The sequence below is a fragment of the Ciconia boyciana genome, chromosome 1 (assembly GCF_034638445.1).
Source record: "Ciconia boyciana chromosome 1, ASM3463844v1, whole genome shotgun sequence".
Classification (NCBI taxonomy): Eukaryota; Metazoa; Chordata; class Aves; order Ciconiiformes; family Ciconiidae; genus Ciconia; species Ciconia boyciana.
This window is the reverse complement of record NC_132934.1, coordinates 193169612-193313790: the sequence shown is the minus strand read 5'-3', so window position 1 is coordinate 193313790 and position 144179 is coordinate 193169612. Positions and strand designations below refer to the sequence as shown.

Sequence of the window (144179 nt, the reverse complement as noted above, 5' to 3'; positions counted from 1 at the left end):
CAGCATCCTTAATGGGAATTTAGTCTATCCCAAGCAATCATAAATCTACCTCTCAGAGAGCCAGGCTTAAACCTGTAATGTATATAGCATACCTGCTCTTTGAGAGGTACAGCCCATTGGTTTCTCAGACTTTCATTTGAAAATGTTTCATCTGAAAATTTTCATTTGAAAATGCCATGGTATGATTTGTGCAATACTTGCAAGCACATGCTTTCTATCTTAGTGTTGTTAAAGACGAGACTGCCATTTATTGTATGATTCGGTATAGTGCAATGGAGAGACGGTACAGTGGTGGCCCTTTACATGTGACTGTAATACAAATGGCATATAGATAATCCTTAAAAGCTGAGGGGGAATGTAATGGGCCACTGGGTATAAGATATCCTTTTTCTTCTTAGTCCCAGTTTAGATTGTAATCAGGGAGTTCTTAATCTTGCAATTATTAGGTAATGTGTAGAGTATTAAGGCATTTACAAAATTAACAGTTCTACTATACTAACAGTTGGAAACTGGCATTAGTTGTTAATCAGCCCAGTAGCCTGTGGAAATTAGTAGTTTGTGATAACAGGAAAAAGGGGTATGTCTGCACATTTGTCTCTGCCTCTCCCTAGTAAGTGGCTGGGGAACCCCGTGAAGACAAAACGCCCAGGCTTTAGCAGAGGGAACATGGTTGTGCCTTGCCATGGGCAGTGGAAGGCAAACCGTTTACCCTTCTGGTGACACAGTTCTGAGTTAAAGGACTCAGTACAGAATCATGATACCAGGTCTGTCTCAAGTAATGGTGGACAGCACCTACTCAGCTTAATTTCTAACCTGGATACTCATAAAGCTTTAATCTTATTCATAAAGTTTCATCTTTAGCTAGTGATGGAAAGACTGCTTAGGTGAGGAATCTGTATCATGAAAAGGTTTGTTTTCTAAAAGTAAACAAAGAAGCAGTTTCTAAATCACTAGAAGACAAACAGAGAACAAATATTAGCAGGGTGAGCTGAAGAAGACATTCAAAAGGAGAACTGAGCGTGGGTGACGTAGACTGACTAATACAGGACAGATAATGCATTTCTTATTAAACAAACCAGGATTATGACTTAGCAGCATATTTACCGATATGCTAATTGAAGTGTATACTTAAGCCCCCTAGAAATCAATAAACGTAAGTACTCACTTAAATCTCTTTCTTTAGTTAAACTGTAAGAATCATGAAATTTTACTTTGTTTAGAAATAACACAGAATTCTGTGCATGACTAGTAGTTTTGAGAAAGTGCGAGGGGATGAAGAAAAAAAGTGTAATTACATAAGGAAAGATTACATGTGCTGCTCAAAACTGTCAGAACAGCTCTCATGAATGAACTCAGCTTCACTAAAGCATAGCCAAGTTTGCAGAGCTGAAAAGCTGTGTTTAGCTGTTCATCTTAGATGTACACATTTGTATTAAAGAAAATCTCATCCTGATTTAGTGCATTGCAAACAGTAGCAATTCTTAATCATTTCAAGGGCTGCAGGAGCAGTAGACCTTTGGCATATAAATGAAAGCTGAGGATGGTGTCGTGGTTTAACCCCAGCCAGCAACTGAGCACCACACAGTCGCTCGCTCACTCCCCCCACAGTGGGATGGGGGAGAGAATCGATAGAGTAAAAATGAGAAAACTCGTGGGTTGAGATAAAGACAGTTTAATAGGTAAAGCAAAAGCTGCGCACACAAGCAAAGCAAAGCAAGGAATTCATTCACAACTTCCTATCAGCAGGCAGGTGTTCAGCCATCTCCAGGAAAGCAGGGCTCCATCACGTGTGACGGTTACTTGGGAAGGCAAGTGCCATAACTCCAAACGTCCCCCCTCCTTCCTTCTTCTTCCCCCAGCTTTATATGCTAAGCATGATGTCATATGGTATGGAACATCCCTTTTCAGCTGTCCAGCTGAATATCCCTGGTCAGCTGTCCAGCTGTGTCCTGATATGGAATATCCCTGGTCAGCTGTCCCAGCTGTGTCCCCTCCCAGCTTCTTGTGCACCCCCAGCCTCCTCGCTGGTGGGGTGGGGTGAGAGGCAGAAAAGGCCTTGACTCTGTGTAAGCACTGCTCAGCAGTAACGAAAACATCCCTGTGTTATCAACACTGTTTTCAGCACAAATCTAAAACACAGCCCCATACTAGCTACTATGGAAAAAATTAACTCTATCCCAGCCAAAACCAGCACAGATGGATATAACAAAACGTAGTTTATGACTGGACACTGTTTCCCCAGATCAAAAAGGCATCCATTTTACTGTAGGTAAGTATAATGTACTCCATGGGCTGACTAATGGTCTTTGAAGTCACCAAACTGCATATATTTTTATTTAGAGGTCATGGTGGAGCAGGCCTATACACTGTTGTCTTGCTCACTTAAACTCTGAACACAGTTTGGAACCCAGTGCAAAAAACACCTAAGTATGTGATTAATCACTGAGACCCAATGAAGCTACTTATTTGCATTAGTAATGTATATTCAGAAGTGTATGCCAAAGTCAAGTATTTAGACTTGTCTAAACATTTTCGTGGAATGATACACATTAAGGTGTTTGGATACCTCAGCAAGGTACAAAAACCTTACACAAAATATGGGTGGGACCAAAGCATGCACATTTTGTGCAGAAGGGTGGGGTGGGGAGAAGTTCTGCTGTTTGTAGTTTGTTGCCACTAACACAATTGTGAGTTTGCCACCAGCTGCCTGAATAATTGGTAAAGCTTAGTTTCTTTGGCTGTACCTACATCGCTAAATGCATTCACTACAGGGAGATCCCTGGCCCCACGCTACATGGTGCAGAATGGCTGATGTCCACGCTTGGGGTTCCCCTGCTCAAACAAGCTGGCTGCATCCACACTAGCCCTGGGCTTCCTCCTCAAGGACCTACATGGTGTCCTGGTTGCTTAGAGATATAACTGTTTTTTAATAACTTGTATTTTCTAGTTGAAATTGTCTGAAAAAATATGAGGATCTTGTTTCAGCCTATCAAGAGCAATATTTTTATAGCATGAAACAGAAGGCATGTATTACCTGTCTGGGGGAGACACATAAGGTTGCTTGAGGCTGCAAAGCCTACTGAGAGTGGGTTGGAAGAATGTGATGCAGGAGTTAGAGCTCGTGCAGGCTCATATATACATCTCTAGAGAATGGGTTTTGGACTGAATTGTCCCCAGAACTGCACCTAGATTTTGTTTTGTGGGGAACTAAATGTTTTGGTCTAAAAGAGTGCTTACGGCTGATCTGATGTATACAGTACTGATGATGATCAGGGAGCCAAGACCCAGAAGACAACTGGGGGACTAAGATATTTGGTAGTTATGAAGTACCCCTTGAGAATAGATTATGAATACACAATTCCCCATTAGCCATTCAGAGAGTCTAATAGCTCTCTGAAAAAATATAAACAAGTCACCTGTGAAAAATTACAACATGAATTTTACTGCTTTTCCTCAGACATTCAACTGCTGCCATATAAAATTCTTCTTGTTTGACAGTCTCTCTCTGACAGTCTCTCTAGTACTAAAAATAAATGCATTTAAAAATTATTTTGCCATCTCCTGTTATCACAGGCCAAGGCTGACTTTGAACAAGAAATACAATTTCAAAGAAATCAAGCTCAATGGCTTGCTCTAAATTAATTCCAGTTGTTTGAAACTTTCCTTTAACATTGGTCATGTTGTTTGGAGTCAACCACTTAAACAGCACATGGGTTCTAGATTTCAGCTTCACCATTTGTGTAATTATAAGAGGCAATATTTTATCTCTTGTTTTGAGAAGTAAAAAAATTAATTTATTCATACAAGTAAGTGTAAGAAGCACAAAAAGGTGTGAGCTTGGTGTTGGGGGATCCTCCCTTGACTTCATTCAAAGCTGCAGGAACACATCCTCCAGAGACCTAAGAAGATTAGTTGTAAAGAAGGTGGAAGCTTAAGAAGTTGTTTGTGCCCTAAGCATCAGAACCTTTTCATAGGCACCTGTGCTTCCCAGAAAGTGCATGTGGGGAACGAGGAACATCAACACAGGCTGCAAAGTGAGGTGAAATTAATTTCTTCCTAAGTTTCTAGACCTCTGTAGGCTTGAGGTATGAGACACGCTGGGGTACTTCACCTTGTGAAGGCTGATGCTTCCAGACATACAACAACACAGGGTATTATGGATACGCAATGAAAGCATTGCACACCAAAGAGAAAGAATGTTAGTCAGCTTTAGGTGCCTCGGTGTTTAAAAGGCAGTTGAATAGAGGGTTGCTGGGATCAGAATTTCTTGCTCTCCTCCACATACTCCATGAGGAGAAAATTGACTAAAGAAAAACCATTATGACCTCTGAGAAAATAAGCAGCATAGTCAAGGATCTCATAGAGACAGGGTAGGTTACAGAAAAAAGTATCAAGATGCTTTTAGCTGCATACCACAGGTGCAGAAACACAACTGACTGTATTCTTTGATACTGTATTTCACAGTTATATTAAAAAAATTAAATAAAAAAAATTAAGCCAAAAAAATATCCTTCAGGCTCAGGAGCATTTAAATATTAACATTTCCTGGCAAAACAGAACTATCTTATTAAAAGTTGGTCCTAACTGTTCATATTCTACCAATTAGGTAAAAGTTTTGTGAATCAAGTCCTTACAGAGCAAATTTAATTCACATATTTCAAAGTTACTGAGAATTTATTTCCTAATAGAAGCCCTTATTATCAAATTGACTATTTTAGCAGAACAAGGCCCCACCAGAGAGTAAAAATGATTTGTTTTATAAGGGGAAGTTCTGCTATAGTTACTCCAGAAATCTTCAGAAACTATTAAAGCACTATACAAAATGATCTATTTAAGAAACTAAAATTGATGGTTTTAGTATGGTAGATACTGGAAAAAATTTCAAGAGGTAATTTATTTGTTCCAGTAGAGCTCTAAAATAAGTTCCGTTAGATCAAGCAATATTTATAGAAAACAACATTGAGAGAAATCAGTTTTAAGGCAAAAATGATTACACATTACATAGCACCTTGTGAACTTCTGTGCTATTATAAACTGTTTGAAAATTGTGGTTTCCATAGATTAAATCTCAGATAAATGAAGCTGTGCTTGAATAACTTAAGAAATAATTTAAAGAGTTGCCTGTTCATGCTAGACATTCACTATAGCCAAAAAAAGAAGAGTTAAAGATTTCTTTACTGGGTTATTCAAAATATTCAGGGGCTATTGCAATCCCTAAATCAAGAATGGTTCAGGAACAAAACAGGGTAATAAGGAGTTGAGTTGTATATGATAGTATCCAACCTCCAACCTTGTGACCAGGTGTAACACCAGCAAAATATCTACATTTCAGATTAATCCAGAATTGCAAAAAAGTGGAGTAAAGTAGGTGGCTCAAGATACAACTTTGTGTGTAACTGATATCAGGTTTGGATAACAGATAGGCTGTAATTTAGATTAGCAGAACCCCTACATTTCTTAAGCATTAACATGCATTCCTCCATTGTAGTTTTCCTTAACAGAAGCTTAGCTTTGTTTCACAATAACTCGGATCTATGGTAATGTGGTCCCCACAGAGGAAAGAACAATTTCACCTTTGAAAAGGAAGATCTGTAAAAAAATTTAATAGAGTAGCATTGTTAAATGATATCTTTTAAGTATTAGACAGTAAAAGCTTACTGAGCCATACACAACAGTCTGGCTGAGCTTCACCTGTCTGAATTTGGCCCATTGCTTTTGTCTAATACCCTAAATATGTTTGGCTCTGTAACATACACTTTTGAGTTGACAGTGTAACAGGGACACAAAAATAGTTTGATAACTAATTAATATTTGGAAAGCATTTGTGTATTCCAAATGCTTTGGCTGTATAAAACAATTTAAAATTAATATTTAGTGTAACAGGTTAATTGTCTGAATTGGCCATAAACCACAAAAATCTTAATTTTTTAGTAAATCTTTCAGTACAACAGTGATTATGTATATTGTTTTATTCACACAAGTCTTTAAAAAAGGATGAGAAGTATGCAAAAAGCTTTGCAAAACAGGAAGAAGACAGAAAGATAACACAGAATAAACTGGGTAACAAACTTTTCATTTGAATAAAATGGCTCACATAATACATAAGATAATAGAGAGGATGTCCTTTCTGCTGTCTCTCTGAGAACATCCTGCTACTGATGCTTTCTGATAGGGACTCCATGTAGGAGACATCAAAATAAATCTTGATATCTCTGACTGTGGTCTACAATATTGCAGCAAAAAAAAGAACCAAAAAAACCTATCAAAATGTCACAAGGAATAGATTTATTCAACGGTATTGGATCCACTTTCCCTGGAACTTGACAGATGCATAAGCATGCTGTATATAAGAGACTCCCACATTATTTTTCTGACTGGTGTTGCCATACTGCCTTATTTATATACTAAAAAAAAAAAAAAAAAAGAAAAGTGTGTCCATTCGACTGTGTTCATGAATTTAATTAAACTGATTTTAAAATGCAGGTAATGTTCAGATTAGCCTTCCATCCTGCATTCCAACCAGAATCTAGATTGTCTTCCGTGCTCTTCCAACTTACATGATAATTTCCACAGGATTCAGTAGTGACAATGCTGTATGTATCTGTAGACTATCTGAAAATGGAATTTTCAGATTCCATTTCAGTGACTTCTAGAAGAATCTATATCTACTTTTGCATAAAACTGCCAGTTCCTCACATCAGCACTGACAGTCCACAGGCAACCTAGTGAGTTAAACTAATCAGGAAATGTTTGGTTGGCTTTTTTTCCCAAAAATTCTTCATTTAGATACTAAGTCATTTTAGATAACTGATTGCTCTTAGGCATTACAAATATTCTCAGACAAAACAGACAAGGCTTTCACCACAGTAAGATGAAATCTGACCAAATATTTATCAGTCATTTAAAACCTTTGTGTGATTATTTGCTTCACTCTATACACTTTTATAAGTTAATTGTGTTAGCCTCTTTATTACATCCACTTCCCACTTTGATCATGCACAAGAACTACATGAAATTGTTTCAAATCAATATTGGACTTAGTGTGTCGAACTGATTACTGGTTTGTTCCTATGATTTTATATTCCAGCACTGTGAGCTCAATTGTTTTCCAGTACATTGTATGCATTATTTTACAGCAAAGCTTCAGAGACTTTTCTGCTGCTGGGAGCCTCTTGCAAATTCATTCTGTTTTGACTGGACGACAAGATATCAGCAGGGGATAACTAAAAACCAGCAATAACAAAAAAACCCTTTCCCTCTAGGAGACTCAAACTCAGCTGGAATGCAGACTTCTTGTTGGATGGGAAGGAATTTTTAATCATGTAGAAAGAATAGTTGAATAAAGGAGAAAATGTAAATAATTAATGACTGACTTCACCCTACAACAGCAAGAATTCCTCTTGATTATTTTTAAACAGAAAATAATTATTATAACATTTCAGAATATGAGAAATAAACTACTTTTTCAGGTACTTTTTTCTGTTTCCTACAATAAAACACCCCAATGTGACTGTGTCACTTAAACATTTGTAAAGGGAAGAAAATCCTCTGAGTCTCCTTATGCATATTCTGATTAGCTCATCGAAATGTCAGAGTCTTTGCACATGTAACTGGTGTGTGAAAGTCTTCAGCAGTGAAAGGAAGAGGGAAGAGAAAAGCCTAGACAGTCCGCCTTCGCTGCAATCACATGGCTTTTGTAATCAAATGGTACTATCCCGATTTAGAGAAGTTGAAGAGCTAAGTCCAGAATTAGAAGTCAATTGAAGAAACAGGACAACAGCTGTTAGGACTGAAGGAGGACTCTGTAATAGTAAATAGATTGCCAGTGTGCAATGAATCGGCCAAAGCAAAGGACACAAAACAGTGACGAAGGCAAGAAATTCTGAACTTCAGTATGAGCTGGCACATTGATGATGAATGTCATTTCTAGTATGATTAGTTCTTCAAGGTAAATCGGACTGGGTAGAGCACTGGGTTTCCTTCAAACTGCCCACACCCTAACAGCTAAAAAACCCTCCTTAAAGAGAGCTAGGTGAGCTTCGTACAAAAATATGGTAGGCATCTGAATTCCACGCTGACTTTCAGGATAGGGAAAGTGAGATGGATTCCATCCTACAGTATTCCTCTTTTCTCCAAGTCCAGTATGTCCATGTCCTTCTGGCACTGGGGACCCCAAAACTGGACACAGTACTCTAGATACGGTCTCACAAGTGCCAAATTGATGGGAAGAATCACTCCCTGGACATGCATGCTGATACAGCCCAGGAGGCTGCTGGCCTTCTTTCACACAGGGGTGCATTGCTGGCTTTTGGTCGGTTTGTCCACTGGAGCCCCCACGTCCTTCTCTGAAAAGCTGCTGTTGGTGCCCAGCATGTGTTGGTGCCCGGGGTTTTTCTGTTCCAGAGGTTGGAGTTTGCATTTGCTTTTTTTGAACTTCATGAGGTTCCTGAGGTTCTTTTCAATCCCTAAGTCAAATTACATTAAAACCTAAATGAACTGAATTTTCCATAGAAGAAAAGAAAAAAGAAAAGAGAAGAAAAGAGAGAAAAGAGAGAGAAAAGAGAGGGAAGGGAAGGGAAGGGAAGGGAAGGGAAGGGAAGGGAAGGGAAGGGAAGGGAAGGGAAGGGAAGGGAAGGGAAGGGAAGGGAAGGGAAGGGAAGGGAAGGGAAGGGAAGGGAAGGGAAGGGAAGGAAGGGAAGGGAAGGGAAGGGAAGGGAAGGGAAGGGAAGGGAAGGGAAGGGAAGGGAAGGGAAGGGAAGGGAAGGGAAGGGAAGGGAAGGGAAGGGAAGGGAAGGGAAGGGAAGGGAAGGGAAGGGAAGGGAAGGGAAGGGAGAGAGATTTTCATTCAGATGGTTCTTGGAGGCATTGCAAATCTGCAGGGCTGCATTCTGCTTACCACTGAGTAATATCTGAATGAAATTGGTGAGTCTAATAAATAGTCAAATAACCCTTGGTGCTCCCCATGTGATAAGTATTTTCAACTAATGGAAGGTCAGTAACTCAGATACATTTCTTTAGTTTAGCTTCAAACACACCATTTTGCTTTGACAAGGCAGCTGTGTAAAGTTATTTCATTTTAGGAGGAAATGTAGGGCTGAACAAATCTCAATTATTTTTTGAAACTTCAAGCTTCTTAGATCAGGCATTTTCATACTGAAAGCAGACATTCTTATTTGTGAGCCTGATGTCTGTTCTCCTTTGTGATCCTTAGCTTTATTTACTGCCTGTAGGCGTGAGTAGCTGCAACCATTTCAGGAAAATAAGATGTTACCAGTATTTTTATCCCAGTTATGCAGGTACCACCAGTAGAATATATTGCTTTCAAGTTCTCCATGGACCACAAATGATGGCAGCCTAAACAGCCTTTAATCTTAGTGGCATTAATTTTACTCCTCTGCAAACTGACGGTGCTCTGTCTGAAATTTAAAAAAAGGAAATGGTCTTATTATTGCTATTATTACTTGCAGCACAGTTTCTCCTGCTGATGGCAAGGGTAATCAAGGTGATGGAAACCCACACACTTAGTTCTCACTCAGTATATTAAAAGATGTCAAGAGACAAGTCCTGAGCTCCTTAACTTAGATAAACCTCAACTGAAAAAAAAGGCTACCTGAATAATAATTTACACTTAAGATTAATTTAGGCACATAGTTGCCATTACTTTAATGAAAATTCAATACATTTCTAAATCTGGCTCCTAGTTTATACTTAGGGTTGTAATGCCATATATAAACTGAGTAAAATACAAAACATAGTATTTTACCCTGCCCAGATAGCCAGACATTTAACATAACACATTTATATGATAATGTTTAAGAATTTAATTTAGCAAATTGCAAAATTTGCTTTACCCTGATAAACTCTCTCTATATACATACACATATTTCAAACTGTGTTCTGCAATGCTTCAAAACATTGGCTGGGAAAAGATATAAGACCCTTTAAAGGTTAGTGAGAAGAGGTATTCCCTGAGGAGAACAAAGGGAGAAGGAATGCCCTTGAGAGACAGACACTTGTGAGGCATTTTCAAATGACGAGAAGGGCTGGCAGCACCAGAAGAAGCAGAATTAAGTGATCTTACTAATGCTTACATTTTTGTGCCTAGTTCAAGCCTCGGGACAGAGACTGCGTGTTTTTGTTACCTTGTGTTTATTATTTCACTTTTACTGATTTCCTGTTGTTAGATAATGCAGAGCAAACCATACACTACACTAGAAAGTATGGCTGCAGTCCTTTCCATGCGTACCCTAGCACGGCACAAACTCTGGTAGAGACAGTCTAACCTGTGCAGAACATTATCCAACCTTCTCCTGAGAACCCTTGTGTTGTGTGAGTCCATTCCTGTGGCGTGCCTGCCTGTAGACAGCTGGGCTGTGATTGCTAGATGGAGGCCGAATCTGACAGCTTCAGGACTGAGGAGTCCCTCCGTCCCAGTCCCTGTCCCGTACAGCCAGTCCCTGACCTCGGGGCCAGCCAGCAGCCAGGCTGAGCAGTGTCCCTGCTGCAGACACAGCCCTCCACAAACAGCTCTCACATAGCCATGAACAATACTGAGAGTCTGAACCTGTTCTTACTTGCCAGCTAACTAGGCTCAGGCTCAAAGTTTGCCAGCAGAGCTCACACCCAGACTCACACAAAAACAAATCTGGACCTATGGTCCCTCCAGCAGCCAGCTCTCAGACCCCTGAGTGCCTGGGGACCAGTGCTTGGTCCCCAGACCTACGGTCTTTCCAGTAGCTGGCTCCCAGACCTCGCACCCTGTTCTGTCTTGTAGCTCCCTGGTGTCTCACACGCACACACACACACACACACACTAAAACAGAATAGAGAGCACCCTCAGCTGGGAAAATAGTTAGGAATAGTGTTTAATAAGAAGACAGGACAGACTGCAGTGATCAGCTGCAGGGCTTGGCTGGACAAGGATACGACCAACAACTTATTTATACATAGCTAGCCCCTATTATCCAACCCTCCTCTCCATTTGCACATACTTGTTCCTTCCACATCCATCATGGTCCCTCCTTGCCTCACTGTTGTCCCTTCCCTTAAACATCCCATAGTAAGTTTCACACTTTTCCACAATTCCCTTCAAGCATCCATAAAAAGTTTTACACAATCCTACAAGACCCCTCAGATATCCCCAAATAAGTTTGCTCTTTCCCATGAGACCCATGGTAAACCTGTTCCCCACCCCTTCTTATCAGTTACAAAGCCCTGGTTGAACCCCCTAAGGGCCTTGAGTGGCTCCTTCAGTGGCCTGTCCATCAGTGATCTGAGCACTCTGCTCTTCAGGATTGTCTCTGTTATCTCCTATTATTTAGGGTTTGTGTGTCTGGGTGTGGTTTATTACTTCTCATGTCTCTCACCCTCATTTTTTATGCTGAATAACCACTAACCAGATATCCCCACAAAACAGATGTCCTTCTACGCCAGGTAGCTACACAGTCTTTACTTTCCCATATCTTTTACCTTCCACATACTCTTTCATTCCACACATACTTAGACAGATTTAGGTCCATTAACTTTAGGCACTCAACTGAGTCTTCTCTATAGTCAAAGGTGAGAGGGAAATTTCAGTGAAAAACGCAGTTGCCTCAAAACTGAATCAGTTTCTAGGAGCAACTCTCTCTTTCTTGTCTTGAGAGGGAATCTTAAGACTATTCTCGCAACTTGAGGAGGGATCATGTCTCTTACAGGCTGATAAACTGGACAATTTCCTGATCATGGGAAAACTAAAAAAAAAACAAACCCAGATTTTCTAACTCTTTGTAAGATTTCTGGAGTTCACCAAAGTAATATATGAAACATGATTTCCTGTGACAGGATTTAGTCAAGAAAAGTCTATAGCATAACAAAATAGTTACCTTCCTTGTTCAGTGTTCATAGTACAGGTCACTATGGCCTAGCAGCTGGAAATCTGACAGCATATTAATGTAGTCGATCCAGAACCCCTTCACTCTTCTTGTACATGCACAAACAGGTTTGGGTTTTTTTCCTTTTTTTTCTTCACTCTTTCCAGATGCATGTGGCAAGCAGTCTTTCACATTGGCAAGAGCTGGGAACCACTAGATTCAGACCAGCAAGATATTTGCCTTTGAATGATGAACAGACCTTGCATCACTGAAGTAGCATTCCCTCCATATTCTGAACCATACATTGATCCCCTCCCAGCCCCAATGATGAGTATGGTGCATCTCTGCTTACAATCTCAAAAAAAAAAAAAAAGAAACAAATAGTGACCAGTCAGATTTTGGCATATCCCTGACAACCGTGTCATGCTGCAGTCACAGTGTGCCTTCACTCACGAAAACCTCTGTCTTAGTAAAGCTCAACTTACGAATATGGAGAAATGAGAAGATTCTGCTTTGTACTTTTCATGCTTTAAAAGCTGCCTTTGAAAGGCAGGGGTGAGGGCTGAAGTTAAGATAGTCATTGAGGAAAATGGGTTTCTAGCATCAGTGCAACCTGCACTCACCCACCACCAGAGGAAAGAGTAACTTGTAGTCTTTTAAAGTGCAACTGCTTTACTCCTCTTTCTGTATTCCCACGTTGCTCGGCTGCAGGCTGGCTGGCTGAGCTGATGGGAAAGTGAAGATAGGCACCTGTGTAAAGAAGAAAAGACTGCCTATAAACCAGCCCTGCCAAGGTCCCCAGCAAGATCCTCAGGACAACTGACAGCCCACACCAATGCTCAAAGCATCCTTAAATTTGATTATTCCTGCTTGTTTGTGAATGAGAAACAAAAGGTCACTTAAGTCAAAACTAGTTTGAGTCTCATGAAGTAGCGTTGCAAACTATCAACATTTCTTTGACTAGGGTATTGCTAGCGACTTGCTGCAGTCTCGCACTGCCTCTCTTGTTGGCACATAGCTCCTTTGGCAGCTGTGATGAGTGAAAAGTCTCCCTCGGTGGCTTTTGCATGGTCGTTTCTGCTAAATTTCCAAGTGCCGTATTCTAGTGTGTGTTCCAGCTTGTTAGAGGAGGTGATAGATAAGCCTGAGATAGAAGTCTGGCCCATTTCTGGAGAGCAAAGCGCTGCACACACATAAATACACAACTGTCAGAGCTGCTCATGGGAGTACCTCCAGGTAACTCATAGCAGGGTGACAAGGGACTTGGTCTCAGAGAGCATCTATGAGAGATTTACATATGCTTGGTGCTTTTATAACAACATGTATAGCCACACAAACAGTGCTCAGAAGACCCAGGCTATTATAAGACTAAGAAAAATTACTCCTGACAAGGGACAGTTTATACACTTGCCAAGACCCTCTTCTTGTACATGTTACATACACCTGGTGTATTGACACTCAACAGTGAAGATGAATGACTGAGATACAGGTCCTGAAGGACCCACATCTGTTAGGAATACCTCCATGCCATGACATGGGCTGGTGATGATGGATGTCCAGGCATTAGATGCATCTTACGAGTCCTTTCATCGCTTTGAAGTGTTTTTGCAGTGTAACTATGGGAAAAAAATCAGTTAAGCACAGGGAAGTATTTTTAGGCAGGGCGTACAATACTGTAAAGCATCCTAGAAGGAGTTCAGAGTGCCTCAGAAATCTTATCTTGGATATACCTTGTATAACCAGATAGTGCTTAATGTAACATCATTTTCCCCCTTTTAACTGCTGCAGGAGATCAAACAGCTGTTCATGGTAATAGCTTTATTTGTTCTCTAGTTAAAATAATTAGAAGAATGTATATTCCCCTTGAAGCAAGCTGTGTTGCATTAATTGCTCAATGCATTATAAAAACACTCACCATGTTGGCTTCTTCTGGAACGTGTCCAGAGAAGGGCAACGAAGCTGGTGAAGGGTCTGGAGCACAAGTCTTATGAGGAGCGGCTGAGGGAACTGGGGTTGTTCAGTCTGGAGAAAAGGAGGCTGAGGGGAGACCTTATCGCTCTCTACAGCTACCTGAAAGGAGGCTGTAGCAAGGTGGGGGTTGGTCTCTTCTCCCAAGTAACAAGCGATAGGACGAGAGGAAATGGCCTCAAGTTGCATCAGGAGAGGTTTAGATTGGATATTAGGAACAATTTATTTACCGAAAGGCTGGTCAAGCATTGGAACAGGCTGCCCAGAGAGGTGGTGGAGTCACCGTCCCTGGAGGAGTTCAAAAAACGTGTAGATGTGGCACTTTGGGACATGGTTTAGTAGGCATGGAGGTGTTGGGTTGAAAGTTGGACTAGATGATCTTAGAGGTCTTTTCCAACCTTAATGATTCTATGATTCTATGATTCTGTTGGGAGGAAAGCAGCACAAGCTCTTCCCAGGGAACACAGTCCCATTTCACTCCACGTGCCCTGGCTTTGTACCACATATGGAGGAGTTCATAGACAAAACTGTTATGTTGCTTGAAAACTAATGTTCATAGAAGTTGTACATTACAACATTTGGATTAACTAGTTATTGGTAATATTTTCTTTAATTCATACAGGCATAAGTCTTAAAACTGAGGAGGTGCATCAGAAAGTTAAGTTAGTCCACTGTTTAAAAAAAAGGAAATATTTACCGTCTAGAATTGCTCGTTGCTTCCCTTTTACTTTGCTTCCATGTGTTTTACTGCTTTTTCCCCTCCTCAGCATGATCCAAATTTCTCAAGTTAAATTAACTTAAATATATTGCTTCCCCTTCTATGTCTTTTACAAAGCAGACACTAATATTGAAACATTGATCTGTAGTGTTTATTTTTTACTGTTTAATTATTCTGCATATAAATATGGGGCTGTAAAACCAGCATTTAGAAACTTTGTAAAAGTAATAACAGCCATATCAATGATGAGTTTGAAAACCCTTTATCCTTCATTTTACGTGCTCCATAACGCAGTGACTACCCATAATCTAGCAGTCAGAGGCCTTTCACTGTGGGTTTTTTTTTTCTAGAAGTCTTACATACTGGAAGGTATTTAAGATGCATTGCCTCTTTTCCCTGCCAACACGTGGCAAAATTTCAAACCAGGCCTGCTGATTTACGTGGCAGGTTTGTGAGGAACTCTGCAGTGGCAGTCATGGTGTTTTGTTCGAGGGATACATTTCTTGCTAACTCATTAGTGGAAGTTTGAAAATGCCTTGAAAGAAGACAGGCCTCTCCTTTCGTCCTTCCAAAAGTTGGGGGAGAAAGAGTGTCTGCTATCATTACAGTCATGTATTTTTTCTTCCCATCTAGCTAAATGTTGGCCTTTTAAAAATCCTGCTTAAAGATGTGTTTTAACAACATGTGTCAAAGGCAGATTCTCAGGTGAGCTGGATGGTGTGGAAAAGTAGATGTCAAATAGTGACTTACTTACAGACATAAAAACATGGAGAGCGTGAAGCTGAGAAACCACACTTGTGTGTTAATCACAAATGGACTTCAAGAAAAGTTTCATCTCTTCTTTGTACTTTTGGGCTATTTTTGTTCTGGAGTGAGGGAAAAGTTGGTTTCACCTTTCAGTTCTTATGCAACAGAACAAATTTAGAACAATGTTTACATTTCTTCCTGAAGGTTTTTGCTCTGACTATGGCTATTATAAAAGTGCTATAACAACAAGAGCTCAGGAAAAAAGGTTTCATTTCCCTTATGCTGTGCAAATGACAGCATTGTGTGCATAACCAGTCCCCTCCGCCAGCACAGCTCAGTGAGTTTTAAGCTGAATAAGAGGCCCTTTACAACTCAGTTGGTTCTCCTTGCTTAATAACCACATTCTCCTAAAAGTACCAGTTTTCTGTCTGATGAAAAAAAGAAAAATTTTCAAAGAAAAAAGAAGAAGGGAAGAAAGGGAGGAAAGCATGGACTATAGGCGAGGTTAGTTCACTTGCCAGCTCTTTGAAGAAGGAAGCAGAAGGCAGCAAAAGCAGAGCTGTGTCGTATAATGTTTTTGTTGTTTCCTCTACTTTTCAAAGTGCCTTGGCTCTTTGATCTCTGGCAGATAGGTGCTGTAGCCATTTTTCAGCAAAAGGCTTATCTTTATACGCCACCTTTAGAACTGTATTTCATAGTGAATGGCAAGACAAACTTTCCCTACTGATCTTCAAAACAACTTGCAAGCAAAATGGCAAGCTATCACACTATCATTCTCTTAATTTGTCTTTCTGAGGCTCAGTTTTACTTTTTTTTTTTGATCATGCTCTCAATGAATGTTGGTGCTACTTGACCTTTAAATGTCAAAATCCATTTGAATGGTATTTACTGTGAACTCTGCAGCCATGTACCGTATGTGAATGGCTAATATACATAAGAATCAAGAGATGTATTTCATGATGCACAGCTATGCTTATGAATTCATTTTATTATTCCTATCACCTCCCCACCCCCATGAAAATAAATTTTCAACTAGCTACTGCTATTTTAAGAAGAGAGTAGGGAGAGGGTATACAGGCAAGCTGATTGACATAAGTCAGCTAACTCTTCCAGCTAAAGGTCTGAGTCTGCAAGCTGTTTCTTGTGGGTGGATCTCTGTGCTTAGATTGAGAAGCCTGCAGAATTTAAACTGAAATCAGCTATAGCTAAGCTATAAGGCATAAACTCTTACTTTAGAAGTTGTTCAAGAACCACTTACAAGGTGAAGTCACTTTACATATTATTATTACCAGTTCCCATTTTTTCCCAATCAGTTTTAACATACAAATATTCTCTGTATTGTAATTTTTTGTGTTTGTCTCACATTGGGCAATAAGAAGAGGTTTCCATCACTGCATCTACCTGGATGAAATCTGAAATCTGAACCGATATCCCATCTTTTTCCTTGGAAAGTTATGGAGAAAGGCAGAGCAGGGGAGCCAGTCATGAGGAGCAAACTGAAAATATTCCCAGTACAGTCAACAGTTTCATTCAGGCTCATCTCTCTAACCCAAAGCTGTTTGGCAATGATTCAGTTATAATAGATGTTCTGTATGCATTTCAGCTAGGACAAAATAGCAGATTTTGTCCAGTCCTCATGCCAGTAATAAAAAGAAGATAAAAGGTCCCCTTCCTCCATCAATTACTGAAGCAGAACATGACAGGTTTTGAAGTCAATTATTCAAAATTATGCCCGTGGCATGCTGCAGAAGAGAGTATGGATTTCCACTTGTGGCAATCCTTTTGCTTGCAAAGGTGCACAGGCCTATTTTACCCATTGGAAGCTCTTTCTGCCTACAGAGAAGCAGTTTAGCCTTCAGGAAGGGAGAATGAAAAATACTGATTAACTTGCCAATATTTCTCTCACTCACTTGGTCTAGACTGGTAGACATGGCTGTCACAAAGAAACAGGACCAGGGCTCTGCTGTGCTGCGGAAGCAGTCCACGGCCTGAACAGCCTGCAGGAAACTAGTCATTGTAGAAATCTGGGTATGACATCTTGCTGGGTGGCCAGCCAATAAATTCAAATAATCCATTTTTTTAGTTTGCAAAAAAATGGAAGCATGCACTATTTCCACCATTCATTCCATTTTCATGAGTTCTTTCTGAGTTAGAAGGCATGGACTCATTTGCAGGTTTTTACCGGTGATGCCTGTCACGTTGAGATGGAGACACCTCTAGAACATGACAGAATTACAGTGCTTACAACACCCACAGGAAACAGTTGTTATCCCACAGGCAAGTGAGAAATTGAGTCACCGTATCATCATCATCTCCTACAGCCCAGTCGAGTGTCCTAATTATAACATAATTCCCTACTCAGAATCATCTAAGTAAAATGAAGCCTTAAAGGTAAGTACCTCAGTAGTATTGCGGAGCCTTGCCGGCACAACAGGCAGTCTCACATTTGAATTACAGACATCTAGGCTAGATCATGACCTGCAGGATGACCTCAGGAGGTAGGCCAAAAGCAAGGGCGGTTCAATATTGCCCTGATGACCTGCCTTATCCTGAAGTAAATGGGGCATGGCCATCACTGGGAATTTTCCACCCAGCCATGCAGAGCTCCCTCCTCTGCGTTGACTAGTACACATACTGTCCCAGCGCTACATAGGTTTACTGAGCCTTCCTCCCAATCAAAGGAGCTAATTTGATTACTTAATGGCCTTTAGAAAGCAAATTTAAAAGTAATCATCTATTCTTAGCTGAACCACTTGTCCTTTCAAAAATGTTTTCCCAAGAACTCAGCTCAGATGAATGGGATGTTGTCCACAGAGCTGTACAGCTTGCCTGCAATTTCCACCCACCATCCTGAAAATCGTACCTGATGATAGTTAAAGGTACAATACAGCAAAAGAAAAGAAAATCCTCAAATTACAAAAGCAAGGAAATCCTCTTTCAGTTAGGTAGCTGTCACAGGTATTGCAGATTTTTGTGGTTTTGTCATATATTAGCCTCAAGTTTCCTCAGTCGGTGCAAATCTCCTCCAAGTGGGCAGGCATACTGAACGTGTGCTCCCCGCTGAGCACTACTGCACTGGGAACACTGGTAACGGTGATGGCGATAGGTAGTCCTGGAAAGCAATACCTGTATTCCTCCATGCTGAAAAGACTGCTTTTGGCAGCTGAAATGGTGCCTTCTATCTGAAAATTCAAAGACTCATAAATAGAATACAAGTCATTAAAAGTCATTAAAAGCCTTTGGTATGAAGTATTTCCCACAGATTTGTTTTCATGGGTTTTTTTGAAAGTAAACTATTTTAGAACAATAAGCATCAACATTTGGTACTGTGTTTCCATTTTTTTTCCATAGCAAATAGTGTCCTTATTCCAGGGAAGCTGCAATCCTAGGCATGGCACGTGCCCTCTAAGCTGACTCTGAATTCCTACCTTTTCTACCAGAAAACTCAAGCAGCTTTTCTCAAAAACCATCTGCATTTCTCAGGTTTGTGATGCTACTACCCATTTAACACCCAGGTGCCTCAAAATAACTTTAGCATTCCACTATGATACTGGCACCTTTAAAGCTTTCACCACAGTCTTAGTTTGAAAATCCAGGTCAAGATGTGTACAAAAAGAAAAGGCTTATTTGGTAAGTGTCATACTTGGAGAGAAAATCTACTGGTATTTCTACACCACTGAAGAAGCCTAAACTTAACCTTCCTGAGAGTCACCAGCTTGACTAGTCAGCTCATAAACAGAATACTTTTGATATCACTGTTTTGTTAAAATTGTCAAAATCACAACTTCAGGCTCTTTAGTATCAGTTGTGTTTAAGGTCAGTGAAAAAGCAGAAGAGGGAGACTGACCTGTTATATTTAAAGTAATGCTTCATGGGCAACAAGAGAAAGAACTGACCTGGTAAGAGCATCACTCCCAGAGATGTACATATTAGAATTGTTGATTCGCCTGGGAGAGGGTGAAAAGGTTACAGAAAACCTCTTCACCATTCCTTAGTAAGGAGACCTTTTCCTTTCACTTGATCATGATTACTCTCAGTCTTCCTGTATACACATGCATTTCATAATATAAAGTGGTATTTAAAAAAAACACCCTATTTTATTTAACTATTCTAGCAGAGCATTTTCTCTTTTGTCAAACACCAGAGAATTCTGGATCACTGTGGAAAACATGTATGTTGTCAATGTCCGTGCAATGAAATCAGTGATGCATTTATTTCTGTGCTGTAGAAAAGTCTATTAACAAGAAATCATCAAAAGGCTGATCTGTTCCAAAGGTCTTGGTAGTATTAGGTTTACGGTTGGACTCGATGATCTTAAAGGTCTTTTCCAACCTGTGCGATTCTGTGATTCTGTGATTCTGTGACATTTGAGTGATCTGAAATAGAGTATAGCAGAGAATCTTCTGGTTAAGCTACATTTCATCATGAAGCGGCCAATAACTGAAACGGAAGGTCTCCCCAGAAATAGCTTCCCTGCTTGGTTTGGATAAGATAAAGCAGAGTTGATGGGAGCTCTCCACCGTTCCTGGTCCTCATGCTGATGATCAGACTACTGGCTGGCTGGCTTAGGCTTCCCCCCATTCAGCATCTGAGTGCTGCAAATCTCATCCTTCGATTTCTAACTTTCCCCATTTAATGTACAGAGAGCATCAATGGCAGATTTAGCATCGCAGATTCCCCTTCTGGAACCTAACTTTCAAGCCCTATATAATTTAGGCCCTCTTTGAATCTACTCTGTAAAGTCCTTTGAAAATCTGGCTCTTAACGTAAACCTTAACAACACATTCAGTATTATTTTCTGTTTCACCCTCTTTTTAATATGCCCCTGAAATCATCTCCAGGAATCCACTGGATACTGTTAGACCGTCTTTGCACAGATATGTTGGGCAAGTACTTCAGCTGTGCTTACACTCCATAGCTCAAAAGGAACGCCAAAAGTGTGCAGGTTTACTTTAGAACATCTTCTCTCTCTTTTTTCTTTATATCAGAATTCAACCAGTCCATTAAACTTGTTAAGCTTTACCTCTGCAAGTAAATAAATTATGCCCTCAGCAAGCCTCTTTTCTTCTGTAGCAGAAGTATCTTCCTTGCCTCTGACCACATTTTTATATTTAAAATAGTCCCTCAAAGGTATTTCTTAAGTAAACCTTTCAAAGGCTTTTATAGAGTAACCTTCCTGCTCTCCCCCTGCTTTGTACCAATGCTTGTTTTAAATTGAAGTTTATATGAAGTTTGATACTACAATGTTTTTATAGAAATGCTGAACTTTCCCTCAAAATAACTTACGCGAAAGCTTATATGGGCCAGTTTTGTCTTTCATTGCATAAATCTATTATTTAGATTTTAGGGAGGATTGGTTTGGGTTTGGTTTTTTTATTGGTGGTGGGGTTTTTTTGCACATCATCAGAGCTTTGGCTGGGAAAGCAGCAGGGTGCTGTTTGTCCTCTGTAGTGTTAGCATGCTCTTTTTTTCATTTTCTGGATCTTTGAGCACAGACCGTTCCTTCTTTCCTCCTTGGTAAATGCCATGGACTCTGCTCCTAAATGTTAGTTCCCTGAGACCAGACAAGTAGTCCACAGAGCCCCGTACTAAGCAGTAAAATTCAAGTAGTTTCCAGTTAAAGTTTTGATGGTGAGAGGAGAGAGGACAGATAGTTCAAAAAGGGCATAGCAGGCACCACTGCGGCCAGCGCTGGCATTAGGAAACAGATGGTGCTGGGAAATTACCAGGCCAGAAAATAATAAATGAACTCTTCTATGGCTCAGGCTTGCAGGTGACCAATTTTAATAACATGAGATGAAGGAATAAGTTTGCAGTACTGTGAAACGCTACGGTGAGAAAGCAGATATGTGCTGCAGATACTGGAAAACAGAAGAACAAGCAATTAAGTAGGCAGCAGACACTACTAGGAGGAGGGAGACAGGTATTTTTGCCAAGGTTTTTGGAATATCTGCCATGAAAACCGCTATAAATCCCTCCACTGAACACCAGCACAGAGGGACAGTGTGCTGGTGTTCAGTGGAGGGATTTATAGCATTTTCATGGCAGATCACTGCAGAGGCTTTAGCACAGGTTCACATCTTGCTTTAGCACAGGCTGACATCTCTTCCACCTCTATTCTTCTTAGCCTTTCCAAGAAATGCTAATTGCAATGGTGTCCACATAGTGATAAAATAAGCCAACAATGGAGAATGCTCTGCTGTTCTGAGTCATGAGATACTGTCAAACACTGATATTTAACATTAAAAGCATGCATGCTGCTACAATTGTTGAATTTTCCCCTAATCATCCCACTTCTAAAGTCCGTGGCTTCAAGTTACATGTGAGATCTTAACACGAAGGTGAGGGAGCTGGGGAAAGGACAGAGTAAGAGCATGAACCCACCACTGTAAGGTAACTCATACACATGTGCCATGTGCTAAAACTGTAAACCCTGGACTGCCAGTAACAATCTGGGGCATGCTAATCCCTTAATGAGCAACAGCAGGTGCTAAAGTGCTTAAAGTAAATCACTCCTGCATTTTAGCGAGTTGTTATTTATGTCATCGCTATCAACAAGTGCAAATCTGACGGGACTGGTGGCAGCCAGTGACCTCTGCTACTGAGGGCTGGGAGCTGCAGGGGACCCCCGGGCAGGCAGGGCAGGCAGGGCCCGTCCCACCACGCCAGCCAGGAGCAGGGCAGCCGGGGGCACCGCAGGCGGCCCCCACCCCGGGCATCCGGCACCTCCCTGGGGATGGGGACAGCTGAGACTGGGACAGGACATCAGCCTGCAAGTGGGGTTGGATCAGGGCCGGTGAGGGGAACCGGGTTCAGACACGGCCCAGGATGGCCGAGGCACCAATCTAGCCAAGGAATTTGAGTGTGTTTTTGTAATACCAAGTTTTTGCTCTTCTAATTTTGATTGGGTTGGAAAGAGGTATTTTTTCTGTCTCCAGCAAGCTTTTCTTTGATTTGGATTGTTAGGAATTCCCATTACTCCTCCAGTTTAGCACGTCTGTGCATACACCCAGGAACACCAGCCTCTTAATGTTTTCTACAAATTAAGAAACATTAGCCTAGGCAGAATGAGCACAGCACAACACAGTAAGTTTTCAGACTTGGTGCATCACTGCAGATGTGCAGAGTGGCAAACACAGCACAGCCGTATGGCCTTCCACTCCTCTCCTCACCAGCCACGCGAAGGACGCATGGCTCTTGCACCCCTCTGAGCCAGGACGGCCGCAGCGGCACAGGAGCAGCGTCCGTCCTCGCTGTTCAGGTGCCGATCAGAGACCAAAGACTTGGCCTGAGACGCGATTTCTAATGGCAGTCTGAGGCAAGGCAGATGATTTCATCCAAAAATTTTAAGTGTATTTGGACAAATTATCCTTGCCCTAGAAATATATTACACTAATGAAGTTATGCTGTCAGCCACTGCAGGCCTGGCAGGACTTGCAAACTATTTTAATCCTCCAAGAACACATTTGCCCAGCCAGTAATTTGACTTGGCCTTAGTAAATTCCTAGCTCAGCTTTTTAAGAGACAGGAACACACACAAAAGTATCGATCTCTAGGTTATTGATTCCTATCACAATTGCATCAGGTTTCTTCTAAGGTCTGTAGCAAATTGATCTATGGGCTATATTTTCCCACCTGTATATTGGAGGTCCATAGGCTTTAGAGAGGGCTATTTAGAATAATGCAGCAGCTTCTTGTTTTGATTTCAAAAGAGCATGGAGCTTGCCAAATCTCTTCAAAGGGAAGGAAGAAAAAAAAAGGTAGTTTGTCCTTGTAAGTGCTGATGCAACATGAGAATAGATCCAAGGGCCTTGTAAATATGGTGCTTAAAGAATAGGTCCTCTGTTGTGTGCTGGGCTATTGCAAGAGGAAAAGATCACTCCAAAGGAGAGTCAAATTGCAGTTTAGTATTTCTTCTTGGCTCAGACTCTCTACTGATCTTGGGTGTCACTCCCCCTAACCAGACCAAGAAAAATAAAGATGTTTTTAAGAACAGGATTCAACCTACCTAGCTACATGTTAGGTTATTCTGAATTTGTCATCCTATATTCTCTTTCTAGTCAGTGGAGAGAAACCCCGTAGGTGTGTCACCCGATCCATTTTAAGCATCTTCGTTAGAATGAGAGGAACTGCTCTCTGAAGGTGTCCATTTTTTCCCATTGACTACACATGGAGTATACAGTGATTAGCTCAGACTTAGATGTATGACTTTTAAGCCCCAGGTTGGGACAGACGATTCCCATAGTTGTATTTCCTTCTTTTTCCCTTCTGCTCTTTTTTTAAGATGTCTCAGTATCCTATTCCTAATCAGCACAGGACGAGTCAAGGGGGCACACCCTTGTTGCTTCATCCTTCCCCCAAAATAACCCTTCAGCTGTGCGTGATTCCTCTGCCGCCCAGCCTGCATTGCTCCGTTACACCACATCGTTCCTTAGCAGATTCCCCACCAGACACTTGCTGGTCGTGAGGCGGGACGGGACAGCTGCAGGAGGAAATGCCTGTTGTACAGAGTGCTGGGGGAGCAAGGCGTGTCCTCGGCCACACCTCCCAAGGGGTCCTTCTCTTTTCATGGCTGACATTTTTCCCTTTGACAAGATTTGCACAGCAGCTGGTGACGCTGCTGGGCTGTGTTCATTGGGAAATACCCCAACGTGAATCTTTACTGGTAATTCTTTTCAGTAAGATGCAGAAGCCACAGCTGTTAAGTTTCTGCACCAACATAGCACCACAGTTACACATTTTCATTTTAAGACAAAAGAAAATGCATTTGATTTAGGCCAGGCTTACTTAGGCTCATTGTGTTTTTACCAGCTGGCTTCCTTCCAGCACTGGTGTATTTATCTTCGTATCACTTTTCAGCACCAGAAACATACTATTCTCCCCACTTTAGAGAAGGGTTCCTGAAGCAGAGTTCACCTTCTCTCAGGCAACAAAGGGAAGGGTGAGGAAGTTACATGGGAACTAGAGCACAGGAACTTGACCAGCCTGGAAAGGAAGCTCTGCTGCTTACATCAGGGAAGACAGCACCAAGGCAGTCTTTGATATGGAATCCTGATGGAGCAGTGGCGATCCTCACACATGGGCCAGGCTGTGGCAACAGAGCACTCCTAGCTGCAAAATTTGAAGAAACTGCATTGCCTACACCTGGAAGCCCAGATCTAACTTGGGAAATGCCTGGGTACCCCTGGGCATGAGCACAAGCAGCTGATTAGCCTCTCCTAGCTAGGTGCCCTGAAGCATCTGCAACAAGTCAGTACTGTGTTCTCAGCACTGTTTTGTCCCTGGTTATAATGGGCAAAGGAACTTCAGCTGGGGGTAGTCCCCCTCAAATAACCTGTCTTTCTAGAGGGAGAACTGGAGCTGCTCAAAGCAGTTCTGAGCAGACTACCATCCTTCTCAGTCCTCAGCTCTATACTGTGGATGGACAGAGTGCAACTCCTGGTGCTGTGTTACTACCATCAGGCATACATCTCTCTTCCCATTGCTATCAGGTGATGTGCCAACATCTCTGGTCATGGAAAGGATGTCTGAGAGCTTGGTAAAGAGAGTCGCAAGCGCCATGGGAAATGTCTGTAAAATAATGGCAAGGGCACAGCTAAGCCAGCTAGCTGTTACCTGTTCTGCCAGCCAGAGGACACAAAACACACCCTGATTCTCCTTCATGAGAAAACTTGTCTAGTCTTGACAGTCTTTTTAAGAGGATGCTGCCAGCTACACAGAGGAGTGAGCTACTGTCCTCCAGCTACATGGAGGACAGTACCGTGGTGGAAGCCACCTGTGTGTCAGGCAGCGTGCAGAATGGGTTCTGAGGTTAAACCCATTCCGATAGCTCAGCTGTTGTTGGTTCTTGCTGAAAGGACGGCACAGCCTGGGTAAGCCCTTTCTGTGGACTGGTGCGTTGGTTTGCACACAAAACCATAGGGGAAGCCTGGTCCCCTCTGGATGCTGCTCCTGTAGACGTGAGATACTCATTTGGGCTCTACGTGGTTCTTAGTCAGTAGCTTATGGGACAGATTAGTGAAGTTCAGGAGAACTGGATTCCAAGCTGCAACCTACAAGGAACTACATACAATATCTTTGGAAGAGAGGGTTAAACGGATCTGCTGAGTTAAATGACGTACTGCCACCTTTGAAAAGCTTCATTATCCGGTCTGGAAATGTCTGCCATTACTGTGACACTTGTATGTAAAGAGATGAAACTGTTGCAATTAGCTGTGATTTTCATCCACGCACTTTACTTCTGCTTCCAACCAGAGTTAGTTTAAATTACTGTTTATGTTTGACACCAGTCTGGCAGCAACAGCAGAAGCTTCATAACACAGAGGTTCATTTATTTATTTATTTATTTATTTGCTTGCGACTGTGTCTGAATCACATTTCTAAAAATGCCTGCGCAGCATCTTCCACTACTGGAAATGTATTAAGACTAAATTATGCATCTCATCTTTACCAGTGGAGATGGAATATCATAGGAATCAGGGAAGCTGTGAACTGTACCACCTAGTCAGTTATTTATACAGAGAACCCATTAAACAAAGTATTTAAGCAATGAAATATCTTGCTTATTGTTAATATTATCCTGAATATGAGGAAGCTCATCACCCAAGTTCTCTGGAGTCTGTGGTTATGCTGCATAATTACACAATAATCAACCACATAGTCAATGCCTATCCAGTAAACATTTTAATTTAATTCTATCATGGAGGAATACAGTGGTGCTATACTGATTTATTAAAAAGAAAAATCACGACTCAATACTCTCTTAAATCATGAGACTTAAAAAAAAAAAAGGTATTTCGGGAAATAAGAAATGTTTGCTTACCAGCATTTGAGTTTTTAAATTCATATTTTCCAGCAACAATAAGAGTAAATACTTAAAATGCCACAGTTAGCTCAAAATCATGACTCATCTGAAATCGGTGGAGTTACACAAGTAACCACATAAGGGAAGCATACTATCAAGTCCCAAGAGTTAGGATATCAAATTTCTTGGTCCATCAATTAAAGGCACTTACAGACTACAACCAGTACATCTGGAATCCCAATTACATTCTGTGCTGCAGGATGAAGTTTGGCCAGATTCAAACCTTCAGCTCTAATCTTATCTTCTTCTGACATTTATCTCCATTCACTCACTGACCAGAACTATCAGCAATTCCATTTCCCATTTTTGTCTTCAGATTTGTCCACTGTTTAGAATATGATGCTCAGAGACTTTAAAGGAGAAAGAATTTACCTTGTAACGGTTAGCAAAATTACAAAAGATCACCCTGTCATGGAATCAGGGAAAAACCAGACATCACTACACTCCCATCTCTACTTTAAATAAACCTAGCTCTGTGATTCAGTCTTCTATGCCTAAAATGAGAATGATAGGACATACTGTGCTTTGAAGGATTAATTACTCCTAAATGTGCTGAAATATTCATATAGAAGATATTGTATAAAGACATGTAACTGTTCATTGCTGCAAATGTAAACAAAACCCTTTTCACAGCACAGCATAATAGTAGTGAGAAAAGTCCGTGCAAGATAAATCCAGGAATTTCAGAACACTCATCCATCCAAAACCACCAAACCAAACCAAACCAAACTGAAAATTCCAACACAGTCTGGGAAAGCTAGCAGTGTAGAAGTTTTATTCAGGTCCAAAGAAATAACACAACATTTTTTAAACCAAAAACTATCTTTTTGCTGTTGCAAAGAAACTTGAGTCATCAAACTTAATCATCAGGGTGCCCTTATTTTCAGAAAGGCGGGAGGAAAATGAAATGCCCAATAATTTAAAGAGTAGGAGTACAGAACTATAACCATTTTGCACAGCAAACATTACAGCTGGACACACAATTAGAATGGTCAAACACATGTTTTAGGGCTTAATTATCATACTACTGAGTTTCAAACCCTGAGCTTGTTCCTGGCAAGCTGAAACAGGGACTAAGAAGTACATAGCCGGCTCCTCTCCTCAGGCCATTACTGTACCAAACTATACCAATAAATGTATCTTCTTAGGCTTCAAAAAAAAAGTCTCTTTTTAAGTCCTCAGTGAGGACTACCCATGAGGGAAGCGTCCAAGTTTCCTGCTGTGAATAAATGCTGTTCTGCGACATTTGTGCAAAGTTTCCAGTTATTTTGAGGTGCTACAAGGACTGGACTTGAGTGCATTGACTAACATTTGATCCAGAGACAGCAGTAGTAAATGTCTGCTGCACGAATCCAAGAACTGGATATTCTTCACTACTGCAGATGTCCCTTGTCTCTTATGCCAATAGGACCATTATGGTGATTTTTTTCCCTCTCCTTCTCCACAATGACAAATGCCAGCACAATCAAAATTTGGAAACTTTCCATGTGAAAAACAGGAACAGAAGAGTGCTAACCTAATCAGCTGTGCTATGCTTTCAGCTGTGACTGTGGGGAAAAAACTGGCCAGGCAGACCACCCTGCTTACGAAAGAATGAGACCAGGTACATCATGGTAACTTTAGAAATATCTGTAATAAATCTCATACTATGCAAGAGAAAAAAAAAAAGGGGTTTCCATACTGAATATGATGTACAATACTGCGGGTCTTCTTTCTCTGCATTTAAGAATGACATCATTGATCTTTTTGTATGAGTTTAATTACAGCCTCACTTTAATGCTGCCAGTAATAAGGAACTATTAGTACTGCTCTTAGAGAGGCAAAAAGCTTTATTAGATACTGCAAAGAGCTAGGGATGCTCTTAAAAATAATAAAGGGCAGTCAATCAATCACATTTGCTCTGCGAAGAGCTTTTAAGATGTAACCCAGAGGCCTGAAGCTTCATTACCAAAACATTTTTCCTGTTGCCACTTAAAAAAATTCTGCTGAAGTTTAATGACTAAAATGCAAGTAATGAAACTGCAACAATAATTGCATGCTTAAGAATGAAAATACAGAGTAGTTCTACTTTCATTGAAGAGATGACTTTAAAGACTGGCACTATTTTGGACCCTAAAAATACATGGATCAGTGCCACTGAAGAATACATAAAGATTTCTGTGGAACCCAGACTGTGGATACAAAGGTTCATCTGAGAGTTCAAATTTCAAATAGCAACATACCAATACCAGGAAAAAATAACGTGTATATAGTGTTTAAAAGAAACAACCCCTCCACAAGATAGGCTCTGAAGAATCCTTAATAAAAACTGCTCACTTTTCCTTTCATTTCTCCCCATTACTAGTGCATAAAGTAGCAGGAAATGGGGCTGTGCTTCTAAACCATGTGAACAGAAAGTGGTGGTCAACACAGGATCTGTGCCAAGCCAGCTTTTAAAAATGTTAAATTTGAAGATGTATTGTCTTCTCTGCTCGAGTAAGAAAGCTCATGGAATATAAAACAACTTCATACTGTAAAGGGCCTCTGTGGTATGTTATCATGTAAAAAATCAGACTGGCTAGTAAACTATGTTGTCGGTCTTTTTAAAAGCCAAATGAAAGGCATGTTCAGCTGTACCAACATCAGACTACTCGAGAATCTCTCTCTGGTGCCCATACTGAATGGGGATGCCCTCGGATGGAATTTTATCTGAGATTTACCATTTCAGGTGGTGAGGTAATACTTCAGGTTACATCAGTCTGTCTTTTCCTTCTTCTTGGTTGAGAGGTCAAAAATATTAGAGGCTTGTTTGTTTTCAATGGTTGCTGTGCTGTCAAAGAGTTCAAGGATCTACCTAGTGGGTAAATAAATTAGATGTTTTCCAAGGCTTCCAACTCCTTGACACCCAGAAACACTGATGAGAACCAAAACGGAAAGGGTGAGAGATCACCAGAACAAAGACGGCAACTAGAAAAACAATTCCATTAGGCAGAGGAACACTTACATTGAGGCTGCCAAGAAGACATACCAGTCTGGGTTTGGTATTATAATATGGCACAACTACATTCATTTTCAATTTAGAAACTTTCAGTTAAATGAAATTCTTTAAAAAGTGATTGGAAGTTCTTGGCATTAATATTAAATCAGTGCTTTAGTTTTGGAAGCTGCTTCACTCCTACAGTCTTTTTAATCGACCTTTTTTGGGGATTAACCATCTTCGGGTTTCCTGGAACACTGTATCTCCCTCTGAAATAAAATGGGTGAAGTTAGTCATCAAGTGTCACATGCCCTGTAAGCTTTAACTGCGAGAAAGTTGCATGCTTTTTATATTTGCATAACTGATTACTATTGTCAATTAATAAACCTGAGAGAGGAAAAAACAAGTATATTTCTGGGTTTGCAGGCTAGCAGAGCATCTAATTATTCTGCATACAAACTGAATCCTCATCTCACGATTCCTGACTACTTTCTGTTACCTAAATGATGGCATTTGGAGAACATGAACAGAATACTAAATATTTGCACAAAGAGAATGATAACTGGCTAAGGAGACATTTTAATCAGTTACATAATCCCCACTAGGAAATGGAAAACCACTTCATGTAGATGTAGTTACAGTTATTCCACTCTGGAGACCCACGCTCCTGAGCCCATGATCTTACATAGGAAATGCTGCCAGCAGACTTCTGAAGTGGTACTCATCATGGGTACCTACACAACCCACATGAACCCTACTAGAGGTAGGGTTTGATCTTCTAAGAGAAATCAGTGAGAATGTAAACAAATCTCCAGGGGGGAAATGGTGATTCCACAAACTGGAAGGGTCATTCTCATGATCAAGCAGCATGCATCTCTACTCTTATGCAACGTACATCTGTTTCTCTCCCTGTTCATTACTACCGTGGACAGACAGCACTTTACATACTCTAACGACAATATACAGGGTTTCAATGTCTTTCTCAAGTAATAGGCACTCTGAAGGAAAATATATCACAACATCACATAATTATATGCATGATGGTAGCCAGAGAAATATTTTGTTATGCGGTAGAAGCTGTGATGACATGATCTGTGCAAGTTTCAAATTTCTGGGCAAACAGCCAACAAAGTTGTCCCTAGGGCTTGCTAGTCTTCTTGAGATTGACACATCATTTGTTCCAGCTCTTAGAAGCAGTCATGGTCTTGAAGGGAGAGCTGCTCTCATAGAGATATGGAGCTGCTTTCACTCAGAGCTTGGAAGATCAGAACCCAGGGCCCCAGTTTGCTCAATAATCAACTGATTATTCAAATTCAAATCAATTGATTACTCAAAATCTTGATTTGATTACTCAATTTGATTACTTGATTTGATTACTCAATTTGATTACTCAAAATCAATTGATTAATCTGTAGATCACTGTAGAGTTAGACCAAGCAGACAGCGTAGGTCTGCGTGGAATTCTGCAGGCAGCAAAACCTCTTTCCACTCAAAACCAGCTGGACTTATGGACTTAGAAGCCAGGTAGTTGCAGCCAGTGCAGTGTTGAAACTGAGCTAATAAGCCCTGCTCTATGCCTCAGTATAACAGTAAGGGCTCAGAATAACACTAAATTGGCTGCTCAGATTGCATCAGAGACATGAGTCATCAAGACATTCATGTTTTTTCCCAATCGTGAGCTAGCCTATCTTGTTCTTGTCCTGTGAAATAACATAAAAAGGACCTCTGCTGAACTTGGCTTCTATGTTTGGATGGCCAGGAAACTGAATGCATCAACAATTAGTGTTCACAATTACTACTCAAAAATGTTTCAGTGTTGCTTTAAGATATAGGTTGGGTTTTCCATACCTGTACCTATAATTAAAACAAACATTAAACATAGTTTCTTAGTATGGTTTGAAATCCAGTGAAAGTAGGTGTTTTCTGAAGGGCCAACAGAAGTGAGATAAGAACTCTGGGCAGAAAATTTTCAAATTATTCTCAAGAACACATTTATTTTCAGTCATGCAGGTCTTCACTTATTTGAATGAAATTATTTCTCATTAATGTCAGCTTGAATAAACAACCTTCAGGCTGTAAATCAAAACATAATTAAAAAGGAATAACATAACAATGGCTGTGTTAACCTTGTGATGATCAAGGGGTGCTTACTTACATTCTAGTATTTCCTTAAAATACAAACTATGCCAAATCCCCATTCTTATCTCCATGTTGCCAACTAAGACCAAAGTTTGACCTGAAAGTTCTAAGTCACTGGTTATAAAAGCCAATGCTTAGCAAACTGGGTCCTTTGCTACTAAGGACAATTTAAAAGATTAACAATTCCCTTCATGTGTGTGAAGTACTTTGAAAAGTTACAAAAAAAATCCTCTGAGGGAAAATGGGTTGAAAGGGGATATTTTATTACAATATGCATCTTCTGAGACCAGCAATTACAGGACACTTTATTTTATTTTACAATTTATTTTCTTTTGTTTGATATAAAGAAAATTACACAAACACACTGTCATATGATTTCAGGGCAAGTAATGGTCTACTCAAATAAACTATAAAAAAAACCCCAACATAATCACAGATCAGTGCTAACCCTCATCAAATCTCAATATCTGGCTGATGATATTTAATCTCCCAGCAGAGACAGTGAATTCTGCTAGTTCTGTCTTCCCTGACCTTCTCCATGTGAGCTATGTTAAACATTACTGGGGCCAGAAGCAACACACAGGCTATATATGGGGTACCTCAGACCCATACGGTGCTTTTTCTGTAATGAGAAACTTCAGTTATAGGCTCTAATTCATACTGTACTACATTAATTCATATTCTACTAATATCCTCTCCTGGAGCATGAAGCTCCACTGTACCTATTTATGAAATCCTGTGATTCTGTGCTTACACAGAATGAAAGGATAAAGCTGGTAAGCAAATACGTCCACACAATTTCATGCTTATAATTTACACATTACATTTTCAAATGTTCCCAATATGTATTGTGTATGCTCATTTTAATAATATAGGTAAGTGGGTTCATGGAAGAGTATTTACTGTGAGATACTAAATATACAGAAACCATACTAGCTCAGGAAGTCTCCAAATACAAAGTATTTGGGAGAGTTCCAAAAGCAAATATTATATCTGCCTGCTTACACACTTTTGTAGGCATCTACTTATGGCCACTGGAGGCAGGATACTGGGTCCGGCACACTTTTGATGTGATTCCCTATATTCTTTGTATTTTATATTCTTAACATTTTCAGTTCAGTTAAAAATAAATCTCCTCCAATTTCAAGCTTTCTCACAAGCACTACAATCAGAAATTCATTTTATTTCTATATAGCTCAGAGCAGGTGGACTCTTTTCAAATTTAAATTTCTAACCCATATAACTAAACAGAAATCTGTTAAACAATGAAGCCTTTATATGTTGTCATCTAAAATCACTCACATTATCATCCAAAAAGCTTTACAATCTCTATTGGCTAAAAAGGACCGAGCAAGGCATTATTTAATTGAATTACTCTTAATGGACTAAAAGACATACTTGTTGCTCCCGACTCTGCAGTAATATAGAAAAAAATGATCCATTTTAAACACAAGTTGAAAGGGAAGAACATCAGAGGTATTGTAAGATTTCAAAAGGGCCACTTAAATATATATATTGTCAATATTGCAACATACTTAGTATTAAATAAAACTGATTGAAAAGCAGTATCAAAAATAATGTTAAGATTAATACTTTGTCAGTAGGATTATGCTCAGTGATATTTACCATGAACAGAGAATTGCAATATTCAAAACATAGTACTTGGCAAAAAAGAATAAACCAGAAAACAGAGAGAATATAAAGGAAATCTACCTCAGTATCTGGTTTTCTTCCTTGCCTGTCAGAGCATCTGTTTTTTGCCTTTCAACAATTTTAAGTGTAGCTGAGGTCTGCAATAGCCAAATTTTTACAAAACAAGTTAAATTCTAACCACAATCACAGTTAAAGAAGTACAATTTTTCCAAACTAATTTTGACCCAATATGATCTTACTGCCATAAAGTACTTTAAGCACATATTATACTGATGCCTTGTTGATTTGAGGAATTGAACACATGCCAAAATACCATTATTTATTAAGCTGGACAATCAGAGAATATGTAATTTCAATCAGAATATTTTTGGTCATACTGCTTGTAACTCCACATTTTCAATGAAGAACCATTATATTTCTAACATACTTCCCTGAATGGGAAACAAAACAAATTATAGTGACTTAGTTGTACTTTTGAATGATTAAACCATTAATTAAGAACAGGAACTACTTTAAAAATTAACACAGCATGGAAATCTTTGCATACTCTGGAAGTCTACATTACTGGACATACTGAAAAAAACCCAGTTGTTATCCTTGGTATTGCATTTAACAGAATCTGAGCAGGATTAAATCAGTTGGTTCTCCTGTTCCTTAGCACAGAGGGTTCCCTCCTCACCCAGCACTTGCTGGCTCATCCAGCTGCCTTTATTAAAACTACCTCTCAGAGGGACAGCTATACCATGGACAGAAAACCAGAAAATACAGAAGGGTTAGGGCTTGCCTGGCTGCTGTGCACACTTCGGTGTCTAGTCTAAGTGAATGGAATTTTCTCAGCCCCTTTAAACAGATCCATCAGGACCATGTCATAAATATACAATAATCATGATATACGATGTATCGGCTACACCAGGCCAGTGAAGACTTTCTGAAAGCCTAGAGCTAGATTTTGGGGCTACCTAAACAAGGGTCAAGGTTTGGATTATTACATTACATGACATATTACATTACAACATTTTATAGCATGTGTGAAAACATCTTGCGCTTGTGATAAAAAAATCCAGCACTGAAAAGAAGCACGTCTCACTGCTTATAAGATAATGGTTTCTACTGTGCTTCCATGTATACAGTGCACCAGGCAAGTATTCCTGATCCAGTCACAGCAAAGTCAGCTGTAATTAAAGCAGACTCTTCTCAGAGTGCAAGCATAAAAATGGAATAGGATCTGCACAGATTTACTTCCTTGAAGGCAAGAAAGTTTTTGCACTTAAGTAACTCTAGCACTAAAGATGATGGCTAGTATAATTTATCATCTTTCTGAGCAGATGTGATTCTGTGACACACGAGGAAGACCTATGCTACAATTGCCTTCACTGTTTTTTTAATTTATATTAATATAGAGTTCCAGTATATACGATTATTATCCATGGCAATGTTTCTGCTGGTACAGTTTACTCCAGGCCTATCCCAACTAAAAGGAGCTGTTGTTGCACCAGCAGCTTTCCAGCGGTACCTATCTATAATTGGGGGCTTCTTCTGCAAAGAAATCCCAATCACAAGCCAGACTCTACTATGCTAGTAAGAGTTTGTGGTAAAAATCTGGCCTGAAAGAATGGCCCTTTTAAAGATCTGTTATCGTTCTTCTTTGCCTGCTTCTCAAACCAATTTCTGAATACCACCAGAAAGTGCTTTGAGATTTGTGGAGTCCAAATTCCAAACCAACATTTTTTCAGATTGAAAACAAAACAAAAAAAGCAAACAAGAATACAACATAAACCATCGGTGCCTCTAGCATGAGTTCTGAAGTTTGTGAAATCTTTAATTTATTTTAAAACTATCATTTAAAATTGACTATATATTTATGGATCCAGACAAGACAAACAACAAAAGCACTCAGAAGATACATATATTCTGTAAAAAAGCAGAAAAGCACTCGATAATAAAAAAAGTAAATAAAAGAAATGGCTGCTCAGAAGCATCTCTCTCTTCTGCTTCTGCCACAGGCTTCAGAAAGGATCCAAAACAAAGTAGAAAAAAACCCAAAACATCTGGGATTTTTTAAGACCTACCAATGAAAACTTCCATTCTTTTTTTTTTTTTTACTGTAAGCCATAGAAAAGCACAAATATAATGAGGAAAAAAAGGCCTAAAAAAACATTATATCCATTCTGTGTAACTAAGAGTGTCACTGGAATATATTGTTGTCACAGGATAACAATATCCTGTAGTATATTTACTTTGGAATGTATGGAAAATGTTAGTCTATGGGTAAATCCTTCTAACTCAGCTGCTGCCAACATTACTGTGCAGACTCTAGAACAGTGAAATTTTAATACATCTGAAAGAGTCTGGACTGAATGTAAGTCTACTTCTTCCTCTATTGTTAAAATTAACTGCTAAAAGGGAGGGCATACATATGTAGATTTTAAAAGAATGTAAAAGCAACAATCAAATCAGTGTCATAGCAGAACAGGACCTGAAGGGACCAGAAAAAAACATTCTTTAGCAATCAACAGTCAACCATGATTAGGTTGACTGCCATGTTCCGATTAGCAATGTAAAAGGTAGATGTCTAATCTAAACTACTCACCTAGGCTCTGCCTATAGCTCAGGAAAAGAGACAGGTAAGTCCCCGGGAAATTAATTTCATCTTGATCTAAAACAGGTGTGATGGTTTGCACCTTTACCATGCTTCTCTCTCCACAGATTACAGAGGATCCCTCTACAACTACTTTAGATTGGCTGTTTAACATTCAGAGAACTAAAGATAAGGAGATTAATCTGAAGATTATTATTTTGCTCTCATATGATTCTGAAATCATGGGGGCAAATAACTGATTACTAAAAATATAATGCACTAATTACCTTGAGTGTTGGTGGCAAAAACCTAGTCCCTAATGCCCCACTTGAGCAACATGCCAGTGCATATACCTCACTTCAAATAATGTTTTACGCACGTTTAAGTGCTTTTCTAGGCAGCTGAACATGGGCACTCCTCTTGCTAGCATGTTCAGTAATAAAATAATCTTTTATTTCCTACCTTCTTCCTCCAGCAGTTCCCATTTTCACTGTTACTGCAAAGATATTAACAGTTATCATGGGCATTTCCTGGGCTCTTTCTTGGTTTCATGCTGAAAAGTTAGTTTAACCAATTCTTTCAGATTTCCCAAAGCAGCAATGAACCACGTAAGAGAATCAGTTGCCCACTGTGCAAACACATGGAAACACTGCTAATTACAGTCTTTCACCCCAGTTAGCTACGACAGGGTTTCAGTGACAGTCATTCCTGAGTATCACACTAAGCTATTACTTTTACGTTATTCAGGAATTAAGAGCTCTTCCAGAATAAGAAGTACTAGGAAACTTTACAGGTTCCTTTACAGGCTCCTCTAGTTTGTAGTATCAACTTTTATGTATTACATAATTTGCAGCAATAAAATTTAACCTCTCATTTAACAAAAACAAGGATCTTATCCCTTATCTTATAAATTTAATTGAAATATGTGCTGTATTGTCATTCTGAGCTGGCTGGCTAGTTTGTCTTTAAAAGAAAAAAGAGGAAATACAAAAAAGAGGAATTGCTACTTAAGGTGGGTGTCACTACTGCTAATAATTTGGTTCTGTTCTTTTCAACTGAAACATTAAACTAGCATAGCAGTCTTGTGACTAATGGATGGGCAACCAAGTATCAGAAAATTGCTTCAGCTTTCTCAGTTAGGAGCATTTTGACTATCCTTGGGAACAATGAAACTCCAATGGATACAAAAGCAAAAAGAAGTACTTAAAAATAAATAAACTGTAGCAATTGTTCAATTTCTAGCTCTTAAAATTTTTAAAAAGCAGCTTTTGTAATGGATCTGGTAGATGAATGAAGTGATAAAAGACTTTGACCTAATGGCATTAACAGATGCTGTTGCTATATTAAGAAAGCATAATGATTTTTAAAAGTTATTGAGTCGCACGGTTTTTTTCTTACCTGTAAGATCTCTGAGAGGTACATGCGCCGCTCATCATTAGCTTTGTGGTAAGCCTACATTTAAAATAAGGGATATAGGCTACCATTAAGCAAAATACTTTAAAAGTTGAATCATACAGGAAGAAACAAATATACAGCAGAGCTTTTTTCCAGTGACGTATTTTGTGGAACTATTCTATTGTGTGTTCCACACACATTGTCTGTTTGTCAGACAACATAATGGCTTTTATAGATTAGAGGCATAGATTACAAACCTTTGCTTCTTGTTCTAGTCTAAGTTCATAGTCTTTTAGCTGATTCTGGAGACTTTTCTTCTCTTCTTCTAGTTGTTTAAGAACCTCCTTTAAGGAACCCTGTGGTTATAGTAAATAAAATGATGTTTTACAAATATTTCCATTCTGTATAAAGATACCATCACCATAGTCCTTGTTCTTCAAGCATTATGATGTTTGTCATTCTATTTGCTTTTTGTGCACTTTTTGTTTACATTGTTCCAGCTGGCACACTGCAGAGACAAAAGCAATTAACCATATGCAACAATTATCAGTTATGCACTACACATTTCCACTGTGTTAAAATGATACAGATATGGTTTTCCACACTGCTGCTCCTTGACAGGTTAGCAAAGTCACCTCGTGGTGACCAGCCAGAATTGCTCCTTACTTCTAACCAAAGTTCACTCTGATGAGTCCTTTTTAGTAGGAGGAAGATTTCAGGTCTCACCTGCTCATCCATTTTCAAACCACTTGCTGGACTGGCTGAAGAGGCACATGGGATGTCAAAGGTAACGCATAACAACTTGGCAAGAAAGCAGTATTTTGTGGGGAGACTATCTGTCTTTTACCTATAATTTATCTTGTCTACAACTGGGATGAGCTAGAGTAACAGGGGTAGAGTCCATTTTTGGTTACTGGCACTGTCTGGTTTGCTCTTGGCTGTGTAGTGGAAGTAGAGCGCACACCCAAGCAGGTCCTCCTCCATTTCTAACACAGGAAACTGTTTCTCATAATCTCCTTCATAAATTGATCCACTCCATCCAGTAGAAACATTCTTATTGGGAGGCTCTAATAGTAGATGGCTTTTTTAATTCCTTGCCTCAGATTATTCAAGGTCAGTTTATACCTGTTTGTCCTTGTATTGAAATTATCTTTAAGACGACTGCTCTTCTTCCTCCCTGGTGTTTGCCCCCAGCACGCACAGACAGAAAACAGGAACATCTTTTTTCAACATTCATTTTACTAGGATAAATAAGCTGAGCTTTTAAAAATGGTCTCTCACACAGCAGGCTGTCCTTTCATCTAACCATCATAGTAACCACTTTGTACACCAGGCTGGAGCTCAACCTTTTTATGGTTGGAGAACAGAGCCGTACTGGAGTATGCAGTACTCCAGAAGCCATCTCACTTCCTTGAACAATGTCAGTAATACTTCTTTATCCGTACAGAGAAATTTTAGGATTGCATTTTCCTTTTTCACAGCTGCATGGTGATGGCTCACAGTCAACATGGGATCAGCTAGAATACCTAGATTCTCCTCTGCAGCTATGTCCAGGTAATCAGCTCTCAATTCATAACAGAATTTGTTTACTATTTCCTAAATCCTTTGGTCTACGCTATTAAATGTAATCCCATTTTTAATAATGTAGTCTTCAGTCTCATTCTGTTTCGAAACAACATCCAGATCCCTATTATATTACACAATTGGTATCAGGAGAAAGATACCATAATCTATTTCTACTTTGTGTATCGAGGTCATGCATTAAATGTTAAGATTAGTCCTAAACCTGGTCCTGGAAGAACTCTGCTTGTACTCTCCCAGCAGCCTCCTTCATTAGTCACTGCTATCATCTTCCATTTGCCAGCTCTTTACTCCTTCAACAAATCTACTGATTTTCATTTTCTCCAAATTAATCAGCCACTTCCCATGTGACATGGTATCTTTATCAGAGCTCACAGTGAACAAAATTCTACATTTATTGTGACAACAAATCTATTGTCTCATCACAGAATGTCAACAGGTTTGCCCACCATGAGCTGCTTTTAATAAATTCATATTTCAGTCTGGTTTCGCAACAATTATTCCTCTCTTTCTCTATCTTAAAACTAAAAAAAAAAAGATTTGCTTTTCTCCAATGCACGCAGTGCCATCATCCACAGCTTTATTAAAACCACTTGCTATCAGATCAATGATGTAGCAAGCCAGTTCTTTCAGAATCCTAAGGTACGGATTACCCATTTCCCTCAATTTAAGCATACCCAGCTCCTTGAGTGTTCCTTAGGATTTGGTTACTGTCATCTCCTCTTCCAAGCACTTGCTGACATTAACTATTTATTCCTTTGTCCTGCATTTTGTTGTTTCTGCCTTTACTGAAAACTTAGGCAATATATACATGTTTAATTCAAAATTAAAGAATTCATGATCACTTGATCTGACAGTTTTTATGACTGGCTTTTCTGCAATGTTCTTCTAGATTTTCAAAATGTAAAACAGCATTGCCTTGTTTTTATCCAGTATTTTCTGATAAAATGTGTTAACTATCACATCCACTGATATCTGTGCCTCATCATTATTACTAGCCCTTCATTTTCAGTCTTTATTTACAAGTATCACATATGATACAATTTCTGGAAGTAATCTAATAATATTATATCCAAATTCATCCATCCAAATTTCATATTTATATCTATTTTTGACTGTATGGATGGGATTCAGTCTGAGGTGAGGATATCTACATTTGAGTGTCCATATGTGAACTAAGCTCCTACTAAGTGTCACAGTCAATACAATCAATGATGCGCAGAGATTCATTCAGCTGAGGAGCTAACGAGCTCAACTCAATTGCTATCTGAGATGCCCTAGAGTGTCCAAGACATTCATGTGTGGCAGATATGACATGGGTTACAGGAGACACATGTCCTTCTGGAGCAGCAGTGGGCTACTCTGCACTGAAACATCTGCAGGTCTCTTTGTTTACACAACTATTGCACTGAAGATGCCTACTTAGATAAATGTAGATACAACTCTCTACACTCAGCTGACTGTATTAATTAGACCTGCACTGCCTGTAGTAGGAATTAAAGATCTAGCCAAGAGGTAGACATCTACATATAGAAAAGAAAATATTGGTGTCCTAATATTTGAGTCATACTGTTTCAATATATATTATTTCCCAATATTATTGTGATTAAAATTTGTTTTCCTACCCATCCTTAAGATGAATTAATCCAAACAGATGATGAAGAAAGAACAAACAACATTAATGTAAAAGCCTCTCACATCTGCTGCATACCACCTCTATCTCTGTTTTGATCTTTCCAGCCAAGTGCATACCTTTAACACTTGTTATCCCATCATGTTTTCATTATGAATGTTATTACATTTCAGGCTAGTCAGGTTCTTCCATTTGTCTGCTTAGGCCCCCTGTGTAAAATAAGTATCTATTTCAGAATTTTTGTTTGTTTTTATTTCTAACTCAAGCATCTCCCTAGTCAGAATAGCTGAATCCTTTCACTTTCTGTACTGACTACCTGGCCATTGCCTTAATAATCAGTTATTTCTTCTCATGACCTTAATGCTTTGCTATGCCTTTATTTACCAGATTTTCCTGGTAAACATGGAAAGGAAGATAATATGACTCTCTCCAAATATTCTCCCCTTCTTTTTTCCCTATTTATCATGCAAACCTCAGATCCAGAAGGCCAGTATCCATGTGTGGTCTGTTTCTCAGAGTTTATGAATGCTTGCTAATGGTAAAAAAATCCCAAACCTAATTTAAGCCTTAAGGGATCAATACTGGGTCCAGTCCTGTTTAACATCTTCATTAATGATCTGGATGATGGGGCAGAGTGTCCCCTCAGGAAGGTTACAGAGAACACCAAACTGGGAGGAGTGGCTGATACACCAGAAGGTCATGCTGCCATTCAGAGGGACCTCAACAGGGTGGAGAAATGGGCTGACAGGAACCTCATGAAGTTCAACAAGGAGAAGTCCAAGGTCCTGCACCTGGGGAGGAACAACCCCAAGAACTGATGTATGCTGGAGGCTGTCCAGCTGGAAAGCAGCATGGTAGAAAAGGACCTGGGGGTCCTGGTGGACAACAAGTTAAACATTAGCCAGCAATGTGCCCTTGCTGCAAAGAAGGCCAATATTATCCTGGGCTGCATTAGGCAAAGCATTGCCAGCAGGTCAAGGGATGTGATCTCCCTCCTACTCAGCACTGGTGAGGCCACACCTGCAGTACTGTGTCCAGCTATGGGCTCCCCAGCACAAGAGAGACATGGACATACCGGAGAGAGTTCCATGAAGGGCCACAAGGATGATTAAGGGACTGGATCACCTCTCCTGTGAGGAAAGGATGAGAGAGCTGGGACTGTTCAGCCTGGAGAAGAGAAGGCTGAGGGGGGATCTTATTAATGTATATAATTACCTAGAGGGAGGGTGCAAAGAGGACAGATCCAGGCTCTTTTCAGTGGTGCCCAGTGACAGGACATGAGGCAATGGGCACAAGCTGAAACACAGGAGGTTCCCTGTGAACATCAGGAAATACTTTTTTACTGTGAGAGTGACCAAGCACTGGAATAGGTTGCCCGGGGAGGTTGTAGAGTCTGCCCCCTTAGAGATATTAAAAAAACATTTAGACATGTTCCTGGGCAACTGGCTCTAGGTGGCCCAGCTTGAGCAGGGGGGTTGGTCAAGACAACCTCCAGAGGTCCCTTCCAACCTCAACAATTCTGTGAGTCTGTGACCTTTATTTTATTGTTACAACTGTGCCCTCCATCCCTCAGTCCGTACTTTGGTCAGACCAGTTCAGCTTCCACTTTTTTGGGCATCCATCCAGCCTAGCACAGTCTTCTTTGGTCTGTTCCAGAGTGAACTTGAAAATGGCATTTGTCATTACATGAAAGATTACGTCATTCTTATAAGCGCATTTTCATCTCAGGTCCATAACTTATATCCTTGACTTTGGACATCATCAAGACGTTCTATTTTCTGAATGTGTAAAGTGATAGTCCTACCAATGGTTTCTAATAGATAGCCACCAAACACATACATCTGCCTCTTACATCTGCCTGTTTGAAATCTCCAGTCTCCTCCTTTCTAGCATCTGCAGATCGTTGCATCTTTTATTCTTTTGCATAATTTTCTGTACAATACATTACTTATTTGTCTCCAAATTTCATTTTTCACAAAAACATTTCTGGCTGTTCCTGAGATTTCCCTAGGAATTATTTTCATTAAAGTCAAGATTTTGCAGGAGCATGACAAAAGACACAGTACTTTTAAAACATGTTGCCAAGAGAGAATAACCCCTCCCACTGTTCAAAAAAAAAAAAAAAAGATACAGAAGAGCTGTATCTTTCAAGAATGTTCCACACATGACTGAAGTGTTATTAACTTTAATCTGTTATAACAGACACACTGGAGACATTAAAAAAATTAGGGTTTTTTGTTTTTTTCCTAATTAAAGCAGAAGTATCTTGGATGCAGATGAAATCTTTGTGCTAATACAGAAGGCTCCTACGTCAATACAGTCAACGTTGGCCAATTCAAGGAGAAAAAGTAAGCTGCAGATTAAAGAGAAGATTTGGGTAAATTCCACTAGGGTCATGTGCTATTTCATTACAACATCAGTGTCTGTACAGAATTAAACAAGACAGATAGAGAAGGCCTCAGCACTGTCAAGCGAGGAAACTAATTTTTTTGCCTTCTTGACCTGACTGCACATTAAAGATTATAACCATGTGACAGCATATTTTGTACAACATATTTTGTACCACCTACAACGTATTTTGTACCACCACACTAAGCTTAAATACAGTAAATACAGAAGTTCATGCTGCTCTCCAGATTTGTTCTATGTAAATCCTCACTAGATCGTCCATCAGTGTTATGTAAGACAGCAAGACTTGGTGTCGCAGCTGTGAGTCACAACAGAGCAATTTGGTATCTCCTCATCTAATTTCTTTGAGTTCTTTCACCTACAAAGTAAACTACTTTTAGATCTTTTTTCATTTGATCTTTTCAGAAGTGCTGTCTTTTTTTTTGCTGCCAATGCAGCTGGTCCAGTGAAGATGCTTGGCCGTTCATTCAGCTCTGGAGCAAGGATGATATCCAACCGCAAGCAAACAAATGGTGCACTACACTGCTTCTGATGAGCAAGCAGACGGAAATAGGTTGATAATGTGACTAAAGTCTACAGTTACCATCCCTACAGTATCTAGGTGCCTCATAATTTGTAATGTACCTATGCTTACAATTCTCTTGCGAAATAAGAAAGTTATAAATTACTCCCAATTTACAGATTGGGAAGTGAAGCCCAAAATCAAAATTGCACTTCAGGCAGAATTTAACATCCTGATGCTAATAAAGCAATCTATGCAATGTCTTACATTCTTCACATTTGGTTTTGTCATATAACTTAGGTAGGCATTTGAGCTGTTTCTATTGTGGTTGCCCATAAGCACAAGCTTAATCAAGCTGCTTAGTTTGCTGCTGAAAGCCTTTATGGAGTCTCAAAACAAAGTTTCCTGGTGACCATCTCCCTAATGGGGCACAAACTGAGAAGCATGCTCCACCCACATTACATGAGGAAGGAATCCTCTTCCGTCTAACAGCCTAAAAATTAACCCACAAAGAAATTAGATGAGTTACATTTTAGTCCTCTGCCACCCTAAGAGCTTGAATTCTCAAGTCTCACATCCTGAGAGTGCCCTTTCCATCATACTTAACTAGTGCTGAGATAATTTTTGAAGCCAGGCTGTTAATCAGTCAGAAATGCAAAATTTACACAGATGGAGAAGGAACAAGTGAGAAAGGCTGCAAGGGCATGCCTACTTCTGGAAAGGAGGCAGGATTTCAGACACAATTCTTGGGCGTTTCTTCCCAACTTCCCATTGGTTTTCCATCTCTACTATGCACTCTCTTGTGAATCCCAATCTAGCTGCCTTTCTCCCAGTTAATACCTAGGAAACTCAGGCAGCTAACTCAGCTTTCTGACTTCTATTCCTGTGTTCATGCACCTAACTGATGATGCAGAGCTCAGTATGGCAACACTGAAGTTCTTTTGGCAATCTAGTGACACAGATGTTCCTACTCAACTAAAAGACCTCTCCGAGTCCCCAAACACTATAAAATAAAATTTCAAAAACAGACACAAGAAAATTTTAAATGGTAAAACTTCAGGGAGGTTCTAGACACCCACTTTAGCCAGGACTGGTTGGAAGTTACCTCCCACCCCTACTTTCAAGGCAGTAATTGAAGAACTAGCTGGGACCTTATATATCTGAAGTCTTTAGCTGCTGCACAACAATACAAATCAAGAAGTGAGAAACACCAGCGTATGAACTCAGCCAAATCATTAAGGGCTGGATTTACCTTTCCTGAATTCTGTGGGAAGTAAGCAGAAAGAAACCACACTGAAACAAATTCAATTCTTGACGCTTATGGTTGTATGATCAGCTTAGTGCTTAGTACAGTAAAACAACACAAAAGCAAAAGCTCACACAAAACAGAGTTCAAAGCATACAGTAACACAGACTTGTAGCAGAGTCCTTGGAGCACAGAAAAGCCTCAATACAAAGCAAGGATCAGTGAGAGCTCAAGAGAAACAGAAGGAGCCTCCCAGGTATGCAGCACTCTCCCAGAAGGAGAAATTGCCAACAAAATTCCAGAATGAACCAGTAAGATAAATTCCGAAAAAGCTTTTTAGAAGTGGTTTACCTGAATACTGAAATGTTTTTTTAATTTAGATCTATTACAGGTTCTTCTACTAAGCCTTGAATAGCTGGACAATGTATTCCTGAAAAGGAGACATAAGCTGACTAAGGGATTTAACCTGAATTTAAGATCCTTAGTTTTCAATAAGTCGTCCATGTCAAGCCACTCTGAGCAAGCTGGTAAGCTAAGAGACACACTGAGATTTTAAATGAATACTTTCTTTATATAACGGAATTTTGCAAGGCTTAGCAAGATTCACTCTCAGAGCAATGATACATTAAGTCTTGTGTCCAGCAGTGACCAAAGCCCAGCGTTTCACAAAGGGAACACCAATTCTCCAGTTCTTCTTTTTTTCCACACAATTTCCTTTTCATTTGACTGAAGTTACATATTTGGCTTAACACTTGCCAGAAAATGAAATTATACAGAATGATACTGCAGCAGAATTTTAAGGCCACCCACATAAGTTGCTCTCATTCTGGATTTTTCCTTGCCCTGCTACCAGTGGCAACAGAGGTGACAATTTCTATCAATCATTTCACAACAGACAAGGTGACAAATCCATGACATCATCAAGAGGCTCAAACTTGCTTTCATAAGAGCCCAGCTCATGCAGACTATTGATCCTTATGGCAATTTGCTTCAGCTCTAATCCTCTTTAACTTTTCTCCATGAGTTAGAACAGAAGCAATACATCTGTCAGTCGTGTAGAAAAAACCAACACAAGAAGCCTTTGCAATCCATTCTACTTGACATTTTAAATCAAATGAAGTTTTGTTTAGAAAATAAACTCCCCTCCAACACTACGAGCTGACGTTCATCAGCTGATTTAGCTGAATCTTTTAATGTATCATTTTAAACTCATCAAGAGCAAAAAGCAATACCACATCTTTAGTTTTACTGTAATAGAATTTGATTTTATGTTGATATCAATAAACTCACTAGTCATATACTACTGAAAAAAATGATACATAAAATTATTTAGCATAGCACATTTCTACATACAATATGCACTCAATACGTATATGCTAGATCCTGTAAGGGCTTCAGTACAGGTGAATAAAGGCTCCCTGTACTTGTCCAAATGCCAAGTGCCCCCTTGTGGTTAGCATCATCTTTATATTCGACACCAGACCGGGAACTGAACTACATGAACGCAGTGTGTGTCCTGTTCACACTGGACATTGGCAATGGCCAGGGTAAAGAAATCAGCCTGGAGACTTGTTGGAAAGTTCAGGCTCCTTCAGTGTAATAGGTGTGGGACGCTGCTACCCCAAATCCTTATGTCAATGGTCTCCACAGCATGGCTCATGGAGGTTATCTGCTGACTTGGGCAGGAGGAAGTTAAAACAGAGACCTCCATTGCTGTGGTTCAGATTGACAGAACAAGTTGTTGCTGACTCTGAAACGTTTCACTTAGTATCTCTCCTGGTAGGCCTGAAAAAGGCTGGAGATTTCTTCCTTGTACATTTTCCCTGGAAGATATCCCAGGGTCCCAGTCAATTGCTAAGGAATTCTTGAGAACAGCCAGCTAATAATGTCACTTGACTTAAGAAATAAAAATCTCTATGATACTCAGAAAATCTTAGATAGAGTTTAGAGACGTGTAAAAATATCAAATGTACTGCTGCAAAAGTACCAAATGCTTCATCAAGCCTGAAAACTATTCCTCTGTTGGGAGCTACTACACCCCTCTGAAGTCATACTTTGAATTTACACAAGAGATACACAACAAACTATAGGAGCTTTAATTCATCCTTATTGCATTAAACAGGATGACCTGATGAAAAGATGGACATGAGCCAGCAATGTGCGCTTGCAGCCCAGAAGGCCAACTATATCCTGGACTGCATCAGAAGAGTGTCCAGCAGGTTGAGGGAAACACTGGCACAGGTGGTGAAACACTGGCACAGGTTGCCCAGAGAGGTGGTAGATGCCCCGTCCCTGGAAACATTCAAGGTCAGATTGGATGGGGCTCTGAGCAACCTGATCTAGTTGAAGATGTCCCTGGTCATTGCAGGGAGGTTGGAGTAGATGACCTTTAAAGGTCCCTTCCAACCCAAACTATTCTATGGTTCTAAGATTTTTCCCTGATTGTTTTCTTTGAAATACAAAGTGTATTCTGCCTCTGGGAACACGACAAAGTGATTTGAGTAAAATAGTCTGCTGTTTTGTGCAAGGCCACCAAGAGGAACAACCAATGCCAACATGACAAGGAAAGGAAAAAATGCAAATCTAAAAGGTCTCTTGGAGGCATCCAAAATACATGTCCGAGGTCAGATGAAAGGAGTAGGAAAGGGAAGTCTGTGAAGGAGGCAGGATACAGCTTAGGGCAGTCAGACCAGATGTGACGGTGTGCTTCCCCTGCCCCTGACCTTTATCTCCTGTAACCCTGCTCAGGTGATAACTACCAGCAAAGGTCGTAACAGATGCATCTGGTCATGATGGCTGCATCCAACTCAAAGTGGATTTGGGAGACAGATAAGAACACAATAGCCAAGGGCTATTGTGCAATGCACCCACCTAACCACGGTGAAGAAACTAAAATCTGTGATTGGTATGCAAATATGACCACAAGTCAATCATCTTACTCCCATAAATAGTGAGCAGTCCAAGAGCCCTTTGAGCTCTCCTGCACGGCAGCGGGCTGCACGCCAGGATCTCCCCTTGAGTAGGGATGCCCCTCAAGGTTACTCCTCATGGTTGAGAGATTCCTTGCCCCAACAGATGCTCGGTGACTAATAGCATGCTAAACTTTGAAATCTTAGCTAAGTGATATAAAGGATTGATTGCACATATGTAATCCTTTAGATATAAACCGTTGACCAAGTCTGGGACTAGGATTGGATCCAGCCGCACCTAGACTCCTCTCTGAGGAGGAGTTTAGAAAGCAAGGGGATCCTTTTCCGAACGTCATGACTCAACGGGAGGGTCTCCCTGACAGTTTTGTCTGACCCTGTTCTCTATGCAGTAAATAATCAAGTGTAGCTTGCCATCGAATCTTGTTAAATCACTGTCGCATTGAACTCCCTATTCTGTATCAATAAACTATATTTTTACTTCTCTCTTATGAGTAAAGTGCACTCTCACTCCAAATCCGTGACACCAGACTACAGAACTTTCTCCAAAATACTTCCAAGTTTCACAAAAAGATAGGATACCAGATTTCTTCTTTCCATAGAGCTCCTGGTGACTTAATCCAGCAAGAGCAACAAGGTTCATTTAACAGTGACTTGCTAGGAGAATTGTCAACATTTCCTATGCCATTATAAAATGCTGATGTTCCCTATAGGCAGTTATCAACACCTACTGAAATACAAAGTCTTCGTTGCATGTTCTTATAAACCCAAGATTCCCCTCCTGTCATGTTGCCAACACCTTCTTCAGTGTGACACTGCCACACGTTCTGCTTACAGTTTAGAACTGACAGCAAAAATCCTGAGATGGTTGTGTGAGGGTCTCAGTTCTATGGTCACTGTGCTCTCAGAAAGTCAGCTTTGCAAAGCAAGTATCTGGCCCTTAACATCAGAATTTTCTCAGCTATGGTGCTGGACATCCCTGAAAATGGTGATTTATGACAGAAACTTTGGTTCCTTTGCTAATCTTAACTAGAGCGTTGCTAAGGCAATGCTATCAGGAGTGTGCTCTTCTGAACTGATTTTGCAGTATGCTTTTCAGTATTTGCATACTAAAGCCGCTATCTAGGGATTCTTTCTTGCAGAAATGGTGAGAGAGAAAGGAATAATTTTCTTTCTGCTTATATGGGAAATTATGCTTAGCCGAGAGCATGCATTTCACCAAAACTCATTCAATGAAAAAATGCGAACAAATGAATGCAGCATGTTTAAGAGAGGCAAGTAAAATTCACATCATGCTATACTTTAGAGAGAAGGCATTCCTTCTGTAATTATTTCTGAAGTACTGTATAACATTTGTATTATTCATTGGGACATAAAGGAAATTACTGACTAAACAGTTTTCACTTTTGGAACTCCCTTGTGCTTGTCACTGTTTAGGTTATTTTTAATCTGCCCTCAGTACCTAAAAATGAGTTTCTAAACCCTGGCTGTAAAAATTTGTGTGTTCAAGGTATTAATTCTGCATTTACTGTCATGTGACACCTACATGATTTTTTTGAAACAGAAAAAAGGATTATCTCAAGTCAGTATAAGGACTTCAGAATAATTGTATATTTAAATGGTTTAGGGGTGTTTTTAATAGCAAGGAATCATTCATCAGTACGATTCTAATTCTAAAGCAAAAATAGTGCAAGCCATCTGCAACAATTATTGCAGTTTATCAACACAGAAAATCCTCTGTGCTTCCTTGTTCATCACTCCAGAATTTGCATTTGTATTCTTCTCTTTCATTCAGGTTTTTATAGCTTGCTGACTGCCAGGGTTCCTGATGACTAATCTTTTTTTATTTTCCCTGTAGTGCTTGATATCGAGAAAATATTTTATGCTACCTATCTCTAAACGGGATGAATTACTCTACGGACATGTTTTTCTCCTTCTATTGACTATGATAGGACCTTAAATGACTAGCTGAGTGAGACAAATCTCTTTAGTATCTTTGAGATATCTCCTCTGTTAAATACAGCTGAAACTGCGTAGGAAGTTAAGAATTATTAGAGGTCCTTCTAATAACTCTAACTGCATAATTCTAACTTCCTTGGGAACATAGGTTAAAAAGACTTGCAAATACTATTTAATTTTCTAAATATGTTGCTCAAAACAAAATCTACTGTCGACTGTTGCCATATTCTAGAAATTGTATCATCTTGCTGGAAGAATCACTTTGCTATCTTTCCACAGAGCTTCATATGCAACTGCAAGTTGAAAGCTGAATATCATAGTGTACTTTTTATTTAACACACACACACGATTTTATATATACCCACTCTCAGCATTTTTACTTTGAGCAAATGTAGATTGATGACTGGCTGCAAAGCTCTTTGTTTTTCTACACCCACTCAGCACATCTGCTCTTTATTCTCATCTGTGGAGAAGCTAAATATTCCCCCCTACTCCCCCGAACAACTCTCAAAAACATAAAAAGGACTTGGATAAGCCTATATGCTTAAACACCACAAAATGATCTGTGTATTTTTTTTACCAATGCTTTATCTCCTAAAATTTAAAAGAAGAAAAAGCAGCTCTGCATTCTCCAAGAGTATCTGTAAATACACACTGACTTTTCTGATAGCTTCAGTGAAAAAAAAACAGCAAAGCCCACAAAATACTTCTATTTTCTTCCCCTCTTTCCATCTCCTGAAAATGAAAACAAGGAAAAATGAAACATTTCACTAAATCCCTAAGCACTTTTTTTTCCCCTCTGGCTAGCAAACAGAAGAATGTATTCACTCTAAGCTGGAAGTCTGAAGGAAGGACTTAAAACTGCAAAAGAAAAACCTACGGCATGGCACATGGGCTCCAGACTTCCCTAGGTGTCACTGAGTAAGTCTAGGACTCTTCAAACTGTCTTCTAGACTCCTTCTAGCAGAATGACTCTTTCAGTTGTGCTGTCATTCTTTCCTTTGTGGGAACAGTAATCAAACCTCTCAGAACCATAGCTCATAGGTGAGGAGGCAAGGCAGTATTTAGTAGGGATTAGAAATGTACTGGACTGGTGCAGCCCAGCTGCTGGTAAAGGAGATTACCTCACTGGTAATGACTCTTCAAGTGCTTAGCAAGGTGTAGTTGGATTTGTTAAGAGAGTACTAGCAATTGGATGGAAATAAACACTTCTGATACTGTAAGCATGCATTCCAGTCTGTGCTTTACAGGCTGACAGGAATAACATTGTCTGAAGCAGACTCTACTGTAAATTTTCTAGATGAACGTTCTGTCTTCAAGACTTTTCTTCAAATAAAATCCCAGTTGTATTTTCAAATCAACTCTGTGAAACAGGAAACGGGATAGGAAAGATTTTGTTCTCTTTTTAATTAACTGTTTAAAAAAAATATCCTGCCAACCTAGAAAACACCATGGTCTCTAGGACAGCACTAAAACTGCCAAGAATGTTTACTATCTGAAAGCCATGGATCAGATCAGAAAGAGCAGTTAATTATTCACACCCTGCTTACAACAGATAATCATTCCCACTAATAGGGCATGCAGCCTCCTCTAGGCTCAGTAAACTCCCATTAATCTTCAGAATCTGAAGCACAAAAAAGTAAGATGGAAACAGTTCTGTAAGCATAAGCAACTGGAATAAAAGTCATCAGAGCCCTGCCTCATAATGTTCATTATTCCTGCCTTATTCCTGCATTATTCCTACAAGGCATTATCATATCTTTATGTGCCTTCCTTATTTCTAAAAGTGGGTAAGAAGCAGAAAAGGTCTCAAAGTAAAAGATTTCAGCAGATGACAGACTAAGGAAAAAGCAGTCTTAAATCTAAAATTGTTTTCACTTAATTTACTACTTCAGAAGACAAAATGGCCAAAATATTTGCTGTTTTTTTCTTGCCATTTTCTCCTCAAGATCACAGAAAAATGTTTTATGTTTTGTTGAAATACAGGTCATGAAATATGATCGTATTAAGAAATAAAATTTTAAAAATGAAAACAGATACTTCCTTCGGTGTTGCAAATATGGTGTATTTATTGTACAATGAGGAATTTTCCTGTAACTGCATTATGCAAAATGTTACTGCAACTATTCATCTATGTTATCACAGTTGGTACAAAACTGGGAGTAGTGACTGATACACCAGAGGATTGTGTTGTCATTCAGAGGGGCCCCAACAGGCTAGAGAAACAGGCAGAGAGGAATCACGTGAAGTTCAGTTCAACAAGGGGAAATGCAAAGTCCTGTCCCTGGGGAGAAATAACCCCAGGCACCAGTATATGCTGCGGACCTACTGGCTGGGAAGCAGCTTGGCAGAGAATGACTTTGGGGTCCTGGTGGACAACAAGATGACCATAAGCCAGCAATGAACGCTTGCTGCAAAGAAGGCCAATTGCCACCTGGGCTCCATTAGGAAGAATGTTGGCAGCAGGTTGAGGAAGGTGATCTGTCCCTTCTCTTTAGCACTGGTGAGACATATCCAGAGTGCTGGGTCCAGTTCTGGGCTCCTCAGTACAAGAAAGATATGGATTTCCTGGACCAAGTCCAGCACAGGGCTACAAAGATGATTAAGGGACTGGAGCATCTGACAGATGAGGCTGAGAGAGCTGGGACCATTCAGCCTGGAGAAGAGAAGGCCCAGGGGGATCTCAGCCATGTGTATAAATACGTGATGGGAGGGAATGAAGAAGAGGGAGCCAGGCTCTTCTCAGTGGTGCCCAGTGACAGGATGAGAGGCAATGGGCACAAACTGAAACACATGAAATTCCATCTGATCACAAGAAAGCACTTTTCTTACTGTGAGAGTGGTCAAACACTGGAACACATTGCCGAGAGAAGTTGTAGAGTCTCCATCTGAGGAGATATTAAAAGCCCAACTGGACATGATGCTGGGCAACCTGCTGTAGCTGGCCCTGCTTGAGTAGGAGGAGCGGACTAGAAGATCTAAGAGGGCCCTTCCAACCTAAATGATTCCATGATTTTGTGATCAAGGTTTAACATTTTTCCACTTATTTGTGGAACTAGTCCAGCTACTCTATCTCATATGCCTTACTGCAGGTTCAATCGCACAACCTTCACTCAGTCAAAAATTTCACTACATGATTCTTCTCAACTTTCAGGTCTTACGTACCTCCTATTTAATGATTTTATGCTATACTTTATAAACTTATAAGCAACTGCATATCTGAAACAATAAAAAAGTAAGCAGGACTGATTGTTTTGATTTCTAGACCAGGCTGCTGATATTTTCTGTCACGAAAAAACAAAGATTATACAAGTTCTTCAATTACACTGTGACTTTTTGTTAACCAACTAAATGCCATAGTACTCACCACAGGCATTTGGTCAAAAGTGCGAACGATGGACAATTTATCTACAAATAAGCAGAAAATTTGACGTTTTTATATAATTTCAACACATAATCACTAATTCTATTGAAAGTTATGAATACTCATTTCTACCTGCTGGATTGCCACGAATAAGCTCCATCTTCTCTTGAAGAATATTAATTTGCCTTTCCAGCTGTTTGTTCAATTCTACTTGTGTCTCATATCTGGTTTTCCATTCATTACCTTAAAAAGAAATACAGGGTTATTCTGTTTCCCAGATTATCTCATGCCATTTCAAGTAAAAGTTAGCATTTTTTCAAACTGTTCCCACTTTTTTCTAGAGACTGAGAAAGTCTCCAGTGAGTAATCCTCATAATGAGAATTTTTGCATACGAAAGAGCTGGAAAATATAAATCAAGGGAATTTTTCACTGGGCTTACTGTGGCCAGAATATTAACCAACTCTATGAATTCATGTTATTCATAGTTTCATTAAGAATTAAAGCTAACATGCAGCACATAGTATTCTTTAATTTCACATCTGCAACATCACACCTATAATAGTCATGTTTGAAAAGGGAAAACTTAAATTTCTAAATAAAAATTTGTATCTCTGTAGGGCCTACCCAAAAGAATTAATTTTCTGTGTTTCCTAATCAATTAGCAAGACTGTGTTGCAATTCACTTACCTTCATCTTCAACATTGCTAAGTCTTTTTTCCAGTTCTGTTACTGTGTTTCTCAGTTCAAATATTGAGATTTCAAGCATTTGCCTGTGGTATTTAGAGAAGTCAATAAATTGGCTACTGCATTAATCTTATTATTAAGATTAAAAAGAACAAGTTGAATATATTTTTCAGATTAAGCATATATTGGTCTTTCCTGTGTAATTACATCATCTTGCCCACGGTTTTTTATGTATTTTTCTCTATGGATACTACAGTGCCTTAAAAACAATAGAAGCATTTCTACTTTGTGAGTGAAATTACTTCTATAAAAAAACAAGACCAACATTTCCTAAAATTTCATAACTGTCTAGCAGATCATCAGAAGCAAACAAATGTAGAGAAAACACTGGTTTTAATTTATCATCTAAAAGAAGATGCCCAAGGAATATGTTTTCTGAAACAAGAATATGCCTGAGAGATGTGCTATTTGAAATTCTGAATTAATTCTTCATTTTGACTCACTGCTCAATGATTAATAGTTATTTTCTAAATTGTACCCATAACAAAACCAATCAAAGCATATCATGGATTATGACTATCAGAAAAGAAAGCCAGTGATTAAAGTAAGATGCATGTTATAAAAAAATACAGGACCTAAAGCCACCTTTTTTTCCAGTACCTTAAACTTAATCTTGTGGGAAAATATATTTTTGCCCATTGATTACTTCTGGATACTGGTTGGGCAGCCAGACAACTGAGAAGTACCATGGAAAGTGGACTCTTTCTGCCTTGGAAGGTATGACCAGAAGCAGAAACTAGCAGGGGACTTACTCTGATGAGAGCACAACCCACCTGCAGGCATCATACAACATGCTGAATGACTCTCATCCTTTTAAGTGGAAAGGTAGTAGTTTAGCATGCTACAATGAAACATCTGATCTCAATCACGCCACGAGGAAATTACTGCTAACTAAATTATTGACCATATTTATGCCAACAGCCTGGTTATTTTTGGAGACGTCTATGGAGAAATGCTCCTGCCTGTGAGATCCCAGGAAGTCAGCCCACACCAGCACAGCCACAACAACACAGCACAACACAACACAAGAGCAGTTTGTGGTTTCGTCCTTTAAGTAGGCCAAGATTTCAAAACACAACCAATGGTTCTTGGGTGCCTCTATTTTTCAGTGCCTGAAATGAGATATTTCAAAAGAACTGAGAACGCAACTCTGCAAATAAGGCCCTTTGGAAAATGCTTTACAATACCAATATGACAATACGCCTTTTAAATCTTAGCCTAGTTCATTAAAATATGCAAGAGAGAAAATCATTTTGCTGTCCTATTCTTTGGTGTTGTTTTTTTTTCTAAAGGAGGGCTTCCATGTCAACATGGATCTTCTCTTTCTGAACGTGTTCATAATGAGAAATGCTCTTCAAGAAATAGTTAATTAGCCTATAGGAAATCAAAGCTCTGACAACAGAGCTGATCACTAAGAAATGGTATCACCTGTTGCACTCCTCATGCTCACATTCAGTTGGTGACATTTCTTTTCCATAGCTTGAAACATCAGATTTCAACTGAAAGCTGCAGAAGCAGAAGTGAACCAACTGATTTTAAGAAACAAAAGAGGTATGCCTGTAATGGGGAGGGCTGAAGAGCTGAAATAGCAAAGAAATGTAAAGAAGAGTAATTTAAGGTCATTCAAGTAAGTTTTCAGTGCAAGAAACACACTGGAGCACAATAAGACAGACATCTCGAATGGCAGGGGAGAGCTGGGTCTTCCAATCCCTCCTTGCTCCATTGCTCTTTTTGTCCCTACCAACGTTAAATTAGATAGTGGGGACATAGGCAAAGAAATAATGAAAGTACTGATAACTTGCTGGAGACAAAAAAGGTGTGATGAAAGCCCCAGCAAAAGATAGACTTGAAACACATAAGTCAAAAACCTTAGATGCAGGAAAACCAAAGGAAATCTGATTGCTGCTGCCTATTTGCTCCCACTCCAAATGAAAGAGGCAGATAGCTAGGAAGAAGACAGACAAAATCTTACTATGTTGCTGGTATCATTCCTATACAAATAGATAAGGTTTCTGTAAAGCAGATTTCTATCAACCTCTCAGTGCTTGGAAAAGACGAAATTATGACAACAGTGAGTGTTAAAATGGGAATTTTGGAAGGAAATAACACTATAAATTAGGCACAGTCAAAGCTGTAACTAGAGCTGAGCTGTATCAAAATGAAATTGTTTTCATTTCCAAACAAATCCTAACTAGGTGCTTAGATGGATGCAGAGGGATAACACAGGAAGAACGAGTTCTTTAAATCCACCATCTTCCGTTTTTAGTTTCTGTTACCATTCCAAGACTATATACAACATTTCTTACATTAGATTTTATTATTCTTTCTGCACTATTAGCAAAACTGCCAGCCAACTTTCAATTATATTTTGTCCTGATGAAAATGTGTACAGAAATTATAAATTGTCAGGTGTCAGACTGTAATTGCTACACTGACAGAAAGTCTTATTTTCATTTGGCAATTGAAACTAGTTTTTAAAAAAATCTAGTTATTATTAAACATTTAATACTCCAATAGCACCCAGAAAGTAGCCAGAGTGGAACCTCTCTATTTTAGTCTGTGTATATGCAGTAAATTACAGTCCCTGCACTGACAGAGAAGGGATGTAGAAATAAATCACCTTGACCAACCTGGTAAATAGTTCAGCTTTTTAAGGTATCAGAGTATTTTGCATTTCTGGAGTTATTTCTAATTGTAATAGGAAGTGATGGTCATGCCATGTATCTGTTACTGTGAATTTAATGCAGCTGTGTATAGCTGCCTGCCCAAACAGAGACTTAGTTTGTCCTTAGAGGGACTGTGGCATGACTTTACCTGCAACCTCACATGTGTTAAACATAATTAGACATATTCAAGGCCTATGAATCTTTCCCATGTCAATGGACAATTTATAGTAATCACAGAAGAAAGCCCATAAATCCTGGAAACTCACATTTAAGTCATCAGGGGAACTTAACTACATCCTTGCATACTAAGCATAACAAGAAAGCTCTTGTGAAGAAAAGGAGAAAAAAGTGCAGTTCAGATAAGAAGGCTGTGATTGAAATGACAGAAGAAAAAAATTGCTGAGTTTCTTTTTAACACACTTTACAGGTGTATTTTACTTGAAAGTGACAGCCACTTAGGATGAGAGGCATTTTCCTGTTTTGCTATCCAGATCTGTATATCTGGTACATGTATCAGGCAAAAGACTGCCTGAAGCCATTTTCTATAGAGGAGAGAGAAACCAGTGAAACATTACAGGAGCAGCTCAAGGCAAATCAACAGTTCTAGGGCATCAGCTCTACAACATGGCAGACCTTACTGATTCCTGTAGAAAACAAAATATATAGATGCCTTCAGAACCTATGAACAAAGCAGAAACAATACTGCACGGTGCAAAAGGCACCACAGGGAAGAGCATATACAGTATTAAAAGCTACAGCCTTCTGACACCTGCAGTCAGCAGTGTGCTGGGAAAATACTGCAGCTTTCCTTGCCAGGAAAGCCACAGAAGCTGAAATCTCACAAGCTGAATTAACACACATCTCCATGAACATTAGTAAATAGCTGACATGTATAATATATGGCTTTAAGACCTCTTTGTCTATTAAGAAGTATACTGCAATATTATATGCCTTCTCTCTCTCTCTCAGAAACATTTGCCATGACATTTCCCAATCAAAACCTCTACTGAATCCTGATTACAGTAATTCAGAGTCAGATTTAAGCTGACTTTCATTAAAGCCTTTGAAAGATTTCACAGTATTACATCCACAATCACTGAGAATCAGCAGGTACTTTAGGTACAAACCTCTTACGGACATAGATGATTCAATTTACTCTTTGAAGTAAAAATTTCTTCTTCATGAGTGTTAAATGGGAGTGGTAGGTGGGCTGTTAGCAAACTGCCTAAATGGCACAATAATCAAATACGCCAGTAAAAAGACGACAAGGGTGAGATGTCTGTGAAGGAATGCAGACAGCTACCTGCAAGCCAGTCATCCTCAGCTTGCTTTATACCCAATGGAGAGAAACAGGCATGCACTAGGGTGTGAGTCATCTCATGCTGAAACAACCAGCCAAAATAGGTCAGATGAATCACACTTTCAAAGAGCTTTCTGTATTCATTGACTATACATGCCACTGGTTTAGATGTAGTCTAACAACCTTGGTCATTAACAGTTAGGTTGAATAAATCACTTCTATGAAACAGGCAATAATGGTATTGTCTATTTGCACACACAAGCTACACACAGGAAAACAGGTGCAGAATCTACCTGGAGCAGCAAGTCTTTTACTGTCATGCCATCAAAATAAAGGTTTTTATGAAATATATATTTTCCTTTCATCGGCAAATAAGTCACCACTTCACAATGTCTCCTGGGCTTTGGGCCCAGTCTTGCAGAAGATTCTCGGGGATATTAGCAAGAACTTAAGGTACATAGAGAATCCAGGTTTTCATTAATTAAAAAAAAATAAATCAAAGCAGTGAAACAAAGCCAATACAATTCTGCTTTTTACCTGAACATCTATAGTATCGGGATTGTGTGTCAGGTAAAAGAATTGGTGCATACGGAGGATAATTGATATTTTACACTGACACACTACTGTTCAGGAGGCTTAGTAAAAGGACATTTCCCTACATGTTGGTGCAAGCATGTGCAAGCTCCTTTTAGTGCCATTTTGAATGCAGAAGCTGCCTAGCCATTTTGACTTCCACATTTCCATTAGTGAATAAACACTTTATAAAGTCCACAACTGCAGGACTAGTTTGAAAAGGATCTGCAGCCTAGACACTGAAAGAAACATTGTCCAGGGGAAAATCAGTATGGAATAGAATGTTTGAAAATGGTATGTAAGTGTAAATATTAAGGGTCTGACTTAATGCAGCACAGGAGCTTCTGACATTTTCTAACTTTTAATTTATTAACATTCAAAAGGCAATCATGTTCTTTAACACAGGGACAAATGTGTAACTTCCTAAGCAAACTGGGAAAAAGAACAACCTAGAATCTCACCACTGCATGAGCATCAACAATAATCAGAGCACTGAAACATCTGCTGCATAAGCAAGGGGACTAACTGGTAGCAGTAACAAGTCCTCAGCTTCTCTGCAAACTGCACTGGAGAGATACCGTACTTTCCCTGTAGGTTTCAGAGATTTCCCTGTAGGTTTCAGAGATATTTACTCATAGTACAGAAGAGTGAAATTCAGCTTCCCAGTTTTATTCAACATTGTGGAAAGACATGTGTTTAAAGAGCACCTCGTTGTCCATTTGATTCTTTTTCCCCCCAAACTGGCATGCACCCACAGGAGGTCTTTTCTGTTCTTACCCCATCGTGGCTTCCAATCCCAGTGTACTGGGTTTGGCTGGGAGACAGTAAATTTTCTTCACAGTAGCTCATATGGTGCTGTGTTTGGATTTGTGATGAAATCACTGTTGATAACACAGGGATGTTTTAGCTATTGCCGAGAAGTACTTACACATCAAGGCCTTTTCTGCTTCTCACACTGACCTGCCAGCGAGCAGGCTGGGGGTGCACAAGAAGCTGGGAGAGGACACAGCTGGGATAGCTGACCCCAGCTGACCAAAGGGATGTTCCATACCACGTAATGTCATCTTCAACAATAAAACTGGGGGGGGTGGAGCTTGCTAGAGCTGCTGTTGCTTAGGGGTTGGCATTGCTTGGCTGGTGGTGAGTAGTTGGGGGCTTTTTGCATCACTTGCTTTTCTTGGTTTTGCTTCTCTTTCTTTTTTTTAACTTATTAAACTGTCTTTATCTCAAGCCACAAATTTTCTCACTTTCACCCTTCTGATTCTCTCCCCCATCCCACTGGGAGGGGAGAAAGCGAGCAGCTCTGTAGCATTTAGCTGCCTACTGCAGTTAAACCATGGCACCCAGTCCTACTTTCCATGCCTGTCCAGTACCAGCCTCATTTTTGGCTAAAATTATTTATCCTACTTCTTCAGGCTCCTTGTGCCAGTCCCAGCCCTTGGGCCAGCTGTTCCTATTGCCCACCATGCTCGGTGCCCCATGCTATCTCACCAGTCCCAACCGTGTTCCCAGCACAGCCGAGCCGAGCTGTGGGACCTCCTGGGCGACACACGGCCTCTCAGGCCGCTCCCCATCCACCGCATCAGCCGGAGCACCCGCCCAAGGCAACAGCCGCCATTTTGCCCCAGGGAGGCGGCAGGAGCCGCCGGACAGCCAGTCCTTCGGCGCGGCTCCCCGGCGCAGCTGGCGGCTGCGGTGCCCGGCCTCGGCCTCGGCCCCGTCCCCCGCCGGGCACTCACTTCTTCCGCCTCTCCCGCCCCAGCTCCAGCGCCAGGCGGTCGGGGTCCCCCGCCCGGCGGCCGCCGCCTTCGCCCATGGCGCCGCCCGCTCCGCGCGCAGCCCCGGCGTCGGCGGCCGTTGCGCTGGGTAACGGCCGCTGCGCGCCCGGCGTCTGCTTGAGGGAGCGGCGCGGCCCAGCGCGCCCTCCCGCGGCCGCGGTGTGGCCAGAGGCGGGCGGGCGGGCAGTGGTCTGGTCCCCGGCCTGGGCACCCCTCGGGGCGGGCGACCCGAGTCTCCGCAGCCGCCGTGGCTCTCTCGCTGCCCAGGGAAAGCGGAGAGGGGGAGACGGGGGCCGGGCGCGACCACCCGCCAGGCGACCGGCGTCGCCTTCACCTCCTCCGGCCGAGCCGTGTGCCGTGTCGTTCAATCTGCACGCACTGGTAGCAGCTCCCGCCAGTCGCTGCTGTAACGGCCCCTCCTTTGATGGGGTTTTTCTTCCCTCTGTCCAGGGAGGTCCCCAGCATATGGCTCGGGCAGCACCAGAAATTAATGGGAAAAATACAATTTTGGCCCAGTTAAAGACCCGCGATCATGTAGGGTGAACTATTGGTGTGCTAAGCTTTTCATGACCTGGGAAACACAAATATGTGCAGATTTTTTCTGAACACTTCTTTTGGATGGAAAGTAGCATGGTTTAAAATAAACGCTTTGACCCGCATGTGAAGGCAGCCACAGCACGGCGGGGCCTGGTCTTAAAAGAGTGCCTAGCACCCTTGATAATTGTGATCTGTGCTGTGCATAAACTAGTTTCCAAGTACCTAACTTGAGACAGGACAGAAGAGCTTAGAATAATCGGTCTTAATCATCACTGATCAGGTAAGTCAATGGAGTCAATTAGTCAATATATACTGGCTAATACTTTAATTATCTTACAATGGTCCAAATTCATGCTTAAAAATGTTTGATGTTGCATTTTTCAAACAAGGAATTTCAGATTAGTTCATGGCTTTCTCAAGGTAAAGCTTTATGAGGTGGACTGAATTAATCTAACAGTTTAATGCTGCACCACCTCCGACCGGCTCTCCCTGTCGTCTTCTCTGGCTGCTTCAGTGCCAACTCTGACATTCATGTAACTCTCCAATGAGCCAGTACAGCTCATGAAACCTAGAAGGCTTACATCGGGGAAAATGCTTGCAGTTTCTGCTGGTTAGTGAGCTGAAATGGCTCACAAGCTGCTCAGAAAAGCACCAGAGTTGATGCAAGGGACAGGGTGAAACTGGGAGTGATTAGTGTGCTCTTAGATCAACTCACCATTTCATGGGACTTAGTGCTCACTAGAGAAACTATCTGTTTACTTTCTCAGGAAGGAGATGGGCTGTAATTTTGCTTTACTATGAAAAAACAAAGGATATAGTTTCTCAGTTACTCAGCAGTAATTCTGTTGCACAAGTACCAAGCCAAATGCAATAGCCCTACAGCTTGTTAGGTAACAGAAGCACTGCTTTCAAAGTTTAAAACAAGGGTTATGTATTACCATTACTTTAACATAGCATAAATCAGCATCGCCATCCAAAAGTTGACCCTGAAAATTTGTGAATTTTAGTCCTAAGGTGGTAGCGTGTGACACTGGCATGGGCCTCTAACACGTTACTGATACTGCAACAGAGAGGTCACTAATCCAGCCAGATCTAGTGTCTGGGGGCAGAACAGTAGGATGGAGAGTGAGAAGCTTGATCGTAAGAAGGAAAAGTCATTTTAATTTCATTTGTCTGATATATATTAGGGCAGGCGGTGATTTTTGACAATCTCAAGTTATAACTGATGCTATCATCTAATCAGTGAATTATCACTTGACGTGTGGATTGAATTCAAAGTTGTCTGAAATACTTCAATCAAGAAACAAATTTAGAAGAGTCCTGCACTGTAACTGCATTTAAATTTAGCTGCCCATTTTGCCTTCAGGATTTACTGCATGCTACATTTTTAAGATACATACTGAAAACATGTTCCATACCAAACCAATAAGTTAAGTAATGACTTGGACCTAGGTTAGCATTCATAACTAACTTAGTGTACTGAATCTCAACAGCAAGGGCGTTAACCAGTAACCATTTTTCTTGTTATCAGTTTTTGTGAAGAACTGTTTCAAGATTAACTTAACTAGCCTACTGAATAGTTCTCAACCGGAGAGCACATTCAGAGAGCTCAGAAAGATCCCTGGAATCACAAGGAAGTCTGAGAACAGAGAGCACCAAGTAACTGAGGGCTGTATCCCGGCCACAGTGTACTCTCTCTGCCCCAGGAGACTTTTCTTTGACCTCCTATCCAGGATACTTTCAGGTCTCAGCCTCAACTTGGGGATTACTAGGTGTCCTAACTAGGTAAGCTCTCAGGAACAAGGTTACAGTGCACGTTAAGGATGAGCCCAGACCACACTGGCTGGGTTGGTACAGGACAGCAGGTCTAACTGTGTGCTTCACCAGATGGTTTGGGAACTGGAGTGGGAGAAGAGCAAAAGTGTCTTGTGGACTGAGGTCTTGTGTGAGCAGGTAAAACTTCAAACCATCAATATTTTTAACAATCACGGCAGTAACATAGTGACACTTGCAACACATGAGAATTTTCCTCCATTTCTTTATTCTGAATAAATCGGTTAACATTGGATATATGGATACCTATAAAGGTACTTCCATTGTTTTAAGGCTTTTAATGTTATTTGTGAGATTAAAATCTTTAGTAAGAAAAGTTAGGAAACTTGATCACATCACAATGTGGTTTGAAAACAGAATTTTATACTTAAATACATATCTTCGGATTATGTGAAGGCAATAAACAGCTAGAGTTGCTTAAAAGCAAGGCAGACCAGTTGCTGGACAAACATTTGGATTATGACATAAATTAATTTTTACAACGAAGTAGCTATTTCTGTAGCACCAGTAACTAGGATATGATGACTGGCTGTGTGGACAAGGGGAAACTGGTGGATGTTGTATATTTTGACTTTACTAAGGACTTTGATATAGTCTCCCATAGCACCTTTATAGCCAAATTAGTGAGTTATACATTGAGTAACTGGGAAATAAGGTTGGTGGCAAATTGTCTGGGCCATCGGACTTAAAGTGTGGTGATCAGCAGTATGACTGCTTGACTCTAGGATCAGTACCTGAGCCAATACCCTTAATTCTTTATTAACAACCTGGAGGACTGAGCACACTCTCGGCAAGTTTGCCGATGAGGATGAATCGAGGGGAGCAGTCACTATGCAGGAGGGCAGGGCTGCCATTCAGAACAGGGTGTACAGCCCGGAGAAACAAGCTGCTGAAAGGAACTTAATGAAATTCAACAAAAAGCAAATGCAAAGCCTGGCATTTGGGACGGGAAAAGCCCATGCATCAGTACTGGCTGGGGGTGGTAACTAGAATGCAGCTTCATATGAAAAGACATGGGGGTCCCTAGTTAACAAGCTGACCATGAGCCAGAAACACACCTTGCAGCAAAGGCGGCCAACAGCCTCCTTGGGTTGCATTAGCAAGAGTGTAGCCAGGAGGTTGAGGGAGGTGATTGTTTCCCTCCGTGCAGCGCTTGTGGGACCACATGCTGGAGTGCTTAGCTTTGGGCTCCCAAACAAATCCTAAGGGCTGCCAAGCTGGTCAGGGGCTGGCACACATGGCCTGTGTTCAGCCTGGAGAAGAGAAGGCATAAGGAGATCTTAGTGCTGTCAACAGCTACGTAAGAGGAGGGTACAGAGAAGCCAGACTCTTCTCCAGTGTGCACTATGGAAGGATAAGTAGCAATGCACCCAAGTGCTTATGACAAATTTTGGCCCAGTATAAGGGAGAAATATCTACCTTTACCAGAGTCAAACCTGGCAAAGGTTGCCCAGAGAGGTTGTAAAGTCTCCATCGTTGGAGATCAGCAAAACATGAGCAGAATTGACACAGAGTACTCTGTTCCAACTGGACCTGTTTTGAGAAGGAGGGTGGACTACAGATCTCTGTAGTCTGGGACAGTGGGAGGTCCCTTCCAACCTACACCATTCTATGGTGATCTGAGTAACTGAACTGGTCAGCATGTTGTGGTGGAAAGTAGTTTTACTGGAAGGTAGTTTTACTAATTCTTTTTAAAGGATTACAGATTTAGTTTGTCAAGGAGTATTAAGAAATAGGCTATCCCAAAGTATTTTAAAATCAGCATTAATGAAACCAACCCACCCACCCACCCTTGGAATCTGGAGGAATCCATTCAAAGGCAGGGGTTTAGACTTGAGGCAAGAACAGTGGTTTATATCTACAGAATGATGAAGATGCCAGAGACGGCAGTAGCTTAGAATGACTTAGAGGTCATTAAAAGTAATCTTCTCAAGACAAGATTTGAGACCAATATTGTAGCAGGAAAGACTTTGAATAAATTAATTTTGAAATAACAATGCATTAGGAAATCAGGTAGCAGTTCACTCAGTAAACAGCATTAGTACGACTACTTCTAGGACTGCCACGGATCAAAAGACATTCAGTGTTCAAAGGAGAAACAAAACCAAGCTGGGAATAGAAAATGAACCTAAGGTACGAGGCTTAGGGAGCTTAGTGTGTATAGTGTACAAAAAGGAGAGCTGAGATAAGCTGTATATGGTAGAGGAACTGGGGACAAGCATATGGATTTGCTGCCCAGGGCCCAAGTAGTGACAGTTGAAGCAGGGTAAGTTCAACAGCATAGTACTTTCAGCAGTGAGAATTAACTAAACTTTGGAACAATGTGAAAGGGAAGATCATGGATGTATCACATTAAAAAATGTCAAATGGGGTAGGCATTATTAAAAAAAATCAGCTTTAATCTACTGTGAGACAAATTTGAAAGACTGAGTACATGTGAGGAGAACAACAGCAAGTTGAACAGGACAACAATGCTTGCCTGATACCAACAACATTTAAGTCTTTTTCCTCAGTAAACTACAACCTGGTCTCTTGAAGAGTGTAACACTTTGATCTTAACTGTTGTTTTAATACTTGTTGTTCTGATGGTTTACAGATAAAACTAAAGGGCATGAGCTATATGCAAAACCAAAATGGGAGGGAGGAGGAAGATACAAATACATACATCCCTATTGTAAATACAGTTCATAAAAACAAAAATGCTTTTTCTAGTGTGAAGTCTTTAGTAGCCTTAAACTGGTTACACTTGCTGGCAAGTGACAGACTATAGCAACAGAAATTGTTGTAGTATACTTTTGACGGACCTTTCTGGTTTGAAATATTTTAAGCTCTAATTGATGAGCTTGTTTCTGTCATTGACATACTCCAACACTGTTCTTGTATTACTTCAGAAGTCCTAGTCTTTCCACTCACTGATCCATACAGTAGCTTCACATCATAAAAAGGCCAAGCACAGATTAACCAATTTTAATTTCATCTTTATTTCCATAAATCAAAGTTACACTTCAAGTGGTTAGATCCTTTGTTTCACATTTCTCACCCTAAGTAAACACCTACAGCAGCTATCACAAAATGTGCACCTATTAGTTGTTACTGTATTTTTTAAATCTGATGTAAATATCATTTGCTAACAACCATTTATAGTTATTTTCTCCATTACATGAAATGGAGGTAAGTTGTAAATTGATGGTGTTCTGTTTGCTGCAGGTCCAGCCAGTATTAGAATGTGTAGCAGCTTTAAAACTCAATAATGAACTGTTAAATAAGTAGCAGTGTAAAAGCATCTCAAGGGCTCTACATATGGAGTCATTTCACACTGCACTAGGAACAGGATGAAAAACCTACACAGTAGTGTTATTCTATTCCACACACATCTCTTCATTAAAAGGGCTTGTTATCATACCCTTTAAAGATGCACCTTGTGCAACTATGAATTTAATGGAATAAAGATGCTGACTGTTAGAACTACTTGTGGAAGCAAATACTTACTGTCTTCCATTAGGAGGCCATGATATATACTCTGAATCTTTCTGGATTGGCTGAAAAGTACAGAATGCATAGAAGTTCCTAGTGTCCTCTATAGAATGTTTTTACAGAAAAATACTTGAATTTATGCAAAAACATACTTCTCCTCTCTACATAAAAATCTCCATTTCAAAGAATCTTTGTACATTCCTTATGGAGTCAACTGGAGAATACATTTTTCTAGAGCTGTAAATACCCTCTTTTAGAAGAAATGCTTGATATCTTTGGTTTGCTTATATGCTGGATGGAAAAAAAATAGTTTTAAAGGGAATAACTACCTAGTTACCTGAGGATCATCTTTCATTTCTTCCAACATGAACTTTGGATAAGATTAGCTGTTTGGTAGCTGAAAAGGGAAATTCTCTACAAAACAATGAAACACAAAGCTTATTTTAGTACATATTAAATAAGACAAGGCTGTTTTACTAAAACTAACTCTTAAGTTAAAAAACAAAACTAGTAGTCCTGTTTGTTCCAGAATTAGTAATCCTATTTGTTCTGTATCACCACCTTCTTTACAAATATAAAGCATTACAAAAATATTCACAATACTATTTCTATATTAATTATTCCATATTATATTTTGAAAAAGTGCTTACAGAGGCAAGTTTATTAACTGCAAACTCATACCCTTCCAGTCGTCTAAAACCCTGATCCAGTTGTTTAAAACCGTTGTTTAATACAGAACAAGGAGTTAAGACAACTTTCATTTTTCCTTCTAAGAATGTGCTCCCTACTTTCACATTTTCATGCCAAATTAACAGTTGCTTGAAAAGCAGAGTATGATTTGTGTTAAATTGCAGATTAGCAATGTAGTTACTTCTAAATAGGAAGTTTCATCTCTAATGTAAGGCTCTGAGAAATATTTCATTGCTTTCATTTTTTATCCTTCTTCTCATTATCCAATACTTTATATTCATCTAACACAGCATGGCCGGTTTCCTTTGCAGTTCTCTTTACAACAGCTTTGATACCAATATTGTCAATGTTAAATGCCGTCACACCAACATTGATTGCAGAATTCATAGCGTTGTCTGTAGCATGGCCAGCATCATCTCCGTACCTTAAGAAAGATAGCAGTTTTGTAGATACGTATAGTTGGTATTTTTCTCTTCACTAGAATTCTTTTGAAAGCAAAAATTTAAGCATTACCAAGAACAAATAATAAGCACACAGCATGAATGTCTAAAGAATAAAATTAGACATTACCAAGCCATTTGAGTAAGGGCTGCTCCTCTTATCAGACAGATTTTAAAGTTACCAATATGCTTCTGCCCTTTTTTCTCAAAAAACCTTCCAGTCTTTCTCCTTCCTTCCCATCTAGTTTTGAAGAGAAGAGTAGAAGGCTTATCTATAGAACCATAAGAAGAGGGGGGGCAGTTGTGTGCAATAACCCCCAAGTACTTTTTCACCTAAGTTCTTAGGTAAAATTCCTAATACCCTCTATCCCCCATTAAGTCCTCACAGCTGCTAAACCTTCTCAGTCTCTACCATGGGTGGCAGCACTGAGAAGGAGGGAGGGCAAACACTGTCTTGCCTTCTCTCCTGTTACAGAAAAACAGGAATCACCTCAGGCATATTTTCTCTCAGTCGGTACCACCACTGCCAGAATAGTGCTTGGTTAGTACTTGTCCTACATCACCTTTGCCTGTGTCTACATGGCATAATATGATACTATGTCTGGTGTAACAGCAACACACTGGCATGTTAATTCCAAGTCCCAAAAGCAGACTCCCTAAGGTAGTGCACCGCTGTGCTCAAGCAAATTAACCCAGACAGACTACCAGGTCTCCTGGGTACAGAGAACTGCTGACACAGCTATGCTCATATGTTGGAGGTAGCAAAGCCCCTACAAAAAAAATTTCATTGTGCAGTGAAAACTTATCTGAAGTAACCTGGAATCAATACAGTGGCAAAGGGGAAGGAGGGGGCAGAAAAAGGAGAAGTCATACAAAACCCCAAAAGGCTCAACAAAGCTATCTTGAGGATACGATGGAAGTTACCAAGAGATAAAACCTCTGGTCTCTCCACTGGGCTGTGGGTCCAGCTTCTTTATGCTTTAGGGGGCAAGTCACCAGTCTCAATTACTCAAGTGTTAAGAAAGGTACACAATCTACACCAGGACAGAAAGCACACTGAAGGAGGACAAGAGTGAGAGCAGGAACTCCAGCTGTTCTGGGCAGCCAGACATTTCCCCAGAGAGCACTGTAATCAGACAAACCAGGCCAAAGGGAAGTATTTCTGGCAGCGTCAGAATCCCAGCAGTTACCAGAGTTACTTTGTCCCTGTGCTTCTTATGACCAGAGATTCTTTGACGACCTCAAAAGAAGGCTAGAGGGAAGCACAGAATATCAAAGAATCCAAAAATCTATCACATTATGAGTGCGGCAGCCATGGCATAATGGCTGGAACCAACAATGAAACTGAATAAAAAGAAGTAGTGCCTTTTTGTTTGGTTTTTAATTCTCTGATAGAGTAACAGCCTTGAATCACCAACAACTGATTTGCAGATCACAGAATTAATCTCATAGCAAAAGTGCGGTATTTGTCAATTTGATTAGTTATTTTCACATCGAGAACATCATAAGCCAGTTTTATATAACATCAGTAAAATAGGTAACCTCATTTGAAGTGAGACTGTATCTTATCCAGTACAGTTAGGCTAACAATTTGTTAATATTTGATAATTGATTTTTCAGTTTGCCTGTCTCAATTGCATCATTTGTAAGGTGTTTTGTGTTTTTTTTAAAGAAAAAAGTTGGGCAGGTGTAGATACCACAGTTATTTATATCACTGTAAAAACCCACTAAGGTAGTAGAATGATACTTTGGCAGAAATACCACTTTTGGAAACTATGTTTTCCCCCAGTTCTGATCAACATACACATATGATGAGCATCTCTTTATAATTCCATCCACGAAGGTATTGCAGCTGAAGTTTTAGCTGAGTCTTTTGTGAATTTAGAGACACTGTGATGATGCTCCTTTAGCTTTGTTTCCATTAAGTGAAATTTAGCTCATTCACTGAAGTATTTTGAGTGGCAGAAATCTTTGTCACTGAAACAGAAACCAGCTTCCAAAAGAGGTATTATGTAGAATTTTAGTATATTTATATAGATAGATTCTAAAGATCAAATATCAGACATTTTCAATTGTATTGTAATTAACTGCAACATTTAATTACTTATTGTTTTTCACTCTTAGTGGCTGTTGACTGCTGATCTCCATATTTCCTATTTTTATATCAAAACCAAAAACATTACTGTGAATTTATGTGAAAGGAGTACCAGTACAATACCTCCTGACATTCCTACTGAAAGCAAGCATTAGCAATAGAGCGCCACTGACTAGAACTTCACTATCTAGCCTCCTATTCGAAATGCATCACAACACAACCCTGAATGCCAATCCACTTAATACTGTATGCTGAGGTTTACCTTACCTCTGCTAGTAGCCTGTATGCACTTTCAGCAATCCTTTTTAACATCTATTTTGCTACACTTATCACCAATTCCATTTAACCTACATGCCTTTGTGTCCTGGTTGCAGCTGAGACAGAGTTAATTTTCTTTATAGTGGCTGGTGTGGGGCTATGTTTTGGATTTGTGCTGAAAACAGTGTTGATAATACAGAGATGTTTTAGTTGTTGCTGCACTGGTCAAGGACTTTTCAGCTTCCTATGCTCTGCCAGGTGCACAAGAAGCTGGGAGGGGACACAGCCAGGATAGTTGATCCAAACTGACCAAAGGGCTATTCCATACCACATGACATCATGCTCAGTATATAAAGCTGGGGAAGAAGAAGGAAGGGGGGGACATTTGGAGTGATGGCGTTTGTCTTCCCAAGTAACCACTACGCGTGATGGAGCCCTGCTTTCCTGGAGATGGCTGAACACCTGCCTGCCCATGGGAAGTAGTGAATTAATTCCTTGCTTTGCTTGCGTGCGCGGCTTTTGCTTTACCTATTAAACTGTCTTTATCTCAAGCCTCGAGTTTTCTTACTTTTGCTCTTCCGATTCTCTCCCCCATCCCACCAGGGGGGAGTGAGTGAGCGGCTGCGTGGTGCTTAGTTGCAGGCTGGGGCTAAACCACGACACTTTGCTTACTCTTCACTTTCTATTATACCTACTGCACTTTTTTTTTTTTTTTGAGGTGTGCATTTCATACATTTTGCAGTTACTTCAATATATTCCCTTATTCTCCACAGCATCTTCCAGTACATGTACTCAACTTTGTTCTTTCCATCATCTTAGTAACATCATCTTAATCCCAAATGTTACTATCCTCTTCCCCCATTATCTTTTTCTAAGAACATCTGTATTTTGCAAGTCGATGCTATCCTGTTATTGCTATTTATGCCTTAGATTTCCTTACACAATATTCTGTTTTGTACCTCCTCGCTTTAGTCAGACCTGCTGATAGTTGAAGTTCTTCCATTTTTCTTCAAATTTAGCTAAGTTTACATAAATTCAGGATCAGAGCTGAGAGGTTTAAAACAGTAACTTTTTTTCATAATGACATTATACTGTAGAGCAAAGATATAAATCTGAACAGTATTTGTAACATAGCCTGAAGCTGTAACACTTCTAGAAGAGAGCTAAAAAAACACTTACCACAATCATTTACTCATTTCGTATTTTTAGTTACAGGAGATGCTCATTACTGTGCACTTAGCAGCTTATCATGTGCTGCATAATTAGAGCAAAGCAGGTATTGCAGTTAGCTTCCCTGCACTTTAATAAGCTTTCTTGCCAGTATTCAAACACAATGACAATATGTTGTAGAAGATGAAACCAATAAAAACATAACTTACTTGTATTTGACGGTTTTTACAGTCTCGGTTGAAACACTTTTAGCAATGCACTTAGCTGCACTTTCTAAACCTTGCCACACTGTTGAAAACCCTGTAAAAATGAACAGCTTATTTGAGTTCATAGCATTGAAAAGTATGCAATTAAAAGAGTATAAGGAATTTTTATTACCTTGAACTCCACTTGCTGCTACCACCAGAGCACCATCAAAAGTGGATTTGCCATCTTTATCTTTCTTAAGGGATTCTGGAACTAATTTGCTGCCATGCTTCTTCACGTGCGGAGCCAGCTCCTTTCCGACACAGCTTGCTATGGAACACACTCCCTCAACTACCATGAAACAACAGTATGCAGATTATTTAGTAAGAACATAGAACATCTTTCTTTAAAAGTCCTTACTCCTAATTAAAAGTAAGTTTCACTGAAGTCTTAAGTGTTGCTTCTATTTAAATATGCTTATTTGAAAGACAGACCTTAATCCACGCTTAAGTACCCGACTGATAGAGAAGCAACTTTATTTTTCAGATTCCGCACAGCTCCAATTCCTAAGAAACAAGTAAGGTTGGTCTTATGGCTAAAAAGCCCTTTAAAAGAAATACATACATGTCACACTAATGTCAAGAAACTGCTTCCATTGCTTTGTTATGCCCAACTTGCAGATAGGGAACAAACCGTGTTTATTTCCTGACCCGTCTCCTGGAGAAGTCTTTCTTACAATCATTCCAGCTCTTCAAAGTATTTGTATAATATCCAGCACAATTTGCTTTTAAACTTGGATGAGTCACTAGACACTAAATATAAACAGTAATGCAAATAAATAACAGAATGAAGTTACTGAGAGCTGCTAGGGTTACCAAGCACCTCTGAACACCCAGCCTTTTCTATCTGGAAGTTTATACGTAGTCTAATAGACTTGTTTCAGGTGTGCATATTTAAAACCATGCAGACACACACTCACTAGTGATACAATATACATGTTAGTAACCAGTGACGGTACAGCTTTTAAAATACATGGTTATCAACTGAAGAAGAGAGACACACCATTTTGAAATAACTGTCTAAAACTTAGAAAAACATGCCAAACTTAAGACTGTACAGACTATTCTTTTAGGAAAGAAAAAGATGCCTCAAGGCTATATAATAAATCCTAGCCCTAAAGTATGTCCTCACAGGATATAACTAGGCCAAACTACTGATCACTGGATTTCACCAGGTCAGTCCCTCCTCTAGTTCATTGGCTCGAGAAACCAGCTCTCATTTTACAGAATATTTAAGGCAAAAATATACTATGAGATGGAAATTTTTACCTAAGAATTGGCTGACTTTCACAGCTCCTCCAGTAGCCTGTTTTGCTACGTGAAGCCCCTTTGCTACAGTTGGGTTGACTTCCAGAGGTTTTTCTTCTGGTTGAATGTGTTCTCGCAGTTTAGAAGCTCCTTTGTGGATAGCTTTACCAGTATATTCTGCTCCTTTTATTAGGCCCCAGCTTACCCAAGATGCACCTTCAAGGCAAAAACTGTGTTTCTTAGAATGTACAATTTTATAGACTGTGATTCCTACAGCTTTCCCTCCTCTGCAACACTGACTAGAAACATTCCTGATTACACAGTCTGCAATTATACTCTTCCCTGAATGGGCCAGCATGAATTCCTGCAGTGATTTCTGCTCCTACACCACCCACGTTTTTTCAATTCACTTTACTTAAGTTTAATACAGCCAGCCCTCACCCAAATGTCAGCTTAATACAGATACTCAGTTTTTTAATAGATATCCAAGCCCCAGCTGGGTCAGAAGTGATAGAACTGCACATCTCAACGCTATTAACATTCTAAAAATGTACAACCCAGCCCTCTAGCCCTCCTAGCAGATTCATATTTATTACAATCAGCTGGTGGTCATTAGTATATTCCAGAGGTTCTCAGAGGAAAAAAAATGTTTATCTGCTGAAATCACAATAGATGCCTGCTTTAATATAACTGCTCATACAGGAGTAAAATTGTTCTGTCACAGCAGTTTGAGTCACAGGGGGCAATACCCTAACATATTGTCAGATGAGGAGCCTAACTCATTTGAATGAGCAAGACTGTTGGCAATGGATTTAAATTCTGCACTGTTTTTATAAAGCCCACCAAAGTATCCTTTAGACAATTACTACCGGAACTGGTGAACAACTACTTCTGACCACACAGCTTCTACCAGCACACATGCATTTAGGTGAAAATAGTGTTTAAATGTTACTCACAGAGGTTTATATTGAACACAATCCTCTTACTACAACGGTACCTGACAAGATTCCATGGGCAACTTTCTCACTCCATTCTGGCAACTCTTTCCGATTTTCCACTCCTTCAGGTTGTGGTTGGATATGTACAGTCTGAGGCAAGTTAATTGCATCACTAGAGGCTTCTGAAGGCTGCCAAGTGAAAGTAAACACCTGAGAATCTGCTTCACAATATATCACAAGGATTTCTGTTTTACATGTTTTAGATCATACAGATCCATTATCAGAAAATGCTAACATATTCCTTGGGTAAGTGTACAGAAATTCAATGGAAATTTGTGATTCAATTACTTTTGCAAAGAAATGCTATGCGTTCAAAAAAAGCTTATCAGACAGCTCAGCATTTTCTGTACACTTTCTTCATCCAGTTACAATGAAAAGATTTGCATGCCTACATGGCTGTATGGTCAAGTAACTAAGTAGGGAAAACTTACAGTACAAGTTAACTAGCAAAAAAAGGTAAGAGACTTATCAATCTATCATTTTTATCTTCTCAGATGGAAGTTAATTCTGTTGTTATCAGTATGGGAACTGCAGTCCAGCTGCACTAAAAGAATGCAGCTGTTCTGGTTGTTTTGCTCCTCATCCCTCCCAAATTCAAAAATAAAGGAGATTATTCATTCTACATGCTGTCAATGCTTTTGCAGACTGGCACAGCCAAGGAACACATCAAGCTGTGCATGATACTGCTCCCCATTTAAAGTTGCGTGGATAGGTTCGGTGTGATTTCATGTCAAACACTAGAGTTTCTAGAGTAGACGTTAATCATTCAAACATAGCAACCACCACCACAGTCTGGTTAGTGTTTCTAAAAAGCGTAACACCACTTACACAGTTCACAGACAATGTGTAATTAAACTTTAATTAGAGAAAGCAAAAAAATTGTAATAGATTTAGGTTTTGGTTAGGATTCTATTTTTAAGACTTGTCCAATGTAAAAGTAAAAAAACATTTCAATGATTGAAAACACTGCTAGTTAATGAGGGACAGTAAGAAAAACCTTTTTGTTTAGTCTAGAAGAGTCTATATGAAAGCATTCATAGATGAAACCTATGAACAGAATAGAATACACAATATAGAATAGTATTTGATATTGCATGGAATTCTTAGATTCCTCTGACATATTTACTGAAAATAAAAATAGGGTATTGCACAAAGATGGCTGTTGCAGTAAAACAAAACAAACATTAACAGAAAAGAGTAGATTAAGTCTTGGAAAGTTGCTAGGTTAACAATATATCACTGACTTGTACTATATCATCAATTACTTCTTGAGAGCAGTGCAAAATCTCATGTTTAAGAAATGTCTTTAGCATGTGACCAAAATACTCTGGGGGCTGGGCAGGAGAAATTACCTTAATACACAGCTATAACTAAAAAAAAACCTACAAAAAAACCCAATGAAAAAAACCCCAAAGTATGCTCCAGATTAATTCAGTTACACCACAGTTTGGATCACTATGTAGAAAAACATTCAACGAGACTTCTAAGGACTTTGCTAAGGATCAGAAATGGGTTCTCTAATAAGACAGGTGACTCTATACTATAAATACATTAAATATACTTGTTAATTAGATCCTCATGAGTACTATATAAAACAGATACATTAAATGGCCATCACACTAGGCTTTGAAATATTTGTGCTCTATCACAAAGTTTTTAAAACTCCAGAAATCTGCTACTGATTTGCAAAATGTGGTAGCCTGCAGTAATTGAACCAGCTCTTAACCAACAACAACAAAAAATTAAAAAAACCACAGGGCACAGCATACATTGCTGCTTTCAACCAAGTCTGGAATCTCAGCAGTTCTAACATGTATTTCAGGGACTTTTTTTTTTTTCCCACTACAAAATTTTGGAACCACTATCCTGGAATTTACCTGGACTTTGTGGCCAGACATCTGCTTAAATTTATCTTCAAAATGCGCTCTCTCAGTTGCTGGGAGCTCTGAAGATAACCCTACTCTCTCATGGGATCCTGGCACCTGTGACATCGTATCAGGGAACATTAACAAAAACATGGAATTTTAGGACAACAAGGAACTAATGAGGTATCCAATTTGAACTACTTCTACACAGGAAAGATTACAGAATTTTATCCAGTAAGTCCTGCACTGAAACATCACATAATTCTGTAGTACTTTTTCCTTTGAAGTAAAAATTAGTGGCCTCCTGTGCTAGCAAAATTCCCTGCTGAACTCAACAGGATTTGTAACATAACGGAAGTCTGCCCACATGGCATGCTGCAAACCAGTCCATCATCACTGCATGCAAGTCTTGGTGATTCAACAAGATTCTATCTTTCATGAAAAGATATAACCTTGCTATGAGCTTTTAAGTAGTTATTGATTACCATTCTTCCTGAAATGGTGCTCCAGTGCTCTTACAGTCATATTTTTCACCTTGTTTCCAGTCACTGTATCTTACTGCACCTTTGTTACGCTATGGGTTTTTTTCTATTTTCTCTATCTGTTAATATCTTACTGCAATAAGGTGCCAGATTTATCTTTTTTGAGATCCCATTTGAAGGGAGATTTTAAAGGTACAGACTATTTTCACAGGTCTTCTCTGAAGCGGCTTAATATTTTTGAACTGTAAACACATTTGGGCACATTCCAAGAATGGTATCATCAAAACTACAGAGAGCGTGTGCACACACAGAGGAAAAAATGTGCTTCACCCTGAACAGAAATTTTCATTTTGGGTCCTATATTCTCTTTTGGAAAAATAGAGAAAATGTACAAAATGATCTCCAATTCCTCTCTGTACTTACAATTTAGTATTTTAAAATTTCTGTCCTCCCATCTCAGAGAGCCTACAGTTTCATTACTAGGTTGCTTAATCTTGGCTACTTTATCTATTTCTCACTGGTAAGCTCACCAAGCAAGACACAGAACTTTGCAGTTTTACACAACTAAATGTAAATAGGGCGATGTATTGATAATTTCCACCTTTCCTTATTGGCTTAAAAAAGGCAGCCCAGGAATTTACCTGGATTCGAAGGTCAGACATCTGTTTTAAGAGATCCTCAAAGAGCTCTCTGTCAGCTGCTGGAAGTTCTGAAGACAGCACTACTCCCACATAGGACCCTGGTATCTGGGACATCGTGTCAGGGAACATGTAGACTCCAGTATTACAGCACAGAACAGGAGACTGGTTACACATTAGAGGATACAACCAGTCACAAACCTACAAAAGACAAGTACATAAAGGAATTAAAGGAAACTTTTAAAAAAGAAAGATAGGTCGAATGTACTGATAAGCACCACAAACTTGATTTTCCGTAAAGTTTAAGAAAAAAAATGAAAAAGCCTTATGCCATCTTGGAAAAAAAAAAAAACCAAAACAAAAAACCCACATCACTGTGGAAATACCATTCTTGATTAGTTCTGACAGTCTAATATACAGAAAATACCAATTTTCACAGGACTATAATTCAGGCTGGTAGCCTCTTAACTGAGGTCTAGTCTTGAGGCCCAGGTGTAGAAGCAGATGAAAAGCACTGCCAAACAAGTGAGGATTCACAGCGCCTGTAACTTCCTGTAGATCTCAGGACAGGTTTATATGATAGGATAAAGAGAACATATGGCTGTCACTGGCTGACTGTTGAAGACTGCTAACACAGGTGGAGGTGAACCAGCAAACCCAAAAGTAGGCAGCAGTTTTTGCTTGTTCCTCCAAGTTTCCCCTTCACTGATGAGACTTCCAACAGCCAATCTTAGTAGCAACAAGGAGATCCAAAGTCAGAAACCAGACCAGAAACATTACATACATTGCAGAAGGTGCCCACATGAAGCACGCATGGACTGAAAAAATCCAAATAGTGGGTCCAAAAATCCAAATAATAAAATCCAAAAAATCAAAAAATCCAAATAATAAAAAATTCAAATTTTTTTATTTGTAGTTCAGAGTCTGGATTAACATGGGCCCTCAAATTCCAAATTATCAGCTGTCCTAACTGCAATACCTTGTCACTAGTTGAGACTGAAGTGGGTAGCACGTAACCCCATTTTACACTGACATGTTATAAGAGGTGAATCAACATGTCTTCTCTATGTGAGGAAAGGGAAGTTAATTTTATGAAGACATGTTAAGTCAACTCCTTTAGAAAACGGAATTCACCAGAACAGTCAGCACTTGACAACCTTGGGAAGACACAGGTGATTTTCACAGAAAAAGTCATAAAAGAGCCTATTTGCAGAAAAACATTTCTCCAACAGCTATAACATCCTTCATATTATCATACAGAGATTTAGGCTCAGAAGAGTAAGAACTTAAGAAGATTGCCTTTTAAAGTTTTATGTCAGTTCTTGAAATTTAATTAAAGGAGAAAATTATTTTCCAGTTACCTGAAGAAATGCAGGTGGACGATTCCGGGCTGTCTCACTATCTGTATCCAAGAACTTCACAATGCGCAGATATCCAGGATATGAAGGAGCACTAACCTGGCCATCAGGAGTCACAAAGAATATTTGTACTCCTTGGGGAATCAAGATCAGCTCATCTGCATCCACTCCCAGGTTTTCAAGGGGAGGTGGCTGAGTACACTTACTGTAGTAGTCCTCACCTACAGAAGAAAACTCCCCAGAGTCTGTGCCATAAGACACAGTAAAATGGCCATTGGTAGCTTGAGGCGTATAGGCAGGAGGTGCTTCATTTGGCAGACAAAGAGGTTTTGCAGATGATGGACTCATAGCTGGAATTTGCCTCTGGCTCACAGTTGCAACACTTCCATCTGCTGCAGGTGGTTGACTTGGTACAAACAGAGAATTAGGGGCTGGGGGTCTTTCTGGCTTTTCTTTGGAAGGAATGGATGGGTACAACTTGGGCACCCCAGCAGGGGCATCCATCGCAGCAGGACTTGCTTGTACGGGTGGGGTGTTTTGTTCTAGAATGCCGAGTCGAGCATGAACGTTTTGAAGGGTCTCCCTCATCTTCTGTTGCATTTGCCTGGCAGACTCCCACTGGGACCCTACACATGCAGGACCCTGCGATGGAATGCTAACTCCTCGGAGCAAGTGGTCAAGTCCTTGCTTATAATAATTTCTTGCCTCTTCCTTCTGACCCAGTTCATCTGTATTCAGTCCTTTATTGATAAAAATAAAGGCTTTCCTGTACTCTTCATTAATAGCTTTAATATTTGCATCTTCTTGCATAACTGGATCCTGTAGTTGTTCCATTACTGCAAATTGGAATCGATTAGTAGGAGTATTCACAGATGAAGCCAAACAAAGTCTACCTTAGAATAAAATGTCTTCTAATTGGTTTCTAACAGTAACTATACTCTGTGTATTAGCAGAAAGCTATCTAGTTGCTTGGTACAGTGCCTGGTATGTTACGGTTATCTCCTATTAACCTTCAGATTTAGAATATATGATTCCAAGTCAGCAAGGAATTTAACTCTATAACCATCACATCTGGTTACATCACAGACAGGTATTTCTTAAACGTTAAGCATCAGAAGGATACGGGTAGGCCTGATATTCAACTTTCCATCTTAAAAAGTATTAAGATCAGTAGTAAATGGTGGAGTAAAAAAAAAAATAAATGAAAAATCTAACTTTACTTTTGATATTTAAAAAAAAAATCTCTAGGGTATTAAAAAACTCAGTTAACATTTTGTCTATTTAAATAAGGGCTGAACTTACAAACTTAGTACATTTTTATTCCAATGATTTAAGGGAAAGCACTCAACAGATTTAAACAAGCCTTGACAGACTCAACAGACTTAAACAAATCTTGATAGACTTCAAGACAGACACAGAACTGGGAAGAAATACTTTGAACAGTTAAAGCTATGCCTTACAAAATGAAAACAGGGAATTACTTAATTTCTTTACAGTGTTTATGAAGTGAGAAAGACAACTGGCGTTTTCCCTTCCTTGCTCCCCAGGTGACAAAAACCTGAAATACCACTATGTACAAAAGGTTGCAGGTTCTATTTCTATTTTGGAATGTATTCCTCAAACAGCCTCATATACATTTCAACAACTGAAGAGCAGAAAAGAATCCAATAGGTTTATTTGAACTTTAAAATGTGTAAAAAAAAAAAAAAAATCACTGTTTTAACTGACTGCACATTTTCAGTCTTGGCCAAATGCAGCAAATACCAATCATTCTTGGACTAAGATAGTGTTTACAACACACAATGTAAAAAAATTCCAGTGAGGTTTTTTGCTGACAGTGTTGAGAGGCATTGTCAATTCAGAAAAATCAGAGTCATGATCATGGACAACAAAAATGGGATACTATTTAAAAATGAAAGAGCATGCATTTTTAAGAAAAACAATTATTCTGTGCTGTAAGCTGGATGGAAGAAAGGAGAAAAATCTAGAGACATCTGTCAATCACAATGATAGCAAGCTACAGAAAACATGGGCATAAGTAAAATCCAAAGTGTGAAAATAAAAATACTTCCATTACACATACAGAAGCATTACTGCCACTGTATAAAGCACTGGTGAGACCTCACACAATGCTGAGCCACATTCAAGAAAGCTGCACCAAAACAAGAAGAAGCATGCAGAAGGCTACTGAAATTTTCTGGTGAATCTATTACTTTTCTTTTCCCCAGACAGAGGTATGTTTGGCTTACTAAGTCAATAAACCAAAGGCTAAGAGATTGGATTAGTCTCTATAAATAAACTGGATGAAAAGAAGAAAGTAAATCAGGAAAGAAAAAAAGAACTACTGAAATCCAAACTTTTATTAAAATCCTGAAACAGTACCTACATTTAAGTTTATTGAATGTCTCTTTTTGTTTTAGTCCAACTATCAATAAAGTAAATAAATAAATAAATAAATGAATGTATATATTTAAGTAATCTGGAAAATATCCTTCCTCTAGTCCAACACAAACAGAGCAACTTAGGTAGTGCAGGCCATGAAAAGATTTTAAAGAGGCAAAGATCAAATGCCGTGCTCTACTCCTAGATCCTTTATGACCAAAACGCAGATAGTACTCATGTGACTGGTGCATTGGCAGTCACATGACAGTAGTGTCATGTAATGTGAAACACATCTGTATTTTTACAATGTGACAGAATCCAATTTCATGCAAAAGATAAGATGTGTGATTTCAGTCCAATGACAGACACATAGCTAGGAATATGACAGGGCTGGCTTGAGCAGGCAGCCCACATGGAGCAGGTCACCAGCGACTCAAGCCACCAGGCTCGCTGCCAATTCCCCATCATGTAGCAGAAAAACAAATCTTGGGCTGGAGGAGATTTTTCTTGTTGACTGCAGTCACCTGCTGCCAGTAGGTTCAACATCTTTGATTTAAGCTGAAGAACAACACTGGCGTAAGAAGAAGCGTATATTTAATAACCACCAAGGACATCAAGTTTAGAAGTTATAAGCATGCTTCTGACCAGCACAACAGCAAGCAATTAGAATGAAAGTAATTGGAAAGAACTCTTAACACGTTTGTGAATATAGCTGGAGCCTTACATGAAAGATTATACTTAACCATGTAATATATTTTATGATCTAGACATTAACCATTTAAGATATGCATAGTCAAATTACTAGCTAGCAAAAAAACCTAGGGACTCCCAAACCACATCATCTGTGTCAGCACTTGTATTTACTAATGAAAAATCCTTTTTTCCTTGTAAGAGGGGTATAAAGGTGAAAATTTAACAGTAAGGAACTCTGATTTAAAAATTATTGTAGGTTTCCAAAACACAGAAAATGTTTAGAAGACTGAGGAAGACAGAGTTTAACCTAACATCAGTTTACTTCTTTATGAGCAAAATTTAGTGTTTCAACATTTTTAGTGCCTGATTGGCACTAAAAACTTGGATTTTAGAATCCAATTCTGTAACAAGTCCCTTCTTAAGGCTTTAAGTAAACAATTAATTTATGTGAACACAATTGCAGTACCTCTTGCAATTGCAGTACCAACTGCAATAGTCTACTTTGCCCCATGTTTTTTGATTTGTTTTTGCTGGGGGAGGCTAAGGCAAAGATACTTTACAGATTTTAAGTAATTCTTTTGCTAGTGATTGTTAGTATGAAACAAGAAGAGACATCAAGTAAAATCCTAAAGTCATAGCTACATTTCAACTTAATAGTGAATTAATTTACTATTTACTGTATGCTTGTCACACTGTCAACACCACTGTTCTTGCTAAAGCTCAGCCTTTATTAACACTAAAAAAGGTCTGTAAGAAAACAGATGTCAGCACGATCAGTGTATACACAGCACTAGTGCACGGTGGAGATACAAAAGCTGGCTCAGCAGTTCAGAAGAGTGGGAGTGTTATAACTCATCTCCGATTGTTTGAAACATCCCAGGTTTGCAGTATATGTACAGTATAGTTACCACCAAACTATGCATTTGGGTGGCAAAGCACTTGGAAATGGAAGAAGGAATTCACAGTAGGTTTTAAGTTTAACACAAGATAACTAAAAGTCAGCCTGAAGAGCTAAGTTTAATTCATTCCTATTAATTTATTAAAATTAATACAAAATAGTGGATGGTATAAAGTAAATAAGCCAACTGGATTGTTCCCTCACAACACAAGAAGAAATATTCTCTGGAACAGAACATTGAAGTAGCAATCCAATCATATGCAAGGAAGATCCTCAGTCATTATTATTTTCAGTGTATGATCTTAATATAGTATTTAAGTGTCCTGCATGTTTTAATATTTATCTGTAATCCATTTCTGTACAATGCAGAGTCTTATTTCCTCTGTTTAAAGCTGGAATGAATGGCAAAGTGTGCATTACTAAATACGAGAGTCTCACAAACCAACTATTGGTCCTACGGCCTACAGATTGGCCCAGATCTGTACTACTTAGTACTAAGTAAGATTTAGAGGAACTTGTCTTGGAGAAAGCTGGTCCAAAACAGAGCTAAGAGCTAACAGGCACTGTAGATAATCACAGATCAATCCAGTGCTTGAGCTCATTCCATGGCCCTTTTTAATTTATCAGTACAGATATACTCCGTGGTTTTAAGTGACTCAACCAAGGGAGGCTACAGTGCAACAGGGAAACTTGAGTTCAATTTGATATTGTAAGCTAACATCTCAACTATCTGGCTGACCTCTGAGGCAGCAAACCCCACTTCATTAAAAAGTAATGTATATTAAAAAGATACAGCTCAGTGGTGGATCTTACTGCCAGAAGGTAAACATGAAGCCTAAAGCTTATTAAGAGGATTAAATATCCTGACTGGCAGAGGTAGGACACTCTTTCGAAATCACTGGTTTTGAAATGTGGGAGGTATAGGGGAAGAAAAAGCAAAACCAAAACAAACCCCTTAATCCAAGAGCTCTTCCTCTATGTCAACTGTTTTTCTATCAGCCACTGATTTCAAAGATGAAGAGGATGAAGAACTACCATACGGACAGAATTAAGCCTTATTTCTGTGGGGAAAGAGCAATTAAGAAAGTATTAGTAACTTTCAAGAACTTAGAGAACAAACTGAATTAAAACAAATGTTATAAAGGATTTAAGCTAATACAACCCAGGTACTAGCTGATAATTTTACTTTTTTTTGCTTTCAGTTTACTTATATTAGTTTGTTTAAAGTAGCCCTTAAATTTTTCATTAAGTGGTGGCCTACTGCTAATTTTTAAGCACCTAAGGCTAGATAATATCAAAGACCAGGCAACAGAGAAAGGCAGTGATCTGATCTAGCATGGTAATTGTTACTCTCTCAAAATTACTGAAGACTTCAGTAAACTCCCATCTTCTGACATTTCAACCTATGCCATCTTCTCAGGCCGGTATCCCAGCACCTACATTCACCCAGCCAGCATGTCTGATTTTCCTCCTCTCGGTACTACTGCTGTCTCAAGCCTTTTTTTGTCCAAATAAATGGACCTCCTTCCTGACTCCTTGGTCTGTATTTCCATCACATGCTCTCCATGCAGAGCTTTTAGGCTTTGAGTGCCTACTTGGCACTTGTTTAAAAAGTAAAGTGAAAAACCAGTAGAGCAGATAATTCTCTTCATCATGCAGCTGTGCTGTCCAGCACTTACATTCTTCACAGCACTGAAGTACAAAGACATGGTCGCTATCTACCATTCTGCGGCCCAAGATTCTAACAGCATCACGGAACATTTAGGGTTACGCAAGATAGCTATTTAATACTTTTTCATTAGCAGTGTGCCTGCCAGTTTCGCATCACCGCCAACAGATTTTTCCATATACAAACAACTCAAGCCCAAACTGTCTGACGTGAATCTTTTAAAAAAGACAAAATACAAGGAGCAGTTTTCCGAAGTATTTTGACAAATAACCTCTCAGATCCATAAGGAGACACTCAAAACATGATTGTCACGGCTACTTTAACCTGGCCTAGTCACACCCCGCTCCACCCCTCCCCTCCCGCTGCTCACCCGGGCAGCAGAGCTCGCGTTGTCGAGGCGGCACCTTCACCCCCCGCCCACCAGCTCTGACCAGGGCTCGCCCTGCCGCGCAGGGGAGTGGGATGCCCCGCTCCAGCCGAGCCGGCCGGACCGCACCGCGCAGACGCGGGGCTCCGCACCTGCTGGCCGGGCCCAGGCTTCTCTGCAGCGAGAGGATACGAGCCACCCGGGCGCCTGCCACCACCCACCGGGCCCTGCCCAGGCCCGTGTCCCGGCTCCCCGCCGCTCACGCAGCTACCCCCGCCCCGCGCTGACCGGAGCGCCGCCTTCGCTTCGGGACGCCGCACGCGACTGCCCGGGGGCAGCCGAGGCGGCGGCGACCGCGCTAAGCTGCCCGCCTCGCCCCGTCCCGGGCGAACAAGCCGCCTCACCGCAGCCCGCCAGGAGGGGCCGCGCCCCCCGGCCCCGCACGGAGCCCCCCCTCCAGCCCGGGAGGGCCGGGCCCCGCGGCCGCGCTCACCGAGCCAGGCCCCGCTCGCCGAGCCGAGCCCCGCCACGCCTCCCGGTCAGGCGGCAGCGGGCGGGACCGCCGGCCCGCGCCTGTGGCGTCACCGCGCGCCCGTTGGGGGGTGCGCGCGGGGGCGGGGCGGGGCGGCGGCTCCGCGGCGGGGGGGGAAGGAGGAGCGAGAGGGAAAGGCCCTCGGCAGGGGCGGCTGCGGGGCTGGGGGCGGGAGGCTTGAGGAGAAGCGGTGCCGCAGGCGGCAGGGGCGCGCTGGGGACGCTGTGCGTAGTTCTAAGAGCTCGATTCTCTTCCTAGCAACTGTTTAATTAATAAAAGGTGTTTCATACGTGTTGGCTGTGATGCGTGCCTTCCCCCGACTTGGTCTCCTGTCAGGGGAAAGGAGGACATGCTCTCCTGCCGCTCCCCCACCCCGGGAGCGGCGGCGGCGGCGGCACTGGGCCCGGCCGGTGTGTCGGCAGAGCCTGGGAGCGGGAGGCGGTGAAACTGGCGATTCCTGGCGTCTGGAAGCGGGGCTCATAACCGGCACTGGCAACAATGCCAGGAAATCTTGCTCTAACCAGAGCTTCCAGTTAGGTAATTGAAATCAATATTCAAAAATGGAAAAACAAGGCCTAAAAGCTATCATTCTGAAGCTTCAAAGTCTCCTCTTTATGTCACGTTTCAAGTTTCATTTTGACTGTCACTTTAATTGTGACAAAATGACCGGCTTCTCTGCTCGGAGAGATGCCATGTTTGCAGAGGTGGCTGTCTCAAGGTGAGGCTCATTTCCAGAGCTGGGGAAGGGGAAGCTGGAGCTGGCTGCCGGCCCCAGTACAGCTTCTTAGCTGTGGGAAGGACGAGCTGCATTTGTGCACTGGTGGGGTGAAAAGAAAAATGGTCTCACTAAATTTCCAGCACTTGCCTTAGGACATGAACACTCGTGTTCTCTGTGAAACTTCCAACTTCTCAGTGAAACAGCTGCTAGAATTTCTGAATATAATCTGGCAGTATATTATTTATTTGCCACTTTCATAATCACTTCTAAAAATCTTCTGCAGCTTGACTTTCACATAGAAAATTTATAGCGATGTTAAATCTAGGAAAGGTGCATTCCACAGTACACGGTTCTTTACCTGAGCTAGCTCTTCCAGAACTTGCTGAGTGCCAGCCCTGTTGGGGCTATTAACTTGCTTTCTCAGATACTGTCATGTGTATGCTGATCGTGAGTCAACCTTTAACAATCTCGGGACCGCAGACTTACAGTAAGAAACTTCTAGGAAACTTAAACATCATGTTTACATAGTGGCAGCCCTGTCCAGCACAGTCCTGGAAGATGGGTTTGCCTCTAACCTTCATTTAGCTCTGAAGTGTCTCTGGAAATTTGTCACACATGGTAGTTTCTAGCACAATATTTATCTAGGAATTCTGTGTTCCCAACTTCTCACTTGCCCGCTCTTCACTCCTTTCCCTACTGACAGGAAACAGAGAACAACCTGGAGGAGACACAAGCCGTCCACAAATCAGGGAGAGTTCCTCTCTTCAAACAATGATGAGGATGATATTTGTACATGAAGTAGTATGCAGATGGATGAGGGTGGCATATGTGGTTTGGGCTGGTGGAGAGGGCCCTAAACATTGGTTTAAACAGATGATAGGTTGGGCTCAGGTAACTAGATGACGCCAAATTATGTTATGTGGATATAGGCAAGACTTACAAGGAACTAAAAAACAGTTTTACGATGGAAAGTGACACTCTTTTTTCGAGCAGTGCTGCAAGTCAGTAGAAGGACTTTTTAATTATTTTTTTTTTTAACCATGCAGCTGGTCAGACACTGGTCATGGTTTGCCCAGGGAGGCTGTGCAATCTCCATTGCCGGAGTGTTCAGAACCCAACTGGACAAGACCCTGAGCAACTTGGTGTAGCTTCAGAGTTGGCTATGCTTTGAGCAGGGGGTTGGACTAGATGACTTTCAGCGATCCCTTCAAGCCTAAATTTTTCTGTGATTCTATGAAATATATGCTGGTCTTGTCCCTAAACAGAGAAAACCCCCAAACCCACAACAATCCAAACAGTGGCCTTAAGCAGATTCCTAGAGAGGAGTAGGAACAACACACAATTCTTCATCTCAGAGCTCTTCTACTTCAGTTTGGTTCCTGCTTAAATACGTGGTTTAATCAGAATGTAGAAATAGATTAAATAAACCAGCTGAAGAATGCTGAAACACAGGTCAGTCTTAAGAAGATGTGAGTGATGAGGTGATGATAGATTATTTTTTTATTTCTGTAAGAGCAGAAAATGTAAGTAGTTTATATAGATCCGTTGAGAGGATGCCTCCTAAAGAGAAACAGCTATATCATTTTTATCAGTCAGTATTTTCAGTAGTTCAGCATTTTCTGGAAACAGGGCTGAATAATCCCTTTTACCAACATTGTTTTGTGGAAGCAGGCCTTGCTAGGCCTAGAAGTTGGTGAAGGGCACAGCAGGATCAGAAGGGAGGAAGGGATGAGCTGAACAGATGTACGCCAAGGCTGCCTGGCTGCATGCTCTGAGCTATCAATCAGCAACACATGGGCACGTTCGCTGTGACGTTTCCTTCCGTGCAGATGCTGCTCTGCCGTATCAGGCCCCCTGACAGGGCAGCTTGTATCCGCTGTGAATTTATATAAACCCTAGTTGATGAAGCCTTCTTCCTCCAGCTACAGGAGGCTTCACACTTGCAAGCTCTTGTCTTACTGGGGGACTTCAACCACCCCGACATCTGCTGGAAAAGTAGCACAGCAAGCTGTAGGCAATCCGGGAGACTCTTGGAGTGCATTGAGGATAACTTCTTAACCCAGGTAATAGACACCCCTACTCAAGGGGATGCAATGCTGGACCTGATGGTCACCCATGCAAGTGAGCTCATCAGTGACGTCAAGATTGGAGGCAGCCTAGGCTGCAGTGATCACGCATTGGTGGAGTTCACAGTCCTGAGGGATATGGGACAGGTGAGGAGTATAGTCAGGACACTAAATTTTAGGAAAGCAAAATTCCAGCTCTTCAAGGAGTTAGTCAGTAGGACCCCCTGGGAAATGGTCCTCAGGGACAAGGGAGCAGAACAGAGCTGGCAAATCTTTAAGGATGCTTTCCATAAAGTGCAAGAGCTCTCAGTCCCCAGATGTAGGAAATCAGGCAAGGAAGGGAAGAGACCGGCATGGCTGAGTCGAGACATGCTGGTCAAACTAAAGAGCAAGAGGGAACTGCACAGGCAGTGGAAGCAGGGACGGGTAACCTGGGAAGAGTATAGGGATGCTGCCCACTTGTGTAGGGATGGGGTCAGCAACGCCAAGGCACAGCTGGAGCTGAACTTGGCAAGGGATGCAAAGAATAACAAGAAGGGCTTCTACAGGTATGTCAGTCAGAAAAGGAAAGTTAAAGAAAGCATACCTCCACTGATGAACAAGAATGGTGATCTAGTATCAACAGACGAGAAGAAGGCTGAGGTACTCAGCAACTTTTCTGCTTCAGTCTTCTCTGGCAACTGCTCTTCTCACCCCTCCTGAGTCAATGGACAACATGTTGGGGACCAGGGGGGTAAAGCCCCTCCCACTGTAAGGGAAGATGAGGTTCATGACCACCCGAGGAACCTGAACATACATAAGTCTGTGGGACCTGACGAGATGCATCCCAGAGCCCTGAGGGAATTGGCTAATGTAGTTGCCAAGCCATTCTCCATGATATTTGAAAAGTCATGGCAGTCAGGTGAAGTCCCTGGTGACTGGAAGAAGAGAAACATTGCACCCATTTTTAAAAAGGGTAGAAAGGAGGACCCTGGGAACTACCAACCTGTCGGCCTCACCTCTGTGCCTGGGAAGATCATGGAACAGATCCTTCTAGAAGCTATGCTAAGGCACAGGGAGGTGATTCAAGACAGCCAGCATGGCTTCACCAAGGGCAAGTCCTGCCTGACCAACCTAGTGGCCTTCTATAATGGAGTGACTACATCAGTGGACAAGGGAAGAGCTACGGATGTCGTCTATCTGGACTTCTGTAAGGCCTTTGGCACGGTCCCCCACAATATCCTTCTCTCTAAATTGGAGAGATATGGATTTGATGGGTGGACTGTTCAGTGGATGAGGAATTGGTTCGATGGTCACATCCAGAGGATAGCGGTCAATGGCTCAATGTCCAGCTGGAGATCGGTGACGAGTGGTGTCCCTCAGGGATCTGTACTGGGACCAGTGCTGTTCAATATTTTCATCAATGACATTGACAGCGAGATCGAGTGCGCCCTCAGCAAGTTTGCAGATGACACCAAGCTGAGTAGTGCAGTTGACACGCCAGAAGGATGGGATGTCATCCAGAGGGACCTGTTGGGGTGGGTCCAGAGTAGGGCCACAAAAATGATCCGAGGGCTGGAGCATCTCTCCTATGAAGACAGGCTGAGAGAGTTGCAGTTGTTCAGCCTGGAGAAGAGAAGGCTCTGGGGAGACCTTATAGCAGCCTTCCAGTACTTAAAGGGGGCCTAAAGGAAAGACAGGGACAGACTTTTTAGCAAGGCCTGTTGTGACAGGACAAGGAGCAATGGTTTTAAACTAAGGGAGGGCAGATTTTGACTGGATTTAAGAAAGAAATTTTTACAATGAGGGTGGTGAAGCACTGGAACAGGTTGCCCAGAGACGTAGTGGAGGCCCCATCCCTGGAAACATTCAAGGTCAGGTTGGATGGGGCTCTGAGCAACCTGATCTGGTTGAAGATGTCCCTGCTCTTGCAGGGGGGTTGGACTAGATGACCTGTAAAGGTCCCTTCCAATCCAAAGCATTCTATGATTCTATGATTCTAGTACTTTTGCTTTATGTGAGAATTCACATCGGTAGAGGGCTGAACCTCTGTCGCTACGCATTCCCTCCTGTACCTGTAGAAATAAACTGCTTCTGCCTGACCTGAATCTGCAAAAATTAAACTGTGTGTTTACTCTGCAAGTCTTCATCCTCATCTGCAAATGATGACTCCTTTTGTGGTGAGCTATATCTTTAGTGATTTCAATCTAAACGACCACTGTGGGCTTGCTTAATTTTTGTCTGCACTTTCACAAAAATAATTTTCCCCAAATAATCTCATTTTTTATGTTTTAATAACATATAAATAAGTTCTACATAAGCTAGGCAATATTTGTATATATATATGTATTTAGGTATATAAGCACGTATATATATCCAATTTATTTAAACATTATTCAAATGGTAAAATCATTGAGGGATCTCAAACTGATCTGTAAAAGTTAGCAAACATGGGTGGGGTGAGGCTGTGAATAAACATATGTGAGAATTCTCCAAAACCACTTACTAGTATGCAAATAAATTTCATTGACTTACACCAAATGCCAGTACGACTGTAACCTGGTTAAGCATCTGATGGGAGTCACGCTGTGTAGACAGAGTGCTTTTAGTCAGCAGCCCCCGAAGGACTGATGGAAGCACTATAAATCACTGTTGTGTGGGTACAACTGAATATATAATTATTCTACAGCTTGTAACAACAGTAAAAACTTTTGTGGTAGATGAGTAGATGATCTTATCTGTGATGATTACCTTTTTTCTGCCTTCAAACCCCATAATCATTTGCAGATAAATTGTCCTCAAGCCAAGTGAGGAAATGGCAATAACAGCTGTCTGACAAAGGTAATATTGCAGCTTTCTAAAATTATGCCAGCGACTGACCTCAGAGTGAACCGGCACTTTGTTAAGGTGCAAGAACACGTCTTCAGTGTGTATGTGCAATGTTGATAGGCTTGAACTACAAGCAGGGGTAATGCACTTAAGAACCTAGACAGCAGATGACCGTGAAACATCTGGAAAGGTTAGGTGGCTCTCGAAAAGATCTCCTCTGGGATGGCCACTCCCAGAGGGTGATGGAATAACCTGGCTGTTAACAGTAGGGCCCTGGGAGGGAGGAGGCCCTACCAATTCAAAGATACAGACACAGGTCCAGATATGAGCTGTGCATTGCATTTGGCGACTTGCCTGACTGCAGCCATCTTGAGCAAGGTTTTTCCCTGCCCTTTGCTGTGAGCAGTCATTTGCATGTGTGTAATCATTAAATGCTATCTCCCTAATCTGCTGTATTCTTATGTTGAATAGGGGTACCCACAGAGTAAGCACACAAAACCTAGACCATTGTATGCGACCCCAGATTTAACATGTCCCACCTTCGGCGATGCTACAAGCATGGTCCTCAAGTCCAGCCTAAGGGAAATTTTCTGGAAAGGGTTCAAAGTGCTCTTGGAGGGTCTGCTACAGCAGGGTCGGACGTAGGTGTGTTAGAACTACCGAGACAGATGACGAACCAGCTAAAGTTGACTGGGAGTTCAGTTTGTTAATTCAGCAGTACATAAAGTAAGTTGACAAAAATGGTCAGAAGAGAATACAACCAGGAAAATACCTGGCTCTGTAAAGACTGGTGGTAACAAAGCTATTTTCTTGGGTGGTTTATAGCTAAATGCATCCCTGCTGGGACACATCACAGTAAAGCTGGGCACCACAAAACTCGAGTTTTTCACATGTTGATTACAATATTGAGATGCTGCTTGTTCAGTTCAGAGGAAAAATAAATTAAAATTCTGATGGAGTAGTCTATCATCCCCCTTCGTGGCACTTGGAATAGTGGCCACTTTATTAGATAGCAGCTATGTGTTTTCCAGAATGATTTGACATACTGTCAGACTGCAGAAAGCAGCTGAGGTGGTGAAATATATTTCTTTTAGCACCAAAGGTGCAATGTATGCTGCTGTCAAAAAAGAGAGACCATTTAGGGGCAAGGCCTTTGCTCTTCACAAGCCTGGGACTGAAATTTTATACAATTAATAAATAACCCAGAATTATGCAATTTATCCTGGGTTGGGGTTTTTTTTTTGGGGGGAAGGCTACACAGAAGATTAAAAATGCAAAATTAAAAATGCAAAATTAGAAAGCAGTACATCTAACACTGTATCCATAATTAAACATCTTTTTAATGCTCCTGATGTTTGGGAGAAACACATGTCTGCATGCTGCACTCCATAAATTAATTTCTCTGGGAACATGAAAGATAACTTCTTGTTTGTCTTCTGGCTTTTCGTGGCTCACAATACCATCAAGCACTAATGTGTCAAACTGAAAAATAATGTTTAGCCCTAGCAATATCAAGTGTTATTTTTTCTGTTCTTTTTCAGTGGCCAAGAGTGGCTCGGCATTTGTGATGAATTGAGTTAGTCATTTGATTGTATGTAGTCTCTTCATCTTTTCATAAGAAGCTGTAACTCTCATTCAGCTCTGTGTGTGAGTGTGCATGTGTGTACAAAAGCACCCAAACTTCAAAGTGTGCTATTCCAAAAATGATATTGGCAGAATTAGGGCCTTGTGATATACTGTATGTAAGAACAACTTTCATCAAGATTTTGCTATAGATGACATGGGAGAACATCTGTTTTCCTAATTATTTATGTGAAGCAGGCTGGGGCCTGGCGTGTGGCATTTCTGTCTTTTCTTCTTATAGTCTCAGCTTTTCACAGAATCACAGAATTGTATAGGTTGGAAAAGACCTTTAAGATCATCAAGTCCAAGGTCTCCCCTCAGCCTCCTTTTGTCCAGGCTAAACAACCCCAGTTCCCTCAGCCGCTCCTCATCAGACTTGTGCTCCACACCCTTCACCAGCTTCGTTGCCCTTCTCTGGACACGCTGCAGCACCTCAATGTCTTTCTTGTAGTGAGGGGCCCAAAACTGAACACAGGATTCAATGTGTGGCCTCACCAGTGCTGAGTACAGGGGGACGATCACTTCCCTTCTCCTGCTGGCCACACTATTTCTGATACAAGCCAGGATGCTACTGGCCTTCTTGGCCACCTGGGCACACTGCTGGCTCATATTCAGGCGGCTGTCAACCAGCACCCCCAGGTCCTTTTCTGCTGGGCATCTTCATGATTTGAAATTCAGGCTAATCTCCTGTTGCTTGGGATGGGTCTGAGGGCTGTTATTCTGTAAGTAGCAACACATTTTCTTGCATCTTCCTTTGATCAATCTGGTATTGGTTAGATTTTGGACTAGATAATTCTGTGAACTGGTCCTGTGCCAGGTTATATGTCATATTGCATGTCTTGTTCAGTAAGGAATATGAAATACTAAAAGACATCTGTTTGTGTAGATTTCCTCTCCTTTTATGTTTAAGGTATGTCTGTCTTTGGATAGGTTTTGCTTTCTAGTTGGAGTCCCACTGTGTGTGTGCTAGCTTACGTGGACTTTTTCTTCCTCAGGTGGGAAGTGGGTAGCTTTCCCAATACCATTGTAGTTAGAAATGAGACGTGTGTTTAAGTAGGTGGCATATCTGTCATGTAATTGCATCAGTTTTCCCCACCTAGGGAAGAAAGTTGAAGGGATCACGTCTCGTATAGTTCTGAAATACAAGCTCTTCAAATTGATGGGCAGGAGCTCAACCAGAAAGATTCTAGTTACCCACTGAGTAATCCCAAACAACAGTCTGGCTCTGCACAGCTCTGTATGTAATGCTCTGGATGAAATGTGGAAATAGGCTGTGGAAATCAGTTCTTCTAGTTCCCAAGTCTAGGTGCTGAGACCATCCATGGCCCTCTCAACATCAGGGCAAGTTCTGTGCATGTGTCTTCAGTCTCTCAGTCTTTTGGTTACCCAAAGAGGTGTTGAGTACGATTCTTGGTGGATCAACATCTTGAGCATGCAATGATATTCATCTGAAAGTGCCTCCATATGGCCAGTGGCAGAACTCAACCGATACAGTTTGAATACTGAGTGTTCAGCTGACACTATATAAACAGTTTCCAAACAATTAATGGATCAAATATAATAATAAAGATATTTGTTAGACAAACTGTTTTGTAGAAATCCTGATCTTTTGTAGATGAATCTTAAACTGGCAAGAGGATCTAGACTTCAATTTACTAATGTGTGTTTTTAACTTTATTAGTTACCCCATTCAATTAAAGGCATGTACAAACCTTTGAAAAATAAGATCCTACATTTGTAAAATTTGTCATTCGCAAGGATTAGCTTGTTCACCATCAGGTGCAATAATTTGAACCTTCAACTTGTTATTCTTAACTTTTCAGTTTGCTGTCAAAATAGTATTTTATAATATTATAATATTATTTTAATAATAAATGGTGCCTAAATCTTTTTGAATTAACATAAATGCAATTTGAATTTTGTATCTTAATTCTGCTCTATTCCAAACTGAAAGTGAAAAAGTTTGTGTCTAGCAGAACTGGACTGAAGATATACTGTTACTGTGTAGCTAGATGGCAGTATTCACATTGCTTTGAGAAAAAAACAGGGTTATTTGAAAGATTTGCAGAAAAATCTCACTGCTCTGTACCAGTTAAATGACATGGTCCTAGTTTGAAATGTGCTGCATAAGAATGTCTGAATACCTAACACATCTGAAAATCTGACCACTTCGTTTAGCTGTCTAAATTGGAGACGCATAATTTGGCCCTACAGGTAATGAGTATGAAATGTAGTATTTCCCTGTTGATCATTTCATCTGATTATGTGTCTACATCTTTCAAAACAGGTTAATATAATATTATAAATTATTATTTTAATTTGAGGATTTTATAAATAAGATACTGCAATAAAATAAAATAAAAACATTCTTTTTACATACATGCTCCATTTCTTTAAAATGTGAGGAAATATTAATGGAAAAATTGAATCTTTGACATTGACTCAGCAGGCCTTGAATCATACTCAAAATTATCTTTTACTGTTTTTCTTCAATAGAAAACCTCCCAAACCTCATTTGTTTGATTACGAAAGCAAGTAAATGGAGCACAGTAAAATGCACAAGCTATTGAACATGTCTATAGTAATAGACTAGTCTGTAAACACAGTGAACGGGGAAATAGATTCCAGCTTCAAATCCCAAGAAGTTACTTTAAACAGCATTAGAGGGAAACGTGTGTTTATGATAGTATCATGAAATGCTACAACAAGCTTGCTTTGATTATATAGGAGTTTTCTTCCTTTCAGATACATAACAAAATACTTATTCAACAAAGTCTTTCTGAATGTCCAACAAGCTCCTTCTGTCTGTCCCACCAAGCCTCAGCTGTCTTCATCAGGCATAACCCCACCACCTCTTGCCTTGCCGTGTAAGAGGACAAGGACACCTTTCAGAACGTTATGGCATTTTTCTTCCTACTCACTGAAGATGTTTATTTCTCTAGTCCAGGCTACCACGCACAGTGGCACGAGCCTTCCCGTCCCTAATGTGTCAGCCCACATGAAGGTGAGCCTGAGAAGACCTGGGACAGGGGAGCTTGGGTCCCGCTGGCTCACACAGCCTGAGGCTCACACAGAGCTTCTACTATGAGCAAAGTCGTGGGCTGGCTCCACCTTGTCCTCTCAGCTTTCTGGAGGATGACCAATATCCTGAGGCTCCTTTGCTAAAAAGCCTGCTGTGCAATTATATGCAACCTTGGATGCCTGATGCTTTATGAGAAACAGAGTTTGCTTGCACTCAGCTGAATACCAGAGTGAGTTGCAAGGAGCTGAGTGGCAAAAAAGTACAGAGAAGTGAGACCAGGAAGATATGGGTATGGGTAAGGAGGAGACAAGTAGGTTTGAGCAATGATTTCTGTGCAGCACAGGCAATAGTTTGTAAATCAAAAAGAGGCAATAATCTGGGCTAAGTAGTGTTGCTTTATGGTGTATTTGCTGTTGGATGTAAGATGCTGTGTAGATGGCCAGTGACAACTGTGGATTGTTTAGGTCATTTGAAGGAGCATCTTGGAATGTGTTAGAAGAGCTGAGTACTCTGGAGGTTTCTTCTACACTTTATTGTGTGCTGACTCTTCTGCATGAACAGAGCTGTGAATTCTTTACTTACTCTCATTCTTGTAGGCAGTTGTTCACATGTTTATTTCAGTTGACTGGAGGTTAGTAAATGTGATGCCTGTCTACAAGAAGGGCCAGAAGGAGGATCCAGGGAACTACAGGCCTGTCAGTCAGGTTGGGGAGGGTTATGGAGCAGATCATCCTGGGTGCCATCATGCAGCACGTACAGGACAACCAGGCGATCAGGCCCAGTCAGCATGAGTTTATGAAAGGCAGGTCCTGCCTGACTAACCTGATCTCCTTCTGTGACAAGGTGACCCACTTAGTGGATGAGGGAAAGGCTGTTGGTGTTGTCTATCTAGACTTTAGTAAAGCCTTTGACTCTGTTTTGCACAGCATTCTCCTGGAGAAACTGGCTGCCTATGGCTTGGACAAGCGTACTCTTTGCTGGGTAAAAAACTGGCTGGATGGCTGGGCCCAAAGAGTGGTGGTGAATGGAGTTCAATCCAGTTGGTGGCCAGTCACAAGTGGTGTTCCCCAGGGCTCAGTTTTGGGGCCAGTCCTGTTTAATATCTTTATCAATGATCTGGATGAAGGGATCGAGTGCACCCTCAGTGAGTTTGCAAACCACACCAACTTGTTCGGGAGTGTTGATCTACTTGAGGGTAGGAAGGCTCTGCAGAGGGACCTGGACAGGCTGCATCGATGGGCCGAGGTCAATTGTATGGGGTTCAACAAGGCCAAGTACCAGGTCCTGCACTTGGGTCACAACAACCCCATGCAACGCTACAGGCTTGGGGAAGAGTGGCTGGAAAGCTGCCCAGCAGAAAAGGACCTGGGGGTGTTGGTTGACAGCTGCCTGAATATGAGCCAGCAGTGTGCCCAGGTGGCCAAGAAAGCCAATGGCATCCTGGCTTGTATCAGAAATAGTGTGGCCAGCAGGACTAGGGAAGTGATCGTGTCCCTGTACTCAGCACTGGTGAGGCCGCACCTCGAATCCTGTGTTCAGTTTTGGGCCCCTCACTACAAGAGAGACATTGAGGTGCTGCAGCGTGTCCAGCACCTCAGAGAAGGGCAACGAAGCTGGTGAAGGGTGTGGAGCACAAGTCTGATGAGGAGCGGCTGAGGGAACTGGGGTTGTTTAGCCTGGAGAAAAGGAGGCTGAGGGGAGACCTTATCACTCTCTACAACTACTTGCAAGGAGGTTGTGGCGAGGTGGGGGCCGGTCTCTTCTCCCAGGTAACAAGTGATAGGACGAGAAGAAATGGCTTCAAGTTGCACCAGGGGAGGTTTAGATTGGATATTAGGAACAATTTCTTCACCGAAAGGGTTGTCAAGCATTGGAACAGGCTGCCCAGGGAAGTGGTTGAGTCACCACCCCTGGAGGTATTTAAAAGACGTTTGGATGTGGCACTTAAGGACATGGTTTAGCGGCTGACTTGGCAGCACTGGGTTTATGGTTGGACTCGATGATCTTAAAGGTCTTTTCCAACCTAAATGATTCTATGATTCTGTTTTTACTGATTTCACTGCTAACTGCTTAAAAAATGTCTCTAAATGTATGCAAAGTTATATATTGATCTACTAGTGAGATGGTATTCCCTAGAATCCCCCTGTCTGTGACATTCCTGTGCTGAGGGTTGCACTGACATAGAGAATGACGGGTATCTCCTGCACTGGAATGACTTGCCTTCTCAGTAGGAGGCTAAAGACAGCAGGGGATACAGAGGAGAAGTCCAAGAAAGCCATGGGACTGTTCAGAGCCACATTCAACCTTAAAGTAAATTAAAGAGTAAATTAGAGTGTTCTGATGTCTTCTGAAAATCAGCTCTACTACACACTTTTAAAGGGTCCATGGGGCAGGATGGATGGACTGCATGTCAGACAGGCTGGTTCCCTGGCAAGGGGAGAGAAGAGGGAGAGCTGACAGGAGTGGCTTTCCTCAGGTGCTAGCCACCACTTCAACTGTGACACTAGTTGTAAGAACCTTTAGGATTGTGCTGACCTGATCTGGAGGCCAGAGGAGATGCTGGCATTGCCAGGATGATGTAGGTGTATTGTCTTTTCTGGTAAGCTGTTGCTGTGGCCTCAGCATTAAAACAGGGCTGAGTTTAGCTCTGCTATCACAGTTCAATTATTTATGAATTTCAGCTCACTGTCCTTGGAGGTACCATTGAGAGAACCTTTTCTGCTGCTCTTTGTACTTTCTTATCTCTAGTTTATACACTAAACTGCAGAAAGCAAAGCAGGCTAACTATGTAGTGTGCAGAGGTGTCAGCCTGAAACCAAATAATACTGCAGTGAAAATCAGGTTTTGCTCAGGATCTGTCTATACTGCAGACTATAGGATAATAGAGAGATGTTTAAACCTATTTTCAGTATTTCTGCATAACACTGAAGGTTATACTATGGACATATCTGCTTGAAATCATAATGTAGTGTCTAAGCATGATTTTATTAGCAAAAGTACACCATTATATTTCTATTCAGTAATTCTGGTCTTACAGCCCTGTTCTGACTGCCTTGCTTGCTAACCCATAGACTAAAAGCTTTGCGAATTTTCTTTATTTCTGTAAATCCAATACCTGTGGTTTTTAGTTTGTAGGAATGTTTTTTGTATTTATCAGCTCAATGGAGGAAAGCTGCCATCAGAACCTGAAATGAAGCTCCAAAGTTTTTGCAGATGTGTAATATCGACCAAAGGTCAGTAGTTCATTAAATCTCATAATCAAAAGCTGTATAATATGGAACAAAGGTCAATAGTTCATTAAATCTCATCATCAGAAGCTATAAATTTGGATTAAAAAGTCACCTGAAAGTTCACAGCTCTCTTATCAATACATAGATAGGGAGCTCAGTGCAAAGCCTTGGCCTTGAATATACAGGTAAACATGCTAGGTAATACATTACTTATGAATATGATTGAATTTATTTTTAAATTTGCCAAAACACAGAGAAAAATGAGACCACGATGACACAGACAAATACATCCTTAATGTATGGACCGATGTGCTGTAAATGGACCTACATGTGTAGGATTTTGTCCAAGTGTCTAGAGAATTTGTGACCCGTTAACCATTCTGTGCTTATGCTAATACTTCTTTCCTAGGTTAGAACGCTGCATCCTTTACTCAGAGATACCTCATGGTTATTCCAGCTTGGCAGTCACAATACTTCAGTACCTGAAGCAAATGTAAAAGTTGAACTTTAAACAAAAGCTTCTTTGTTATTGTCTTTGTGTACTTCCCTAGGTAAATTACCCAGTACAAGTGTTGGCATGTTGTTCCAACATTGTGTAAATAAATTGCAGTAAAATTACTGTTTTCTTCATTCAATTTTCTTGGGTGAAGGAGAAATATGTATTAAATTTAGTGAACATGAAACTCTCCTGAAATGAAATAGGTATTTGTTAATTTTCTAGAATTTATATTAGACTTCAAAATTATTGTAATTGAAATATTAAATATCTTTCCTTTTTATACAGGGATTACAAGGAAAACCCATCTGGGGCTAATTTAACACAAACGCATCCCAATAACTAGCACTGAGAACTCTTTAACCTACTGGATAAATTGTCTGTATGATATTGAAATGCAAGAGGTTATATCCCAAGGATTACATTTCTATGAGAAATTTTTCATACCTTTTATTCCCTCAGTGCCTGACACATTATTATATGCCAGTAAAATTATTTTATTACCCTCAAATATTATTTATTTATTAAAATATTTAAGAAAACATAATATGCAGCATAATTAAATCTAGATTTTTATGTGCATAGGTCTCGATAAGTGCTATTAGAGAATTAACCTGGTTTGAAGTCTGTACTTGTATGACCAAAATAACCTTTCACCTTCCCTCTTGCAAATCAAATGAACTAATATTCATTTCACCCTTCAAAAGCTCAGGGATTCATGCTGTCTGCATATAAGTGGACTGCAGAGAGGCTGAGGGCGTAATTACCTTAACAGTCAAATCATCCTGGTTTAAAAACCAACCAATGAACCAACCCATGAAGAACTGATTCTTTTTCTTTGATTTTGCAGGTTTTTAACACCACTGATGCAGTTCATGGTAGGTCCCCATCACCCTGATGGGGTGATGAACTGCAGCATGGAGGTGGGGAACTTGTTAAAATAGCCTTGCTGCCAGAGAAAAGGGGGCACCACCAGCACCCTAGGGATCTAAAATATACCCTCTAAGCTATTTCTCAGGTGTGTAGTAGTAGTTAATTTCTTTTGTTAGCGTAAGCTAGCAATAAGCAATAAGGCAGGGATCACCATTCTTTGCTGAGAACGGCATCTCTGCAAAACCAAGGTGCTGTGAGAAAAGTACACTTCTGGGCATAATGCATTTGGAGGATGGTGGCTTGCATCGTCCAGGAAAATAACACCTCCACATGGTATCAGCTGTAACAGTGAAAGCTAAATTAGCTTTCCTCACAATATGCCACGTTCCATCTTGGACTGGTCAAATGATTACTTTGTTCTAATTTAAAGAAAACACATTTTTGAAGATACTAATTCTCTCCAACTTGTTTTTACTTGTAAAATGCTTTAAATTAAATAAATATTCAATACATATTTACTCAAGTGGAACTTGTTCCACTGTTCTTGTCTACTGCATAAATTTTATAAGTATTTTCAAATGCTGCCTGAGTAAAAATATAGGTATTCAAGAGCAGAACGTTGTTCTCCTGGCTTCAAGGATGGGTAGTTAAGTGGCTTATACAGTTTTCTTGTTTTCTTTGAAGCGTTTAATAAAGACGTAGTTCCTGTAGACATTTTTATCTGGTAGGCATGAAAACAGTGAGTGTATAAAAAATGTTTTTGGACTGAAATTAAGGTGCCAAATTCAACCTAAATTTGAGTTAATCCCTATTGAACTGAATTCTGTATTAACAGGATTATACACATCAGAGGTGAGACAGCTTCTAGTTCTTTGTTCTAGTTTGAAATACTTAAAGTAAGAGGGCTTATATCACCTCTGAAACATAGCGCTCTCATTTTGTTGTATTAGACCTTTCTGCCTCAGCTTTTGCACTTGTGGTAAAAGCAGCATTCTCCAGTGTTGTCAACTATTGCTCTATCTTTAATGTTCCCTTCTGGAAAAGATTATAGCCAAAAAGATCTGGAAAGAGATTAAAAATCAATTAAAAAAAAAAAAAAGAAAGCTCATCTAAAGCAACAAGTATGGTAGATCCTGCACTTCCCTAAATACATGCAGGAAATGCTCCCTCCTAAAACCATTCTTGCTTCTTGTAACCTTACTGAAAGTAATTCTGCTCACTTGTCAGCCAGCGCTGACTACCCTACCCTGTATAATAGCACCTGATGTCAAGACCTACGAATGATCCTAGATGTTATTCTATATAAAATACACTCAAAAAGCAGTGTATTAAGGTATAACTAAACTGTGACACTAACATAAACATGCAGTCATGAACCAAACTTTGAAAGACTGATGGACAAAGAGAAGAAGGTAATGTGAACAAGCTAGCAGGCTGATATTACATATAAGGAGGAAATATAAGACAATATATGATTGAAGCAGTACAATATAGATATGGAAAATGGAAATGTTTTACTAACAGTTCAGTGACAGCCAGGATGTTGCACTACCTGGGCAAGGCAACAGCAATTCTGTGCTATGTAGAGGAGAAGAGCCTACTCCAACCTAGTGCTTAGATACTCTTTCCAACTGTAAAGCAGGAGAACTTTCCAAACTTGCTGGGGTAATGGGAAGGTTTATATTACTAAGAGCAATGGGCCAACAAGTGTTCATTGTCAATCTTGGTCAACCTAGAGTACCTCAGGCAACCAGGTGGTATAATTAAATCAGATTGGGCAATTATGCTGGAAATACCCACATCAAACCAAAGACGATTCAGAAGTTCCTCGGACTAATTCTGTCATTAACTGCAGAAAACCCTAGCTAATTGCCTTACTATAATATAGTGTTTAAGCCTTAACTCATAATCAATAGTTTTACTTTGTGGACACATTCTTGAAACAAACATTTTACTTAGAAAACACAGTGTAAATGTCATAGGGCTTTATGAATAAAGTATTTGTTAGTAAAATTATTGAATACAATCCTCAGAATCAGTAAAGTAATCCCACCACTTTCCCACTGTTATAGGCACTTACCGTTACAAAGGCTGTTGCCACGTGTGCTCTTGAAGTGCAAAGCGTGGGGCAGTGCTTACTCCCACCAGCTGCTGGCCAGTGCAAATTATCCACCTTGTGCAATAACCTCTTTCTGAGGAGCAGCAATCGTGGCTGGAGTTGGTGAGGGCCACGAGCTCTTCAGCTGGAAGCAGAAAAGGACATATGTCCCTGGCCTTATTCATATTTTGTAATTCAATTTCTGTACAACCCCAGAATTGTCCTACTGCGAGACGGGTACAATACCCAAGTTTGCTGTCAAGCACTTGAAAACTGAAGTGGTTTCTATCTCCAGACAGATAGAAGAAGGTGTGCAGGGCCACCAGGCTATATTCTCCCATTGACGCCTGGAAAGGTGTCTTCTGCACACGAAGGGTCTTGTGTGGGGGCCCCAAAGAGAAGAGAATAAGGCTTCCCAATCTTTCAGAAACCTGAAGGGGGTGAGGATATCCCTAGCTGCAGAAGCTGAATCCACATCTCACATGCTGGTTTTTGCAGATGTGCTGATCCTCCTTTCTCATTCCTTTAGGGCTGGAGCTGACACAGGCTCATGCCTCCAATGCACCATAAGTGCCAAGTAGTTGCAAAGAAGTGCACCAGCATGCACAGTATTAAATAAAAACATCAATTTTTTCAATTTCCAGGGGGGCTCTGGCCTCTGTCAGATCCCTTATCTATCCTATCCCTGTAGAATAAATATTCCCCAAGGAATCTTTAATTTGGCTCTGTTGATTTTTGTGTATACATGTTAGCAGCTATGTTGATCCGGGGTGGTAGCCTTTTAAAGCACATCTTTTGCTGCTCTTTTAAAACATCAACATTTCTAAAACTACCAGATGAGAATGTCCTCATGGTCAAGAATTTGGGAGGAATGAAATGTCTCTAGGTTTGCTGGCTGCCCGCAGCTGTAAGAGAGGTGGCCTGTGCCTGAGGAGCTGATGCCTGGCTGCCAGTGTCACTTCTGCCCGGCTCCCCTGGGCACAGCTGCTGTGCGAGCTGAGAGCTGCGCTTGGAGAAAGTCCAGGAGCAGTGGGGAGGCTGGGGCAGGCCCTCCAGTACTGCTCTGTCTTTGTCGAAGTCTCTGCATTTCTTGCACGAGCGACAGTAAGGACCAATGAATTTGGAAACCTGCAGGAAGGCGATACGTCTGTCGCAACGGTTGTGCATCTGCAGCGATGACGCCCTGGTGATGCGGCGTGCCGGCCGTGCTGAGAGCAGCCGGGGTGTCAGCAGTGGTGCTGGCAGGTGTGAGAGCGCTGGTGGCACGAGGGGTGGGGGTCTCAGCCAGGCAGCCGGGGACGGGGACAGTCCAGCCCCGCTTGGTGCGTAAGGGCACGCGGGGCTGTGCGTCTGGCATCCGGGGGCAGGTGCGTGCTGTGGGAGCTCCTTCAGCGGCAGTTGCTTGAAAACTAACAAACTCCATCTCGCTTCACCCCTGCCGAGAGCCACATACAAAGCCCTTGCATTTCCCAGCCTCCTCCCAAGGTACATCCCACTGCGCCAGGAGGCAGCTGCCCACGCTGACCCTGCGGTTGTGAGTCAGTGTGAGCAGCCAGTCCTGCGTATCAGCTGGAGAAGCTGACTTCCACAGCTCACCCTTTATCTTTGCTGTAGAATCGCTGTGGGCTCTTCCTCAGCAATGGCTGAGTTTCTGGGATTCCTTTGTCTGGTGTAGGCAATTAATTAAAATCTCTGGGTGAAAAGCTCTTCTGAATGAAATGTCCTATATAAATATGTTATTATCAGTGCCAAAAATGATTTTGAAACCCTGCTTATCTCTATCTTGTTTTTCCTGGTTCAGTTTCTTTAGGAAAAAGCATAATAATAATGAATAATGTGATGATACCATCTTTTTCCACTGCTTTAGTTTTCTAGACGTGTCAGTATTATCTTTCTCCGCAGTCATCACTGCACTGAGTGGATATAAACTCTTATTAGGAGACTGCATTACAGCTTAAATTGCACATAGCAATCACCTTGAATTTGCTTGTCTGTCCTTCAAGCAAATTTTAAGCCAGAAAACCATTAGTAATACCTTAGTACTCCTGATGTACATCACCTTTACAAACAATTCAAGTGTTAATAAATTAATTCCAAGAAGTAATGTCCTGTGTTCTTGGAAATGAAGCCAAATCCTATTACTTTACCATTTTCTAATTAAAGCTGGACAAACACTCGGTTTATGACTTGGAGACAGCCAGTAAAGAAACAATATGCATTACTCATCCACTCTTCACTTCTGAGGCTAGTAGCAGCTGGAAGCTGCATATAAATATTCTACGTTGCTCAATAAACAAATGTCAATAGATGCATAGAGAAGGCAGCTCTTGATAAACAATCTTTTATGAAAGACTTCTTAGAGACGCTCTTACCAGTGGAAGAGAGTGGCCTCCTGTGTATTTGGTTTTGGTATGAGTTTCTACAAGTTGATGTGTACACTAGTCCTAATTAGCACGACTGCACATCAGCTTGAAGCTCTCTTGGTAGCTAATACCAGCAGTGCTACAACTAGCTGTGTAACTGAAGAAATGTGTGGCGGTCACTCTTGTACTACACTACTGGGATTACAAAGATGTTGCAGTCTCTTAGTAAAAGACACTGCAGGTTAGAAGATCAGGTATTTTGGATCTTAAAGCAGTAGGGCTAAAATCTATACAGAGCTTCAGGTGCATTAACAATTTCTTGGAAATAGACTGAGCAAAAACCTTTTTTTTAAATCTAGCCATAGATTTTTTAAAATCTAGCTATAGATTTTAAAAAAATCTAGATACAGATCTCTGCACTACGGAAGGTGCCTGGTGAATGCTAAAACAAAAACCTAAGAGCACTGAAGAGAAACATCCTTGCAATCTTTTTATGACTCTTCCTCTCACCTTACCTGCAGCCATTAGGCACAGAGGGATGTGCCCTGGGGCACCCTGCCAGCTTTGCCTACCTGCAGTACCCAGCAGCAGCCGACTGTTTGTTTTTCTTCTTCATCTACATCTCTCAGCTTTTCTTTGAATCTATAAATCCTGTGGTTTATCTTTTATTGCTCACCAGAGGGAGATAACAAGAATAAAATCCTTTGTTCCAACAGTGATAAAAGCATGAGAGGGAGAGATGGCATCCTCCATCTTCCTTCAAATCAACAGAAGTCAGTCTGAGAGAATGTCGTGTGCATGAGGTTGTGGATTAAGGGGGTGTGTTGGACCAATGTAGGGAGTGAACGTGATGCCAGGATGGTTTGCTTCATCCTCCTGGCAAGCCAGCAGCAAAAGATTTGCAGGAGAAAATTACTGTCTGCAACGATTCATATACATTTCTATACAGAACATCTGTCTCTCAGTGGGAAGGGAAGCAGTGACAAATTGCTCAAGATCAGGTTCAAGTAGCCTTATACCTGGTACTTGTATCAGGTTCAAGTAGCCTTCAAGATTGTCCAAGTAGCCAAAAGATCCTGACCTTGCAAGCTGCATATCAGAACCTCCTGTAAGCTTTGGGAGCAGTCTGCAGGCAGCAGCTCTCCCAGGGTCCCAGCACTTCATTTTTGCACGATGAGGTTACACTGGGCAAGTTGGTGATGGCAGCCTTAGCAGCACATGCTGGTTTGCTTTTTCCCACCATGGAGAATTCAAATAAGCCCCTCAGCACTCTCTGCCCCATGGGGGGACACATCTCCTGCCTGAGGACTGTTCTTGGCCCATGAGACAATGCAGGTCAAGAGTTAAAGGGTGACCGCTCCTGGTCTAGACAGCACTCAGCACAAAAATCCAAACTTTTTCTAAATACAGCTTTTTCACAAAGAGATTGTTCAACATACAGAAAGCAAAGTGAGTATAGAGCCCTTGGTGGCCCAGATCATCAGACTGAAGTTCCTTCTCAAGAAAGGTATTTTTCCCTCTACTCAAAAAATGAAATGACTACATTAGAAGATGGTCATAGTCTATTCACACATTAATTTTTCTACTTGAAGACATTCTTATAAAGGTCTGCCCTGACCAGTGCTCTGCAGCTGGGGTGGCTGGGAGCAGCCTATATGGTGATTAGAGCACAGAAAGGGCCAGGGCTCACATCCTCTTAGTGAAGGAGACATCTGACATGAAGTCTCCCCAGTCTTAGCTTGGGACGCTTATTACCTGAGCATTGTTACCACCAGCGCTAACGATTTTGTGAATCTAGGCTGTCATTTCCCACGCTTTTCAATGGTCCTAAAACAAGTCCTCAGACAAAACATTCTCTTTGTTACAGAGTAAAATAAATGCAAACCCCTGAAAAGACTTATTTTATCTCAGTATCCATTCTTCTTGGAGTTGGTTTTTTTCTGGTTAAGGCACAAGAGAAGAAAGGATATTGGCACAATCCTGGTCTGTACTACCAGGCAGCAGATTCAAACCTTGGGGTTTTATTACCTGGACAGTGGGGGAATGGAGCTCACTGGCAGCCCCCCTCCAGACGGCAGGGCTCCCCCTCAGTGAGACTCTTTGGCAATACATTCAGCGGAATGCCAGGCATATCGGTTAATATGGATCTTGCTACAAAGGGTGATTTTTGTTTCCTGAAATAGTCATGCATTTTCCTCACTCACAGTCTATGCACACTCTTTTCCACATCATTTCAAAATACGGTCTGTTCAAAACCATTGTCAAAAGCATAAAAAACCAAAATTATTTTTCCTTAAATATAGCATATCTTATTTTTCTTATGATCTTACTTTGCAGTGGTTTTCTACAGATAATGCTGTACATGGTGCAGTATATGTTGGCAGTATTATTGAAAAGCCAAGCGCAGGAGAAGAAAAAATATGAGGTTTATCTCATTATCTGTAGGAGCCTCCAGATAAAATTGTAAATGGGTGTTTTCATAAAGCTTTCTAGTTCTCACCACCCAGTATTAATTAAAGCTTTGTATAAATTCGCACATCTTGTCACAAGCACAGGGAAACTATGGGAAAATTTAAAATGCAAGCTTTGCTGACATGCATGTGGCCTTTTAATTTTGCATATTTTTGCTATCTTTGTTTTGAACAAGAATTTTGAACAAGAATTTTGCAGGGGAAGTTAATGCTGTCCTATTAAGAGAGCTCTTTTATATGTGTGTGTATAGATATAGACACATATCTATGGGTGTGTATTACTGTACTAGCCCTAGCAGTACCTGCACCTGGAATACAAAATTCACACACGGAGCTGAGCTAATACAGACACACAGAAACATTCAGCCTCCTCCCAAGAGCCGTGCAGTACAATTTAAAATAAGTTGCAAGCGTGAGGAATAACAATCATTGGGAAGAATGAGGGAAGAAGACGGGATATCACAGACAGCACTGCGATACACAAGCCATTGTAGATTTAGCTTTAAGCCCTTCTTTTAATTTCCTATGCAGCGAGCAGCTGGCTGGGCCGGTATTTCTGGCTGCCTCTGATATCAGAGAGAAGCAGGAGCCTGCTCTGCTGGGAGCTGAACAGACAGATTTGTTCAGTGGGACATTTCTCCCCTCTCAAGGCCACTTAGTGTTTCCAAAGTGGCCCCAAAAAAGCTTGTCTTTCTGAGAGCCAGGCTGCCTTTTTAACTCAGGGCAGCGCCGGGGTGTAATGGTTTCCTCATTATTTGAGGTTTCTCTCTCCCGTCAGTTAGGGTTGCCTCTGACTCAGGGAGCCGATATGCTCTGCATTGCAAAACCTTGCAAGAGGCGAAGTGATGTTCTCATTAAAGTAACTGTGAATCCCTTGGGAACATCCTGGCCTTCAAGAAACTCAGTTTGTTGTTTGACCTGTTTTCTTCAGAGAGGCCACTGGAGAACGCGGAGAAAAGGTTTGACATATGGTACGCAGACCGACACATCGGGCAGAATCACGGGAATACGTCAGTTATGAATCACTCTGTATTAACTCACCTACAGCTCTACAGAGAATACAACTTGCAAAAAACATTCTTAAAATGTTACCTGAGGTACTGCATAGCAAATCAATGAATAATTAGTAATCCACTAATAACGAGCGATTTTTACAGTTTAATAGAGTTCTGTGCTGAACTTAGATGAAAGATTGTTTCAAGGGTTATAGGAACTATAGATTTTATACGTGTATGTATGCGTTTGATTTCTCACTGCCTTGGATTTTGTATAATTGCATGCATATGGAAAAAATGCTAGAAAGCTCTGTTAAATCACACTGGTAGCAATATACAGTTTGGACAGTTGCAGATGACTACATGGCTGGAGAATCAGAAGACCCTCTTCTATGAAGACAGTGGTGAAAGACCAGGCTCCAAAGCCTAACTTGGACAGTAAGAGATAGGAATAGCTTTGTAGCAATTCATTAAATAATAGTGCATTTATTCTATATAGCACTTAGTGTAGTGGCTTCTGAATGTGTCATTTTAGCAGTCTTTTTTGTTACCAAGTCTCAACAGATCATGCAAAAAAAGAATTGTGACTTGGCAGTCACAACATTACTCTGCTGCACATTTAAACAGACTGTTGAAAGAGATTTTTTTAACAGCTAAAATCCAAGCACCTGGCAAACAGAATGTTTTGCAAGGAGATTGGTTTATTTCACTTGACAGTTTTATTAAACTTTAATCACCTCCTCAATGTGTGCATTGCCTAGTACCCACTGTTCCTATGGCCTAAATCAGGGACTTTTAAAAAAGATGAATACTTATTTTTCTGATTCTCAAGCACAGTGTAGTTCTGCTGTCTTTCATTATTAACCGTAAACCAGAGACAGAAACTGGTGAGATAAAATGAGGCAATAAAACAAAATTAAAGTGCTGTCAACACTAGATTTGTCAGGAATTTAATGAGCTTTGCAATAAAGGGTGCTGATTTTAGGTAATATTTCACAATGCCATTCATCACTCAACAAAATAATATACTTTTAGGAGACAACTGTAACTGTGTTCTGAAATGATGGAGGTACTTACACACAAGATTGATGGGTGCTGTGAGCAGATGCCATTGCCACTATGCTCCCATTAAAGGCTATGTGCATTGTATGAGGTTAAAGTCATCTCTTCCCCAGTGTTTGCTTTACAGAAAGCTTAAATAACAGTAACAGAACACCCAACCCAGCTCAAACTGTCTCCTGCTAGCCATTCCTATAGCTTTATGCAAATCCTATGTTTCCCCCATTTCCCTCTGATCTCCGCATCTTCTCCCATGCTGCAGGAATGCGTTCGGCATGTGCAGCTGAGGCATGTTAAGAGTCAGGAGTCAAAGGCGTATGATAAAACTACTGCCCAGTCTGGCTACTGTGGACCAGATGCCCGTTAGCAGCCAGGCCTCCAGGGGACAGCCTTTATGGCAAGCACTATGCAATGTTTAAATTTCTGGCACAGGGACCATAGTGAGACACTTCAATTGCTCTGTCACTGCCCCGGGTACCTGGGAAACTTGCCCTCCAGTTGTTTTCTAGGAAAGTGAAAACCCTGAAGAATTTACTGAAGAACTTAAAGGCAGATTTTCCAGCTGGGTCAGATCTTTCATTTACCTTCAATGCTTTTTTCTCAACTATAAATCTAGTTGTTTCTGTAGGTTACTTTCACTTCACTCTTGTGCAGATGAGAAAATGAGGTCAGATCTGCTAGGTGGCATCCTCTACTTATTTGCATTGGTGTAACTTAGGCAGTTGCCAAACCTGTAAAAACAAGAGAGGAATGAGGATCTATCAGCACAATGACTCACACCTGGTGGGTGTGCCCAAGTAATATTAGAAGTGTCTTGCCTGATGGGGAATCTGCTTGGAAACTGATCCTTTGTGTCCACAAAGAGCTGTGTAGAAATGACGGTCCAAATAACGAAGCAGCTGACTTCAGTGTGGACACAGGTACTTAGATGTCCAAAAGCTGGAAAGCATTTAAATTGCACATGCACCTTTATGCTACTTATTTGTGGCTGCAATCACACAAAAAATATTGGCTGGCTTTCTTGTTAACAGAGGTTGAGAAGATTACATCAAAGCTAATAAAAAAGGCAGTTTTAGAGCTGAAAGCTATGCTACGTCAGTCCAAGTCCTGAAAATCCTTATTGAGCCTGGTAGTCTGACTCACACAACCACTTCCTCCTTATCAGCGCTCTCTTCATCTGAAGGAGGAGTAAGGAAGAGCCTGAGAAAATCTGATCACTTATTACCTGGAGCTGGCTCAGTACAGCTGTAAGATTCAATACATTAGTATTTCTGAAACTAAGAAAGAAATCATCTATATGCACTAAGATTTTAATTGCTACCCCGATCAACAGTATTCAGTATTCCTCAAATATGCAGCCATTGCTTTATTTTAACCACATTTTGTCACTGATCCGTGTGATATCAAGTCATCAGCACACCAAGAATGTAGGCCTGAGTCTATGGACTATCATGTGAGGCTATGGCAGATGTTCTGGGTGATCTAATATGGACAGGGAAAACAACGCAAACCCACAGTCAGCTGTGACCATTATCAGTGGCTTACACCTTACAGTGCACACAGCACTGGACTTGGCATTGACATTGAGTTAACTAGCACTGACTGGTCCAGGGCAAGCCACGGAGCTCTAAATCTGGGGCATTTTCTGGTATCCTTGTAAATGTCAGCCAAGGCATATATAGTATCATTTTACTTTTTGATGCATGCCAAATCACTTTTGGACTGAGATTTGTCAAAGTGATTTTAATTCCTTTTGGGGCCCTCTGGAAGATGCTATCAATCACAGTTGTGAAAAAGGCTCAGTAGCTCTTTAATAAAGTCCTGACCCAGTAAATGCTGGAGTGAATGAAAAAACTCTTTTTGTCTCCAGTCATGGTTAGATGAAGACACAAATCTCCTGGGATTCATTATAAAATCCAAAACGGTGCAGCCCAGTTCAATACCCAGTAGCCTGAAAGTTGACTCTGATCAATAGCTGGGGAGTTTCTGGGCTGTCGGTTCCCTTTGGATCCTCACAGTCTGCAGACATGATCTTCTCTTTGGTCTTCCTCTTATTTCACAGGGATGAGATCCAAGCTCTGTGCCCACCACCGCACGTACAACACAAGACACCTTCAGTCCAGTACCTGCGTCACCCCACGCTCCTTGGGACCAAGAGGGGAACCACCCACCAGTGGCCACGTTCCTTGGTAACTTCCTATTCTCAGACCACAGTTATTCAGGGCGTTTTTCCACTATGTCATTTGTCTCAGCCTGTTTTTATTGACTGGGTAAATAACTCTCTTGATTACAGCAGTTACAGTTTTCCCTGTGGTTATGTTTGGCAACAAGCTGCTCACCCTTCTTTAACTGCACTGTTAATTAGGAGATCTATGTTTCCCTTCCTGTCAAAAGCAACTAAGCTCCCTGCCACTGGAATTCCTTCTCCTCCCTTCTCCTAGGGTGAGAGAACAGCGACTGTTTGCTTGGTTACGCTTCAAGTCTTCTATATGCTTTTAATAAAATCTGTAATTAATATTTTGAGAGGGTTTTTTTTTTCCTGTGGCTGAGCACATCTTGAGCACAATTTTTTAACGGCAGTGAACAAAAATAAAGAACACTTAATTGCACTCCCAGCACGACTCTGACATTTCTCGTAATAATGCAATAGCCTTGGGTGGCTAAATGTGAATGTCTACAAGAAGTCAGTATAGTATTTGTAACAAGAAACCTGACTTCATTAACTAATCAAGCATTAGAGAGAAAAATCTGACCAAACACTGCCAAATCTTTGGCAGTGTTAAAATCCAGGGACACTGGATCTTCTGGGAACACAGGGCAAACCATTAGTGCCCTTTTCCTAGGTTTTAGAAGAAAGCAGCAATAGTGTCTGACCTGTAAAAATGTATAAAGAGCACGAAAAGCTTGAACTGACTCCAGCTGAAGCCAAAGACAAAACTAGACATGTCAATATAAGCAGAAATGTGCCCAAAACATCCACACATGGGAAACTGATAACAGTATTATTTCTAAATACAGAGTATATATTACTTATTGCCATCAGGTATCACAGACTGAGAGTTTGGTTTTAGACTTTGAAAAAAATAGACATTAATATACTTCCAGATACGAAATAATCACAAGAGATTGTGTTCATCTCATATAACTTGTTGAGATAGTCTCTGTCTATAGCTAAAGGAGGGAGAAAGGCACCTCCTGAGCTTGACTCAGCTTTTCAGTCTTTAGGCCCCAGTTTAAAATGAGATGTGCCCTTCTCTTGCAAGAGAACATAAATTTCAAATTTGTCTTCAAGATAAGATAAATTTTCAAGCAAGACATACTCTACTTTCCATATCTGGACTGCAAGAAAATTTTCTCTGATTTATATGCCACTGATCACTGTCATGATTGAAAACCTGGAATATAATGAGGATGCAGCACTTTCTGTATTCACACAATGTGCACATGAAAGGAATTTTGTATTTTTCTGAATAATAAAGTGTTGGTCCTTGCATGAAGTAGGCTGTTCAGCTACATGAACCACAGGTCTGCTGAGAAGACTGTCATCATATACCTATTCATGCATTCTTATTCTTACCTATTTTCATATTCTTGTAAGAGCTTTACATTACATTTTAAAACCTCAACCTGACTTTCTGAAAGAAGTCATATTTATGTAGCCATTGAATGAAAAATGTATTTATTGGATCCGAAGAAACATACTATTCCCTACTATGAAGTTCCCTGTTCAATACTTACAAACCTTTTACCGCTTTGTTTGTACTACAGCATTTCCATATAGTTTGATTTGAAGGCATCCAACTGTTCTCGAGTTTTGAGATTCCCTTGTGTACCAAGAAACTACATAGATAGATAGGTTCATTACAACACCTTAGGACAGAAGTCACCAGATGCATTTAAAAACTTGAGCCTGGGAGAGGGCGAAAGATGCCATATCAATGCAGTCCTCAACATCTGCTGTGGAAATATAAAGAATGGCAACTCTATCACATTTGAAGTATGAGTTAGATAAAAGTGACAGGGAGGTGGATTGAAAACTGGCTGAAATGCCAGGCTGAAAGGACGTTAGTCAGTGGCACAAAGTCCAGATGGATGCAAGCCACTACTGGTGCACCCCAGGGGTCAATACTGGGGCAAATCCTGTTTAACATCTTCATTAATGACCTGGATGGGAAAGAGTGCACCATTAGCAAGTTTGAACAATACAAAACCGGGAGGAGTGACTGATACACCGTATGTGCGTGCTGCCCTTCAGAGGGACCTCAGCAGGCTGGAGAAATGGGCTGACAGAAACCTCATGCAGTTCAGTAAGGGGAAATGCCAAATCCTGCACCTGGGGAGGAACAAGCCCAGGCACCAGCATATGCTAGGGGCTGACCAGCTGGGAAGCAGCTTGGCAGGGAACGACCTTGGGGTCCTGGTAGACAACAAGGTGACCACGAGCCAGCAATGCACGCTTGCTGCAAAGGTGGCCAATGGCTTCCTGGGCCGCATTAGGAAGAACATTGCCAGCAGGTTGAGGGAGGTGATCCATCCCCTCACTCAGCACCGATGAGGCCACACCTGGAGTGCTGTGTCCAGTTCTGGGCTCCTCAGTACAAGATACAAGTTTACTGGAGTGAGTCCAGCACAGGGCTATGAAGATGATTAAGGGACTGGAGCATCTGACAGATGAGGCTGAGAGAGCTGGGACCGTTCAGCCTGGAGAAGAGAAGGCCCAGGGGGATCTCAGCCATGTGTATAAATACGTGATGGGAGGGAATGAAGAAGAGGGAGCCAGGCTCTTCTCAGTGGTGCCGAGTGACAGGACAAGAAGCAATGGGCACAAACTGAAACACATGAAATTCCATCTGAACACAAGAAAGCACTTTTTTTACTGTGAGGGTGGTCAAACACTGGAACACATTGCCGAGAGAAGTTGTGGAGTCTCCATCTGCAGAGATACTCAAACCCAACTGGGCAGGATGCTGGGCAGCCTGCTGTAGCTGGCCCTGCTTGAGCAAGGGGGCTGGACTAGTTGATCTCAAGAACTCCCTTCCAACCTAAATGACTTTGTGACTTCGCGATTCATGATCCTTGAAAATCTTGGCATTGCTAATAGCTTACTATAACTGCAGTTGCCTGCAACTGCAGACTGAGTGGCTGTTTGCTCTGTCTTTGTAAAAAGTTTCCAGAAGCTTGGTTAAAACTAGTCCAAACACATTTGTTGGGATTTTTCCCCCCACAAAATCATATTACTGCAATGAAAATTCCTATAAATGTTTCTCCATATATTTCATTTTGGAATATTTTAATTTCAGGAAACTTTGAAACTCCTTCATATTTGACTTTATGCATTTTTATTTATTATTTTTGAAGTGTTTCATGACAGATCAGGAATGGTAGTGCTACAGCATAGATGGAATATTTAATTCTTAAAAATCAGTAAAAGCAGTTAATACATTTTACTGATCAAAACAGCTTGTATTTTTTTTAAGATTAATATCTCAGGTTGTTTCATTTCAGTGCACAGGGAATCTAGAGAAGGTATTCTGTCCAACCACAAAGTAGTAATTTATCTTCATGATTCTAGAGTAAAATTAAAATAACAAGAATATTTCCTTTACGTATATGCAGTATGTTTGTTTGTGGTGGTGCACATTATATACTACAATAGGTATTTTATGAAATAAATCAACATTAAAAATATTTGAAGTTACATTCTCAAATTTTAAAAAGAAGTTTTGCATATTAATTTTTATGTGCAAATCCCATTTTATGGGACCCCAAAATGTGTCTTCAGGCAAGGAAGACATTTCAAAAAGTCATAATTTCCAGCAAATTAGGGATTCTGTTTCAACTGTCACAATTTCTCCAAATTAGGAGTGGTTTACTTATCCTTTTCATAAGCAGCAACTGAGAAGGAGCATCACATAAAAAGAGGAGGACCTGATCCCCTGGATGTTATGCTTACATAAACCAGAGCAGAAAGTCTCTGAAAGTCAAATGAGAGCTTCTTGTGTCATGCCAATAAATATGAGAGAAGAATCAGGTGTAGAGGTAACCAGTTGTTTATTTAGATGCTAATTAACCTTTCCAAGACTTCAGTACATCACTGTTTCCCAGGCATGCAGCAGAGAAGTCCTTCTGGGCATTTCCAGCCAGCTGCCAAGAAGCCTGTTTCCCAGAAACGGGACCGCTTGGACACATTAAAGATGCTCAGCAGCACCCGGGACTGGCTCCAGATTGTCTCTGGTGAAAGAGTGTATGCTGGGACTGCCAAATAACCACGCAGGCACCGTGTGCTGGGAGGGACCCCAGAGAAGGGGAACGGTGCTTGAGCAGGACTGCTGCACAGAGGAGCTGGCCCTGCCTGCTGGGGCTGATCTGCTCTGACAGACACCAGGTCATTCACAGGCAGAAACTTAAATACTGTGTTCCAAAAGGGATACTGAGATTAAATGGACAACAAGGAGACAGTAATTACAGGAGAAGGGGAAAGCAGTGACATTTATGTCCTGTTTTGGTGTATCTGGCTCCAAAGGCTTCCTTATTTGCCCTAAAACAGTGGGATCCCATGTCTCAATCACCCTAACGCTGAGATCAATGCAAGAATCAGGTATAAAGCTGTCAGCAGTGCACAACTATATGCTGGAAAAGGACCACCAGGAAAATTCTTAGTGGTCTTAAAGGGTATCATACATTGCTGTCCAAAAATGAGATCTGAAACTCTAAAAACCTGGTTAAAAGGTAAAAGCTCTCTACTCTCTTGGTACTAAGCAAGTATAAAAAATAAAAGAAGAAAGTCTGAATACATATGCTAGACATTAAAAGGAAATCTAAATTCAGTAAATGAAACGGAGTTCATTTGTTCAAAGTACTGTCTCTGGCAGTATATTCTATTTTGAGAAAGGCATTTATTTCTCACTGTCTTATCAGTACCACAGTGGTAGTCTGTAAGCTAAACAGAAATTATTTTTTTCTGGCTAACAAATGAATACTTAAAGGCCTGGGCTGTTCCACAGATAAGGACTCTTCTAAAATGGCTATAGTTCCTTCACCTCGCAGATGCCTCTCTCTTTTCAGGAGGGTATCAGAAGCAAAGGTTTCCCCGGCTTGAGAGACAACCTATGGATGCTTATTAACCACCTGAGAATAGGACACAGTTGGCTTCTGGGGTGGAAAGTAGGGAATGATGAAAACAGGGAGAAGGCGGCATCTGGAAGACAGAAGAATGTGACACCAATCTCTTGACTGTCCAGACTAAAAAGGGAGGAAAGTTTGCAATTCTCTTACTGTGTTTTCTGAGAAAGGAGCTGCTTCCAGTGTAGGGAATTAGGTAAATATAAATATGCAGGTGAAAGCTTATGGAGTCATCTAGTCAGTGATGCTGTAGCCCAAATATAGCTCCACAGGAGCAAATTTTCAGATAAGAGTTGTTTTGATCTTAGAGGCCAAAACGTCTGTTAGATCATCTCACTGAGCTTTCTATTAGGATACCATAAAATTTTTTGCCAGTTACTCCAGTATACAGTCTTGGTAGCACATACATCTTTTAGATAATGTATATCTTAAGTAAAGGCACACTGAAAACATTGAGAGACATCCTGTTTTCCCCTGGGGGTTTGCTGTAATGAGTAATCAATCTCATTGTTACAAACATTTGCTCTATGTCTAATTGGAATCTGACTGTTTTCAGGTACCTGTCATTGAATCTTATTATCTCAGTGTCTGCTAGAATAAATGGGCTTTTCAGGCTTGGTATCTTCTTCCCACGGGAAGTCCTGATGCAATCCTGTCATCTTTTGGTCTGCTTAGTAAGATGTGGAGATATTTAAATCTCTTCCTGTAAGGCTGTTTTTTTTTTATTAAAACCTCCACATCTGTGCAAGCCAACACAGGCAGGACGCAGGAACACAGGAAGTCACCGTTGTGGCCTCCGCAGTCCCCAACTTTTTTGCCAGCCATGGCATGGCTGTTCCTGGATCCTGCCCACTACACCAAATGTGTGAGCCGACACAGGCAGGACGCACAAACAACCACAAAACCACGGATGAAATGCAAAGAGTAAACTTATTTTTGTTACCTCACAAACCAGGGGATCCCCGAAGCAGCACCTGGGCAGAGGCACACAAGCAGGAACGCAGGCACCACGGAGCTCGGTCCTTGCTAGAGGATCACCGAACCTGCTGTTTTCGCCTGTATATCAGGGATTCACGCAGGCGTAGTTTACCACTGTGCTTTGATCTTTCCCACAGCAGGGCAGGAATCTCAAGCATGTTTGACAGGGTGCCTCGGAGTCTATCAGAGGCCCATGTTATCTGAACACAGATGTTCTACTTGTCAAGCACACAAGACTAAACAATGATTAGTACGATATATGTGTTTTTCTACACCCCAGCTGCAAGTCACTTGAGCGTGTTTACAATCCTCCTCAACAATCTTACATTATTTTCCCACAAAATCTTTTTTTTTTAATTTATTCTGTTCTGCATCCTTGGCTACATTTTCAACATATTTTTTATATGCAGACATTGGTTTTCCCTATTAAAATAATAATTTGTGTTTTCTACACTATAGAGTTCTTATTCTCCACCACATTAAATTTGGAAATTCAAACTCTACGATCTCAAAGCTTCTCGGCTTTCCAAGGTGTAGCCAAGATGAATGTTAGCAAGCCAAAAAGCACAGATGACTACATGAACAGAGCTCTTTAAATTTTAAATGATGTTAAATAGATTTGCTGAATTTTCCAGTCCTCTATTTTCCCCTTCTAATTACCCATCTCCACTGCTTATATACAGATTTGCTCTCTATTTAGTAATTGGATTATCCTATTGTTTGGATTTCTTTTATTCACACTGTTAGGATTTCTTTTATTCACACTAGACTTTTAATATCTCTTCCTCCCACAAGGTCATTTTTTCCAGCTGTGCATTGCATTTTCATGAGAGGTATACACTTGCAATTACAGATGCTCTATAAATCATCATCACTGTGAATCATGGACATAAATAAACAAGGTTGATGAAAGACCTTTTAGTGCTATCAGTTATAACATAAAACGGGTTACACAGACAAGCTGTGACCTGTGAGATCAGATTGGTATCTAGAGTTTTAATCTCTGTTCTTGGCTGTGGTAGAGAAAAATGGCTATCATTTATCACTAGCAAAGCATGCAGTAAGCATAAGAATGTGTGAGCTCAACTACATTAAACAGTAGCTGCTGTGTACGTACATAAGCAGTGCTGTACCATACATCTACTACAAACGTTTATTAGCAATATGCTGTAATTATGAACACAGATTCATTATAGACAACTTGAAACAGCAGAATTCAGATAATTGCAATGGGAAAGTGTAATTGCAATGAGCAAGCATCATAAACTAATTTACTCAGATAATCAAGGGCCAGCTAAAATTACATTGTGGAGAAACCACACAGTATTCCAATTAAAACACATAAACCAAAGAAAAAAGGCAGGGGTACTCTCCAAGTAATGGAAGAGTTTGGCTACTTCTGTTTCTTCTTTCAATACACTTTCCTGGCCATAAGGCTAATAATCCTGGTATACAGATTTTGATGAACAGTGCATTGTTGCAAGCAGCCACATATTTGTATTTTTCTTTAGTTTGAAAACAGCAAGACTGCAATGCTCCAGGTATGATCGATACAGTACAACGTATTTGCTTCACAGGTTATGAAATCCACACTAATGGCCTGATGTCTAAGGAGCTTGTCTAACAGTTTTGACGAATCTTATCACTGACTTCTAGGGGAAATAGGGGAAAGAGTGCCAGGGACATGAAACCACTGCCCAATGGCTCTGTTAAGCCATCCTCTGTCTAAGCACATATCTCTCCCTTCATCCATGCATGGTGGCATGCAGTCATGTACTTAATATGTAAGGCACAGAGTTCAGAGGACAACCTCTCTTCCAGTTTAGATAAAATCATTGCCAGACTCCAGCAATGCCAAATCTTGCATGCAGTGCTAACTGAAAAACAACAGTTGCTTGTCAGGATTCATTCTGATAAATAGTTGTCAGTCTGATCATTGCCTCCAAAACTAAAACATACATTGCTTCTGTTCAGAGATTGTTCATGAGATTTTCAACGAGATTTTCAATAGAGATTTTCAATTTAATTTGAAATAAATGCTTGTAATATCAAAAAGTTAAACTACTGAAAGATAAGATCTGAAAGTTTTGGTGTTTGATTTCTTTCTATTATAAGTCAAAAAGGAAATCTCATCTCAAACTGCTGTTCTATTAAGAAAACTGTTAAAATGGCTTCAGACAATTATAGTGACCAGTTCTGCTCACATCCTTTAGTTTAGCTGTAACAAAGGTTTACGGTATGTATTTTAGCATGTGAAAAGTCCCAAAGAAGTCACCACCCTGTCAACGTCCAACATCCAACATCCAGCATTTACACCGACACTTCAGAGCTCTGCTGAGCTGAGGCCTTCAGGAATAGCCTTTGCCTTCACAACCCTATAGATGGTGATCATTGCATCTACTTTTCAAAACAACAAAGATAAAAAATTATTTTCCAAGATTACTGTTGCTATAAATGTTGCCTCAATATTTGTTACAGGTAGTTGATCTCCAACTAATCATGCATACAAAACTCATCTGCTTTATATGTATACAAGCCACTGCATTTGAATTACTAACATGAACAAGTAGAACTGATAGAAACAAATAATAAATAACTGCTCTTTTAATGTGCAGATGCTGCACTCTGCAAACTTCTCTGTGATTTGTAACCTGAGAAACAGAGCCCAAGAGTCAGCTTCCATAGGATCGTCAAGTCAAAACATGAATTTCTTTTGAAACTTTTCAGCTGTCAGCTTCTGAGTAGAAATGAACAGCAGCTGTCAAAAACAGCTGAGTAACAGATGCTGTGAATATAGGGACCATAAATTAGGGCCTGACTGAGAAAAGATCTACTATGCAACAAGGGCATTTTAGCATGCACTTCAGCAATATTTGGCAGAAGGGCCTAGCACTGGAGCTAGACGGTTATGAAAGAGAGTGATTTGAACAATCCAGAAATGTCTGTTTCTGAATTATGCAGAACCGTTTCAAGGTTCTGTCAAAGTTACGGGTGTTTTCCTGTGTTGTTCTGAAATGAAAAGCAGGGTGGAGATATTAATGTTCTGTGAAGGACACTAATTTAAAACATGCACAGTGCTAAAGTATGCTATCAGCTGCTTTATGATACAGAGAAGCTTGTAAGGGAATAAAATAAGGACAGCAGAAATGTTTGATTTTAAGCTTGATGTTTTCACTTCACATGCAGCACTAAAAGGTATAGTTTATATTCTATGATTGCTTTGATACTGAAAAACCTCATTTTTTTGTCTTTCTGGGTGAAATGGGAGTAACTGCAGCAGTGCTGGGCAACCTACATAGTCACAAAGCTAGCAGTAGCAGCCTGAGACTGCTGCGGAGAAGCAAGCCCAAAGCTGGAAATGTTTGGAGCCATATTTGTCACCTGTCACACCACTTGATTCAGAAACATCTTTGAGGTCAGCTTCAGGCTATTCTGCTGATACCCTGTAGTGCAAGGCACTGGGGCTGGTGTACCTTATGATCCCAGTAAGAACTGGCACTCAGACTCCATAAGCTATTGCTTAAAATACCATTTCCTGGAGCTAACACAAGAAAGAGAAAGAATACAGATAATGTTACGTCCCTTCAGGTGCTGGGAACCCCAAGCTGTGCAGCACCAGACAGACCTCTGCTCAGGGCATGTGGTACAGATCCCACCTGTAGAAAGGTTCACTGACATTTTGGTTTTGAGACCTTTTATAGAATTTTCTTAGACAAAAAATATTGTATTCATTGTTTCTGCCATCAAACAACCATATGTTCACGAGAACTTGCTGCTCCACTTTAAGATAAAGACAAGGCCATGCAGGTGGTGTAATCGACAATACCAAGTGGGAGCTGCCTGCGGGCTCCTCTGTTACCATCACCCAGCTGAGTTTATGCTGCGGCCACGAGACCTGCGCAGCCCAGCACAGGCCTGAAGGACAAGCTGTACGTGCAGCACAGCGCCGGGCTGTGCCTACTCAGGTTCACTGTTATGTGGATCACTAATTCTTTGATGCACAATAGTCTTCTGGTTAGGATCGTTACAACCCTGAAGGGGAAAAATCTTGCACCTGCTTGAGGCTTTAGGCTTTGCTTCCCTGCTGTGGGCATCAGTTGGTGCTCTATGCCAGCTTGGTAGCTTCCACTGCTCGTTGAGGCGAGTTGTGCCTGCTATCGGACATGAGACACAGTGGCAAAGGATTGTTCCTGGAGGGTCCCTTTATTATCTAGCATGAGGGCGATGGGATTTGCAGGCAGGCTGTGCTCCAGGGTCAGGGGACCTACAGAGATAATAAGGATGCGGAGTGCATCAGGCTTCTCCTGGAGTGCATCAGGCTTCTCCCAGCATCAAGCATGCCGTGCACAATGCAGCTGCAAGCACAGAAGCGAGCATTCTCCTCCTGTAGAGGGAACAAGATGCTTATGGCTCTGTCTGGGAGGTAGGATATATTCCTGCTTCCCTTCATTCTTTACATAGACACCCTGGGACTTTCACAGATTATTTCTGTTTTCTATAGCAAGTGGATGATGAGTATGTGCACAATACAGGCAAATCTCAGTCTTACCTTGCACAGCATTTGCCAAGCACACGGATTGTGTACTGTAACTCTGAAGACATTCAACATCTGGGGAACAGGAACCTGCTTTTGAGGGCTGCTCTGGGATCATCACAGCTCTTCTTACACCGACCTCACATGGTTGTCTCTGGGCTGTTCTGCAGAATGGACTTTCAAGAACACTCTACTTACTAAGGTCCTACATTTATTGCCCTCCCTCATGCCCCTGGCTCCGTATCTCTATGTAAGAATTACCACACCCTCTTTACATTTAATATACGTGCTATAGTGGTATGCAGTATAGTAAGAATCAGAAATGGTCTCATGGTAACAAAAATTGTCCCATGTAACAAAATGGGCTGCTCGATTGATCCTGCAGGCAATATGAACCTCTCGCACTGACTGGTGATTTGGCTTGAGGAAAATCACTTGGTTCACTTTCCAGATAAATTTCAGCTCTCAGATTTGATAATCTGCTATCATACATGCAATGAATAAGAGTTATTAGTTTAGGCCTCTATTTAGGAAGACAGCTTTAACTCTAAGCCTTGGAGTTAATTGATCTTATAAAGTCAGTATATTTAAAAATACACAAAAGTTTGTATCACAGCAGAGCCCTAATACACATAGAGAAAATGTAATTTTGTACAATGTGAAATTGTATGTATGTGGCAGTTTGATTGTTTTCTTTTTTATAACTGAAAGGTTTAGTGCATGAAACCTAGTGGAACTTGCTTAATAGAGAACACTGGCAAAGTTATGACAGCAAACAATCACTAAATGATTCTGAAAGGCAAATACCAAGTATTTTCTAGAGAAGCCTAAGGAATACTGATGCATTACAAATTAAATTATGTAGACATCATTCACAGAAGCATCATAGAGGGGAAACATAGATTTTAAAGTACATCAAGTGTGCATAAGCAACAGTTTAAAGAAATAGAATGAAAAAATGGAAGAAGCTGCTTTCTTTTACATCCTGTAAATTACAGGTGAATATTACACATAGCCTCAGCTGACAAGCATACATGTAGCCCTATTTAAATTATACCAATTAACACTAGATAATCAGTACAACCTGCGCTATTAAGTTTAGATTAAGGGTTAGTAAAAAAAAAAAATGTTATAAAGGTTCCAATATAGTTTCAATCTTCTACGACTGAGAACATAGTTATTTTTCTAAAACTTTCTTGAAATTTTTAGAAAAGCAATTTAGTGTTTTGAAACTCTGATTTAAACACAGTATTTCTTCCTTTTTATCTCTGCTCTCTTTTTGCCTGTGAAGGCAACAGAATACATTATAGCGCTGGTTTTCTTCTACTTTTTCTTTTGGACAAGTGTAACTTTGCAAAAGCTCAGGGCATTTGGAAAAGTTACGGAACGGCAAAAGGAGAAACGGAAGAAGATGAAAGGAAACCAGATAGCAGATACTACTAATTTGATTGCATCCTGACAACCTCTTTCAATTATGGCCTCTTTTTGAGCTTCTGGAGGGTGCTGAACAAGCACAATCCTTACTCTCAGACCATTTCTTCTATGCTTAGGAATTTAGGCTCAGAAAAACTTAGAGTATTAGGTTCTCTTATCTGTCAAAACAGGGAGTCCACGTGTCTACTGCCAATGGGGACTGGTCCCTGGCCACGTTAACCTTTGGATTTTGCTCACAAAGTGTTGAAAAGCACTATCTGCCATGAGCCTGAACTGCAGCAGGGACCATGTCAGAGCTGTACTAACAACTGTACCGTATAGATGGCTGAACTGCATGGTAGTGTACATTTTCTGGCCCTTTTTAATGCACTATCATAAGCCAAGCAATACAGACTGTGTCTGTGACTGCCCATGCTACCAGTGATATGTGATCCTATCTGTTAGGTTGTTGGATGCACAGAGCTTTTTCTCGTTGGACTACAGAGTTGTCCACACTCACCGTTCACTGTGGGTTTTCATGTAGAGGAATACTAGGTGAGTTTGGACTTGAGTGCTGGTTTGGGCCTGTGCTAAATACCCAGTACAGAGAGAGAAAGCCAAAGTGATCTGTTTAATGTATGCGGAGAGTTGGTGGCTCAACCAAGGCTGTGTCTTGGTCTTGTTTGTATGCCTTGGCCAACAACTCCTGAGCCCTGGACTCATGTCTGAATTGTTGGCCATTTTTCTGATTTTGGTAGTTCAGAAAACCACTGAAACTCAAGATAAAATCAATGTATTCTTAAATAATGTGAAATTAATTTACTGGTATGATAATCAAAGCAAACTGCAGCCAGGGGGCTATTCACAACCCTAGGAATCACAGCCATATGAAAGAAGAGAAGTCATGTGCTGAACTGCTTTGCTACTGTAAGACCATACAACAAGGTCCTGATGGGACCTTGCAGGTCACTGAGTCCAGGCACTGCTCTCACTGTTGAAGAGATTTCATAATCCTTTTAATAAACTTTCTGAACTCAAAGACTGCTCCCACAGCACATTTTCCACGGTATTATGCAGCCATGCATTAAATTTGCTATGCAGTGGGACTTCAGGGTTGCTCTGCAATAAGCTAACCTCAGAAGAGTCTGCAGCACACACGGACCTGCTGTGTGATTGCTCAGTACATTGATCTGAAAAAACTTGCCAAATATTGAATGTGACCTGGCCAAGGTCATAATAACTCTGTGTCTAACCTGCCTGAACGGGTTTTCCTGTATGAATATCGTGTTGTAATTCAATATGAGACTTAGCAAACAAGGCTGGGAAGTTGTAACAGTCTTACATTAATGGCTTCCCATCTCCATCTTATACTGACACTTATTTGTAAGACAATGGCTGTTTTATTACCAGTGAAGGTGCTACTTCCAGGCTGCAGGCCAAATAGCTATTTAGGCCAAGGTGAAAACCTAGGGATCAAAACACATTAGGGATGAAAAGTACTTCAAAGGGTGAAGAGAGAAGGGGAAAGCTGACAGTGGTCTGATTTGTGGACAGATGGAGCTGCTGGGAGCTTCTGAAGCAGCTATGTCCTTCTCAAGATCAAGAGAGGAAGAAATATGCAGAAAAATATTTTGGGTCAAAATATGCTACGATTTCCTTTCAAAAGATAGTTTTGCCCCTGCATGCTTATAATTAGAGCATGAGTGAATTATGTGGTTTCAAGCCACAGAGGCAAAGGATGGTCCCTATAAGGGTGACATGACCAAGATCCCAGGAGGGGGGTGTGGTGGTGGTGGTAGCTCGAAAACTCTCAATTGAATGAGGAAGGGAAAAACAGGGTGTGCTTCATCTCTCCTCTTGCTCCCAGGCACAGTACAATGCACCTGCATTTGTACAGGCAACATTTCTCTCTCCTGTAAACAAATCTTGCAAGAAGGTTGATATAAAAAGGAAATTTAAAAATAAAATCCAACTCTTCAATCTCTAAAGAAACCCTCTGTGGCAATTCTGGGAGGTCTAACGCTGGGGCAGAACTGGAGGCCAGGCACAGCCATTCTCCATGCCCCGGATCGTGAACTGAAGCCTGTGCAGAGTTTGCTGTGTAAAAGCTGGGACTTAACAGTGGTCCTCAGAGAGGAAAGCAGGAGCCCATGCCTGCTCCCATGGCATGGCAGAAGGGAAGTGCCTTTAATTGAAAAAGGTGCCAAATCTGGAAATTTCAACATTCAAAGAAAAAACTGCAAAAAGGAGAAAGAGCTAAGGAGCTAGGAGATTCACGAGACAGAGACGAGTCCTAACCAGCCCTTTAATACTATCTTCTACAGAGCCACAGAGGAAGCATCCTCACCAAGTCAGAAATTGCTCTTGACTTCTCTGTCTTCCTAGAAATCCTAAGTAAGACAGTAATTACTGCAAGAAGCCCTAAGGAGTACACTCAGGAAGGCTTCAGTTTCCTGTCAAGCACGCACAGGGAAGCTCAGAAGTAAATGATTAATGGTCCAAAGCTTTATTTGATCTGCTGCTACAATTAAGTAGTGGCTGGCAAACCTCACTGGTCTCCCTCAGGTACTAATCCATGTTGGGCTGTTTCAAAGAGTTCCTGAGAAACTGGAGCTTAGATAACCTCATTAAAAGCTATTTGAGAGGCATTTCAGTTACATTAATGTACTATATGACTACTGAGGATATCCATATGCTGCTCATATATAAAAATATGAATAAGTCATCTGTTGGGTAGCTGAGGTTCTTCAGTTATGTCTAAATGGTATACAGATATGATGGGTATTTGGTTGTAAAGGATATTCACTGACTGAAGATGAATTTAGTAAATAACCTCCTCCATGTATTTGGCTAGGAGTGACACGTGAACTTTGTATGAATGTGAGTTATGTGTTAGACCTGTAACTACCAAGTTCTGACATTTCTCATGACAAACACCATATGGAGAGACTGAGCAGTTAGAAAAATATGTTTGGGCAGAGGTAAGATTATTTTTATAAGCTACAGGCAGTTTTCACAAACTGCATTTACCTATCTGAAAATATGTACTTGCATCATATTTCGTCTCTCTCAGTATCACACCCAGATGTTTCTCCTGAAAATAAAAAAAACAGCTCTGGCACTGCCAAAGGAAGATCCCTTGAAAGAACAGCTGATATTTTTAATGTTGACAAAGAATAGGATAACATTTTTAAAATGATGAAAAATTCAACAGCAATTAAAATTATTCAGGCATGGAGCATTAGGTCTATAAAGACAAGGGATGGCACCACCCCCACGGCCCTCCTGATGCTGGTACCTCAGTCTCATAATTTCTTTTGTGCTGGACCTACAGTTCACGGAGCTGTCTAGAAACCCAGCTCAGAAAACTGACCCCGCTGGTAACAACGCTGCGTTGTTGTTGCGGCTGTGTTACTTTTCAGGTGGACTAGGTCCTTGGTTTGTCCCATGATCACACAAATACGTGTGCCAGCAGAAGGGTGGCAGCAGCAGTGAGTGGGCGGGAGCAGGGCAGCCCTTGTCCGCAGCAGGCCAGACCGTGCTGAATGCGAGCAGGCACGCAACCACGGCGGCAGGGACATAAATGTCTTTGGGGACCTGAGCCCTACCTAGAACCACCGTCTCATTGATGTCCTGAGGGAATGAGTTTCCTAAGCCATTCCTTTATTTTTTATATTTTAACATTTTACTATTGAATATAAAACTTTAATTCTTCTGAAAGACTGAAATGGAAGACTGACATCAGAGTCCTGATACTCCTGAATTAGAAAAACATTGCTAAATTGTAATTTAAAGAAAGAAAATGTTTGCTTTGATGGAAAAATCCCATTTTTCTCTTCATTTATTGCTAAAAAGGGTGAGACTGTGCTTTCTTCACACATTAAATATAAAAATTTCAAAGCCTTTTGTTTAAAAATGTTATTAAACCCAAAAATTTTTATTAAAATGTGGAATATTCACACATTTAGAAATTGTTTTGATTAATATCCACCTTCTTAGACTGCTATAGATTCTACATATATCGTAGCACAGGATTTTTAAAATATTTTTTAGTAATCCCATCAAAACAATAGGATAAAGAGTATTTAAAGTTCCACTTAATTTCAAAGGCTGGCAGCTAGACTGATTTTTTCCAGAAATTAAAACTTTGCATGAACATGTTTAAAGAAGTGTCCCCAAGTGAAGTCTGTCTTGTGCAAACGTGGGGTTTAGAGGTGACATGAAAGAAAGAGAAGAACACAGAAGTACAGCATAACCTTCTGTCCCCCTGACCTGCATGTGCCCACGCCTGTAGCTGTGACAGCTCCACTGTGACAACTACCTGCTTCCGCCCGTGCTGCTGCAAGGACATGGAGATCCTCCTGTTGAAAAGGAAAAGTCGTGTTACATGGCCAACAGATCAAACACGGGTAGCATTTTTCACCTCGAGATATACCACTTACCTCCTATAGTAAATTAATTTGGGGAAAAAAAATAAGTCAATTAAAAAAATAAACATAAGAAAAGCGTGAAGAAAAAAATACAGACCTTAATACAGTGTGGATGACAACTGCAAAACCAAATCTGGTGTAAAACCCTGCTTGATGCATCCAAATTTTGGATCATAGCTCCTACATTTCAATCACACTGGAGAGCATCTCAAGAAGTACCGCAGCTGCCAAGGCAGACATTTTTGACTGCAGTTTCTTTAACTTGCTCTTACAGATCTGCGAAAAGGGAAATCCCCAAGTTTCCCATGCTGTCTCTTCTGGGGCATCACCATCCTGCTATCTAACCTAAATCTCTTGCTGAGGTTTAAGCTGTTATACTGCTTGCTCTTTTGTCTTCACTGTGGACTTTCAGAGGGCCCATGTGCCACACAGGCTATATTCCTGTTTGTTCATGCTAGGACAGCCATGAGCATGGTGACTCATGCTCAGTCTGAGGTTCGCCACAACCTCCTGGTTCTTCTTCCTGGAGCTGCTACCCACCTGGCTGTTTCCCATCCCGCCCTTCTGCAGCCAATGGCTCTGTCTGACCTTGCACTTGTGCTTCAGGAGCGTCCCGCTTTTCCAGAGCATTTTGTCAAGATAATTTCTGAAACCTAATCTTGTTCCCCAGCATAGCCACAGCCCTTCCCAGCACTGTCGGTGGTGTTATCCATAAATTTAGTAAGCGTGCTCTCTGTGTCATTATCCACATCACTGGTGAAAATCTCTGATGGCACTGAACAAGCCGCTGCCTAATGCCTCCGATAAAGCTCTGCATGTCCACCGTTGACGGCTGATAACTACTCTTGCAATCAGTTTTGCAGCCGTCCCCTCGCTTAGACTCTATCAGGCTGTCGCGAAAGTCAAATCCACGCTTACATCAGCTAAACCCTCCTCTTTCCTGTTTTTCCTCCATCGAGGAGGGTAGTCAAATTCTTCTGACCGCCACTGTTCCCATACAGCTGCCGTTGTCGCTTACACACGCTTTTCCTATATTCTGGATGTTTAGAAATAGTAGTCGGTGCGAGGCGAGGGGCGGCGGCGGGGGCCGCGGGGCTCGGCCGGGCACTCGTGTCCGCGGGCGCTGCGCGGGGCGGGCCGTGCCCTGCGCGGGGCAGCGCGGCCGGGCCCGCGGCGGGCGGCCCCGCCGGGTCTCCATGACGACCCGCCGCGCTTGGGTTGCCGGGGCGGCGGCGCCGGGGGTTGCGGCCCGGGCGTCCAACTGGCCGCGGCCAACAGCCGCCGCCGCCGCCTCCATTGGCCGCCGCCTATATAGGGGCGGCGGGGGGGCGGCCTCCTCGGCGGTGCGCGGCGCAGCGTCCTCCGTGGGCTGGTGGCGAGCGGGGCTGGGCCGGGCAGCGCGGTGCGGGCTCTCCGGCAGCGCGGCCGATCGCCTGCCTTGCTGCGGGGCGGGAGGGGCTGCTCGAGGCGTAACCAAATCTTTCTGGTGGTTTGGGTTTTTGGGTTTGTTTTTTGGTTTTTTTTCCCCCGACTTTATTTTGTTGTGTGTTTGTTTGGGTTTTTTTGTTTTTTTGTTTTTTTTTTTTTTTCCTCCGAAAGGTACCGACGTCGGGGCGATGCGCCGCACCGGTGAGAAGAGCCGGGCGGGGCGGCGGGAGCCCTGCCCCGCTGCCCCCCGCAGCGGCGGCCGGGCCGTGCTGGGGGTGCTGGCGGAGAACGGGCAGCAGCGGCCCGGCGGCCAGGTGAGCCCCGCCCGTGGCGGCAGCCTCCCTTCGCTGCCCGCGGAGCCGCCCCGGCTGCGGTGCCGCGGCCGCCGCGCCTCCCCTCCCCGCCGAGGGGCCGCAGCCGCCTGCCGGGCTCCCCGCGGAAGCCGCGGCCGGCCGCCCTCCCCGCGGGCCGGGGGAGCTCCCTGCCCCGGGCTGGCACCTGGGGCTGGCCGCCTGCCGCAAGCGTGAGCGGTGCACGCACCTTCTCTCGAGGCTGCAGGTAAAGGCCTGGGGGTGGCGGGGGAAGTGGTTGAACCGGGCTCCAGTAATGAGCGTGAGTTTCCCGAGAAACCCTGCCAGTAACTGCTCAGTCCTAATCTACAGACGCTTCCCCGTGGAAATGCTTTGAACAAATAATCCCTCCTGGAAGGGAGGCTCGGTGAGACTTTATTTGGGCACTTACCCTCTAAAAGTGTAGGCTTAAGAAATTCGTTTAAAAGTCTAATCACTGATGCTTACCTAAAGGTCCCATTACTGTGTGGCTGACCATCCTCCTTTCAGGGTGCCAGAGCCTTCAAGAAGCTAAAGTTCACAGCAGGGTGTCTGTCTGCATTTCTGTTCCTTGGGCCCTCCTGGAGTTTGCTGGTGTGTCAGGGAAAATGTTATTGTGCTGACTTACAGGACCTAAAATAGCAGCTGTTATGTGTACATAAACTCTCCTTGGTTGTGACTGTGTAAAGCCCCTAACTTGGTGGCTTGCTGATAGTAGGTGATGTGAAGGATTGTATCCTGGTCACACATTGTAGTCCTAGGGGTTGTGATGCTTGAGCTCAAAAGTTCAAACTTTGGTTTGTAACTCAGCATAAAATGCATTCTTGCAGGCAAAGTCCTTCATAAGTCTGTTGTAGTGCCTGTGCGCTTTGTTTTGTTACTTAATTTGCTGCACTTGAAAGGAGCTGCTCCTTGCCAGAATTGAACATGGAGCAGACCCTGCACTTGCCAGCCCCATCAGAACCGAGCAGCACCCTCACCTTGTTCTCCTTGGTGGGGGGCACTGGAGATGAGGCTACTCCCCTGGTTCCTGGCTTTGACCATGCCTCGCTCTTTCTGAGGAGTCTGTTGCAGCAAGATGGCAACAAGCAGTACTTCTGAAGCATCAGCTGTAGCTGATGGTTTTGCCAGTAAACTTTTATGTCACTGGTGTTTGTTAGGCAGGGAAGGTGATTTTCTTTTCTAAAGCCAGTGACGCTTACTGTTATTTTTCTTCCTGAGTTGCCCTCCCACAGCATTACTGTGTGCTCTGTTTCAGGGTGCTGCTGTTATCAGACGCTTCTCTGGCTCTGAAAACACCATCCCTTCCTCTGGAAAAGATGAATTGCCCAACTGCATGGTTAATGCTGCATCAAAGCAAGGGTTTGCTATCTACGTAGATGAACCAGAACAGAAAGAAAACTACAGCTGCCAAGTGGCTGAAGAGCTGGAATCAAGCCTGTGTGAACTGGATACTAGTGCAATGACATCCAGTATTCACCTACTGCTGGATCTGAGTACAGGTAACTCCTGTTACTACTAAGGTGGTACCTACAGCACAAGTATATGTAGGGTGGTTATGAATTGTGATGCTGATAAGCTAGCGAGTAGCTTATGTAACAATAAATAACACTTCAGGATAACTTGCATTGTGTCTACATGAGGTGCAACACTTCTGTGCTAGAAGTAACAGGAGAAGGTGAAGAAGCTAATTACAAAAAATATCTTGCTGGTTCCTCTTACCTGTTAGGATCTCCTATGATAGTGGACACATCCTTCCAGTCCCAGCCTGAGGATCACATGGGAGATGCCATAACTCTGACTGTGGGAGAGTATGCAGAAGACATTCATCAGTACCTCCGAGAGGCTGAAGTGAGTGGCTTGTAGCAAGCTTATAGATATTTGTGGTCTCTGTGGTGAGCTGCAATACTGCAAAGATGTATGGCTGCCCCAGCATAACTTGAGGCTGCCACTGAGCTATAAAGGAGAGAAAGCAAGCAGTAAAAGCATCTTTGCTAGAATCATAAGCAGCTTCTAGACAGTGACAAGATCTTTCAGGATTAGTCTGCATACCAGAAGTATCCTGCTGTTGGAACATCTCTTGACTCTGGGATGAAAAATTATTGCAGATGGGAGTTAAATGCTGCAGAAATACTAAAGCAGTTGGATGTGATGTCACTGACAGCTCTCTTGCTATAGTGGTAGGTTTTCCTACCTTTCTGTATCAGAGCAGTAAAGTGCAGTCTCCCAATAGGAAGAGGGGGAAAAAAAGTTAGTTGTTCAAAGTCATTTTCAGGTCTCTCTAAATGGCTCGTATGTGTTTAATGGCAAAGGTTGTCCATAGCCCAGTCCTTTTACTATTCTGCTACAAACACAGTAGCTCCTATCTCTTTAGTACAGGAATACTACTTTCTAGAGATGCTACTAGCTGCTTATTAATACTACTAGCACTATAATTGTAGTTAGTAGTAATGAGTTATTAATAGTGGAACAACTCATGCTCTTTTTGGTATAAGTATAAAGAATGTTAATTGGCTCAGCTGTCAATGGCTCTCTTCAGGGTGAAAGTCCTGATTCTTCAACTCTCTCTCCAAGCAGCTAAGATTCAGGCCCAAGCCCTACTACATGAGGAAGCAACCAGATATCACAACAGGAATGCGTGCCATCTTGGTAGACTGGCTGGTGGAAGTAGGGGAAGAATATAAACTTCGGACAGAGACTTTGTACTTGGCAGTGAACTTCCTGGACAGGTTTCTTTCCTGCATGTCTGTTCTCAGAGGGAAGCTGCAGCTTGTAGGAACAGCAGCAATTCTTCTGGCTGCGTAAGTGTTTATCATCTCCTGAAATCTCAGTGAGCTAAAACTTATTTTTGGACTGAGTCTTTTAGTTTAATTTGAAGGACTGAAGCTTGCAGTGCTAGGTAGCTTTTCATGATATCTCAAGATTAACAACTTCACCTACTTTGACGCTAGCAAAACTAAACATTTAATGTTTGATGTGAGGAACTGTAGTGGGAAAACCTCCTAACTGTAACAGCAGGAGCAAACCCACTACTGTGTTAGGCTGCTAGCCTATAAGGCTGTAGAGGATTCACAGCTGCAATCTGCAGTTAGCCTTGAACTGCTTTAAGTAGACAGGGTACCCAGCATAACCTAGGAGTGCATGGGTTTTTGTCTGGAGTGCATTGTGTTGCTGAGACTTTCTCTGAGAGCTTGCTGTTAGTCAAGAGCTAACAATGTGAGTGTGTTTCTATCTAGACTGACTTGGAGTTCCTCTAAACATCTTTGCCCAAATTTGAAACTAAAATGCTTCCTAGCCTGGAGGAAGGATGAAAATAAGAGCGCTACACAAATCTTAGTAATGTCATGTGCTCATGTGTCACATGTCCTGATATAAGTCCAGCAGAAAGCTTTCTTTTACCGTAACTTTCAAGCTGACAGATGTGGCTTCTGTATTCCTTTTTCAGGAAATATGAAGAGATCTACCCACCAGAAGTGGACGAGTTTGTGTATATAACAGATGATACCTACACAAAGAGGCAGTTGCTAAGAATGGAACACCTGCTTCTCAAAGTGTTGGCTTTTGACCTGACAGCCCCAACCATCAACCAGTTCCTCCTTCAGTATATTCAGAGGCATGGAGTCTGTATCAGGACAGAGAACTTTGCAAGGGTATGAATTATCCTCATTTTAGGACTGAGGGGGGAGAAGTGATCCTAAAAGCAGAACCACTTGTATTTCACTAAGTTATCTGAGCAGACAGGTTCTGCTACTATACTATGCTCTATCAGAAGACACTCTTTTTCTCATGCCAAGTCTTATCTGGGACTGCAACAGGCCTAAAACTGGATGTTTTGTAACCTACTACCTTTAGTAGGTGGCTTGTGTGCTGAGACTTCTGGATAAATGTTTCATGGAAATCCTAAGTTAGGTCTATCTGTCTGGTCAGGGATAATGCACTGACCAGGCAGCTAGGTGGTAGGAATCTGTTTGTTTTTTTCAACAATGCCTGCATAGCTGGTCTGCCCTGGACATGGGGGTACTACATATTGCTACACAGTGATACAGCATATGCCTGCATAACTGCATAGGCAACCCTGCTTAGAAACAGGTTAACCCAAGCTTACAGCAAAACATCTGACCTGCTGTTTATCTGCAAAGGGTATAGGATTGTACAGTGACTCTACTCCAACAGAGCCCAAATTCTGTTTCTTAAAGCTGTCCATTTATGCCTGATCTCCAAGTTAGGTCCATCTATATAAACAAGAGCCTCAAAAGATGGGAGGAGTGTGTTTGTTACTTTTACAAAACATGAATTTTCTAAATCTCTTATCTGTAAAATTACCTCAGAGCTGATGATGGGTCCAGAACTTCAGATTACAGCATAGATTGTTTAGGCTTTGACAAAGTGTCAAAGGGTCTTTCTGTCCCCACAAACATGCTAAAGGTTCTTCTGTAAGATCAACAGGACTAGAATGCTATTTCTACCCACCAGGCATGTAACTCATGTTTTTTACGTGAAACTGAGACCATTGACAATTTTCAGTGCTTGCTGTATTGGACTGATTGTACCAATTAGGCTCATTTGGTTTGAAAAACTTGTGGTTTTTTGTTCAGTATCTTGCAGAGCTGAGTCTCCTTGAAGCTGATCCTTTTCTGAAGTACCTTCCTTCACAAACTGCTGCAGCAGCCTACTGTCTAGCAAACTATACAGTGAACAGGTCTTTCTGGGTAAGAACAACTGCATGTTAATGAGTAGCTCAAGTATTTTGTTATTGTTAGAACTAGGCTGAGAAGCAGAAGGAGTAGCTTCAAAGTATGTTGTTATAAAGGCTGAAATCCTAGGATGAGTAGCTATTCCTGAGCTAATGGGACTACCTGATAAATGAATGTTAAATCAACCTGAAATATCCTGCTAATTCTCTGAAATGGGAGGGACCTTGATGTCTTGCTCACTTACATCAAGTCTGTACCTAAGGCCTTGTTAGTCTTTAATCTCCAAAACTCCTCCCCCAAATACAATTTGTGGGCTTTCTGGGAGGGAGGGGAGAGCTGAATGTGTCTACTTGAGTGGAGTGATTACACTGAGTGGCTGCTTTAATGCAAGCCTTGATAGGCCTCTCAGCTGTGTGTTGGAAGAATAGCTTTAGCAGAGAGCAGGATCCAGAAGAGATGTAATGGATGCCACATGCTTAGAGCAGAAGGAGCTTCTTGTTGGATCTCCTGGCACCAAGGAAGACCTAGAGTGAAATTGATGGTAGGACACACTTGACTCCTTTTCAAGCCTAAAGAATCTAGAGTGAGCACTGATGTTGTAAAAATGTTTCTGCTTCTCTAGAAAATCTATCTTCTAGATGAATGTTGCCTACAATAGTGACACTGGTTTTTCTCCTCTGAACAGCCGGAAACACTTGCTGCATTCACTGGGTATTCATTAAGTGAGATAGTGCCTTGCCTGTCTGATCTGCATAAAGCATGCCTTGATGCTCCCCATTGCCAACTGCAAGCGATTAAGGAGAAGTATAAGCACTCAAAGTAAGTAACCAGGAAGCCAGTGTTCTGTAACTTGGAGGCTATAGGCACAGGATGACTCTAGTTTAGCAGCTGGGGCTACAGCTGCTGTAGCTGACAAACTTCTCGGTGGTCAGCTTCTATTCCTGAAAGGGAAGCCTCTGTCAGCCTCTTGAGGGGAAAACTTTTCTGACCAGAAGAGTAGTTCATCTATAGGTATACAGATGTACTGGATAACAATTCTTCTGCAATGCTGCAGGATGATTCTTCCCCAATGTATTGCACAAGAAGGTGATATCTTTAAATTTGTCAGCTAAACTAATATCTTTAGTGATTGCATTTCTATCCCAGGTACCTGCAGGTGTCTCTTCTGGAGCCCCCAGCAGTTCTTCCTCTACAATAGAGACTGTGGATCCTGGACTTGAAGATTACTTTGTCCCAATCAGCAAAGCTGGTCTGACATTTCATAGAGCACTGCAGGTCATGTGTCTGTAACCATAGTGATCAGAATGGTTTTTAGCTAGTATTTTTAATTAGATGCCTTTTTAAAAAAGGGTATTAGACCATAGCTCTTAATATAACTGACAGCACTTTTAATAAATGTCTTATTACACTCTTCCTCTGAATCTTCGGACTCCTGTTAATATCTGCAGTAACAGTGAGTGGAAAGGGTTGTGGTTTTTTAGAAAATCATTGTGAGCAGGGCTTTTAAGCTAGCTGGAGTGGATAAAGTGTGGCTTGAACCAACACAACCTGACATCTCCATAGACACGGGTGACTTACCGCAGTACCTTATCTGGTTCTTCCTCTTCTATGAGACAAGATCACGTGGCCATGAACAGAACCTATTTTCTGGAACTTTTTTACTGTATCACAGCAAAAACATCCAGATGCAGGTGGTCTATGAACTCTGAACTCGTGTGTAGAAGACCAATGTTGAGGTGAAAGTCAAGCTTCCCTTTATGGAGGTGAATAAGGGGGATTCCTCTGCAGGGAGTTGGAGGAAGGGGAGATTGTGGCTGGCAGAGCCTTAGTTACACTTCAAACACTGGTGGACAGACTGCAGTAGAGAGCAATGCTAACAGCTATGAGGAAGAAGCTGGGGCATGTAAGGTACTGGAACAGTGGAGCTGAGCTAGATGGCTGCTGTGTCATACCTGTGGTATTAACTAATCTTGTGGCATAGCTGGCTGAGATGACCTCTCCTGCCACTAGAGCACTGCTGAACATGTGTGCTTTGCAGTCTCTAGAGAAACATCACTATTAGCAGGAAGGGGGTGATGGGACAGGGCTACTATTAACTATCTTATGCTGAGTTGCTACACAATCTTATGCCCCCTAGTTATTTAAAAAAAAACAAAACAAACACTACCTTGAGTACTCTTAAACACAACCACTGTCCAAAGTAGTTAAAATTAGTTGGTCATGTTGGTCAAACATGTAGAGAACTATATTCAACTCATCTAAATGGCAAGGTAAGTCTGAGGCATTCTCTTACTGTAAGAGTTTAAAACTTTCAGTGCCTACTGCTTCCTAAGAGTAATCTGTACAGGCCATTATGTGTTTCCAAGCAAGAATATGCTTAACACTTGACATTAACATGCAATTCAGCAGAAGTACTAAGTACCAGCTAACAAGCCTCTTACTTTAATTTTAAAACCTCATTATACCAGTGTGTGTGTCATGAGGCTTCTCTTAGCTTCAGAGGTTTCACTTCCCTCTGCATGTAAGACTCTCTTCCTCCTGCCTCCTCCCTGTCCAGGCTGGTGAATCCTCCTAGTAATACAAACCCTTGTATTCCTCCAAAATGGAGGTAGTGCTAATGATTGATTCACTTGTCTCAAAGTAAATATCCTATAAGGGAGGGAAGCATTCAGTTTCAGTCTAGCTATGCAGTTCTTGGTCTCTTGCTTCAAACACTTTCTACTCGAGTAAATGAATCTGTCTTGGTATTTACTGATGATGACAGATGTGACCAGATATCCCATGCTCATGTCTGTGGTATCCACTTTATGGTGGGGGTCTAGATCCATGGATTGTCTCCATGTGATGAATTTCACAACTTGTAGATGAATGTCTTAAAGGTGGGCTATGAACTTCACTCATGCCTGCAGCCAACTCCTTCAGAGCAGGTGGCTCAGTACAAAGGTCGGAGCCAGTGGTACCTAGTTGCAATGGGGAGTGGTGAATTTCTTTGTTGCCTGTTTGGCAAGGAAATGGTGAGTGTACTGGGCAAGAGTCTTGCTAAATCTACCAGGCTTATGAGTACCAGCTTGTTTATGATGTTTCAGGCTGAACATAAGGTGTCTCATCAACATAGGGTTTCAGGACTTACTCTACTTGTAAGTAATAGTGCTTACTGAACTGCAATTAGTGTAGTGTTGAGTATTTTGGAAGCAGTAATGAAAGTCTCAAGTGCAGAACTGTTTTCCTAGCATTATAGCAGTTTGAAGGTATTCATATGGTCATGCCACAATAGTAATGGGGAAGAGATGAGTGTTGATCAGTCTATGACCACAGTCATGTCTTGTGTTCCTGGGCCAACAGATTTGGTGCATCTAACACAGTAGGAGGTGTCCAGGTCTGAATTTACTAAATGTTTTACCACACGGCCTCTTCCTAGAGGCCAAACTTTCCTTCTGTTTTACTTTTTTAGAGTTTACTTAGCTGTGAGACAAGTATGATAGTTGCATTTAATTTCCTTGAAGCTCTAATTCTCTGGTATACAAACTTGCCTGATTTTTTTAACTATAATATATGAAGACTGTGCTTTGTCTGCTTTCTTGTTTGTTTTGTCATTATTTTGCAACTAAGCTAGTGGCTTAAATACTCTTTTAGTCCAAAGGCTGAAAAGGGAAAACTAAAAAAGCTGAGTAGTTAAGGTGAAGAATTACATAATGCTGCAGTGTGAATGCTAATAACAAGTTTGTGCAAGACTGATTAAATTTTAATTTGTGAGACAGAAGAAACTTATCCTGAAGTGGTCTCATTTGAGATCTGTGGGTGGTAATGGTGTTTTTAATGTTCCTGCTCTACTCTCACTTCCTTTTGTATTTGTCTTACTCAGAGCAAGGAAAAGTCTTAATTGCTCTTGTATGAGTGAGCCTGGACTCTTCCAAGGTGAAAACTGGATGCTATCTCCTCTCTCATTCTATGTGAGTCATCACACTTAACTCTGGCCTACCCCTCATGTGGGCTCTCCTCTGCAGCTGATACCTAAGAAAAGTATAAGATGTTTCTGTTGGGAATATTGTCATAATGAAGGTGAAATAATGCTGTTTTATTAAGATGAAGTGCTTGAATGCAGAAGAGTACTTAAAAGATGTACTGAAAATAATCAAGTATACAGGAACATGGATTTATAAGGAGGGAGATGAAAGCAAGCCAAAAGTAAGCTTTAAGTCTTCATTGATGTAGTGCCTGTGCTACACAGAAAAATGAAGACCTGTAAAGCTCACAGCCTTGTGTGATGTTTGACACAAACAGAACCAGACTTCTTGAAAACAGCCATATCCTGGAAAAGAAATAAAGGGGAATCAACGTTAAAGACTAAACAAGAGGCAGTCTCAGTTCTTGACAATCCCACTTAGTGGCTTGTAGACCATGGCCACAAATAAGACCTCATTTTCTTTGTTCAGGAAATATTTAAACTGTTGCAGTTTCAGAATTGTCAAGTGGGATCTTGTTCAATTAGCTCTGCTGTGAAGATCAGTCTGACTTTCAGTATGTGTATTTCAAAGGCTGAATATTGACTTCTAAGCAGGTTACAGTATCTTCCCCCCAGTTAAAATGTATTGGGATGATACACTAGGAGTAAAACATACTGGTGAGACAGCAGGCTGAGCACATCCAAGGAGCTTTGCATGATCATTCAATACTTGAAGTGGAGTAGGTTGGAACTGACAAGTGTTGAGGATTTCAACTTTGACCCATGATGTTCAGTTCAAGAGCTCTTTATCATTGGTATTAGAAACAAACAGAAAGCTCCCTAATCTTATTCTATCAGTTTCTGTACTATCATGCTGTGACACCCCATCCCTGGAAACATTCAAGGTCAGGTTGGATGGGGCTCTGAGCAACCTGATCTAGTTGAAGATGTCCCTGCTCATTGCAAGGGTGGGGTTGGACTAGATGACCTTTAAAGGTTCCTTCCAACCCAAACTATTCTATGATTCTATGACTTCCAGGAGACCCAAATGTGCTGTGGTTGCATGATCCTGTTTCTTCTGTGTTTGTAGTTAACTTTTTGAATGAATAACTTCTAACATTAAATATTGTAACTGCCTCTGGTGTCCTGAGAAAGCTGTTCTTTATAGCTGGGGAGGTGTTGTAGATCCATTGTTCCCTTAGGATTAAAATGGACAAGCAGAACTCAAAGTAATACTCTGTGGGAAGGTACTGATTTAACAACTAGGATCTGTCTTTGTTTTTCTCTCCTCTGGAGTGAGTTAAGGATGTCTGAGAGGTAATTAGGGAGAATGGTTTAGCTGTGGTCAGGCCAGTTAAGCTGTTAATTCATGACTGAAGGGTGTCTGCCTTGCTGGGAAATCTGGCTGCATGATTAGTCTATGTACATATCTGCTTGTTGTCAGTTCTACAAATGACTAGAATTAGCTCTGATCGCTGAGTTGCTACTTATTTTAGCCAGTGACCTTGAAGCAGCTTGTGGGGCTGCTCTTAAGGATGAGAAACAAGCCAGCAGTATTGGTGATTGCTTCCTGGAATCAAGCTTTTTGTCTTGCAACTTTCCTCAGCACCTGCTGCTCCAGAGCAAGGTCATCTTCATATGCTGAAGAGCTGTGCAGAGTCTGCTAGGCAGATGTGAACTAGAGGAGGTACAGACCCATCCCCTACCACTCAAATGTTCTTGAGCCCTGTTGAGTCTTAGGAACTTTGTTAGGTCCTCTGCTGGTTATAGTGGATGTATGTATTTTCCCATTGCATCAGACAATTAAGAGTCTCACTGAATACTTATGTTTAGCTCTTGTGTCTGCTTCATAGTTCTTCTCTTGTATGCTAAGCTCATACTTTCTCTTGGATGCTTTTTCAGATTGCATCCACTTAATATAAAAAAAAATACAAAGCTTTGCATGATGAGATGCCCATAATGAACATCCCTGGCAACATGTTCATGGAGGATGTGCACTTTATCTGATGTTCCTACAGAGATGTAGAGAAACTTTGGCTTAGAAAGCCTGTGTGATGAGTAGCTAATATAGCCAGTCCCAGCTTTTCTGTGCCCTGCTTGGAGTTTGTCAGTGTAGATGGCAGCAGTGCAAACATCAAAGAATTAGCACAGGCAAACTTCCAGGACAGTCTACAGAAAGATACTGAGCATGTGATAATGTTAATCCTAAGTATGTGCCTATTCTCAGCAAATTAACTTGCATCTAAGCTAAGCCAAGGCAAGAAGGACCAGGCAGTCCTGGCCCTAATCCTCCTGAAGATGCTAAAATTATGGCTCTGTCCTGGAGTTTTGTACAGCGCTTGTCTAGTTTGGCTGTGCTGGTACTGAAAAGTAATTGTGGGCTGAGCAAGGGCTGGTTCCTGGCCAAATGTCTGTCTCCATTTGGCTTGTTCCCATGATGCTTAGGGATAGCTGCTTTTTTTAAGCAGACTTGCCCTGGGGAGAGCTTGTTGGAGCAGGACAAAATAGTCAGTGTGAGCTAACAGGCTGTGTTCAGTGCTCATGCTTGCTGTCTTCCCCTCTCTTGTCTTAGCAATATGCCCAGAATGACCAAATGTCCCTGTCACTAATACCTAGCTAAACTGTGAGGGAGTCCTCAGTCTCTGTCTTTCAGATGTTCAGACCCTCTTTACTTGAACACAGAGGAGCATTACTGGAGCCAAGTGCTGGAAGAACAGGCTCATGATAAAGCATTGAGTTCTGGCAAGAAATGGGTCTTCTCCCTGCACCATCTGCAGCCAAGCTGCCTTTTCTGTCTGTTTATTATTGTTTGTGTTTTGCTGTGTAAATAACTTGAAAAATTAGGAAAGAGAGCCCTGGAGCCCACAGTATTCAAGAGATTAGGCATTTGGTACTAATCACTGAGCTGCTTACGGTAGAATACTGTCAACCCTATCCCTACCTAGGCAGAAACTGGAGTGTGGCACGTATCTCAAAACAGAATCATCCTCCATTTGGTTCTTATTGTCACTCATAAGGAAGAGAGAAATATCTGGCAATTAACAAAATGGATGGCAAAACAGATTGCAGATGAGCAGCAACAGCAGTGCTGTTCTCCCATGTGATAATGGAGTGAGAAGTTGAGGTGGCAGAACCAGGTTCACTCCAAATCATATTTGCATAGCATATGCTTAGGAACAATATACCTGTCCCAGTGCTGTGATATATTGTCACCTCCATTTACTGAAGAGGCACATAAAAATATTCTCAGGTTCAGCCACACAAGAAAAGACCTTGAGGTTTTTATTGTGTTAAACCAGAAGGAAAGAGCGAATTGACTTACAGTAAAAATACTAGTGATACTGTATTCTGATGGTCTCCAAAGAATACAACCAGAAGAGGGCACCAGCGTCCTTGGTCTGTGGCTTGAGGGGACCGTCAACCTAAGTGTTCCCCAAAAGGATGCTGGGTCAGAGCTCAAGAAGGCTATTTGGTCTTGAACTCATTTTTACGTGCTTGAGGGTAGACTAGCAACGTGTGAGACCACTGCAACAATACAGTTATGTTCACTTATTTTATGTTCAGTTATTTTTTCATTAAATGTAACCAGGATTTAGTGATGCTGCAGTGTAAGGTTGTCAGCTGCACTGTCTAGCTCTCACATGGTGCTCCAGGAATACTTGAAGATAAATGCAACTTTTCAGAACATCCATAGTCTTGTACTGTGAAGTTTGACTTTTTGCACTAGTTTATCCAACACTTTCAGTTAAATCTTTTTCCTGGGTATACAAATCAGGCTATTTGATGTTGACTTAAACTTAAAACCTGTTTCAGACAGGATAAAAATATGACAGAAGCTGTTAATGTTCATGACACAAGTCTTCTGTTGAAGCAGGTCTGATGGACGAGCATCTCCTTATATTGCAGGTTGGGCGATGAAGCTGTTATAATATTACAGAGCTTATATGGTTTGTGCAGGAAAGAGGGGAATTCCTGCCAGATGATTCAGCCCTATTTGGAAGAAGGGGGGAAAAAATCAATTTTAAAGTTAGAATGTGTTCCTCTTGCTCATTGAAAACTTAAGTGTTAATTCTTGTTTCAAGGTAATCTAGCCAGATGGAGAATGGTTATGTAAGGCAATTGTTGCCCAGCTTGTGGTGTTTAAGTGTCCTTTTTTTGGATCTTAGTCATATTTTCCTTGTTCTGTTCCCAACTTGAATTGAGTTTTACTCTCACAAGCTGCTCAGCCGTTCAAATCTATACTTTTGTCTGCAGCTATTTCTAAAATTTATTTGTGCTTGGCTTTAGCCTCTAAACAGAAGGCAGGAGGTGCCCTGCTAGAGTCAGTGGAAAGCTTGTATCCGGAGCAGTCATCTGAGTGCTGCAGCAGCGATCTAACGTTATTCAATGCAAAACTTGTCAGTAAAGCATTTTTTGAGTCAAATGGAAATGTTTTCTCCTTGGACAGTTATGTTGCTGAGCTGTGACTGAGCCTAGGTTCCTTACTCTTTTTGAGCTTTTGCAGATATCTATACAGATGTATTTTAAGACAGTTGCTGAACCAGTCGTCATGTGCACAGAGGCATGGGCTGCCTGAGGTGCTCCATGGACACTGACTAGAAGAAAACAAATGTTTTGTTCTGGCTAACAGTAGCAGCTTTTGGGAAGTGGTGCTGCCTCTGAGGTATGGGGGAGAGCAAAGCATGTTCACATCATGTGTGCATGTCTTCAGTAGGCACTTGTGCACCTGTGAACAAATGCAATTTTCCGCATATGCCTGTGCATCTGCTAGCTGAACATTGTACTCCTTCCTCTGTCATCTTTCTCTTAATTCAGTGACTGATCACGACTTTCAAATGATGTGGAACAAGGATAGGGCTCTGCAGAGGCTCCTTTACTAGCAGGATAATACTCTGCAGGGCTCCTGGCCCAGAGCCAGCAAATAATAAATCTCCCATCATGCAGGACTGACACACTAGTGCTGAACAGAGCACACCCATTCTTAAGAGCATCTCCCTGCACCAAATCTTACACATGAAGTTGGCTCCTAATCTGTTTTTAGCTAGTTATCCTGCATCACCTGGTGAAAAGACAAGCCTGGCACGGAGTAAACAGGCTCTGATGGCTTCACTTTTTCAGGAAGTCATCAGGACAGAAAGCTCTGCTGCAGTTCGCCAGATTACGCCTCACAAAACTACTTTCTGTAAATAGCTTCTTGTCTTAGTGCATGAACATTAGGCCATCATGAAACTCACAGCACGACCACTGAGCTGGGCAGCATGTAAGGGATGTATGAGTAGGTTCTGCTGTTTAATACCATTCTCTGGGCCAATTCAGAGGTTACAGTGTGGGAACTGCTGATCTCTGTAACTTCTACTTGTGTTAAAGCAAATGCTGACTGGACTTAAACTGGGAAAATCCTTTATTTTATTGTGAGAGGAAATCTCCAGAACCTTTCATAGGTATCTTGTAAAAAGAAAAGGATTTTTTTAAAAACAACAAAACCCCACATCTAATTGGATCACTCTTCTAATTACCAAGAAGACTACCTCATCAATACTGTACTGAATTGTCTCTAGCAGAACACTAATATTAATTAAAAAGTTGCTGTTTCCTCTGTCTGGAGAAGAGAAACTTCTGGGTGCTTTGGGGTGGGAAAAGCCTCCACAGGTGATTGGTAAGTGTCTGGAAACCTAATATTTTAGAATCTTTGGGGTTTTTTCCTTGTATGGTGTGATACAAGTGATCACTCTAAGGATGCTCAAGGAGATTCTGGGAATTTCTTTGTGCTAATTCATATTAAAGATACTGAAAAATTTGAGAGTAACACTAAGTGTAATGGTATAAAATTCAATGTAACATTAAAGCTAAAAAAACCTCCATTACAGTATTAAATGCAATGAATTGATCTGCCCTTGATGTTCTATAAGCGACTTTGCTAAAGGATTAAAGGCTATCACTGGATTTTTGTTTATTACTCTTCCTGAGTGCCACTATCTTGAACTAGTGAAAACGTCACTAAATCTCATACTGTCTTCAAAGGGGCCTGTATTTTACCTGACATATGAATGACCCAAAACCAGCAGCTGCTTGCCTTTTTCTAGAAACAGGGAAAAGCTATTATGAATACTACACCCAACAGTAAATGTTATAGAAATATTCAACATAGTGTAACTAGCCAATGATTACAGTATTGATTATCTATAGAGAGTTGATTCTATATCAGCTCATGAAATGTTAACCACAGCTTGTTTACCCCATGGTCAGAATTTAAGGTAGGAACATTTTACAAATGTTTTGACTATGTGCTGCATTCAGGGTTGACGGTGACAATTTCTGAAAGCTCACCAACAAAAGAGGTGCTGACCTGGAACTCTGCATTGTTTGGTAAAAGGCTTGGCTCCTTGCATTTTCCTCTGAAAAGTTCTGTATGTCACTGCAGAGGGCCAAGCAAACACATGAAGCCTCCAATGCTCACTAGTAAGCACTTGGACTGAAATGAGTGGGTAGTCTCATTGTGGCTGATCCCATTGTGCAGGGGCTGAACAGAAGCATGGCTTTCTCTTGTTGAGAGAGCCTCTAACATGATCACTCTTTTGCATATGTCATTAAGTCCCATTTGTATTCATTCTGTCTTTAATAAATGCTTTGTAGGGTCCTGCTGAGCAGAGTTCTTTTCATTTGTCTCACCAGTGGTTCTGCTCTCTGGACCTTTTAAGTTACTCTCTATGAACAGTCTTCAGCCATAGAAGAAACCTATATATATATAATTCGAGACAAGTGGTAGGTTAGGATAGTTGTGGGCAATGGTTAACTAGAAGGCCTGTTGCAGTTTGGGCTTTGGCAACAAAAAGTGATTGGGTTTTTTGCTCAATATAGAGTCAGAGTGTATAGAGGCCTTAGTTGACATTGTCTGTATACATGCATAGATTTTTAAGGTCAAAAGACATTATCAGACTTTCTGATGCCTTTTATACCTGTTTAACCATGTTTGCTGCTAAATCACCCTTGATACTAGAACCTGTCTATATTTACCTTCTACATACCTGACTCTAATGTCAAATCCTTTAGTTTTTCCTTTTCCCAAAGCGGTTAAAGAGCCCTTCACTAACTGCATTTCCTTCCCATGCGAGAATGTAACCACAATGATTAAGTTACACCATGGCTTTTCTCTTGCAAACAAGATGAACTGAGCTTTCTATGCTTTTTATGGTAATAAATTATTTGTAGCTCTCGTGTTTATAGCACTCCTCTCCAGATACTGAACATCCTCTTAAAACATGGGCATTGGAGGATAGGATGCAACTCTCGTCATGATCTCATGAACGCGGTAGGTGTGAGCTGCAGGACTGCAAGGCCCACAGTCCCTGAGGAAAGTAACTTTCTAATGAGTACTGAGAGTAAGTGCTGGCAGCTACTCGCTGCTGAAGATACGACTCTTGCTGAAGCCTGCTTGTAATGAAAGCTGATTCACTAATTTTTTTCCCAGTGTATACAAATCAAAGGCAGTCTCTCTGCCTCCTGGCACGTTACCAAAGCCATCAGTTAGGCAGGAGTTGGCCAGATGTCTTCTACACTGAGAAGCACTGCTAATATATACTAATTGCAATTATTATGCCAGTATTAAATATCACCATCTGTTTTTATCTGAAGTCAATGCCACTAAAGGACTTTAAGCTCTTCAAGGTATTTCTTCAAATTTCAGAGGTGACAGCATGGATTTTGGTCCCTATTTTGTTTCTAGTAATGCTCACCTCAGTGGTGCTTGGATTGTCAAACATGGCTGCAACTTCTTAATTATTTGCTTCCACAACACTTACAAAAAAGAAGACTTAAGGTAAAGGAGGATAAACAGTTTATGTAGGTAACAGTCTGAAGGGGGCAGGCGACAGTGAAAGACACAGCAAAGCCTGAGGTGGGCAATGGCATCTTTCCCTTAGTCTTCCCTGTCAGGGTTGTGTTGAGGCCTCCTCTGTCTCTGCGAGGGCTGGGCGGGATGGAGGGCCTGCAGTAGAAGAGGATTGAGTTAAGGATCATCTAATTAAACAGATATACTGGGTGTGTGAGGCAAGGTGGTGGCAG

The 144179-nt window shown here is 41.1% G+C and overlaps 3 protein-coding genes across 8 annotated transcripts; 1 reads left to right on the top strand and 2 right to left on the bottom strand.

Moving 5' to 3' along the window:
- Window positions 1-26974: 26974 nt before the first annotated feature.
- On the bottom strand, window positions 26975-59709 carry CCDC169 (coiled-coil domain containing 169). Of its 2 annotated transcripts, none has more exons than XM_072854721.1 (8): window positions 59515-59709; window positions 53180-53262; window positions 52624-52734; window positions 52495-52535; window positions 37128-37226; window positions 36874-36927; window positions 32958-33034; window positions 26975-29374 (listed from the first exon to the last, which is right to left on the bottom strand). In XM_072854721.1, exons 1-8 carry the CDS (start codon window positions 59589-59591, stop codon window positions 29272-29274), a joined length of 645 nt encoding a protein of 214 aa, XP_072710822.1. In that variant the 5' UTR covers window positions 59592-59709; the 3' UTR covers window positions 26975-29271. The 2 variants fall into 2 exon arrangements, with proteins under 2 accessions (XP_072710822.1, XP_072710831.1); XM_072854730.1 differs by having other exon boundaries at window positions 26975-28982.
- Window positions 59710-64134: 4425 nt separating this feature from the next.
- On the bottom strand, window positions 64135-83499 carry SPART (spartin). Of its 4 annotated transcripts, none has more exons than XM_072850357.1 (10): window positions 83387-83477; window positions 81810-81918; window positions 76888-77720; window positions 75530-75727; window positions 74419-74523; window positions 72541-72670; window positions 71565-71759; window positions 70429-70587; window positions 70260-70350; window positions 64135-66511 (listed from the first exon to the last, which is right to left on the bottom strand). In XM_072850357.1, exons 3-10 carry the CDS (start codon window positions 77716-77718, stop codon window positions 66325-66327), a joined length of 1896 nt encoding a protein of 631 aa, XP_072706458.1. In that variant the 5' UTR covers window positions 77719-77720; window positions 81810-81918; window positions 83387-83477; the 3' UTR covers window positions 64135-66324. The 4 variants fall into 4 exon arrangements, with proteins under 4 accessions (XP_072706458.1, XP_072706459.1, XP_072706460.1 ...); XM_072850358.1 differs by lacking the exon at window positions 83387-83477 and adding an exon at window positions 82897-83086; XM_072850359.1 differs by lacking the exon at window positions 81810-81918 and having other exon boundaries at window positions 83387-83499.
- Window positions 83500-126775: 43276 nt separating this feature from the next.
- Window positions 126776-133471, top strand: CCNA1 (cyclin A1). Of its 2 annotated transcripts, none has more exons than XM_072854699.1 (9): window positions 126776-126784; window positions 127324-127466; window positions 128740-128983; window positions 129211-129332; window positions 130059-130282; window positions 130927-131131; window positions 132077-132190; window positions 132861-132994; window positions 133322-133471. In XM_072854699.1, the coding sequence occupies exons 2-9, from the start codon at window positions 127341-127343 to the stop codon at window positions 133371-133373; spliced, it is 1221 nt and encodes a 406-aa protein (XP_072710800.1). In that variant the 5' UTR covers window positions 126776-126784; window positions 127324-127340; the 3' UTR covers window positions 133374-133471. The 2 variants fall into 2 exon arrangements, with proteins under 2 accessions (XP_072710800.1, XP_072710809.1); XM_072854708.1 differs by lacking the exon at window positions 126776-126784 and adding an exon at window positions 127815-127869 and having other exon boundaries at window positions 127438-127466.
- Window positions 133472-144179: the final 10708 nt, after the last annotated feature.

Bases quoted from the DNA above. Each gene is read 5' to 3' on its own strand.
- CCNA1 (XM_072854699.1), top strand. From the start codon at position 127,341: ATGCGCCGCACCGGTGAGAAGAGCCGGGCGGGGCGGCGGGAGCCCTGC. The intron at 127,467-128,739 runs GTGAGCCCCGCC...GCTCTGTTTCAG, and splicing joins AGCAGCGGCCCGGCGGCCAG to GGTGCTGCTGTTATCAGACG. The intron at 131,132-132,076 runs GTATGAATTATC...TTTTTTGTTCAG, and splicing joins GGACAGAGAACTTTGCAAGG to TATCTTGCAGAGCTGAGTCT.
- CCDC169 (XM_072854721.1), bottom strand. From the start codon at position 59,591: ATGGGCGAAGGCGGCGGCCGCCGGGCGGGGGACCCCGACCGCCTGGCG. The intron at 53,263-59,514 runs GTGAGTGCCCGG...TAAATACCACAG, and splicing joins GGGCGGGAGAGGCGGAAGAA to GCAAATGCTTGAAATCTCAA. The intron at 52,536-52,623 runs GTAGAAATGAGT...GCTTATTTGTAG, and splicing joins TATTCGTGGCAATCCAGCAG to ATAAATTGTCCATCGTTCGC.
- SPART (XM_072850359.1), bottom strand. From the start codon at position 77,718: ATGGAACAACTACAGGATCCAGTTATGCAAGAAGATGCAAATATTAAA. The intron at 74,524-75,529 runs GTAAATTCCTGG...ACGATGTCACAG, and splicing joins TGTCTGACCTTCGAATCCAG to GTGCCAGGATCCCATGAGAG. The intron at 71,760-72,540 runs GTACCGTTGTAG...TTTGCCTTGAAG, and splicing joins TGCCCATGGAATCTTGTCAG to GTGCATCTTGGGTAAGCTGG.